The sequence below is a fragment of the Mya arenaria genome, chromosome 9 (genome assembly GCF_026914265.1).
Source record: "Mya arenaria isolate MELC-2E11 chromosome 9, ASM2691426v1".
NCBI classification, from domain to species: Eukaryota; Metazoa; Mollusca; class Bivalvia; order Myida; family Myidae; genus Mya; species Mya arenaria.
Genome location: NC_069130.1, coordinates 39,034,030 through 39,138,366, shown reverse-complemented (window position 1 = coordinate 39,138,366; position 104,337 = coordinate 39,034,030). Strand labels below are relative to the sequence as shown.

The 104,337-nt window shown below is 36.4% G+C and overlaps 2 protein-coding genes and 1 pseudogene across 4 annotated transcripts; 1 reads left to right on the top strand and 2 right to left on the bottom strand.

Moving 5' to 3' along the window:
• Window positions 1-3,977: 3,977 nt before the first annotated feature.
• On the bottom strand, window positions 3,978-39,313 carry LOC128245992 (transmembrane protein 209-like; annotated as a pseudogene).
• Window positions 39,314-39,376: 63 nt separating this feature from the next.
• Window positions 39,377-60,934, top strand: LOC128246614 (uncharacterized). The gene is made up of 10 exons (XM_052964912.1): window positions 39,377-39,503; window positions 42,844-42,986; window positions 43,144-43,222; window positions 43,628-43,705; window positions 47,191-47,251; window positions 48,402-48,653; window positions 50,108-50,234; window positions 51,890-51,947; window positions 54,616-54,723; window positions 55,716-60,934. Exons 7-10 carry the CDS (start codon window positions 50,190-50,192, stop codon window positions 56,156-56,158), a joined length of 654 nt encoding a protein of 217 aa, XP_052820872.1. The 5' UTR covers window positions 39,377-39,503; window positions 42,844-42,986; window positions 43,144-43,222; window positions 43,628-43,705; window positions 47,191-47,251; window positions 48,402-48,653; window positions 50,108-50,189; the 3' UTR covers window positions 56,159-60,934.
• A 9,161-nt stretch (window positions 60,935-70,095) lies between these two features.
• LOC128246604 (uncharacterized) lies at window positions 70,096-102,055 on the bottom strand. 3 transcript variants are annotated; one of them, XM_052964888.1, is made up of 5 exons: window positions 101,947-102,055; window positions 81,883-82,468; window positions 81,185-81,343; window positions 77,036-77,093; window positions 70,096-73,989 (listed from the first exon to the last, which is right to left on the bottom strand). In XM_052964888.1, exons 2-5 carry the CDS (start codon window positions 82,438-82,440, stop codon window positions 71,711-71,713), a joined length of 3,054 nt encoding a protein of 1,017 aa, XP_052820848.1. In that variant the 5' UTR covers window positions 82,441-82,468; window positions 101,947-102,055; the 3' UTR covers window positions 70,096-71,710. The 3 variants fall into 3 exon arrangements, with proteins under 3 accessions (XP_052820848.1, XP_052820850.1, XP_052820849.1); XM_052964890.1 differs by lacking the exon at window positions 101,947-102,055 and adding an exon at window positions 100,564-100,901; XM_052964889.1 differs by lacking the exon at window positions 101,947-102,055 and adding an exon at window positions 87,641-87,692.
• Between the last annotated feature and the right edge of the window lie 2,282 nt (window positions 102,056-104,337).

Here is a 104,337-nt window from a genome sequence, read left to right as displayed (position 1 = left end):
CAAAACAATAACTATTCACATTGAAATATGAGTGGAATGTTTCACTGCATAGCCGTATACCGCCGGCTTTGCCAAAGGTAAAAAATAGTTTTAGGTACAATTGCATTGAAGTGCGTACATACACACTTTCGAGAAAACCGTGTTCAAAAAGAAAGGTTTTCGAGGGAAATAACTTCTATCTCATTCTTCTCGTGATGATTTATTCTTACAAGCAATGGCGATACATGAAAATCTCCTAGTTGAGGGCAAACTGCCCTGGTTTTCTTGTTTACAAGTTTCCAAAAATATGGCATGTACAATAATATCATATTGTATTGACGCATTTAGAGAAGCGTGAAAAATCCCCGGCCTAATGTACAATTTCCCTGGTTTTCTGAAAAAAAATCCCCTGGGGAGGTCTTCAAAATACGTTTTAAAAACTAAAAATAGTACAACGAAAGATCGTTTTAATACAAAAACAAGTGTTCATCACAATTATACCGATACAGTACCGTGAAACGTAACCTCAAAAAGTCATGACAACTCAAAAAACCGTACACATGGGTGATATATATTTTTATAGTATTTTCTGTAGACTTTGAAGTTCCTTGACTTATGTAATATCATGTTAATCAGCAGAAATGTGTGCGTAGTTCAGGTTATTTTAATCGATGTATACAGAACTTTCACTACATAGTACATCTTTTGAGTAAACAATTCTGTCCAAAAATGAAGAAGACATGTACATGTAACATAAATATGCATTGACAAAATCTCAAATATCATATACTACCCATTCAGCCATTTATATGCTACCCATTCAGCCATTTTTCTTAAATAAAATTTCTTTATCATTGAAACAAGCATTTTGTGATTATTTCATAAGATATGCTTATAATCGTTGTTTGACCCTTTAACACCTGAAAGTATGTTATATCTGATCGTAATACAATGTGTGGTTTTCCTTATGGGCTCGTCATTGTATATATATATAGTACCCTTTATGTCTTATCTTATATATCAATAGTATGATTGTTCTGCTTTTGAAGAATTTGAGGAAAATAAAATTTGGTCTAATATTTTCTTTATACTTTACCTGGTTTAAATTTTGATCTATTGTTGAATAATTTGCATGGGCAAATACTTCAGTTTAGTTGATTGCGCTTTTGACAGTTAATGGCCATTTATCAGCCAAAAACATAATTTGAGCTCTCTGAAAACAACGTGTGTGTTGAGTTTTAGATTACTGTTTTTCTACTTGGGTACTTTATTTCGAGATTTCTTATTTTCATCGACAGAAAAGACACATACAATCTTTTCCTGAAAAAATGGTCAAAAACATAGAGTACGATTAGCGAGAGAAAAGTTTGTTGGTAACAATAAATATGGATAGCCTCATATAGAAATTAGCCACTCGTCAATACTGAAAATTATCAAATAATATAAATATTAATAGCCCCATAGAAAGAAGTCCCTCGTCCAGAATGAAAATTATCCAAATTATATAAACATGGATAGCCACATATAGAAATTAGTCCCTAGAACCGAATGAAAATTATCCAAATTATATAAACATGGATAGCCACATATAGAAAATAATCCCTAGAACCGAATGAAAATTGTCGAATTATATAAACATGGATAGCCTCATATAAAAAATAGTCCCTAGAACCGAATGAAATTATTCAATTTTATGAATATGGATAGCCTCATATAAATTAGCCCCTCGTCCAGAATGAATGGTTTAAGCCATAAAACATTAATTTTCGAACGGAAATATGAAAATCTATGATCAACTATTTTGTCAAATCTTATATCATTGGTTTGTAGATATTTACGCAAAAAGTTGCTCTTTCCAAGACCAAAAATAAAAAAGTTGTAAAAATGGTATATCTGTGAGAGTGCAGCTTTAAGAGACAACTTAGTAATGGAAATTGTTCATAATTGTTTGTAATGAATCCCGAAACAATGACCAGTCGAAACGGGAGGGCTGCTAATTTAAAACGCTTGAAACAGTAAGCTCATGATTAAAGAACATTGTTCATTGGGTTACTTGTTTTAATTGTGACCCATGGATATAAATGATTTCAAATTGGGGGTCAAATTTCGGCATAGTGATAAACATTAATTAGAGAAAAAAATACTTCCTAAAGTATCATATTGGCATCAAAAACAATAGGGGTCATCTACTTGTCAATATCAACAAACTACCAAGTTTGAGGACACTATGCTTGACCATTCATCAGTTATTGATTGGACATGTTTTTGTCACAGGCAGAAATGGTTATTTGAAAGTAACAAAGGGCCATAACTCTACTATACATAATTATATAGATTTTGACGCGTTTGACATGCATCATTCCCATTCCTGTATATTACCTTATGGAAAGTGATACCCATCAGTATTAAGATATGGCTCATGGTGGAAATTTTCCTTAAAGAAATAGCCATTATCAAGTTCCAAATGGCCATAAATCTGCTATACATTAGTGGAATGTAAAAGCTCTTAACACATAATTTACCTTATCAAATATACATTCATTCAAAGTTTCAACAATTTTTTACTATCAAGTACTAAGATATGGCTCTGGACAAAAACAAGTGTTATAGGCGAACGAACAGGGGGGAGGAGGGACGGACAGACAACACTGAAAGAATATCCATCTGCTTTTGGTGGGGATAGAAGAACTGATAGAAACTTACATTGTATTGTTAAAATAAATTCCAACTTTCCAATTGTATTTGTACTGTTCACTCTTGTATTAAGTTCTAATACTGTTTCATGTTACATTGTATCATACTATGTTTATAAACATTTAATAAAACTGAGGGTTATGGAAGATACTGGTGTCTCTGTTCATACTTTATGCTATTCTATGCCTGTCCATGTCAGTGGAAAACCTACGATGATTTTAGAAAAGAATAAACACCGGAATTGATCTAGAAATATTTACTGAACATCCAAAACGAACATTCACAAACTTTGACACAATGTTATAATTAAGCACTCATGTTACCAAATCTCTTAAAATAATGGCCTAAGGCTCAAATATTCTAGATCTGGGTGCAACAATATCTCATCAATGCAATAAACCTCCATTTAATGAATTGTTGACTGATTTATGTTTTGTCTCTTTGAAACTCAATCTCAATTTTATGGAAATTCACTATAACTGTAGCAACAATGCAGCATGCAGTTGACAAACTGTGGAAAACTGTACACAAATTTTAAAGCTACATTAGCTTTTGATGAATACAACAAGTATGACATAATGTTGTGGTTACTGAGCAAATATCCAAAATTTCCTGTCAGTTTTATACTTGCACGTGTATTTACCTACAAAGTGAAACACTAATCCTGGAAAGACCTAAGTTGTATTATCATTATATGATTATATAGATTCTGAGACAAAAAAAAGAAGAAATAAGGTCGAAACTGTCAATTTGTGAGAGTGCAGCTTTAAAGGTCACATTAATACCCATGGCTATATATAACAGTGTGTGCACAGTGGTCAGTCAAACAAATAGGTGGCTGTTGTGCTATTTATTTCCCACCTGTTAATCAAGGCATCAGACTAAATTTATATGAATAATAAAATTACTTTTTTTGCATATTGTTGCTTGCTAGGTACAGATCAAACTGAGTCCAGATTTTTCTTAACTAATGTGAATAAGTATGTATAAAAAGTTCTTTCACAGTATGTATCTTTTAAATATTTATTATTCATTATTGTCTTGAAAATGATTACTTGTTTGCATCACGAGATTTTTAAGAATCCTTTCCCCCTCTAACAAATATTGGACTGATCCATATCATAAATATGTCAACTACATCTTCACTTCACGCAAACATATGTTTAAAGTTCAAAGACAGAATCTTGAAAACTTAAGTCTAAGTAGTTTGGTTTGCGCACAAACTTTTTGCACTTTTGCACAGACCACCTGCAAGACCGACCGACTTGATGACTGTTTATGGTATCATATCGTTTTGAAAACTCCAATCACTTCAGTTTATCGTCATTGCTGCTTTTTTCCTCTGTTATTCTAACGAAAGTGTTTTGTGTTCATTAAAAAGTTTTGTTCTTGTTTTTCAATACTGCTCTATTCTGCTGAATCCCTGCAGGGAGTGGGTCTTGTCCATATCCAGGAAATCATCCATGCGTTCTTTACCTTAAAATACAAAAATGATTTAAAACAAGAAAGGCATCACTTATGTCATAATTTCTTGCAATGATTTACCATAACTGTTCTATCCTATTAAAGAGGCTGTACTCCCTATGATGAAATAGCGAAAAAAAAAAGAAAATTGTCAAAAACTGACATAAACTTGGTATCGGTGTGTACAATGCATTGAAACTTACTACCGGTAACTAAAGTACCACATTGTTTACAATTAATTTGTTTTTCCAGTTTTTTTCATATTTTCCCTTCTATGTCTACCTAGTAGATACATTCCCTACGCGTGATTGGCTAGTCGATGTTATACAAGATACAATAATCTTTATTTAAAGTCGGGTATGTGTTAACAAGAAACATTAGCTCAATGAGCTATTTTCCAACATGAATAACAAACATACATAACATATCAAATAACAGTAACAATGAGCTTGTGACCTGGAAATAAAAGTACGTATGTTAAAATGAACACATATTGGAGCATGCATACAAATACAAATAGGAAAATAGGATTAGAGCATCGTGAACAGTGATAACACCAACAAGTTTTCCTGGCTGTGCAGCCAGTCCACACGCGCACGGTTCCACTAGTTGATATACCACTGTAAAATGGTTAGTTGTTTCAACAGTATAGCTTAAGGGGTAATCATATACATTGAAGAAGCAAAATTGTAAGAAGCAAAATATACAAGGGAATAGCAGCTTTGTACATCGACCTGTAGTTTGTAAAACAAAACAAAAAACAACTTATACTTAATCTAACATGATAGGAAAAATACTTTGCAAGTATTGCTTCAAGGAGGTATGATATGTATCATGCATACATGCCATATCCCCCGGAGGGGGGAAAAATCCCCAGGAATTTCTACCCATCCCCCGGTCTCCCGGAGGGAGATGAAAATCCCCCGGAATTAAAAAAAAGTGTGTTTAAAATTACGCAAATTTATCACAGGGTTTAATTATATATGCCTGTTTACAGTTATAATGCCCTCCTGTCCTGAAGCTTAATTGGATTATCAACTGATGGTGTGTTTTAACAACACCTATTGGGTGACACTTAATAAATCAGCAGGGCACATTTCATGCATTGTTTTGATTGAAACTGACAGAATTCATGAATCATGCTATTTTGATATTACACCTATCACTGTAAGAGAATGTTAATTGAAAAAATTGAAAAAGTAAAGTCTTAACACCTAAACAAAATACTTGCCGAAAGAAAAACACAAGTAGTTTTATGTGTTCGACAGATGTTATATAAATTTGAACAACCACAATTAGATATTAGCCCATGTAATTTAATTAAAAAGTTGTTATTTTAGTCAAAGAAGTCCGCTGAAATCTTTTCTGGTATTTGAATCCCATAATCTTGTCCAGTGGGTGTAAGCCAACCCACTGAAAACAAAACTCCTTTTCCGTTAAGACAAAGGATAAAAGATATTCAGTGCAACAATTTATAGTTCTCAATTTCTTCTATTTTTTAAAGCAAAAAGGTATTAATTACACATTGAACATTTACAAGAGGGACCTGTCCAGGTGCGGATCAGCCTTCTTAATTCCAGGTAGTTTTGGGAGACCCTTATTTCCTTTGGGAGGCTGTTCCATACCTGACTGGCCTCAAAGCGGAAAGAGTTTTTTCCATATTTAGTTGTTCTTACTGATGGAACGCCTACACAGTTTTCGTATCTCAGATTAAAATTACATTTCTTAAAAGTAACAAGGTTTTGAACATATTCTGGTGAGATACCATATAGACATTTGTAAGTTTCAATAGCAATGTATCTTACCCTACTCAAATGTAATGTTGGCAATTGAACTCTATGAAGAACATTTTCGTAAGTTGAGGTTTAATCATTAAAATCAATTTTTTAAGCTCTCTGTGTTGAATCTTTTCCTTTTTCTGTTTAGGTTTTGCTACAAAAATGCCAAACGACAGGACAGTAGTTGAAATTCGATCTGATAAAAGATTTAAAGATGATAAGCTTAGTATTTTTTTTGTCAAAAACTTGCTTAGTTTTTGAAGAATTTTCAATTGCTTAGCAGCTTTTTTGCTCATTTTAGAAATCTGGGCATCAAAATTAAATAATCTATCTACCTCAACACCTAAATGTTTCACTTGCTCTTCACAAACAATGGTGTGATAAAGTACATTGAATTGTTTTATTTCTTTAACTGACCTTGAGCCAACTGAAATTGCCTGAAATTTGTCAGGGTTAGCCTGCATTTGATTGGAAGTAAACCAGTCTATCAAAATGTTACTTTCTTCTTTACCATGTGATATTACGAAGTTAGGTATATAGCTTAAATATTCCAACCGTTTAGGGTAAGCCTTCGTAGCACAGTGGATACAACACTGGACTGCAATTTTGGCGACCGGTTCGAACTCAGTCTCCAACTCGATTTTTTTTAACATTTTTTTTTTTTGCAATTATGATATCAAAGAGTAAAACATTTTATTAAATAATTTTCCTGAGATTCGTTACAGAAAAAAATAATTTTGGTGCCAATCTGGTGTACAGTCCCTTTAAGATTATATGTGAAAGGCTCATGATCAAGAATCCTTTTATCTACTTACAGGATGATCATACTTCTTTTTCCAAAATCCCAATGATATTTCATCGATATAAAACAAAATTTAAAAACAATAGTGAAAAAGGCATATCGGGAATAGTGATTGTTACGAATAGTATAGCTGTCATTGCAGAATTTAGAATTGCAAGTCATGTGACATTCATGGGAAAATAAGTGATATAGTGTCCCAAAGAGAATGAAAAAAAAACTTTTGGGGAAAACTGCATGATTTTATGGGGAAAACTGCCTGATTTTTAAGATACACAAAAAGAGGGGGAGGCACTTAATAACAACCCATGCTAAAGAAGCAAAACATCCCTGTTTTCACATCTTTGGGTTGCTAATTGTTGTAAAATCTAACTTTAAAAGTGAACATCCGGAATCTTAAGACAATTAATGGAACCAATGAGCGAATATAGGTCAGTAAATAATTTAGCTTTGCATTCAGAGTTGAAGAATAAAAGATTAAAGAACCATCTTACTGCTATTTTTTTTACCTGTCACAGAACAGTCAGTTAAATTTGAGTCCTCCACCATGTCGAAGCAGCAACACTTGGTTGGCATTCTGTAAAATAGTGATTGTCCCAATACACATAATAATGGTTCCTTAATTTGTAGCTAGTCTCCAAGGTGTCGCAGTTGTGATTTCATTGAAAGACTCAGTTTTGCTCAAATCAAGTATGAACTTAAAGCTAGTTCATAGATATCCTGAAGCCCAGATTTATTGCTTACCTGAAGTTCGTAGGGCTACAATTGAAAGCTTTATGTAGACTGCAGGGATTGTCCGAAGGAGCCTTTTGTCTGTGAGGGGAATGGTGGCTAAGGTGACTGGTGGTACCACTCTGCATTTCTTATCCACACACAACACAGTGTATCTGAAAATGACAGAGAATGGCCATGCACTTATGTAAGCTATGCTGGAAATACGCCTCTCTACACAGACGGTTTTAAGTGTACCAAATGACATTTCAACACAGAAATTGTGAGGCCTCCAATACAGCAGTACTGACAACAATGCCGAAACATGCATATCTGTCATGGAGCTGTGCTGGTTCTGTGGCATCAAAACCACTGCAACTAGGCAATTCACTAGAAATATCTTTTCAGGAAAAAGAAACAACTATTACTGGGCAGCCTTTGTCACCCAATGAACAGCTAGAGCATCTAGTTACTTGATAGTAGCCTCATAAAGATCTAAAATTAACAAAAAGTGTATCAGAAAGTTGTCAAATACTGAATAAAGTGTAAGCCGACGGAGACACAATTTAATGCCCAACAGTCATTGAGTTATTGTCTCACACTAATTCACTTTAACAAACTCACACTTAATCAATCAATCAATCAATCAATCAATCAATCCAATCAATCAATCAATCAATCAATCAATCAATCAATCAATCAATCAATCAATCAATCAGTCAATTAATCAATCAATCAATCAATGCACAACCCCCTGGAAAGCTATGACACCCTTTGGAAGAGATGAATCTAGCGGTCCGGTAGACGGTTGCTGACTGAACTTTAATGTCCCAAACAGCAAATGCAATTAGAAAAACATGTTTTCAATCCAATATAGAGTTTCCCATTAAAACAAAGCCTTAAGTATTGAGTACAACTTAACATTCAGCCTGTTGGCTGGGTAACATATCTAAATCCCCAAATGGATGATCAGTGACCAGGGATGATAACAGAGCCAAGTTGCCAATCCTGAAAATATCTGCGTGGGGTTCAGCTTTCTGTATTTCAGGAATTCTAATACCCTTTTTTGCCTTAGAATAGTGTTCAAGGAGTACACCTTTCGGTTTGGTAGATATAATTATGTTCAACAGGAGACATCCACAATCAGAACAATTATCAGGAATCTTAGCAGTGAAGTTTAACACCTTTGTCTTTGAACAAAGTTAAATTTACTCTTTTTTTACCTGAAGTCACAGGCATTAGACATGTACCTGACATTTTGGTTCAGTTGTCCACTTCCCATAAAACTCAACTGGCTATGATCAAATGCCTGTGTATGAACAGTCTACACAGTGGGATGTTTGATTTATAATAATGAACAACATATCAATTATCATGCTTGCAAATGTTTATTGTAAAAGTGGTATTTATTCCATTTTTATGTATCATTAGACTATTTATTCCATTTTCTGCACATTTGACGAGAATATAATGTTATTAATTATTATATTTTTTATTCCAAGTAATATCCAAACGGGACTTAAATGCTTTGGCAGCGTAGCCGTTGTGGACATGGTGGACATTGACGTATTCTGGTCTCCAAGCCAGATTTTTTCCCCTCATGGTGTTACATGAGTCCAGAAGCACACAAACTAGATTGTCTCATGGCAGTTCAAGTCTCTCAAACAGGCTTTCAAATTCTATGAAAATTGATTTAGAATCAGTTCTTGTGATTTTTAAGGAGGCCAAATGTCTCAACACTACATGTATTTCTTTCTCTATAACAGAAAAATAGCTGCAACAGTTTTCTCATTGTTTGTGTTTGTTGACTTGTCTTAGTTGAAACAAAACTGATATCCATTAACTCCTCCACATGTTCATCATTGAAATGGCAAGCCACTCCGTAAGTCATCTTGTATGATGCTGTACACCTTTTAAGTTTTAATTCGCTGAGAGCTTTTGTATCTTTGGCAAGTGTCTTAAGTAAGACACACAACTGTGGTGCCAGGGAGCATGTTCAGCCATAAATCTGAGTAGCATGGCCCATGGATTGAATTGTCAGTCATTGACAGGAACAACTGGATGCACTGGCTGAGGTGTCTTTCATCCCTGACTTTTGTAACCATCAACATACCTGGATGGGGAAATACAAATTACAACTATAGAATTTAAATCTCACTTAAACTGGGTCCTCAAGAAGTTTTGTTGAACTGTCTCAAATAGAAAATAAAATGACTGCCTCAACGTAATATATATTACTACTAAAAAATTTTTATTCATGTTTTTTTTTTTAAATTTGAACCAAACCAATTTTCATTTGAACCTCCCATTATGGTCAACAGCCACTTCTTATTGAGAACAATGCTTCAAACATTATGAGAATAATAATGAAACGGTTTACAGCGTAAACTTCAATCGGCCAAATAACAAGAGGGCCAAATGGCCCTGAATCGCTCACCTGTCATATATTGCACATTCTTCATTATATACAAATATTGAAAACCTAAGCCTATGAACAGGGGGCGTGGCCAATTTTGACCCCAGGGCTAAAGTTTGAACAATCTTAATAGTGGTCCGATAAACGATGCTTCATACCAAATATCTAAGGCCTTCGCCTTTTGGTTTCGTCGGAGAAGATTTTTTAAGTTTTCATCATATACATATATAAGGAAACCCATGACCGCCCGGGTGGGGCCATTTTTTGACCCCAGGGCCAAAGATTGAACAATATTGGTACAAGTCAACTAGATGATATATCAAGCCAAATATCTAAGCTCTTGTCACTACTTGATTTTACGTGTGTATCTATATATGTATATTTGTTATTAATTTTTGTATGTGGCCCATATTGAAAATTGGTATGTGTACTAAATATGTTATCCAGTTTAAATTAAGACGTTACTTGTCTTTGTGAGTTCGGAGAAGATTTTTAAGTTTTCACTACAACACATATAGAGAAAACCCATCAGCCACGGGGTGTCGCCAATTTTGACCCCAGGGCCATAATTTGAACAAACTTTGTAGAGGTCCACTAGACGATGAATCATGCCAAATATCTAAGCTCTAAGTAACGTAAGTTCAGAGGAGATTTTGATTTTTTTATTATAAACATATAGAGAAAACCCATGACCCCCCAGGGGCGGGGCCAATTTTGACCCCAGGGCCATAATTTGAACAAACTTTGTAGAGGTCCACTAGACGATGAATCATGCCAAATATCTAAGCTCTAAGTAACGTAAGTTCAGAGGAGATTTTTGATTTTTTTATTATAAACATATAGAGAAAACCCATGACCCCCAGGGGCGGGGCCAATTTTGACCCCAGGGCCATAATTTGAACAAACTTTGTAGAGGTCCACTAGACGATGAATCATGCCAAATATCTAAGCTCTAGTCCATGTAAGTTAAGAGGAGAAGATTTTTGAAGTTTTAACTCTAAACATATCAAGTATACCCATGACCCCCAGGGGCTATGCCAATTTTGACCCCAAGGCCATAATTTGTTAATCTTTGTAGAGGTCCACTAGACGATGAATCATGCCAAATATCTAAGCTCTAGTCCAAGTAAGTTCAGAGGAGAAGATTTTTTAAGTTTTCACTATAAACATATAGAGAAAACCCATGACCCCCCGGGGCGGGGCCAATTTTGACCCAAGGGCCATAACTTGAACAAACTTTGTAGAGGTCCACTAGACGATGAATCATGCCAAATATCTAAGCTCTAGGCCAAGTAAGTTCAGAGGAGAAGATTTTTTAAGGTTTTCTCTATAAACATATAGAGAAAACCCATGACCCCCCGGGGCGGGGCCAATTTTGACACCAAGGCCATTATTTGAACAATCTTTGTAAAGGTCCACTAGACGATGAATCATGCCAAATATCTAAGCTCTAGTCCAAGCAAGTTCAGAGGAGAAGATTTTTTAAGTTTTAACTATAAACATATAGAGAATACCCTAACCCCACGGGGGGGGCCAATTTTGACCCAAGGCCATAATTTGAACAATCTTTGTAGAGGTCCACTAGACGATGAATCATGCCAAATATCTAAGCTCTAAGCAACGTAAGTTCAGAGGAGATTTTGATTTTTTTTACTATAAACATATAGAGAAAACCCATGACCCCCCAGGGGCGGGGCCAATTTTGACCCAAGGGCCATAATTTGAACAAATTTGTAGAGGTCCACTAGACGATGAATCATGCCAAATATCTAAGCTCTAGTCCAAGTAAGTTCAGAGGAGAAGATTTTTTAAGTTTTCACTATAAACATATAGAGAAAACTCATGACCCCCCGGGGCGGGGCCAATTTTGACCCAAGGGCCATAATTTGAACAAACTTTGTAGAGGTCCATTAGACGATGAATCATGCCAAATATCTAAGCTCTAGGCCAAGTAAGTTCAGAGGAGAAGATTTTTTAAGGTTTTCTCTATAAACATATAGAGAAAACCCATGACCCCCGGGGCGGAGCCAATTTTGACCCCAGGGCCATAATTTGAACAAACTTTGTAGAGGTCCACTAGACGATGAATCATGCCAAATATCTAAGCTCTAAGTAACGTAAGTTCAGAGGAGATTTTTGATTTTTTTATTATAAACATATAGAGAAAACCCATGACCCCCGGGGCGGGGCCAATTTTGACCCCAAGGCCATTATTTGAACAATTATGTAAAGGTCCACTAGACGATGAATCATGCCAAATATCTAAGCTCTAGTCCAAGTAAGTTCAGAGGAGAGATTTTTTAAGGTTTTCTCTATAAACATATAGAGAAAACCCATGACCCCCCGGGGCGGGGCCAATTTTGACCCCAGGGCCATAATTTGAACAAACTTTGTAGAGGTCCACTAGACGATGAATCATGCCAAATATCTTAGCTCTAGTCCAAGTAAGTTCAGAGGAGAAGATTTTTGAAGTTTTAACTCTAAACATATAGAGAATACCCATGACCCCCCGGGGCGGGGCCAATTTTGACCCCAGGGCCATAATTTGAACAAACTTTGTAGAGGTCCACTAGACGATGAATCATGGCAAATATCTAAGCTCTAGGCCATGTAAGTTCAGAGGAGAAGATTTTTTAAGTTTTCACTATAAACATATAGAGAAAACCCATGACCCCCCGGGGCGGGGCCAATTTTGACCCAAGGGCCATATTTTGAACAAACTTTGTAGAGGTCCACTAGACGATGAATCATGCCAAAAATCTAAGCTCTAGGCCAAGTAAGTTCAGAGACGAAGATTTTTTAAGGTTTTCACTATAAACATATAGAGAAAACCCATGACCCCCGGGGCGGGGCCGATTTTGACCCAAGGGCCATAATTTGAACAAACTTTGTAGAGGTCCACTAGACGATGAATCATGCCAAATATCTAAGCTCTAAGCAATGTAAGTTCAGAGTAGATTTTTGATTTTTTTACTATAAACATGTAGAGAAAACCCATGACCCCCCAGGGGCGGGGCCAATTTTGACCACAGGGCCATAATTTGAACAAACTTTGTAGAGGTCCACTAGACGATGAATCATGCCAAATATCTAAGCTCTAGTCCAAGTATGTTAAGAGGAGAAGATTTTTGAAGTTTTAACTATAAACATATCAAGTATACCCATGACCCCCCGGGGCTGGGCCAATTTTGACCCCAAGGCCATAATTTGTTAATCTTTGTAGAGGTCCACTAGACGATGAATCATGCCAAATATCTAAGCTCTAGTCCAAGTAAGTTCAGAGGAGAAGATTTTTTAAGTATTAACTCTAAACATATAGAGAATACCCATGATCCCCCGGGGCGGGGCCAATTTTGACCCCAGGGCCATAATTTGAACAAACTTTGTAGAGGTCCACTAGACGATGAATCATGCCAAATATCTAAGCTCTAGGCCATGTAAGTTCAGAGGAGAAGATTTTTTAAGTTTTCACTATAAACATATAGAGAAAACCCATGACCCCCCGCCCCGGGGGGCCAATTTTGACCCAAGGGCCATAATTTGATCAAACTTTGTAGAGGTCCACTAGACGATGAATCATGCCAAAAATCTAAGCTCTAGGCCAAGTAAGTTCAAAGGAGAAGATTTTTTAAGTTTTCACTATAAACATATAGAGAAAACCCATGACCCCCGGGGCGGGGCCAATTTTGACCCCAAGGCCATAATTTGAACAATCTTTGTAAAGGTCCACTAGACGATGAATCATGCCAAATATCTAAGCTCTAGTCCAAGTAAGTTCAGAGGAGAAGATTTTTGAAGTTTTAACTCTAAACATATAGAGAATACCCATGACCCCCGGGGCGGGGCCAATTTTGACCCCAGGGCCATAATTTGAACAATCTTTGTAGAGGTCCACTAGACGATGAATCATGCCAAATATCTAAGCTCTAGGCCATGTAAGTTCAGAGGAGAAGATTTTTTAAGTTTTCACTATAAACATATAGAGAAAACCCATGACCCCCGGGGCGGAGCCAATTTTGACCCAGGGCCATAATTTGAACAAACTTTGTAGAGGTCCACTAGACGATGAATCATGCCAAAAATCTAAGCTCTAGGCCAAGTAACAGAGGAGAAGATTTTTTAAGTTTTAACTATAAACATATAGAGAATACCCTAACCCCCCGGGGCGGGGCCAATTTTGACCCCAAGGCCATAATTTGAACAATCTTTGTAGAGGTCCACTAGACGATGAATCATGCCAAATATCTAAGCTCTAAGCAATGTAAGTTCAGAGGAGATTTTTTATTTTTTTTATTATAAACATATAGAGAAAACCCATGACCCCCAGGGGCGGGGCCAATTTTGACCCCAGGGCCATAATTTGAACAAACTTTGTAGAGGTCCACTAGACAATGAATCATGCCAAATATCTAAGCTCTAGTCCAAGTAAGTTAAGAGGAGAAGATTTTTGAAGTTTTAACTATAAACATATCAAGTATACCCATGACCCCCCGGGGCTGGGCCAATTTTGACCCCAAGGCCATAATTTGAACAATCTTTGTAAAGGTCCACTAGACGATGAATTATGCCAAATATCTAAGCTCTAGTCCAAGTAAGTTCAGAGGAGAAGATTTTTGAAATTTTAACTATAAACATATAGAGAATACCCATGACCCCCCGGGGCGGGGCCAATTTTGACCCCAGGGCCATAATTTGAACAGGGCCATAATTTGAACAAACTTTGTAGAGGTCCACTAGACGATGAATCATGCCAAATATCTAAGCTCTAGGCCATGTAAGTTCAGAGGAGAAGATTTTTAAGTTTTCACTATAAACATATAGAGAAAACCCATGACCCCCCGGGGCGGGGCCAATTTTGACTCAAGGGCCATAATTTGAACAAACTTTGTAGAGGTCCACTAGACGATGAATCATGCCAAAATCTAAGCTCTAGGCCAAGTAAGTTCAGAGGAGAAGATTTTTGAAGTTTTCACTAAAACAAATAGAGAAAACCCATGACCTCCCGGGGCGGGGCCAATTTTGACCCCAAGGCCATAATTTGAACAATCTTTGTAAAGGTCCACTAGACGATGAATCATGCCAAATATCTAAGCTTTAGTCCAAGTAAGTTTAGAGGAGAAGATTTTTGAAGTTTTAACTCTAAACATATAGAGAATACCCATGACCCCCCGGGGCGGGGCCAATTTTGACCCCAGGGCCATAATTTGAACAAACTTTGTAGAGGTCCACTAGACGATGAATCATGCCAAATATCTAAGCTCTAGGCCATGTAAGTTAAGAGGAGAAGATTTTTGAAGTTTTCACTATAAACATATAGAGAAAACCCATGACCCCCGGGGCGGGGCCAATTTTGACCCAAGGGCCATAATTTGAACAAACTTTGTAGAGGTCCACTAGACGATGAATCATGCCAAAAATCTAAGCTCTAGGCCAAGTAAGTTCAGAGACGAAGATTTTTTAAGGTTTTCACTATAAACATATAGAGAAAACCCATGACCCCCCGGGGCGGGGCCAATTTTGACCCCAGGGCCATAATTTGAACAAACTTTGTAGAGGTCCACTAGACGATGAATCATGCCAAATATCTAAGCTCTAGGCCAAGTAAGTTCAGAGGAGAAGATTTTTTAAGTTTTCACTAAAAACATATAGAGAAAACCCATAAACCCCGGGGCGGGGCCAATTTTGACCCCAGGGCCATAATTTGAACAATCTTGGTAGAGGACCATTTGGTGATCCTACCTACCATATATCAACGGCCTTAGCCTTGTGGTTTGGGAGAAGAAGATTTTTAAAGTTTTTCCTTTTGTTTGCCATGGCAACCAGAGTTCTGCATGGAATTGAATTCTTTGAACAACTTTGATAGAAGACCACCCAAGGAACATCCCTATGAAGTTTTATTAATATTGGCCAAGCGGTTAAGGAGGAGATGTCTTTTAAGTAAATTGTTGACGGACGACGCACGCCGCCCGACAGACGTCGGACAAAAGGCGATCATAAAAGCTCACCATGTCACAAAGTGACAGGTGAGCTAAAAATCGATTACTATGACACAATCCGAATCGGGATGTCCGAAATAATGCTATAGCGCAAAATTCATTCTCAGTTTGATCACTTTCTATCAACTTAAAAAGAAACGTTTCGGGAATTTCTCTTCAAAATAAATGGCAAATATGCCCTTAAATCGACGAATCGATGTTTTTAGAGGTTGGTGGTGTCGTTTTTTTCCATTTTCCAATACCCGTTTATTCGTCTTCGTCGTCTGTCATATCAGGATACGACCATCCGGATACTGTCTTCTAGTCCCATCTGTAATTTCCGTAATTATCGGATGCTATCTTAACCAATCATATAGCTCGATTGCCAAGACGTAAATAGGTTCGTTAATTTCCGGCTTTACACTTCCAGAAAACTCACTTTTCGTACCCATATTGTTCGAACTGAGCTCGAATCGCTCCCCCTGTACCTCCCCCCCCCCCCCCCCCCAGAAAAAACTCAACGGATTTACATTAATCTCAAAATCGATCCGTGAGGCCTTAAATTAATCCGGAATTTTATCATCCCTGTCAGTGAAACACGAATTGCATTGTGTATCTGAGGGGGGGTCCCAAGGATATCATAACGCAACTTACCATAGCCGCCTAGCGTTTTTGTTCACAAAGCCGTCCCACACAGTTAATTCTTAATTTGCATGTTGTGTACTGAAAAGTTTCAGCTTTCCATGACACTCTTCAATAAATCTATCCATGAATTAAAACAAATTAACAAATAACTACCAGGTATTAAATGGGAATAATGTATTTTTTACCTAAATTATTGATAAATGCAACTTATATTGCAGTCAAACTGGCTAAAATATCAGAAAAATGTGTCCTGTTCCCTAAAGTCAGGTTTTGAAGTTGCAGACAACAGTCCAAAGACCAAGAATTTAAGCATTTAGCCAGGGGCAGGCAAATCTTTGAAAAAAAATGAAATGTCATTTTTTTTAGATTTAAATAAAATTCAAATTACACAAACCTTGATAAAATCCTTTTGGAAACTAGATGCCTATATAGATACCCTCAGGAACTTTTGTGTGAAATTTCATTACTGTACACTGCATATAAACTGAGTTATTTCAAAACCTGGTTGGTTCAAATCCAACTGAAGCAATCTCTAATCAATATTAACCTTAGTTCAACTAACAAATTAAATATTTGAATGTAGGAAGATTTGTTTTTAAAAATCAGCAATGATTTTTTCCTTTAATTGTCTCAGTTTCAATACAACAACAAATGAAAAATTTAATAAACAAGTTCATAAGCACTGTTCTATCTGAGAAGTTCCATGGATGTGAATCGCTTACTGTGGCAATGGTTTCCTAATCACCATTGAAGTTATATCCACTGCTCGATCTAAGGCATTATTAATACTACTTCAATATAAGCAATTTGCTCTGCCTTTTTTTTTTTATAGATTATAAGTATCTATCACGTGTTTCCGGTATGGGTAGAAAAAACCGACCCAAGGGCACATGCGTAAGCCGGTAACGAGGCTTGCCGAGTAACCGGTCACGCAGCGTGGCCGAGGGTCAAATTTTTCGATCCGGACCGGAAAAACATGATTGATATATTTTTTGGCATACCTAAAATTATGAATTTGTGGAAAAATTGACCTAAAAAATGCACTTTTGTACATTTCACCAAAAAGCATGTGCGACGTTGTGTACTGACGTCATAAAGAGCAGTAATTTTAAATCACCATTGACGTCAAATGGATCCTTTAAAAATCGTGCTTTTAGGATTATTATTTTCATTTTTAATTAAAAGTATTGTATACTTATATTTTTGATTGCGCTTTTTATTGAAATTGCATAATATACTTTTCATAAACCATACAATAAAAGAAATAAGAAGTGGGGCGTTGTTGCGCGTGACTCATCTTACATGATGGGGGTTGTAAGACGATTTTTTCCAGAACAGGTCACATGACCGGAAACACATGTCCGGTAATCAAGAAAATTGTCTATTCCAAAGGTAATCTTTTTTTTACATTAAACTCATGACGATATTTGTCTGTCAGATTATCCACTATTATGCCATTGCATCTTCTTTGCTGAACGAACGATAAATGAATACTCACTATTTAGCAGTATTTTTTTGGTCACGAATAGCAACTTTTTTACCTGTCGGCCCTATTTTGGCAAATAGAGAATTTTTAGAAAATTTGTTCTTACATGTAAATACAGTTCGAATTTATCAAAACAAAAGTAACATTTTGGGTTTATTCAGGGAAGACCATAAAATAGCAATTTTGATTTATAAGTATGTAGGTTGGTTTCAAAAGCTCATTACAGTTTACTTTACCTAGTTGCTAAGTTATCAAATTTTTAAAAAAAATATTACTTTAATGGACTATAATATACTGTAGAGGGGCCTTGTCGTAAAGTAAAGAAAAAAAGGTCCTATGAATAGGGGGACTTTGACTTTCAGTCAAGACAATCCAGGTAAAATCCCCGCTCTGCACAGACAAACTGCTGGGAAAAGCCCCGCCAAATGCCCCCGCACCCTAGGGACAACCTAGGTTAGGCCCATTCCCCGCTTTTTTAGGCACAAAAACAATACCTACGCATTCACTCAGTACAGCCAGCCCACTTGGAAGGTAAAAACAGGGCCCATTTCCCCTGCTATACCCCAGGTCTTGACAATTGACTGATGCATAAATGTTGAAGAATGATGGGTGGGAAATATTTCATTGTTTCATTAATTATAAAATATGAGAATTTATCACACATGCAAAAAGCCACCGAATGGGTGATGGTATTCCTTCTGTTCTGCAATTCATTCAGAACGCGGAACAAAACATCAATTTGGTGTGGCCGTAGTCAATAATTTAATTGAGTTGCACCAAATGTCTAACCGTACACAAGGACATTTCATATCACACACTTATACTGGAAATTTCCTTTAATTTAAATGAAGGACTAAGAAATGTATACAAAACAAAGACTCACGGCGCACACAGCAAAAGACGTTCACTATGCTATTTTCTGCTTCTACAAGTGTGAAATATTTTGGATTTGCTTGCATTTTAATGATGGAATCCTTGGCCAAAATTCCAACTCGACGGAATTTTGTAGAACGATGCAACGCTGTGTGCGCCGTGAGTCGTTGTTTTGTAAACATTTCTTAGTAATTAGTAATATCTAAGAACTCATACATGTGTTAAAATGTTAATTTTGTTCATTTCATCCATTAAACGAATTGTTTGTAAAATTTATTTTAGTTCTTAAAATAAATATCGGTATTTCAAGAAAGGCTGTTGTTAACGTGAATTTTAAATATGCTGCTGTAAATTCTTCTTATAACAGGCTTATTTTATTAAATAAGTATTTGAATTACTCTCTCAACTGTGACGATAATGCATTCAACATTGAACTATTATTCCAAATGATATTTCTTTCATGAAATGAATGTATATCCAATCCATTTGATCGATTTTAAGATGTTAAATTTATGTTCTAGGTTGGCCGTCATGGTGATACGTCCAAATTATCCCTTGTCCCTCTATAAGAGACGGAGTCAACCCTCATATGTTTCACCAAATGTTGACAAAAGATGGATAAATTTAATTGATGCAGTGATAAATACATTTAAATTGAAGACAAGATATACTCCAGCCAACTCCGTTCCATGTACATCCCCGGTAAAAGAAAGTCAACAGTCAAGAAATGATTGAACTACGTGTTAATGTACAATTAATCATTAAACTATTGAATAGAAGAAATAAATGATTACATATTTTGCTGGTTGGATCAATTTTATTTGTATGTGACGTCATTATAAACTACTTATTTCTTTTTCATGATAAAAGCCAAACCCTTTGAGTGAAATGATTCAAAACGTCGCGCTCATAATGTAAAAATTCAACACTTTTAAGTTATGAATGTAGTGGATGCAATAACAATTTATTTGATATATGTTTGAATTTTACATAAGTAAAGTCATGTTGTTGTTGACATCAATATAATCTTATATCATTGTTGTTTGGCATGGCCTTCGTACAACTTTGAAAACATTATACATCGGAAATGTGTACACAAATGACAAATCTATCAAAGTTTTTTAAAACACTGTAATAGTTTTTTTTTCAAAAAGGAAACATATTTAGGGCAGTCTATTTTATCAGAATCTGAAAGTGGGTTACAAAATGACCTGTTGTTGTTAAAAGATTACTGATATAGACAGAACGTTTTTCACATAAGTATTAGTGTAAATGCAAATAAAACAAAGGTTATAATTTTTAAAAAAGGCTGAAACATTAGGCAAAATTTAATTTTGTTTGTATCAAGGGCTTGAGTTTGAAATTGTGAATAAATTTACTTATCTAGGAATAGTAATAAGCACTGGTGGGTCATTTAGCACAACGTTTGACAATTGGTCAGGACAGGCTATGAAGACTTTTTACAAGCTTAATTCAGACCTAATAAAATTTCCTGGTATAGCAACATGCTATTATTTATCTTTGTTTGATAGCATTAAGTTAGAAAGAGATTATTTAAAGTTCTGTGAAAAAATACTGGGTGTTAAAACCCAAACTCAGAACAATTTTGTGTATGGAGAACTTGGTAGAATACCATTACTAATTATAGGAATTGTAAATGTGATTAATTATTTTTTAAAGATTTTACAATGTGATGATATTAAATATGTTAAAGCTGTTTAAAGAAAATCGTATACAGATTTAGAAAGATTGCCAAATTGTTAGTCATGGGCAAAAGTTCTTATAGATTTATTACAATCACTATGATTTTATGATGTATGTTTATTTCAAAGTGTTTGTGTTTTTAATATAAATTTATATGTGAACTGTAACAGAGAGCAAAAGATTTTATGTACATAATTGGTTTGCTGAATTTAATAATTTATCTAGAGCCAAAACATTTGTATTATTCGCAGACTGTAAGTTGCAGCCATTTTTGTGTTGTTAATATATAGTTAAATTTAGGAAAGCAGTGACGAGACCTAGACTCCCGTCAAATTGAGGAAATTTTGAGAAATTGAGGCCGGTAGATGACACAAACCTACTCCTATATCTGTATATGAAAGGAAAAGTCAAGTTTGCCATAAAATAGTAGATGAATTTCATTTCTTGTTTAAATGTACTTTATTTAGTTATTTAAGAAGACAATACATACATAATACTATTTAAATAGACTAAATTTGTTGAATTTTTACAAATACAAATAAGACTATTCAAAGGAAATTAGCATTTGTTTATCCACAAGGCTTTTAAATTGAGAGTCCCTGTTATATTTATAATGATGTTAACGACTCATTTAAGTAACATTTGTAACCACTGTCACCTCCCTATGGTTATATGATATTCTATGTGTACTGTCTATGTTCAATTTGTGTTTCGACAGTACCTTGTCAGTATAAATAAGTGTATGTTTATTAATATATATTGTGGCCTACGATCGATTGATGGAAGTGCATTTAATTCTATATATTATGAATACATTGATGTACATATGTATGTTCATGAGCCTATGGTCTGGCTATATGCATTTGAATAAACTATGAAACTGTCTTTTGATTCCACATCTAATGTCTGGTTGGTGATATTATTCTATGGCGTCAAAGCCCCCCCCCCCCCAGATGAAAAGTAGATAAAATATTTAGCCATGCTGGACATCCTTATGGTGCTCATGGCTAAAGATAAAAAATACCCGTAATGAACTACTCTTCTATTGTCATCACAAAAGTGCCTCCCTTGTTGAAGACCGTCGTCTGTAGCACAATAGAAACATTGTCATATGGTATTATTTGAAATGTGAAAACTTTGTAAACCTTGTTTTCGCATAACACACTAGGCTCGGGTTGGGATGAACCTTTCTTACACGAAAGGCCATGCAAGATACAAATTATCATCTTACGAGGGAAAGTCATATTCATGGTAGTCAATTTCTTTGTCAGTGCTTTTTATTATTTCCTGATTTCTTCTTGATAAATATATTTTGACCATTTTCGAAGCAAGGGATTTAACTGGAGTGTGGGCAGTTTTATGATTAACCTTAGGAATGGCGATTTTGTTATTAAATGTAATCATTTCTTGGCTTTTGAATTTCTCTCACTTTGGAATGTACATGGGACGGGTTTGGCTGAAGTGTATTTTGCCTTCCATTTTATTGTATTTATTACTTCATCCATTTATCTTTGTAAACTTTTGGTGAAACTACAGAGGGACAATGGGTATTTGGACGTCTCCCTTCAGGCAACATAAATTAAACATTTTCAAATCGATCAAATTGATGTAAATTCATACCATGAGTAAGAGTTTTGGGTTGTATACATTCTCGTCATAATTAAGAGAGCAATACAAAGTATAAAATGGAATAAAATAAGCATGTAATGATACGTTTGTTAAGCATACCGAATAAACATAGTCGGCTTTATTTAGATGAGAAGAATTTCACGTTAAAGGCAGCACATATAACATTCACGTTTACAACAGCAGTTCTTGAAAATTGGATATTTATTGAAAACAAATATAAAAACATTTAACGAATAGTTCGTTTTATGAAAGTAATTGGCAAAACTAACTTTTTAACGCATGTCTGATTTATTAACTATTACTTATAACTAAGACATATGTACAAAACAAAGAATCACGGCGCACACAGCGTTGCATCGTTCTACAAAATTCTGTCGAGTTGAAATTTTGGCCAAGGATTGCATCGATACAAGCAAATCTAAAGTATTTCACACGTGTAGAAGCAGAAAATATCATAGTATTTTATAGGCTAAGAAATATTTTCCTATCTTTTCTCTAAAAAAGGTTATTTATGAATTACGGTCACTTTCTTGCTTGTTAACATCAGTTTTGAACCGTTGTGACACATGTGAGAACCCCGTTGAAGTCATGTGATTCCTCACCCTGAGTAACAATCATTACACATTGTAAATTATTTTTATTGCTGAACGTACTTTATCACATTATTTATGTTAAGCAATATCACTCAATTTTAAAGATAGGCTGGCCAGACGTCTCTATTGTACCTTGAATACTGAACAGGTTTCAGTAACAATCATTACACATTGTAGATTATTCTTAATTGCTGAACGTACTTTATCACATTATTGATGTTAGGCAATTTTTGCTCAGTCTTAAAGATACATGTATTTGTAGGATGGCCAGACACTACTATTTTATCATAAGCACTGGATAGGCATAAGTTTAATTATTTTGCTAGATTCAAAACTCCAAATTTAACAATTTGTGGAAATTGTGAATAAAATACCTCGGGGAAATTTGAAAAACAATCTCCTGTGATCTGAATAAACAAAGGGAAGTAACTCTCAAAACATTAAGAAACTTGTAAGACAAGAGGAACACCTCTGCCTCACAAATTATATGTCAGGCCCTTGTTATTCCCAAACCCTTGTGTGTGCCTAATTTCAGGACAACCTATTCCCTCCACAAAACAGAAAGAGCTAGTACTGGTTTACATCAAGTGAAAGGGCACATACATTTTTAACAAGTCACAATGGCTAATGGTTAAATATGTAAGGCACTAGTACCTTTCATGGGTAGCATAGGCAGCCATTGTAATAACTCATTTTGATCACATTCCCAACAACCCAAAAACCTTACATTTCAACTAGGCTTGAACAATTGCACCAAGGCCTCCTGAATGAATTCAGATTTTGAACACTGAATGTGTGAAAAGTTTTAAAACATTTCATCTTAAAATGTCAATTATTTTGAGCCACATACATTTTACAACAGACCATCCGAATAACCAACAGCATGATTCCATTATATCTCCTTCAAACTCATAATGACATTACAAGGACAAGCAGTAGCTGAACTGTAACAGTAAATATATATATCATATACACATGGCCATTCACCTCCAAAAAGGTGTATAAATATTGGGAATGATTTAAATATCAAACATGAGTGCAGCGGAGCGGACACCAATGCTGACCTGTTGCTGTTTATTAGTGAAAATGTGGCATAGCTCTACAAATATTAAACAAGAGTGCAGCGGAGCGGACACCAATGATGACCTGTTGCTGTTTATTAGTGAAAATGTGGCATAGCTCTACAAATAACAAAGTCAGAGTTATGTACCTTGCAATACAAGCTATCTTTTGCAGCATGTGTACCAAGTTTCATTTGAATATCAAATATACAAAATTGACTATACAGAAAATTACACCGAATCTATAACAGTACCAAACTTTTTATCTTCGAAAGAAGATGAAAATAATAAAAAATATAATAGGACAAACTAATAAGCTATAGAATACCTTGGGCAGGTTGAACACAGTGTCTCTAATGACCACTTGGAAATGTGGTGGGTTAATGCTGGTCTGGTATAGAAGTAAGTTTTCCTTCTCCAGGTCTGAAATAATGGGCACCATGGCATTTTAACAACATATTTCATTTCAAGATAGAAAAAAAAGTATTTTTATAAAAAATTTCTTAATTACGGTACTAACAAAACTATTTTATTATAGAAAATGAGCAAGTTGAGCAATCAAGCATTTGACTTTATGAGACACACTTAATATATAACTGACATTGGTAAACATTGGTTACCACAAAGGATGGGTATTGATGGGAAAAAAGCACTGTGATATATCGCAATATTTCCATAGTGTACTGTTTGAATAACAAAACGAAGAACTTGTGAGGAATTTATAAAATTGAATGCTAATTTACAGCATTATTACTCTCTTGAAATGATGAAAAGAAAATGTTTGTCCTATATAATAATAATAATAATAATAATAATAATAATATCTTTATTTAGAGAAGGTATATACACATTATGACATAATTACATGTTCGACCATAACAACATCATATTTACAATGTAACTATATTGGCATTTTTGTGCTTTTCTAACTTTGAAAACATAAAATAATAAAAAAAAAATCAGATACTACTACTATATTAATGATTTAACAAGTGGAAAATGATGAGTTGTTCGACATTTCAAAACACATTGATGAACCTGGTTGTCAAGTGTTATAAAAGTATCTAAGGCTACATATCCTTACTAGGTTTATCTTGAGTCTTGAGGAAGTGGCCATTGGGATACCTTAGGCCCGGGGAAGCCTAGAATCCAGGTATGTGCAGAACATGTGCATCACAAACTGGAAAAAAATTGTATAAAAGTTAGGTTTTAACTTAAAAGATATTAGTGTTGCAGCCTGTCCTCATGGAGACCAACTTGGGTACCCTTCTGCCTTCAGAATTGAATGCTATAGATAATAAAGTAATTGCTTTATTCTGTTAAAAAGCTTATTTTATGCTAATAAATATATCCACACTTGGTATCTATGGTAGTTGGAGCTTCTGAAACTGTTTACGTAAACACAATTCTAACTGTTTTTGTCAAATTCATAATATTAAGGTTCAACACAGTCCAATACAATATTCCCTTTCCACCCTAAGCACCCTGTCCCTTCATACAGCACACTGCCCTTTTTAAAACCTGGCAAAAAAACGAGCTTTCATCCGAGTTAAAGTTTACACCCAAGTGAAGGTTCTCATCCGAGCAAAACTTCTCACCAAAGTGAAGGTTCAGACCCAAGTGAATGTTCTCATCTGAGTGAAAGCTCTCACTGAGTGATAGTTTTTATCCGAGCGAAAATTCTCACCAAAGTGAAGGTTCTCATCCGAGTGAATGTTCTCACCCAAGGAAAGGTTCTCATCCGAGTGAAAGTTCTGTCCAAAGTGAAGATTTTTCAACCGAGGGAACCAGACCAAGTAAATGTTCTAACCTGAATGGAGTTGAAGTTCTCACCTGAGTATCTGTGGGCAAATGTTCGCTCCATGGTTTCCCATACTGGCCCCCACCACCACCTCGATTCCACAAGAACTCGCTGACACACCCATCACTTCCCAACTCTGAAAATGTACAATGGTATTTATCCTATATGATGTGTTTTATGAATTTATTTTCGCATTATAGCCCACTGAGCTAAACAGAAGAATAGATGGCTACACTTTATCCTATTGATAGATAAGGTATCATCATATTGAGTTTAGGTATATGTATCACGATGGCCAACAGTACATTAGATGTCTAGCTTTAATCCTCTTGATAGATAGGGGACCATCATATTGAGGTTAGGTATATGTATCACGATGGCCAAGAGTAGAAAAGATGCCTACCCTTAATCCTCTTGACCAGGTACTCCTGATTGGACGTACAATCTAGATAGGGGACCATCATATTAAGGTTAGAGTGGTCTTCTCCAAATCTTGTACTGAATTGTACCCTTGGGCATCTTCATACAACTTAATTTAAAAGCAGCTGTGTGGCACGAAGATATATAGTGCAGGTTAACGCCAAAACTTGTTCCTTTTGCTCTTTTTTCACTTGAACAAGGGGCATAACTTAATAAGTATTGAAACAAGAGTGATGTTCTTTGCTATTTATGTGCATATTGTTTGCCAGTGATCCAGCTATGCCTAAATAGGAGGGATGAGAGCCATGCTGCCCTTTAATGGCCCCTACCTCCTTTTTACTTCACCCAACTGTAGACTTTTGTTTGACAGAGCTGCCTTTGATGAATATTATGATGGCAAATTGCTAATATGTGCATATTGTTTCTGGCAACATGTGTATCAAGTTTCATTTGAGAATCTTGAAAGTTAAAAGTTTTGACACTAAAACACTGACAATAACTAGGCTGACAGCGATACCAAGGTTATTTCAGAGTACCTAATAAAATCCACATCTCCACAATGTTGTTCACAGGGATTAAATGAATACAATCAGTTTCTTTTTCTACTTTTAGTCTGGGATGATTCAGTGATTTTCTAGTCTGCAATTTGGAAAATAGCCAATAAAGAAAGTTTTTTTTATTTCTTAAATAAATGCAAACATGGAGGTCAGGAGAAATTAGTTCTACCTTGTAACAGAATGGTCCAAGCCTGCGATTAAGAAGCAACATATATTTATGCCTCTCATAATATGTATTATGTTTATATTTGTACCTTTGGCTAGTGGCCTTAAACTGAGATCAAGTGAGTGTCAATATAAAGAAGAATCATTGCTCTTGTGATACAGACCTTTCTGAGGCGCTCAATCCAGAGGAACAGGTCATCTGTCACTCCCAGAGTCCTCCAGACCTGAAACATGCAACTAGTACATTTCAAGTAGTTGAAACATATCTATATGCAAGGAAATAGGGAGGACAAAGTTGTATAAGCGGATAAAAGGGACAGTCCCATCATAAAATTGACCACAGAATCAAACCACAACGTAATATTTGGCCTATCATACGAACTTCTGCTTTAAGAACAAAGTTGGTTAACCTTCAAATCTTTACTAAACGGAAAGTTTCATTGACACACTAGTGATCCGCAGTAATCTATACAATTTAAAGATAATTATATCAGCTGGGTTTTTTATATTCGATGCAGAAATGTAACTTCCTCAATTAATTTTTGCTATACGGCCAATTTCAGCCAGTTTTGGTTCATATTTAATAAATTACCCGTTAGTCCAGTTTACCTGTCTGTGGTATATATGTTAAAACTAAATCTGTTTGTGAATACATGGTACTTCTGTTTGTCCAGAATTGTCTTGGAAACAACTCATAAGCTAAAGATAAGTTGGAAGTTTAATCTTAAACAAGAGCTGTCAGAAAGACATCACACTGGACAACTCTGCCGCTTTTAAGTTTAAGGATTGCAAAGTTTTAGTGAAACAGGCGTGGATTACTGTTATATCTACTTAACATGAAAAACCTTAACCAGCATGCCTGAGTCAAATAATAAAAGGGCAGTATATGCATAATATTTCAATGCAATAAATCAAGTAGTTACTGATTCATTGACTTATTTGTGCATACATGCAACCAAAGAGACAATTCAATAATTGAATTTCCTATGTCATGATAATGAGATATTACTGTTTTATACTGTGAATACAATGTTTCTTTTTATTTGATGGACGTTCACATTACGTCTTCAAGTGATTATCTAAAAGCACAGATGTAATGCATTCCAGAGTCATTTGGAATCAAACCATTTATAAATATTACACAAATTTGCCTCTTTTATAGAATATTTAACAGTTAAAGGGAAGTAATCCAATTAAATATTTATGTATCATAAAATTATGATTTTACTCTCAGATGCATTTCCATGACTCAAGTATTAATGCATTTATGATGTATTCTATGTATTTTGGGTTGGTGGCCTTTTATAATAAACTAAACAATTAGCTTGAGATGGACTTGACAGCTCTTTGTTCACAAAAGTTTATAATCCTTCATAAAAGATAGTCCCCACTAAAACCCTGTCTCGAAATTGTATATTACCTCTTCTCCCAAATAATCGCTATCATTCGTCCACGACTTATGGCTCTGTTGGGATTGACTGGCGAGCTGGAACTGGTTATTACGGAACACGTGGCTCAGGTCCAGGCTTGGACGGCCGTAACTCCAGAATGATGAACTGTTCAGCGACATGTCCTGGCAACCTGTGATAAAGCGACCATCTTATCAACCAATGCATCGTTTTTTGATTTTCAGAATCAATTGTTTTTATGGATTTTTAAAGGATTATTTTCTTAAAACAAGGTATATTTAAAGTTGCAAGTTTAAATCTCAATGCAGTGGTTTTAATAATAATTCAGTTATTGACAGCCAAATGGCAATTTTCATTAAAATCAAATAATGCTAACCCTAAATGATATGCAGAATAAATGCATCGCTGCATCGTACATAATACAGGCTTTCAAGTGACCAAAAACTACAAAGCTTTTTTTAAAAGAAAGTAATGACTACTGAACATTTCCATCAGTGTTATGTTGATAAACATTTACATTTTTTTCAAGATTCTAAAGATCTTTGTGTTGAACTTGCACAAATCTTAAAGTAACTGGCTAGCTAGGGGAAGTTGGTGGCATGCCAATATTTTGAAATTGAGTGCTTCATTTCCCGCATTTTAGGCCATTCTAAGAGCATTTTTATAAAACACTTGTATTCTATTATTCAACCAAAAAAGTGGAAAGAGTAGGGCTTTTCCAAGACGAAGAAGGTAAAAGTGAGCCCACTTTAAAGCCTGAATTAATAAGGAAACAGCTAAGCAACAATATAAAGTAAGGCTTCATGACCCGCGGACTTACCGAGAGCTGCCTTGTAGTCTTTCTCATCTTGCTCCTTTAGGTACACTGACAGGGACTGTAAGTCTGTCATCTTGTCAGATGGCGCTGAAAATTTGATGCGGTTGATTAAACAAATAATAATACAAAGAAAATTGACAACGCTAAGAACACCACAAGTCCCCGACAATGCAAAGACCATTGCAAGACCATGACAATGCCAAGAGCATTGCAAGTCCATGACTACGCTTAGAACACCTAGAGTCCATGACAACGCCAAAAACACCACAAGTTCATGACAACGCCAAAAACACAACAAGTCCATGACAACGCCAAGAACATCACAAGTCCATGACAATGCCAAAAACATCACAAGTTCAAGAAAACGCCAAGAGCATCACAAGTCCATGACAACGCCAAGAGCATCACAAGTCCTTGACAACGCCAAGAGCATCACAAGTCCATGACAACGCCAAGAACATCACAAGTCCATGACAACGCCAAGAACACAACAAGTCCATGACAACGCCAAGAACATCACAAGTCCATGACAACGCCAAGAACAGCCAAGTCCATGACAACGCCAAGAACATCACAAGTCCATGACAATGCCAAGAGCACCACAAGTCCATGACAATGCCAAGAGCACCACAAGTCCATGACAATGCCAAGAACACCACAAGTTCAAGACAATGCCAAGAGCATCACAAGTCCATGACAATGCCAAGAGCATCACAAGTTCAAGACAACGCCAAGAGCACCACAAGTCCAAGACAATGCCAAGAGCACCACAAGTCCAAGACAACGCCAAGAGCACCACAAGTCAATGACAATGCCAAGAGCACCAAAAGTCCAAGACAATGCCAAGAGCACCACAAGTCCATGACAATGCCAAGAGCACCACAAGTCCATGACAATGCCAAGAACACCACAAGTCCATGACAATGCCAAGAACACCACAAGTCCATGACAATGCCAAGAGCATCACAAGTTCAAGACAACGCCAAGAGCATCACAAGTCCATGACAATGCTAAGAGCATCACAAGTCCATGACAATGCCAAGAACATCACAAGTCCATGACAATGCCAAGAGCATCACAAGTTCAAGACAACGCCAAGAGCATCACAAGTCCATGACAATGCCAAGAACACCAACAAGTTCAAGACAATGCCCAGAGCACCACAAGTCCATGACAACGCCAAGAGCATCACAAGTCCATGACAATGCCAAGAACATCACAAGTCAATGACAATGCCAAGAGCATCACAAGTTCAAGACAACGCCAAGAGCATCACAAGTCCATGACAATGCCAAGAACACCACAAGTTCAAGACAATGCCAAGAACACCACAAGTTCATGACAAAGCCAAGTGCATAACTATCCCTCTTTTTCATTTTAACTGTCACCATCTCTTTGATTTATCAATTCAATTCTTATTTTTGTCAGATAATTGATGATCACGTCAGAAATAGTCCACAATAACAAAGGTTACCACTCTTAGCATAGGTGACCGCCTCACACCAAAAACGGCACTGTTTAAAAAAAGAAAGAAAGATTTCTAAGACACTACATGTATGAACATTGTAAAAAGCCTGCATGTACCTCAACCCTCACTGTACAACAACCATCATTCATGAGTCAATTACTTGGAAGAAAGGTACGCAGCACATGAGCTAGCTGAGGGGTGTATGTTTATCCTATGATGGCACTGGTCTATCCATCCCCAATAAGGGTTTCAGTCATGGAAGGTTTTGGGGCATAGTACACAAACAGAATGTAACTCTGGTAATTTAACATTTGCTAGTGTATAGAACTGTTACACAGGACCCTTATTTGACAGCTAAGAGGACAACTAGTATTTTAAGTTGCGAGGAGGGTGATTGAACAAGCTTGAGTGCATAAAATTACAAGTGACCATACCTGGACGGACTATAAGCAGTATGAGAGCTAGATGGAGTACTACTGGAGAATACCAGGCTATTCTTGCCATGGAGCAGAGCTGCGAATGGGCGACAGGCTGGAATGGTACATGCTCTTTAGTAATATATAGAAATAATTTCGCACGCACCTCGAAGTTTTATTTTAAATGGTTACGATATCTCAGTAAGTTACTGTAACAAATAGAAGAGACACATTAAGTGTTGTTTATCTACTGTGATATTTCATAAACAGAAATATGGGTGTACGAATAATTGCCCTGTTTAGACATGCTGCAGTAATTAATGCTATACGAAAGCATCCCCAACACCCTAAATGGAACTGGGTGAAAAACATGAGATTAAGAAACTAACCACAACATTTTGAAAACACCATAAAGACTTTACGCAACCTTGAACATTAACCATACCATTGTCCTTGACCCCAAGGAGTCGCTTCTGTATCTGAGTGACTTCCAATTTGTTGTTGAAGACATAGTACGAGAGGCATTTGAACACATCGGAGACAATACTGAATACTAGCATGACAATTAACGACACCTCTGAAATAAACATGGCAGGGCTTAAACCATCAGAAGAATATGGTGGATGTGCCAGTGTTTTATTTGATTCATCTTTAAAACGCTGTTCAGAAATTTATTATAGTTCAGTGCACCTTTTCATTTGAAAAGGATTTTTTTATTGACTGCTACCTTTTTCATCAGAAGGTTTTGTCTGAATGATCTGTATAAATTTTAATCTTTTAGATGCCCGAAAACAGCTTTCTTGCAAAGCAATACTGAATTAAATTACTCATAAAATATGTTATCATCTATCTCTATTATGATTTACACACAAACATCATTTAATACGCACTTGTAAAACATTGAAAACAAAAATACATGCTATTTGTAATAAGCAAATAAAATACCCTCAGCTTCTATACTCAAGTCTAATATGATGACTGTTTTATGGATTTTTAGGTACTAGTGAAAGTTTTTTCGATTTTTTTTTACCATGCCAATGCTAGTCGAAAAGCCACAGAAAATATCCTGTACCCAGTGGTTGGAATAAGCACAATCCCGCAAACCCTTCACTGGTTAACTTTACTGGGTTTGCTCAAACTCTAGATTTTAAACAGCAATACTTATAATCTAAGAATTCAAGCTCGTTCATACAAAAGACTCATTACAATGACTTCTGTACCTATATACCAGAAGACTGTCCTGCCAATCTGCAGTACTGCACTCAGAAAGAAAATGTTCCTGAAGAAGAAAGGTACATACATATGCAAATATGGTTAGAAACTTATATATGATATAAACAAAATGCAGTCAATGTAAAGTTATATAAATTTCAATGATTTCATAAACAAGATCACAGTACGTTATTGCATATTTATCATATATAACATTTTAAAGAAACAAGAGTGCCATGGATCGAAAAACAAAGCTTTGCTGTTGTTGTTTAAGTAGTTTAAGTCAAACAGCATTTCTCAATTATCAATAAAGCTCGAATTATATGCCTTCATGTATATAGTTGTATTCGTATGTCTGTTGCAACATGTGTTCCAAGTTTCATCTGCGTATCTTACATGGTTTTCGGGTTATGGCTAAGTTCAAAGATTTTGCACTTTAACAATGCTCACATTGAAGTGAACAGAGAGGCATTTTAAAAGAAAAAAAATAAAGACTGTACATTGAAGATTAATTTTTCATGAAACATCCATTCATTAATAAGAAACAGTTAACAAAGAAGACCAGTATACAAAGTTTGCAGCCCGCCAGCCAGCTTGTTGAAAATACTGCACCACAAACTAGTGTAAGGATACAGGCTTGTTTATCCCTACTACTCTCAACTAATTGTACGTTGCCAGATTTTTCTACGATTTTTTATATGGCAAATCCTTCACGACAACCTGTTTTGTTAGGGAATATAAGAATCCCATATAATATGTCTATTATTTTAGACTACCTTTTTCTTTTAATAAAATGAATGTTTTACAAAAAAGAAAAGGAAGATAAAAAACCAACATGTCAAAATAAAGCAGAAACACTGCTACTCCACAAGCCATGACGTTCCTCTGAGCATGTTGCACATCTTTCTGTGTGAGTCGCTTCTTCCATGACTTATCCACACTAGGGCTGCTAGTCTGGCCTTGCGCCAAGGGGGAGGGACTGCCAGGTTGTCCTATCTGCAAAGAGCGAAATTAAAGTAACCACTTTTGTAATGTTTATTGTTATTTAAACGTCAAGCTACTGGTTGAGAAGCGGTTTCCGGTTTAGATCTTCATAAAGAAAGTACTGCAATTCAACTATTTATTGTCACTAGGCAATCAAAAGTTGAAGTTCTTATCGAGACACATAAGTAACTTTTATCATTAATTAATGTTTAAAATTATTTTTTTCATTTTGTACACACACTTGCACGTGGGGGATCATCACGCGCAGCGCATTGCGCATGCGTGTGAACCTAAATCATGCAAACAGATGGACCAAACCCTCCCAATCCTGAGAACGTCGCCCCAGCAGTCAACCTCCATCGCCAGAAACTAGTAACGACCAACAGAACCAAAAGATAACTATGTAGCCGTCCGACATGAGATGAGGGATCGGCTGGGTGATCTAATTGTGGAGTGGTTCATGCTATATTTTGAAGCTGCGGCATGGCAAGCAGTCCGGGAAGTATTTCCCAACACCGATGTGAAGGGCTGTACACATAGCTTCCACTGGTCTCAGCGGGTATACCAGAAGGTGACACGTCTGGGCTTGGCACCAGCCTGTACTCAGAAGGGAGGAGTATACCACTTTGTCAGGAAGCTGCTCCCTACCTACACGCCGAGCATGTGAGGAAGGCAAAAAAATTATTTTGCGTAGTGACTACCTAATTTTCGGACACCCAAAGGACATTGATTATGACTTTTACAGTTACTATCATACATGCCATATTTCTGAGAGGCTTCCCAGTGGATTTTGGTCTGAATTCCAGGGGATTTTGATATAACACCAGGGGATTTTTACGCGACGAAAATTTGCGCAATATCTGCATTTATAATATAAGAATAAATACAGAAATACACTCAAATACAATAATTTTTGGACTTTCGTGGAATTTCACACTCATAATATTATTGATGCTTTCCATTGTCAACCTTAAGCAATTTTTTTTTTTTTTTTTTTAATTCCAGGGGATATGAATCCCCCGGCGGGGGACAAGGGGATGGGTAGAAAATCCGGGGGATTTTTCCCCCCGCCGGGGGATATGGCATGTATGTACTAAGTCTCACAGACAAAGATTATTGATCTTTATCCTTAGAATGTATTTGCCTGGCTAGATTACCTAACCGTATACATCACTGTGACAAGTGAATTAGTTACAACCCATCCTAAACCAGTTATTGCCTGTTGAAAAGGAAGTGTGATATATATAACAGAGGATTAAAGAAAAAACAAGGGCAATCAAGGGATTAAGAAAACACAGGCATGACATGTTTGTAAAACGATCCGCCAATAAACTTTAAAACTTGTACCACACTTTTAATATAGACTTTATGAAGCAACAATCGTACAGTAATAATCATTGAAACATCAATAGAACAATAAAAAAACACATGCAATGATACAGGTAACTATTTAATGTGATGAATTAAAGTTCACGTGCAATACTTAAGTTACAATCGAAAACACTACTCAGACACATTAATCCTGCATAACAATATCCATGCTCTCCACGAAATCCTCGTGGGTATAACTGTGAGTTATGTGACATCACACAGTGTGACTGTTTGATCTGAAGCCAATAGAAGGTGTTTATTCATTTCAATGCATGTATAAAATGGTGTTGAATGGGGTTTTAATTAACTTGATGAAGGAGTTGCACTTAAAGGTGTTATAACCATCGATAAGGCCATCATTTTTTTATTATCTGATTTACAAGATTTTTTTCAAAAATGTTGAGTCGAGGGGGCGAAATAAAAATAAAAATAAAAGCTGAAAAAGTGAGCAGTAGTACAAAAAAATAAAAATAAAAGTACCGAGAGGGAGCATAAATTTTATTTTCATTTATATCATTTTAAGCCCAAAATACCTGTTTATAGAGCTATATATCATGTATATGCATGTTTTGTGTCCATAATAACCACAGAAATGTATAATAAAACACTTTTTTACTTCACAACACAAATTTGCTCAATACATGCTTTATTTTCAAGTCTTGTAGATTGAAGCCAGATTAAGATTTGGAATGGATTAACAATTGAATTGTACAAAAATAAATTGAATGAAGAAACATGTTTTGGCTTATTGTAACATGAACTTGTAAAACAAGAATGAAATTTCAGATGAAATACTCGCTAACATCAAGTTAAACAGCAGTCGAACAAATATTGCAAACTATTTGATTTTACTTAGGTTGTAATGCACTTTTACCAATGGTGAATGGTAAACTTTCTCTTATTCATAACAACTCAAAATTAATGTTCTATGTAGCAGTTCAAGGTGACATCGAACATCAGCTATTTCAGATACAGTAAAACCTCCCTTAAAGACCACTTCAATAATAAGACCACCTCAAAATTAAGAACACAATGTTCAAGTCCATTTTCCAAATTTTTCTCTTTCATTTAAGGTCGTTATTTAGGCCACCTCAATAATAAGACCAGTTGTAAATGGTCCCCAGGGTGGTCGCAAAGTGAGGTTATACTGTATATTGTAAGTATTGTAGCAGTATAACTACAGACTTTGTGAAATAACTGAACATAATGACATCAAGTTCTCACAAAGTGGTCTACAATATCAACCAACAGATTGGTCATAAATGTTGACTACACATTCAATACATACACATTAAAGTATTTTACTTCACTTCAGATATGTTAGTGTACAAAGAATGAAACAGAAAACTGTACACTGAGAAAGTTTGACAGCATTTAGGTAAAAAGCTACTGAATAAGAGACAAAAAGTTCTGCATTATCTGAAGTGCATTGTTAAGTACTTGTCATACTAACTGAGTCATAAAAACATTTTAATAGACTGTCTAGATGGTAAACGGTTTTTTAAACCTATTGAAACAAATATTGACGTCCAGATTTCACTACTGTTGGCACAATTCATATACAAGTCCACCTTCCACAGTCTAATCTCTTATTACATGTTATAAAACTCAGACAAGCTAAAATGATGTTAGAAAATTATGTAGTCATAACAAGAGATGTACCAAAGCCTTACTATTGGTATTTTGACTAGAATAAATATTGTAACATATACATTTTGTCAACATATAAACAAGATTCCCCTGGTATACTGAGGATATAACATTAAATGCTATCAGCAAAAATAATATATTCTCATTTTATATATACATGCATGCATATATATATATGCGCTAAAAATATATATATATATATATATATATATATATATATATATATATATATATATATATATATATATATATACATGCATGCATATATATATATATATATATATATATATATATATATATATATATATATATATATATATATATATATATATATTGTGCTAATGGCCACCGGCCTATACACAAACATATACAAAGAATCATGGTCAGTGTTTATTCTAATATACATACATTGTACAACAAAAGCTTTTCACAAAAGAATTTTGTAAAAACAATATTCATATGACACATGACTCATCACAGTTAGTGTGTAAATTCAAATCACAAGTCAAAATCTGTCATGAAGTTTGATAAACATGTAAATAGAAACATGTTTTACATCAAATGGCTCCATCATCTTATTTTATATGGGTTTTTTTAAATTAAAAATGAATCCATTCAAATGTCCGTAAACTCGTCACTTTAAATAATGTTATTCATAGCCCATCGGTATTCAGCATCAGTACCGTATATTCATCTCACTCTCAGCCTAACTCGCATTAATTTGGGGAAATATTAACTCGTAGTCGTTGCATCATTGTTAATCCCGACAATAAATTGCGTTTTGTAAAAAGTTTTACTGGAATATTTCTCTAAATGAAAAGACGTGTATTTTTTAAAATCCACTTACCCGAAATCATTCCGAACCCAGAACGGCGTGTTTAAATCCGTGTCCGCATCATCCCCGGCCGTACGCTCGATATGGACGTCTTTGTCCGCTAAATAAGCATATGCGAACTCCGACAACGATTGGTTAAGGTTGATGGCCTGGATTGTCGATGTTTCTGTTTTGTTGAGGATTGTTTTCACTTTAAAATAACAAGCAGCTGACGATGCCGCCATTGCAGACGATATTCAGAGTCACCTCCCTTGATGGTTATACTAAAACAGGGCATCGATGCTCGAAATGCGGATATGTTTTGCGAATTCGTTAAGACTAGTCGAAGAATGCATTTCTTCTTTCTTTTGAAGCATAGTTGACGAAAACTTAACATGTAATTGGCAGACAATCAAGTTAGAATTTTTGCAACAGTATGCACAGGGCCTATGTTTAGCACAGAGCGTCGTGGAATAGATGAGTTCAGGCTCCGGGCTTTAGCACATCCTCACCGCAATCGAATCTCCTCGGCCAACAAGCTGCAATGTTATTTGTGTAACGGAGTCGTACGGAAATTTCCGTGGGTTGTCGACAATGACGTCGCCGTAGCAGCTCGGCGATCACAAAGCTGTAGAGAATGCCGATGGATAGCCGAATGTCAGCTTCCAATCACAAGGGAAACCCGTGATATAGGTTTAATACTCGGAAATGAAGTCTGCGAGTTGTTTTTTAATGATCATGTAAAGCTAATTTAATTTTTCCAAGAAGTTATTTTATTTTATTTGCTCCCAATTTTTCGGGTCGGCGGGCCAAGTAAAAATAAAACAGTTGGTGATCTCTTTTATTTTTATTTCATTTTAGCAAAAACTTGGGTCGGCGGGTTTGTAAATCAGATTATTAAAAAATGATGGCCTAACTACGGATAAATAAATAAGTGGTAAAATGCAGACACGAAGAAAAAAGGCAGGTTTAACATACATGGAGATAAAATGTGAAATTGGTTATTTTCAATGAACTCGGACAGCGAAAAAAAAATAAAAAATTAAGGTGTCCGAACTCTTAGGTGAATACGGTAAATACAATCAGAAATCCAACTCTTATATTGTCAACTTTTCGTATACATTTCGTAACAAAAGCTTTTCGTACCCAAATCACTTTTTTTCAGGGAAAAATAGGTTAGGGTCGGCGGGAAAAAATAGGGCCGGAAGTGTTACCTGAAACGGACCTATTTTTTGTTTGGCGTAAGGTTAATATAAATTACAACGACCTGAGACATCTTCAATAAGCCAGGTCTTCTACTGATAACTGTCCATATCGCTAATTGGATATAGCCCGGACCGTTGAGGTTGGGACCTTATACTTATAGCTAGAACCTGCCAGGAGCAATTTTTGAGAAAAGCCGCCACTTCTGAGGTCGGGACTCTATAGCTTGTTACTGCCTGGACTGATGATTGTGGAAAGCCGCCACTTCTGAGGTCGGGACTCTATAGCTTGTTACTGCCGGGACCGATGATTGAGAAAAGCCGCCACTTTTGAGGTCGGGACTCTATAGCTTGTTACTGCCGGGACTGATGATTGAGAAAAGCCGGACCACTATGGCCGGGACCTTAGCTGATAACTGCCGGATCATTTATTGACTTCATTGTAGAGATTGAGACAAGACACAACTCGCATATACAGCTTCTTAATTGTATTTGCATATTATAATATAAACAATGTCTCACTCTTGCGCTAGTCTAAAATATTAGACGTGTTATACGGGATTCTTCCAATCCCTAACGTCTAAACGGGAATGGCCGAAATGTTCCGAGCGATTTAAAACTGTGCCCTAAAGCCTTGCAGGTGCCCTTCATGGAACTAATATAAAATAACATTATCTGGTAATATTTCTTGTTTTTTTGATATTTTATAGACGCTATATGCTTTAACCCGGAATCCTGATCGGAACAACTACCCACTTTTGATACTAAACAATTTGTACGTGAAGGATTTGCCATATCAAAAATCTAAAAAAAATCCGTCAACGTACAATTATTTGGAGTAACTCTTGCGCACACAGGGGTTTCTCTCGAAAAAAAATTTCTTATATATATTATTAGACAAGGGGTTGAACTCAAATTTTGCAATCCTCCAAAAAATGAAGTTAACAATGACTTACAGTTAAATTAATGTTTTTGTTATAAATAAAATGACTTTAAAACACCGAAATCAATACACACGTTCGCAAAAATCCAATATCTGAAATTACCTCAGTAAATATCACGATGCGTGTAATGTTGTACAATTACATGTATCCAGTTCGATGAAGTATCATAAAGTTGAACACCAACCACTTTGTTCGTTGTAACTGAATGATTTACACCACTATAATTGGCGAAAAACAAATATCGAGTTTATTTTTGTCTTTCCTCGGCCATTTTGATTTCCAACACTCCAGTTGTATCCAGCGATTTCATTGGCTGATGACTGGCTGTTTACGGCGGTGGTTTTTACAATAGCCAATAAATTAATTCGTAACAAAGTTTAACGCACGCGCAGAAAATGTCGAGTTTGACAGATTAACTATGCTGAGGGAATTTTCGGTGTTTTGTGCTCTTCTTCGGAATGCATCGGTAAAAATTGCGCATTTAATATGATTATTTTTTGTTGTTTTAATGAATTATAGCGTTTAATATTCGTCATTTTGTAGAAAAAGGTAGCCTGTGTGTTTCATCTGTCGGTGTACTAAGACTTCCTTTGCTTATTGTAAAATCGAAGTTGATATATCCTCGACTAACCATGATTCGCGGATGTAAGGAATAAATAAAAAATAATAAAGTTAAGCAAAACACTGAAATAATTTAATTACTTTTGTCAGACATGCCATTTATTTACCCATATTTCCACAAGTATTTAAGAACAAACGGTCAAAAGTTCACGTAAATAATGTCAACAAAGTAAATGTATAATTTTTAATACGTATATGTTGAGGATTTAATTACCTTTAAAATTTTGTGGCCATAAAAAGTATTTCTATAGTATATGTCCGACACCTGACCTATTTGTTGACATAGGGGTCGGCCATTTTATTTTGTGACGTATGTACAATCAACCGGTGTATTCGGCATGTTTCGGATTACATCGATAGACGGTATACACCGATAGATGAAACATTGAGTATACATTTACCTACGTTGTTTCCGTTTGCAAACCTGTGTCAGGATTGCAAAATTTGAGTTCAACCCCTTGTCTAATAATATATATAATTTGTTTTTCGAGAGAAACCCCTGTGCTTGCGCACAGTGGTCAGAAATTGGCTCATGGTGAGCATTATTTGATAAGCATACAAAGAGCTGAATTTTCGATCTTCTGTACCCTGTGCGTAGGAGTGCAAAGGGGTCACTCCTACCAACTTTCTAGCATAAAATAACTTAGTCTAAAATAAAAGACGTGTTATACGGGATTCTTCCAATCCCTAACGTCTAAACAGGAATGTGCAAAAAAAACCGGGGGTGTTTTAAAAATATTGAAATTGTTTTAAGTGAAGTATTTTATGGTTGAAATTGATCATAAAGAGTTATATTAATATTTTACCATGTAAGTGAAATGTTATTTTGCACTAAACAAGCATTTAATGCATTAAAAGAAGTTGTTTACCTTTCCAATAAAATGGAAGTTGACTGACACTGACAACAATTATGCGAAGGGGAACAACTCAATAAAATCGTAATTACTCGGCCTCCTCCGACAAAGCTTCGAGATAGACCTCGTTATACAATCGTAACAACTCGGCCATGGCCGATATGTTCCGAGCTATTTAAAACTGTGCCCTGAAGCCTTGCAGGTGCCCTTCATGTATATATCGTTATGTTTTGACAGAATGAAATGAAGAAAAGCCGTCAAACTCATAATTATAAGTTGGATATTTATTTTTTGTGTACGGAACTAATATGAAATAACAAATATCTTGTAATATTTCTTGTTTTTATGATATTTTATAGACGCTATATGCTTTAACCTGGACTTGAAGGATTTGCCATATCAAAAATCTAAAACAAATCCGTCAACGTACAATTATTTGGACTAAAAATAACTATGAATACAATGTAAATGCAATTAAAACAATGTCAGAAAATCTCGAAATGCCTAAATAAATTTTATCCATTGACTAATATCAGATCTATAGCACTAATAACTGTTTAAATGAAGAATAGTATCAAAACTGTGATCAATTACAGGTTAATTTAAAGTTAAAACATTAGCCTTAAAATTTTGTTTACAATAATCTTTATACTATTATAGTAAATGAGTAATCACCGTGGGAAACATTTTAACGGTCACGTGACTTCCATTGATCAAGTTTGTGTACACGTGTAAGTAGTATATATATCGTAATCTCATAATAGTGCACACTTCCAGTCATAATAATACTACTAGTGGTGCGTGAATAATCAAAGTGAATTTAACGGCAGACTTACCTTTCAATAGGTCGTCTGTTTATCCCTATTCCATTGACTGAATTCGTCACGTGACACTTTCTCCACGGAACCTGGTCAAATAGCCCCCAAGTCAAATAGCCCCCACACTTTTGGTCAAATAGCCCCCACTTGGAAAAAAATGGTCAAAACGCCCCCAATTTGGTCAAAACGCCCCCCATTTTGGTCAAATAGCCCCCACTTCTTTTTTATTTGAAATTATATTGGAAGGTAAGTTGTAATATTTTTAAGATATTTGAATGTAAGTTGTAATATTTTTAAGATATTTCAATGTATATTTGAAGGTAAGTTGTAATATTTTTAAGATATGTGTATATATATCCGTCTGGTCTCAGGACAACGCTTGCAGCGTAACCAGAAGGCAGCGTACGTACAGGTCCATGCAGGGACGTGTGTTCGCTGCGTGGGACCTGTACAGATCTGGCGATCTGACCGACACCGGCCTGCTAAAAAACATTTCCTCTATATACGTCCGGCTGAATGGGCATACATGAAACTCACACAAATATTTCATATGTAGCTTGTTTTGCTAGAAAAAGTTTTCGCATTGACTGAGCACCGTTTAATTTTCGGAAAATTTACTTTCAGTTTCTAAATAAATGTTCAGAGTTATTTTTAACTATTATATCATGATTATTCAGCGTGTTAATCCGTGTACATTGTATCTCTATTTGTAAACCCCGTTTGACATGTTTCCGTGAAATTACAAAATTCCGTATGTATGAAATATAATTTATTTTCGGCGTAGTGGTTCCCGGCAATCGTGTTTATTTAAATATGATGATTAATATACCGAGCTGACTTTCTTTCCGCTCTGTTTAACATTGCCAATAACAAGAACTCTACTTTCGTTTTTGCATAAATGTTGTGCCTGAGTTTGACTTGTAGTACAATTCGTTACATTTTATAACCGTACTGTATCTTTAATTTAAAGATGAATTAAAAGAGTAAGATCTAGCTGTTCCATGGGTAGACAAACCAGATATGAGGTTTTTTTTTGGGAGGCAAGAGAAGAAAAAAATTATGACATTTATAAGATCCGAATATTGATTTGTTTTACATGATGTTTGGCTTTTTTTGTAATTTATTATAGTGCTGTAGGACAAATCTAACCAAAAAGATCTAAACCTGTTATAATGGGGAATTACAAAACTTATTTAAAAAAGAGGCTTAAAATCAAGGTTTAGGCTGATGTAACTGAATACTGTTTGTAACATTGCGACAGGTAAAAATTAGTGTGACAGGTAAACTTTCAGTGTTGACCTGTCGCAATATCCTGTGAAGAAGAAAAAGTTGTCTGCCATAATAAATGCATTGTGATGAAACATTCACAAAGGAAACACTAGAAGATGAATAATATGTAATAATAAATGAATAATATATATTGGTTATTTGGCATCATCTGTATTGCCCTATTAAGTAAAACTTGGAGCTGCTTTTATTATTGCCTGCCATTGACCTATGTACAATGTTGCAGGAGCTGATGTTGAGAATCCGTCAGCTTGAGACTCATGTGAAGGTGCTTCAGAGAGCCAGCAAAGAAGAGAACCCTGTAGCTCCACCTATGCCCCGCATGGCTATGAAGAGGAAAAAGAAGTTTCGTCCCAGTGACTTCCACAAGTACGTATATCATCTTTAATCATAATGACGTTATATACATAAACACTTCCAGTTTGTTTATAGAAAAGTTTGGGTTATTTAGCCATATAACCATGTCATGTATGATTTTTATTTGTAAGAAAAGTTAAGTTATTTATTGTTACGATTTCTTTCACAGGTACACCATGTAGCCCTGACGATCATGTACCTCGGCCATGACTACACAGGATATGATGACACAGAGGAAGTGGAACACAGTAAGTGAACTGTTCCAGGCCCTTATAAAGTGCAAGCTTATTGAGTCCAAGTATGCACATCTTTCAGTTACCCAGACAAAAGTTTGACTTTCTGAAGTTTGATAATGTATCAATATTTTAGTGCTTGTTTTTGAGAGTACTCAATAACAATTGCCTTCAGCTTATACTCAAATGAAATTACCTAATAGTCTAACTAAGAATGTCAAAACAAAAAATTAACAGATTTAGGATATAAACTTTCTGTTCAATCCAAGGGAGAAAACCACATATAAATAAAAACAACTGATACAAAATTTGTTTTTCTTCAGAAAGAATTTGACCAAACGCAACAATATATTAAGTTATTGACAGAGGTTAACAGAGTTTCAAAAGTGGCAATCAAAATACATTTCTTGTACATTCCAGGTTGTCTCTCTTGATGTACGCGGCAACTTGGGGTCGGGGTGAAGGTGAGAGAAGGGATGTCAGCGCATGAAAGACCTGGTAAGGAACTATATATACTGTACAGTACAGTCTGTTTTCCATACATACATACATCAACACAATGCCTCTAGAATTTTAGCCAGGTTATATAAAGGGCAGGGAATTGCAGAAAATAAATAGGGTGCTTAGGGTGTTAAGAACACATTGTATCGGGCTATAAAGAACTTAATTATTATTTGATGTTTACTACTTCTGGTAAAAACATGAATGCAAAATCTTCTGCTGTGTTTTGTTTGTAACGAAGTATATATTCAAAACCATTAATGTTTTAGCTGAATACCAAATTATTGATACAGTTGTTGCACACTATTTTGCCTTTTTAGCCGGATTTTTCATCGAAGAATTACGGGTTATAGAATGGCGAAAACCGGGCGGGCGGGTGTTAACAATTTTGCGTTTAAGTTTTCATTTTATGTAATAAAATCAAGAGTTTTTATCCAATGGTAATCAAACTTCATACAATGGTAGATCATAATGAGAGGAAGTGCAGTGTACAATAACCATAATCTATTTTTGCTTATTTTTTAGTTATTGCCCCTTATTCCTTTTTTGTCCGGAGTATAACTTGAAAAGTACTGGATGGAATTCATTGGAACTTCATACAATGGTAAAACACAGTGAGAGGAAGTGCAGTGTACAATAACCATAACTCTACTCTTGCTTATTACTGAGTTATTGGCCCTTGTTACTTTTTATCCCCCGCCTATGAAATAGGGAGGGGGATATTGAAATGGCATTGTCCGTCCGTCTTTCCTTCCGTCCGTCCTTCCGTCCGTTCGTCCGTCCGTCCGTCTGTCACCTGCGTTTTCTCAGTAACTAGACGGTAGAATTTCATGAAACTTAAAATAAATATGAACCACTATACTGGAATGATGCCCGTCCAAAAAAAAAATTTGATTGGTCAATTGTCCTTGGAGTTATTGCCCTTGATTTTTTTGAAAAATGCACATTCACAGCCATTTCTCAGTCACTAGCTGGCAGAATTTCATGAAACTTAAAATAAATATGAATTACTATACTGGGATGATGCCTGTTCATTTTTTATGGATTGGTCAATTGTACTTGGAGTTATTGCCCTTGATTTTTTGAAAAACTCTCATTTACAGCCATTTCTCAGTAACTAGTAGGTAGAAATTCTTGAAACTTGAAATAAATATGAACCAACATACTGCGATGATGCCTGTTTATTTATATTTTGGATTGAGTAATTTCTATATGAGTTATTTGCCCTTGATTTATTAAAATATCCATGTTTGCAACTGGGCAAAACATGTGCCGTTGTGAAGTCAACTGAATGAATATGGTATCAAATCATTTACATTTATTATAACATAAGGTGGCGTCTTATCTTATACTGTACTATTTTGCAATGATTGATGTTTCCGAGTAAGCAGTTTCGGAAAAGACAGTTTTATTTAATCATCCCTCTGATTTATTTCGTTAAATTTTTTTATCATAAAGTAGTCCCGGTCGATATTTTATAATTTGGCTCGGAAAGGGATAAACTAATGTGCTTATCTTATTCTTTCTGAGATTTTTTTTTAACCTTCAAGCACAAACAAGCCATCAAGCACAAACAAGCCATCGTTGGCGGGGGATATCTTTTCACTGAAAATGCTTGTTTTATCCGGAGTATAACTTGAAAGGTATACAAGAACCATAACTCTATTTCAGCTGATAACAGAGTTACTGCCCTTTGTTACTTTTTTCTTGTCCGCAGCATAACTTTAAAACTATGGGATGGGATTTAATAAAACATCATACAGTGATAGATCATAATGAGAGGGAGTGCAGTGTACAGGAACCGCAATTCTATTTCAGCTTATTACATAGTTAGTGCCCTTTGTTACTTTTTCTTGTCCGGAGCATAACTTGAAAACTATTATATGGAATTTAATAAAACTTCATACAGTGATAGATCATAATAAGAGGGAGTGCAGTGTACAGGAACCGCAATTCTATTTCAGCTAATTACAGAGTTACTGCCCTTTGTTTTTGTTTTTTTGTCCTGAGCATAACTTGAAAACTATTGGATGGAATTTAATAAAACTTCATACAGTGATAGCTCATAATGAGAGGAAGTGTAATGTACAGGAACCGCAATTCTTTTTCAGCCAATTACAGAGTTATTGCCCTTTGTTACCTTTTTCTTGTCCGGAGCATAATTTGAAAACTATTGGATGGAATTTAATAAAACTTCATACAGTGATAGATCATAATGAGAGGGAGTCCAGTGTACAGGAATTGCAATTCTATTTCAGCTAATTACAGAGTTACTGCCTTAGGAGAAAGAATTCCACGGCCATAAAAATTCATTAATTTTGTCAAATCTTTATGAAACTTGCTCAGAATATTTGTCTGCTTGTTGTCTTAAACATTTGTGAATATGGGTCACCTCAGATCAAAAACTAGGTCACTAGGTCAAATCTTAGGAAATATTATCCTGATGTCATAATATTTTTTTTTAAAAATCATGAACCTTTTCATGAAACTTTTACATTTTTTTCTCCAGGATATCTTTGTCACATTTAAGTATAATAGATTTTCAAGAAACTTTTACATTTTTTTCTCCAGGATATCATAGTCACATTAAAGTATAATAGAATTTAAGCATAAATTACAGTTTTTTGCTGCAGGATATTGATTTTTTTTTTCAGTTTTCATGACATTTGGTTACTTTACATACATACTCAGTATAAATATGGATCTTTTTGGTTAAAAATACTAGGTCACTAGCTCAAATCCTCGGTTTGCAAAATTGCATCGTCAAATAAAAATCCGGCTTTAATGCGGCGTTGCCGCATTGGCGTCTTGTTTAAGAGAATACGTCACATTTTATAATAGATTTTACAATCGATTATCGACAATACTTGATCATCATTTTATCCTGATCAATAACACTTATGGCTTTAAGTTATGAGTTGGATGAAATCCATGCTCCGTTGGTGGAAACTGTATTGTATTTCTTTATAAACTGTTTGCCAAAACCGTAGAAGTGTGGACTTGTTGCAGACTCTTGAATGTAAGACCTTTGACCTCCAATCTCTGGCTCATCACTGAAAATACTACCTGTATTCTGGTAGGTAAATATGAGGTCATATCATCTGCTTTACTCTGGCGCACTTTAAAAGCAGGGTTGCCCTTACGTGGGTTTCATTCTGCCTGTGCGCTAAGCCCCACTACCTTACAAGACTGATACCCTTACTTGGGTCAAAGACGATGGGGGCGTAAATAAACATCATACATTCCAATCTATAGAAGTTTTGCTATGTATACCAAGTTACACGAAAGTATTGTCACATAGCATTGGTGTCTTTGATGATGTGAAAAACTCTAACATTTTCCCTAAATCTGAAATTGTAACATATATTTAGATAACACATTCAAAACTGGCAAGGTCTGAGCAGTTGACATGTTTGAAGTACATTGATGAATGGGGAAAGAGGATTCCTACGGTATACCGTCAACCAATGGTATCATTTCAGGTTCAGCTGCAGGAGAAGAACGTACAAGTATTTCTTCCCTAAAGTAGACCTAAATATACTGGTAAGAAATAAACCTGGGGCAGTATTCATAAAACATCTCAAGTCATTTCTTAATTTGAGTCAATTTTCTAAAACGTTCATAGTCAAATTAAAAGAATTCAGTGTTCTTTTACATAAAAGTATGTAACTTGAATTAAAGCAATGAAAATAAAATATGTCAGATTGTATTAAGTTAATATATCATGATAAGTTTGATACTTCATTGAAGAAAATGAGGAGTAAGGAATTGACTTCAGATGCTTTATTAAGATCAGCCCTGGACATTATATATAGAATATATGCATATACCGTATAGTTTGTTGTGTCCTGACTGTATTTTTGTCATATTTTAAAATGACTTTGCACATGTGTTCGGAAGGTAAAGACGATGTGTTGAGTGTAAGACCCACATCCCTACCTCAAAGATAAAGCATGTCCGGTTAGCCATTGGTTAGTACACTCCCTTCTGACCTAGGCAATCTGGGTTGGTAAAACAGCATGTGAGTTTGATTTGTGGTTACCATGGTTACCAACCAAGTGGGTTTTTTCCAAGTACTCTGTTTTACTCCTAAACAAGACCACATACTCGCACAACCTTGTGCCAACAAAAGTGATAAATTTTATGTCGTAATAACTTGTAAGCTCTTGTTTAAGGCAAAAATGCTTAAAAGATGTTTTGGGTAGCAAACTCCAAAGGAAACTAAGAAGATGCACTTCTACTCCCAAATAAGATGTACCATACTTAATTCAATTGTTTTAATTTACCAAAAAGTAAGAATATACATGTATACAACACCATGTTTCTTATGAAGGATAGCATGTTTAATTTTAAAGAAAGGTGCAGAAAACACTGTATTTCTACCTTATGAAATGATATTTGATCATTGTAAATCTATAGGACTCACCAGTCATTTAATATTTGTGCATTTTCATCTTTTAAATACACAATTACAATCTTGTTACCAGTAATATATTTTCCACAAATGCATTATATAGTAAGCAGTTCAAGGTTTATTACTCAAAATTTGTTTGTTATATTTGTTTATGTATTGAATTTAAATACGAGTGTGACTTTAAAAACTGTTTGATTTTCATGAAATAGTGATTTGGAGAAAAACATCATATGAAGACTTAAAATTTCCTGATTATATGATTTTTTTAATTCAACACAGCTCATGGAAGAAGCCTGCAAAAAATTGATTGGCGAATATGACTTCCGCAACTTCTGCAAGTTCAATGTTAAAGATGGCATTACAAACTATGTTCGAAAAATCATGGAGGTTGAAGTCAAGACTCTAGATGAGACCGATGACGGATTCACAATGTGCGAACTCACGATCGTCGGGAGGGCGTTCCTGTGGCATCAGATTCGCAGCATCTTTTCTGTGCTGTTCCTTGTTGGCAAAGGGAAAGAATTGGTTGAAGTATGTATTTGGTTTTTGTCTAGTTATCTCCCTTGCATTGTGTTTAGTTAATAGAAAACATCTTAAAATTTGCTAATTGATGCAAGCACACAAAGTAAGGTCAATACAAGTAATTATGTCACCCCCTTTCATGGGAAGACATATTGTTTTTGCCCTGTCCGTCGATCAGTCCGTCAGTCAGTCTGAGCGTCACACTCCGTTTCTGCTTAATAACAATAGAACGCTTAGACCCAAGAATTTGGTATGCTAGTATTTGGTCATGACTAGTATTGATTTTTGTTTCACTAGGTCAAAGGTCAAGGTCATTTTGACCTTGAGTTGAAGAATTGGTTTCCGCTCAAATACTAAAGATCCTTTGGGTCCAGGAACTTCATACTTGGAATGCTAGTTGTTCATGACTAGAAGATGACCCCTATTGATTTTGAGATCAAAAGGTCAAAGGTCAAGGTTACCTTCAGGTAAAAAAACAATATGTTGGCAATGACCTTAAGTTAAAAATGGTTTCTGCTCAATAACTATAGAACGCTTTTTCCCAGAAACTAAATAATTGGTATACTAGTTAGTCATGACTAATACATGACTCCTATTGATTTTGAGATCAGTAGGTCAAAGGCCAAGGTTGCCGTGACCTTGAGGTGAAGAAACATTTACCGCTTAGTAACAAAAGAACACTTGCACCCAAGAACTTAATACTTGGTATGCAAGTTGGTCATGTAGATGATCCCTAATGATTTTGTAATCAGTAGGTCAAAGGTCAAGGGCATGATAACCTTGAACTGAAAAATGGTTTCCGATCAATAATTGAATTACGCTTGCACCCAGAAACTTAATACAATGCAAACTTCGTTTACATTTTCCAAGATTAATCAACAACACTTTTTTCTCTTCACTATTCAATACAGGTGAATAAACCAAACTTCACTGTTAGTTCGTCTCGAGTCCAAAATTACTAATTTCACGTCCATCATTTATTTTTTCCCAACTACGACCACACAATAGGGGAGACAAGGACTTTATCAAAAGAGCAATCTCTAGTTTTAATAATTGCAATTCGATACTAGTAATTCTCCTCTAATGTTCATAGTTTATACTTTTCTAAATGAAGGTAACAAGGTAGAAATAATTTAAATTACAAATCAATGGATGCAACAAGTTTGCCATATAGCATTTACCATCGCAAAGTTAAGGTGTATTAAACAGTTTTTGCTTTAAATAATGAAATTCTCACAAAATGTTTTATACTTGTTGCAATTGGGACACTAAAATTTGACTTCAAAATAATTTCGAAAGAGTGATTTCGGATTTTTGATGTAAATTTTGATCAAATAAAGAAAAAACAAAAATCGAAACCAAAAAGGAAATCTTGGTATTTTTTTTTATAAATGATGTTCAGATTAATGGTGATTAAATGTTATTAGATTTATACAATAGCAATCCATGTACTAATTTTCCAGGTGGTTGATGAACTTCTGAACATTGAGAAAAATCCGCGTAAGCCGCAATATAACATGTCATCTGACGCGCCTTTGTGCTTGTATGACGCTGACTTTGGAGGAGAATATGAGTGGATTTACGAAGCTGGTAAGCTAATATAACACAGATCTTATTTCACCTTATTAGTAACTTATACGGTTTATAGAATGTTTTGCAGGATACAGGATTCTCATTTTGACATTTTTTGCATGCCCACATTTAAATGAATTTTTTTTTAAGGTATTGTCATTGTCTGGGTGTCGTTGTTGGCATTCTCAGAGTATAATAACTGTTGACTTGGCAATAACCAAAAATACTGTTCAAGATATCATTCAAAGGAAACTTGGTACACATGTTGCCATAGTCAAAAGGCATGTGAGTTACACTTTAACAAGGCCCATAACTCTGGCTTGAGGAGTACAATCGTTTTTTGACATACTTTAATTGCAGTTTTGTTCTTGTAAAATAACCTCGTAATTCTTAACTGTGATTATGTTATGTGTATGTTTGGTTATTTAGTGTTATTGCTTTTGGCGATATTTATTACCGATAACAACTAAACACTTTTGGATGTATAAATGAACTCAAAGGAGAAAATTTGCGGTAATTAACAAAACGCAAATAACTAGGGGAAGAAACAGCGGGCTGGTTGAATCAATGATTGATTATGACCAAATATAATTAATTGTCACCTATTTCAGACCAAACCAATCAATGTTTGATTTTAATCGATCATCAGACCATCACTATTTATGAGTCAAGCATTCTTAGTACTATATGAAAATTAAAAAGTCTGTGAGTCCCAAAGCAAAGGTGAAAGTACAATAAAGGATTTTAGTCAAAATGCATAAAATCTTATATCTGTATATAAAAGTCGAGCATTTTTTTTTTGTCAGATGACCTTTACTTGGCACATATTAAAATAATTCATGCAACTAATCTGCTTACAATACTTTCTAGGCTCAGATGTTGAATGTGCAACGTTTTCAGGTAACCCAAACACAAAACGTGAACTATGTCTGTTGCCTATTACCCATACATACATGCTCTGAATTAAAAATGACCACAAAAGCCATGCCAGTAGAGAGCATAGGCCCTTATGGGCCTCTTGTTTTTATTTCCTCAACTTTACATTCATTTTAAATATTGGCTTACTAATATTTTCAATGTATTTACAATATTTACTTGTATTTTCAATGTTCTCAAGTATGTATCAAAATAACAAAATATGACTAAGATATTTTCAATTTACGACTTAAATTGACTTAGATTTCATTGGACGGGTTCCAGGACTGCGAAAACCAAATTAATGGGAACACCTAGTGGCATATTTGTTTCATATTTCAAATCGTTTAAGTTAAGTTGCAGTTGATAAAAGGATGCAAACAAATCAAGCAAGCATTTGCAATGGTCAATTTAAAGAAATGAGATAGCACAATAGCCCTGTTGTTGGTTCTTGAAAACATTTGGGCGATTGTTCAGATTGTTGTGAAAGTAAACAACGTGACTAACGATATTGTTGTTAACTTGTAGACATAAAAAGTTGATGATATCCTCATATGTATTTGAATAAGACAGGTACTGTTAAAGCAGCATTTGTTACAAATACTACAGATCGCAAGTGAATTCATTAATCTTCTAGAGAAGTTAAGACTTAAAAGTTAACACTTCTGTAATTAATACTTGCTTACTTTAACAAATTTCTAAACAATCGGCCCAGTATTTTCAAAACAGTTTTAAGACTTTCCCAATTCATGTTTCAGAATGCCATGAAGACAACCTCACCTCCCTCCAGCAGCTTTGGGCTGAGCATTCCATCAAGTAAGCAAGGAGTTTGACTTGCCTTATTAGAATTTGTTTTTCACTGGCGTTTGTGCTGGTTCTAAAGCAGGTAAAGTGGTGTTTAAATGATTGACAGCGGTCAATTGATTTATTTTTAACTTTATTTATTTTAATCTTTATTTTTTACAACAGTGAAGAAAGTAATATTAAATTAAGCTAAGTCACACAGTCACACTCATGTCATGTTGCGCGAGAGTGTGGTCTTATGTTGAGGGGGAAACCACTAGACCACTCACACCCTTAAAAAGGGCCCCTAGGTTTGGAGAGATGTTTTATGCAATCTTTAGCTTGTTTGTTGTTCAATAGAAATTGTACTGCCATTCACTAATGTTGTCCTGACTGTAGGTCTACAATACCCTATAATCCATAAACCATTCAGAATATTTACATTAAACTTGGTTAGTATTTGACAAAGCCTGTTCTAGGTATGCGCAACATTATTGATACCTAGTTCTGCAATTTATGGATTATGGAAACAGAAAGTGAAATAATAATGATATGAACAGAGAAACCTAATTAATTACCATACATTACCTATTTTTATTTCAACGATATATTGAGATATGCTTATGAAATATTGTTCTAGATCTCGATGCTTTGGCAATAATACCCGTCCCCAGCAAGTGCCAATACACATATAAATAGCCCTGGATTAAAAATGGACAAGTCTTGGCATATTTATGTGTTCCTCCTGTTTATGAACCCTATTATAAATATTCAGATATTTGACACTTATCTATGTAGTTAAAGTTGTAGTTTTACTTCTAACAAAAAACAAAATTCAAATAATGAGTTTTAACTTATGAAAGCCTTTTTGATGAGTAAGTTTTCAAACATTCTCAGGTTTATTATAAACAAAAGGTCTCATCAAGATGGCATGATTCACTTTACATGTACAGTACACTCCACGCGGAACTACCACTTTCCGTTTTCCTCGGCGGATTTCGGTCATCGCGGACACGACATCCAATTGATCATAATCCTCTTTCCTCGGCGTTTTTACTCGTTCACCCACCGAGGCTGATCAGTGGACCGTATAATTACAATCGCCGCGTTACTCGGAGGTAAAAACACCGCGAAACTCGGAGGAAAACCGATAAGAATCTCCCACTATATCTAATTTTGTTTAATTTATTTGATAATTTTTGCTACACCCGTAATTGTTTATAAAAATAATTTATTTCGCGTACCTAATTTTCGGACACACAAAGAACATCAATCGTAACTTTCACACTTACCAAGTTTCACAGACGAAGATTATTGATTTTCATCTTTTATCTAGCTGGCTTGATTACCTAACCGTATAGTACACCACTGTGACAAGTTAATTAGTAAATACCCATCTTAAACGATGTATTGCATGTAGAAAGAGAAAGTGTGAAATATTTATTGGAGGATTAAATAAACAACAAGAGCAATCAAGGGATTAAGAAAACAAAGACATGACATTTTTGTAAAACAAACTTTAAAACTTATACCACACTCATAGACTGTAAGAAGCAATTATGTACAGTTATACTTATTGAATCATCAATAAAAGTCAACACATTCAATGATATAGGTAACTAATTAATGTGCACTTATAGACTGTAAGAAGCAATTATGTACAGTTATACTTATTGAATCATCAATAAAAGTCAACACATTCAATGATATAGGTAACTAATTAATGTGATGAATTAAAGTTGGAAATGCAATACTCCAGTTACATTCGAAAACACCACTCAGACGCATTAATCCTGCATAACAATATACATGCTCTCCATGAGATCCTCGTGGGTAAAACTGTGAGTTATGTGACGTCACACAGAGTGACTGTTTGATCTGAAGCCGATAGAATGTGTTATTCATTTCAATGCATGTATAAAATGGTGTTTAATGGGATTTTAATTAACTTGATAAAGGATTTACACTTATATGCGTAATAAATAAGTTTAGAACCATTGATAACTACGGATAAATTAATAAGTCAGGTAAAATGCAAATTAGGAAAAAAAGACCGAAAAATATTCACACTTACAAAGTTCTCAACACCTTCATTACTCCAATCTAATTTAAGTTCTCAACACCTTAATATAGTAAGAGAAAGATAACAATAACAAACACAAACGCACGCTATGGTATATCTTTTAATTACATAATGTGAAAAACAACAGTTGTTAGACGATGCTGATGAAAATTGATATGGAAGTTTTCGATAATTGTTTTTAAAAAGAAACTTACTGTACTTTGAAAAATTAATGATCTAATTATTTAATACTGTTTTAACAGAAGCAATGTACCGTAGTAGCTATGCACAATACGCGGAGTTCCGCGATTAGGTCAATAAATCGATACGATCACCGGCGCTACCGGCAATAAAACCCTCCATAGAAAATGATTAACTCGGTGCAACTCGGCGAAATTTAGCGAGGAAAAAGGTTGCGTACTCGGCGGAAATCCGCGATAAATTAAAAACGCCTCCGAGTCACCGAGGAAAGTGGTAGTTCCGCGTGGAGTGTACTGTATTGTAAGTTACAGTTGATGTATCGGACTCTCAAATATTTGTGAGACAATATTCGGGTGATAAATGAACTAGTAAAGGTGCTTCTTATTCTTTTATCTACTGTAAATTGGATTTGAACTAATCTTTCTGTCATTTTTTCAGACTGTGACATTGCGCCCTGGTGTGATCTGAGTCCCCCTTTACTGATGCAGTCTGAATGGCTCGTAGAAGACAGGAATCCTAAGGTGCTGATGGAGAGACAGGGAGGCTGTAAGTAGTCCGTACAACAGGGTTGATCAAGTTCAGGAGTAATCTGAATATATGATCAGTTATGACCTAATACAATTTTCAGGCTCAACCAATCAATTTTTTATTATAATTTTTGATTATAATTGATCACCGGAACATCGCTGAAAATAATCAGTAGTTTGAGACTACAATAAGTATATAGAGGTCACTTTGGCAGTCTGTCAACCTTCTCTGTCTGTAGGTAAATATCATTTTAAGACTTAAACTTCTTCCTAATCTACAGTTTTTCATGGAACGACTTCACAATTGGTAGAAACCACACCCATGATGAAAAGTAGTTCCTGACAAAGTGTTATTGACTTTGATTAAGTCAGCTTTATAGTGTAATTGCACTTGCAATCATCATATATCACATACTACCAATTGTAAAACGATTGATGTCTATTAATCACAAACTTGAAGAATATTCATTTGCCCAGACTTGTATTTGTATTCAGATGACCTACCATGGCAGGAGTCCAAATGACTTAAAGGCGCACAATATAGGTTGATGCCAAAAGTATTTATTTTTAGTTTTGACTTGTCTAACTCATTTGACTCAAATGATAAAAAAGCATATAACAGATAAAAAATACTAACCTTAAAAATTGGGTTTGTGGAAATAATAGCGATGTGGCCACAATTTCCAGAGTTAAAAGATTGCAAAAATATTGCTACATTGTATTTCTTTATCTCTACGTAAATGATATGCTGTTGTTTTTGGTTTTGATCATTAAATCAAATGAGATAAACATGATAATATTTTTATTTTTTATTTTTGAATCAGCCTGTATTGTGCGCCTTTAAGCCTTTCAAGAGCCCATATTATTAAAACAAACACATTTGATAAAATGTATACATGGTAACTTACAGAAGCTTCTCTATTTATTTGTTTGTGAATGATGTAGAGATGTGTTTTGTGTTGACATGTGTATACTTAAGTGCATGAAATGATGCCAATTTTTTTATTACAGTGACCCTTGACGAGATGATAGCATCACACGAGTCGAGAAAACAGCGATGGAGAGAAAATGCTGAAATTGAAGCGCAGGACGATAGCAGTGAAGAGGAGATGACGTCACGGAAACGTCAACGTCTTGAAATTGATAAGCCTAGCCACATAGATGATAAGCCATTTGGAACATTAGATAAACCCAAGTCCGGAGAGAATAAGGATCCTCACATAATTTATGGAGAAAACAATAAAGGAGATGATGACACTGTAAGGGACATTGATGGAGAAACTACTAATATGACGGCTGATAAAGATATTTGCGATTCTAAAACCTCTCTTAAGGATAATGGGGAGGAAAACTTGGAGACATCAGAGAATGGTATGAAAGGAGAAGAGAAAGTGGGAAGAAGTACACAAGAAGAGATTGGGGAAAGCTCAGTTATAAGTCAAACTGGGGAATGAGTCATTTCCTTTGATAATTGTCATGAGAAATTCTCCGTCCAATGATTCATTTGAAAAATAAGACGTTAATCAGGATTTTGTTGTAGAATACATTGAAATTTATTTGCAAGGATTATTACTATTGAGAATTTTGAAACATGGATATAATGGAATCATGTTTAAATACAAACTGATTGAGAAAAGTTATTTCATTTTTCAATTTACTGTACATCAGGTAACGATACTGACCAATTTGACAGAGAATATCTCACAACAAACAGAGGTTAATAATGACACATATTACTCGATGACTTATACTGCAATAAGACATGGACTCAAGTTGCTCAAGGTAAAGGAAAGGCAAAGTGTTAGAGAAGAACCTGGATGAAGACTTTTACCAGTTGTATGGAAGAATGGTGATATTTGGTGATCATTACTCCAATGTCAAGGCAAGTTGTTGGAATTAGAGAGGAGAGCGTAGTGGAGAAGGTCAAGGTTAATGGTGTTTATGACACTGAGGTCAATGTATTGAGAAAGGGACATTGAAATGGTCATGGCCTTGGATGAAAAAACAAGGTCAATGGTGTTCATCACTCTAAGGTCAAGGTCTGTTATTCAAGTCAGAGTGGAGGTCATGGCTTCAGAGAAAAAAACAACAAGATCAAGGGTTTTCATTACGCTTAAGGTCAAGGCCAGAATTTCATGTTAGAGAGGAGAGAATAGTTGAAAAGGTCAAGGCTTTGGAAAAAAGAAACCAAACAAGGTTTTTGTCAGTGGAGTTGTATATAATGGGTGCTATATGTTTGAGGTTCATTACCCTATGTGTGTACGGTCAAGGCCAGAAGTTTGCATTTAACCATGTGAGCCACTGTAGTTGGACCAAAATCAAATGAATTGAACTGATATTCATCATTAATCTGTCACATAGAATTGAGTTAAGCATGTTTACCTTGTTTTCTTGTACTCTAGATATATGGAGTTATTGGGCATATGTCAGGCTTTTTTGTGCTTGTGGTAATTTTGACCACTAGTTTGGTTAAGTGCTTTCTGTGTGTATTGGTTGCTGTTGATTGCCTTATTTTAGAGAAGCACTTTTTTCAGATTTGTTAGTTCTGGTCAATTTTACAAGGCCATTATTTAATTTATTCGAAAATCACTGATAAATTGTTTTATATTCGTGGTCTGCTGTTGCATGAAAACTAAATCCTCCCAAAATGCAACATCATTGAGGGTTGCTTGCAGAAAAAGAAATAAATCCGTTTGGTCTGCTGGAACTTACAAAAGCCGTGCTGGAGGTCTTCAATATGTTTTTTTTTATAATGATCATGAACTTTGTAATTTATTTTTTTTGAAATATGTAAAATGTATGTTTTACACATCGTCTTCTGTTTATTGGTTTGTTAACTAAATTTATATTTTATGTTATGTTGCCATGGTAATGGGACCATTGTTTACATTGTATACTTCCATTGTTGTTGAAAAATCATTAGAATATATGAATATTTATATTTATACTCCTGCAAACAAAGTTTGAAGTCTGCATAGGTTTGGTCTGTTGGGCAGTTAGTCAGTTGGCAAAATGCTGTAGAGCGATATTCTCCAACAGTTTAAGAGATAATACTCTGATACTATGTACTCATTCCCACCTTGATGGGTAATATTGCCTGAAGTATTTTTATTGACCTGGGGCCACCACGTCTTACACGTACAGTAACATGCCCTAGAGTAGGATTTTTACACTTTTGGCTACTTGAATATTGAGGTTTGTGGAGCGAACAACTCCCACAGTTTTAGAGGTATTTCTCTGGCCCAAATTTCTGGAAACTTCATAAGTCCCTTTAAACAGAATTAAGCTAAGCTGACTATTTGTTGTTTTTCAATAATTTGCGAAATATTTTCTTGTTAAGAGTTTTTTATACTTTAGACAGGAATTATCTTTATGATAGCACGGACTCGTAATAGGTACGTGATGATAATATTAATGTTCAAAACATAAACTTATGTGCCACCCCTGTCAAAGATATAGACCTATACCATGTTTGAGAGTTACATTAACTCCCATATTGGAATGGTAACAGTAGGCGGGGCTAAACAGTTCAGTATCTAATATATGGATCAATAACAATGATATTCACTTATGTAGTATCTTAGTTATTGAATGTTGCCTTGACAACATGGTACCCACTTACCTCGTATTTTGAGTACTATTGAAATTATTTCAATAGTAATACACAGTTGTGGATGCCAGAACTATAACTTAGTGTAGTTTTACATAACATAGGAACCTTTTACACATGTATACAGGCTGAACATTACTTTCTCATTAAACAAAAGTGCGAAGTTCATTTATCTCTGTTTAATTACAGAGTGATGTTGTTATTTAGGTAATCGTTATTTAGTGTGTTGTGAGAGTCATGTATGATGTCTGATCTGAGACCTTACTCCGATCCTTTCTATGAAATGGTGTTCTATCTTGGTATATAGAGAATTTTACTATCAAGATATTTTTGAAATAGTCATTTTTTTAAGAGCTATTCTGTATATCTTGTTGAGAGAATTTATCTCTCAAGATATTACTTTCAAAATAGTAAGAGCTACCTGCACTTCAATTTAAGCTTTATTAAGGAGTCTAATACCGTTGATGCACGTTCTTTTGTCATAAAGTAATTGATAAAGTATGTCAATGGAAGAAAACAAGTAAAATAAATTACATTCTTAAGCTTTCACTGTGTAGAAAAATTGACGATTGCAAATCAAAAAGTTCTGTTTGAATTACTTACCAACGGTTTAGTTTTTAATTTTTAAATGTTTTTTTTAGTTCGTAATATGACAGATGACATAGATTGTATTAATATACATGGAATAAATTGTTTCAGTTTCAGTTTTTCACTACATACTTGACAAAGTATTTAGATTTTACCCACTTTTTATCACTGTTTTTCGCTTGTGTATTTGTCTATCTTAGTATATTATGTACAGTAAAAACGGTAGAGGAGTGAAGCTGTACATTATACCACATTTTAATGTATGAGTGTATTATCGTCTTGCTTGGTCAAAGGGTACATCTGAATGAAAATATTTTGTGTTGTGGACGTGTTGCTAATGTTGAATGTTGCCATGGAGGTCTTCGTCATTCCAAATATACATTTTCAGATCACGTCGTATTAACATGTTATGTATACATTAATAAAGGTACTCAGCATGACACGGTCTCTCAGTATTCAAGTTCAGGTAAGCCATCCATCTGATAAAAAGAAATGATATAAATTAGGCTCGGTATGTAGGAATTACTATTATTAGGTACTCTTTTTTTTCTCTTTTTCATTTTTGAGAACCAGGTTTTTGTACCTAACTGACCTTTATCAGGGTATTCACTATTGTAGAAAATTTTAGAAAAACATTATCCAAATTTTAAGATGTTGACTCAGAAAATGCACATTCTAAGGAATTTACGGGGAAAAAAACATCATCGTCAAATAAATGTAGACTTGGGAGGAAGATATAGGGATGGTTGCGTTTGTGGAAACAAACATCATTAGAATAAATTAAGCCTCAAAAGGAAGACTTAAAATTGACATCGAGATAACTTCTTTTTAATTTTATATTGATGAACCATTATATTATTTTTGACGGATTGCATTTTTGAATATCACCATCATAATGCTAAATGATATAGTATAATAAAAGGAGATATTATTAGAAAACATTAAAATGAGACAACAAAGCAATTTTATTAATTAGTTTCTGAAATAACATAATGTCTACACAAATGTTTATACAAAAAGTTTTCGATAAAAACATAAAATTTCTTAAACTTAACTTGTTGTAAGTTTAAACTACATGTAGCCTTTTGTTGCATTTATGTTGGATGGATTACCTTAATGAACTTTGTATGTAACTACTTGCGGTTTACTAAATCTATATTATACGTTTTGAAACAGATTATAAGGTAACATGTGCCAAACATCACAAATATACTTGTATGCATCATACTATTGCTTCTAGAAATCATTCAATTCAAACATTGCGGAATGTTGTTACAATTTATAAAATTCAGCAACCTACACTTTTCCAAAAAAGTTCAACCTTATGTCATGGACAAAGGTTGACCGGCGTAGTGTTTGAGATTATATTTTGTCTATTTGCCCAGCCACTGTTTAACCTGCTGATTCACATGATTTAAATCAACAATAATCAAAATAAATGTATGGCAGATTTGAGGAATAATATCATCCCATTGGACAAAATATAATTTCAAACACTAATTGTTTGTTGTTAATTAAACATCAGTTATAAATAGATATTATATGCTGTGCGATGTGAAACTTACGATATTTACTCAATGTGCTTTTTCAGAGAGGTGCTTTTATATGATGTTTAAGATATTTGTAGAAGTATTTTATGGATTAAAATTAACTCACAGAATTGTTGTTTGAGATTTTTCAGAAATTACCATATTCAATTATTGGTATTTATAGTCTAGTCATATAGTTTACTGTCTGTATTGTTTGATTGTTGGATATGGTGTTATGTACATATTTACATGTTTTAATATTTTAAAAAGATTGTCAAACAGAAAAGCAAAGTTATTTAGTAGAAATGTTACAGTTTCAATAACATGTTTAAAATATATAAGTCTGGTGAAGTGTGTTTTTTACAGAGTTTTAAAATTTATCCTAGCACTGTTAACTGTATTGATTCATATTTTTAGCATTTAAAACATTCTGGTCCGTTTCCTTGGATACGTCTTGTGTTTGTCAGTAACTAATTTGATATTGAATAAAACATCAAAATATTTGTAGAGTTGTGTTTAAAATTGCATGTATTTGTGGATAAGTGAAGTTCACATGTTACTTATCCAACATACATCACATCAATCCTTATTATGAAGAAGAAGGATCTATATTTTGGGAACATGTACATTGTATATCACTGGTTGGTGATTAAGAAATAGAATCTATAATTCTGTAACATGTACATTGTATATCACTGGTTGATGATTAAGAAGCAGATTCTATAACTCTAGAACATGTACAGTGTACAGGCATTTTTTTTGCATCAAAATCTGAGGGAAAAAAGTGCGTCTAATACCCAGTCATTTACGGTAGTTGGTGATTAAGAAACAGATTCTATAACTCTAGACATGTACAGTGTATATCACTGGTTGATGATTAAGAAGCAGATTCTATAACTCTAGAACATGTACAGTGTATATCACTGGTTGATGATTAATAAGCAGATTCTATAACTCTAGAACATGTACAGTGTATATCACTGGTTGGTGATTAATAAGCAGATTCTATAACTCTAGAACATGTACATTGTATATCACTGGTTGGTGATTAAGAAGCAGATTCTATAACTCTAGAACATGTACAGTGTATATCACTGGTTGGTGATTAAGAAGCAGATTCTATAACTCTAGAACATTTACATTGTATATCACTGGTTGGTGATTAAGAAGCAGATTCTATAACTCTAGAACATGTACATTGTATATCACTGGTTGGTGATTAAGAAGCAGATTCTATAACTCTAGAACATGTACATTGTATATCACTGGTTGGTGATTAAGAAGCAGATTCTATAACTCTAGAACATGTACAGTGTGTATCACTGGTTGGTGATTAAGAAGCAGATTCTATAACTCTAGAACATGTACAGTGTATATCATTGGTTGGTGATTAAGAAACAGATTCTATAACTCTAGAACATGTACAGTGTATATCACTAGTTGATGATTAAGAAGCAGATTCTATAACTCTAGAACATGTACAGTGTGTATCACTGGTTGATGATTAAGAAGCAGATTCTATAACTCTAGAACATGTACATTGTATATCACTGGTTGATGATTAAGAAACAGATTCTATAACTCTAGAACATGTAAAGTGTATATCACTAGTTGATGATTAAGAAGCAGATTCTATAACTCTAGAACATGTACAGTGTATATCACTGGTTGGTGATTAAGAAACAGATTCTATAACTCTAGAACATGTACAGTGTATATCACTGGTTGATGATTAAGAAACAGATTCTATAACTCTAGAACATGTACAGTGTATATCACTAGTTGATGATTAAGAAACAGATTCTAGAACTCTAGAACATGTACAGTGTATATCACTAGTTGATGATTAAGAAACAGATTATATAACTCTAGAACATGTACAGTGTATATCACTGGTTGATGATTAAGAAACAGATTATATAACTCTAGAACATGTACAGTGTGTATCACTAGTTGATCACTGAAAACAGAATGTATAATTCTGGAACATGCACATTGAAAGGGGTACATTGGAGTCACCCAGTGGTCGGTCGATCGGTCGGTGGGTCGGTCCGATGCAAACTTATGGATGGAATTCAATTAAACTTCATATAATGATAGAACATACTGAAAGGAAGTGCAGTGTGCAAGAACCATAGCTCTATTTTAGAGCTCTATTATATTACAGAGTTATTACCCTTAGTTACTTTTTCTTGCGTTTTAACTGTTGCAATTGAGTAATTTTACTAAGATTTATGAACGAACACCAAAAGGCAATTTGCAGGTGCTCATTTGAACAGATATCTGTCAATTCAAGCCCAAAATAGCTCAATTTCCAATAGCGTTACTAAAACTTTTCGGCTAGTTAGTTTAAATTTCACCATTTGCAGTCCGGGCATGCCAAAATATAAATAATTAACATTGACAATCGAAACATTAAAGGGACTAGACACCGAATGGTCCCAAAATCGGCAAATACAGTATTTCCTCAAAACATGTCTAGAATTATCATTACAAACTATTATGAAGCTTATGATACATCATTTAACGTGATAGAAAGCGTGGGTATATGTACATGTTTTGCCAGATGGGTTTATGACCTTCTTGGAAATAAATGTTCTGTTCTGTTCTATGTATCTGTTCGTTGCTGTCTCTACTAAGTTTACCCGTTTAAAAATTGCGCATAATGGTTTCCCAGTTTATAGTGCGTTAATTTAGCATGTGAAAGTCAGCTGATTATTACAGAAACATATATCGACGATAATAGATTTACTCCGTAATGTTATTAATCTGTAGGTACAAATACTTGGTTAACTGTTATGATCTTATGTCATCTTAATAATTTAATATGGACAAAGATTATGGATTAGCTGAATTTTAATATGAATAGATCACCAGACCAATCTGGGCTTAATGCGTTTGTACATACATGCAAATTAGCGGAAAAACCTTTCTCACTGAATTCCAGATAACACCTATTTAAAAATTACTGGGATTTGCGTGGTAGACAAACTCAGTAAATTTCGATTTGGAAAAATACGCAATAATGTATAATGTTAAATAATGCGTCGTTATCGATGTGATACACCAGTTAGTAATATTGCGTTGTACACAACGATATCAATTTTAGTTGATAATTTTCTTTTTATCTTGCAATGGTATCGTCTGGTGTCTAGTCCCTTTAACACACGACGTTTCTGTGTCGATGTGTTACACAGAAGCCACACGTATGTAGGTCATGGACAAAGGTCAAGACCGCGGACAACATACCTATTGCACAATCTATGCAAACCTGTACACATCTCTACCTCGAATCCGTGACACGTTCAAAGCAAATCGTACATGAATCTCTCGTATGCATATATCAATGGTTTCCCCACCTCGCACGTCCAGCAGATTTAGGAAAAATGCAAAATTTGTTGCAAGGTGCTTAAAAAAACCTGACGCAAGTTAATTTCTTGGGTTGCGATCTCACTGGGTTTTTCAAAATTTTGCATGTCGGAGTTCTACTGTTTAATATTCCCTATATGCACCCCTCTCTCTCTCAAACCTACACCTCGGTACGTGCATTTTATCTAACCAGATTAGTTGATAATGAATTAGTTTGTAGTACCGCCTGTGTGTTGTTAAAAACAGTGGTTATTTTTAAACACTTCTTCCCTAGTAGAACGGGCCTACAAATCGTATTTGGTCTAGCTACGCCCCTGGCCACATCTGATCTAAAACCTGCCTACGTATCAATGATCCACATTGCATTATGCAGCTTTAAAAATTATTCCAATGAAAGATGTCTCAATGCATTTAACAAAAATATAATTGTAGGGTGTTTCAAATACATTACATAAACGTCAACTACGCCCCGTTAGGACAGCTCTAACTCTTAATTCAAGTATCAAAACAATACAAAGACGTGTTAAAATCCCATTGACACGTCACCTTATAGGATTGAGCGATATTTTCTACTTCTTCTTCTTCTTCCTTCTTCTTCTTCTTCTTCTTCTTCTTCTTCTTCTTCTTCTTCTTCTTCTTCTTCTTCTTCTTCTTCTTCTTCTTCCAATAAAGTGCATCACCAAGTATTAGACAACAGCTACCTCCAGCCGGCCAATCAGAGGCCTGCAAAAGTGTTTGATAAATCTCACACACAACTGTTTTTCTGTCGGATATTTCAACTGGTAAATCTCGTGCAAATCGTGCATCTAGTTATGTTACAAGGACGTTCTTAATACTACAGAAATGTTTGTTTCCTGTGCTTTCCTGACATTTTTCTCATACAAATGTATGGTATCGGCCTGAGAAACAAGCAATACACTTTCTGTTGTCTAAATCGGATAGATCACGAGTAGCCGTTTGGTATGGAATTATCAACTCGCTACCCTCGCTGATAAATTCCATATCAAACGGCTACTCGTGACCTATGCTAAACATAGGTATCATTGCACTGTACGACCAGCCATGTACGTTAATTGGTATCATTGCACTATACGATCAGCCATGTACGTTAATTGGTATCATTGCACTGTACGACCAGCCATGTACGTTAATAGGTATCATTGCACTGCACAACCAGCCATGTACGTTAATTGGTAGCATTGCACTGTACGACCAGCCATGTACGTTTATTGGTATCATTGCACTGTACGACCAGCCATGTGCGTTAATTGGTATCATTGCACTGTACGACCAGCCATGTACGTTAATAGGTATCATTGCACTGTACGACCAGCCATGTACGTTAATAGGTATCATTACACTGTACGACCAGCCATGTACGTTAATTGGTATCATTGCACTGTACGACCAGCCATGTACGTTAATAGGTATCATTGCACTGTACGACCAGCCATGTACGTTAGTTGGTACCATTGCACTGTACGACCAACCATGTACGTTAATAGGTATCATTGCACTGTACGACCAGCCATGTACGTTAATAGGTATCATTGCACTGTACGACCAGCCATGTACGTTAATTGGTATCATTGCACTGTCCGACCAGCCATGTACGTTAATTGGTCAGCCCTGCATGTATATTGTTCAGGCGGGAAGCGTGACATGATTCTTTCAAAGTGGCGGCCATTGAACCAACTTACCTGTTGCATGTATGTTTTGTGTGTTTTACATTCATTAGCCCGGATGATATTAAAATGAAATGTTTTGTGGGATTTCGCCGAAACGTTTCTATTGATTTTGCGTTTTACTTGCAATGGCTGTGAGTAAATAAACCGTTCACATCGTCAGATCATTCTAAAAGGAAATGCGGAGTAGTTGAGTACCGAGTCATTTACAATTATATATAAGATCTCTAACAGTTGATTTTACTGATTATTTGCAAAGCTTATTTCTTAAGTTCACTAATGTTGGGGGGGGGGGGGGGTGCCCTTGTCACCTGAAGTGACGCTCCACCCGTGAGCTGCCATGGTACGAAATAAACAACAACAATAGAATAAACGGAAGGAAAATATTATTTATTGAAATAGCACTCTTGCTTTAATGTAATTGAAAAAAACAACACAAGAAATTAAAAAAAAAATATGATTAAAACTTAATGATTAAAATTATAATGATGATTAGAAATAGATGCCGAATATGGTTCTTGTGGTGATGATGCAGTTGTTGTTATTTTAAAGGATATTCCCAGGATCACAGCTATCGTATGAGGCCATGGTATAGTCGCTGATATCTCTTTCCCGACTACCTGACGTACTCCCACGCACCTGTATTTCTTCGCATCAACTGCCGTCGACAAAACAACAACCAAACATAAGTTCCATTTCGCTTACTTCTGTGCAAAAGAACGTATTTTAAGCAAAAATATATATTTTGTATTTTTAGTTTTAACGAATGTTGATGGGTTTTGCACTATGAGGATGCACTTTTGTTCGAAAGCCTGTCTGGTTAAAACGATTTTTTTTCTTTATAAATAAGTACTTTAAATTAAAAAAAACAAAAACAAAAAACACACAACAATAACACATTTTAATCTCGTAAAACAGAAGTTTTAATTATCTAAACAATCCGAATTTAAGAAAAACACGAATATCGGCATTTTCTGTTGGTTTAAGAAATTTTACAGTGAGAGTGTAAAAGGTGCCAGCAATTCCCAAAGATTTCTTTAACCAAACCCGGGTAGCAGAAAATGTTTATCTCATTTTCGTGTGTACTAATATAATTATAATTATATAATATTGCACATTTGTGCAGACATTTTATGATAACGGTAGGTTGCTTCGTTTGTATTGGGATTTATGATAATATCTAGAATGGAAATAGTAAATGTCTTGACAAGTGGATATTCTGATGAAATATGTAAGTACATGCATAGTTTACATGTTTCAGCGTCTATGGTACCGGAAGTGTCCCTCCATGCAATCGGAAGTGACTGAAGTGATGCTCCGCCAGTGAGCAGCTATGGTATACATTTAACAACACATAGCTGGATTCAATAGCTTGAATATCATTGATGCAACAAAGATGTAAGATACAATTATATTCGAAGTTCATGATTAATATTATAATTACGATTGAATACGTGATAAAGATGACGATAACGGTGGTACCTTTGCTGCTGCTGCTGCTGCTGCTGCTGTTACTACTAATATTGTTGTTATTACATAGGATAATGATGGTGGTGTATTAGGTTATCCAGATGTTAGCAGGAACATACTGTTAAACATTAATAAAAGCCTTTTATTTGGCAGAAAACATCCCCAAAGACCCGTCTTCCCAACAGTGCGATTATGGAGTTTGCCAGAAAGGGAGTGATATCTCTTTTATGGCACGATGGGCGTATCGTGGCGACGCCTCACCGATGACGACACCTCACCGATGACGACACCTCACCGATAACGCAATGGGAGATACCTCACCGATGACGCAATGGGCGACTTCTCACCGATGACGACACCTCACCGATGACGCTATTGGCGACACCTCACCGATGACGCTATGGGTGATACCTCACCGATGACGCAATGGGTTATGCCTAACCGATGAAGCTTTGGAAATCGGTGAATTGCTATAAGTATACATTTATAGTGTTGATGTTTCTTATTTATAAAACGGTCAAATTGAAAGAATAAAATGATATGACTAAACTGTTTTATACTAAATGATAATAATTGACATGGAACAGTGTATAAGGTTCTTGAAGAACGTTGGCTGTCAGGGGCGTAGCTTGGCCCATTAAAAAGTATAGGCCCACTTTGTAGGAAGGTTCGGGGCGCCTCCCCCGGGATTTTCATTTACTCTAGATCCAATATGGTGCGTTTTGGCGTATATCTGGAGCCTTTTAAGTCATCAAAATAAGCTTTATATAGCACTTCACTAAACTTTATTGTTGGCTTACTCATCACGTACAATAACATAACTGAAATACAAAACTTTGATACGAACTTGTTAAAATAAACTCCAAAATAGAAAATACGTATGTAATGGTTAAATAAGCGTGTCTAGTTGGTTTTGTTTATGACGATATATAGAGGTCTTCAAATGAAATCCAATTTCCTGCATTTGACTGAGGCAAATGTGTTTATGATTTTATGTATGTCTATCTCAACATCTCGATGACTATGGAGGACGCCAAGTGAGGATAGCCTCCGCCGATTATTGTAGAGTTGATGTATGTCTTGATACGGCTCATGGAACTGAAGGAGCGCTCACATGAGGCGGATGTGGCAGGCATGGTCAGCAGTATCTGCACATAATGTACATTATCCTGTCCACATTGGCCGGCTGGAGACCTTCAAATTTGGTCGGAATAACCACAGAGCCTAAAAGCGCTCTTCATTCTCCAGGATAGGAGCTGATCGCTGGCTTTGACGTAACCATTTTGTGGAGCTTTTCGAGCGCATGGACGACAACGGAAGGGCAAACAAACAGTATAACATAGTATATATTTATACACTTTGCTTGACGGATGAAAAGGTGAATTGGCAATTGTGATAAAAGAAAAGGAGGGATTGATTATTAATGAACTGAAGAATAGTGTAGCGTTATCGATTACATAAATGCTGTACAAAGTCTGAGTTTTTAAAGGTATCATTCCACGATACATCGGAATCTCCAGGTCGGGGTAAGGGGAAAACATGTTGAATGACATTCAAAATAAACTTCCGCTTCGCAACTTTATATCTGTAAACGAAACCGAGTTAAACAGACAATCATTGAAATAGTGCGCTTGGCGGTTGCTGTCAAAGTATTATCAAATCGATATGTTAAAGCTGCGCTCTCACAGATTGAACGTTTTGACAACTGTTTTATTGTTTGTCTTGGAACGAGCCAATTTATGCGAAAATGCATGGAAACGTGTGATATAAGACAAAATTTCAGATCGCAGATTTTCATATTTTAGTTAAAAAATTGATGTTTTATGCATTTTTCTTAAACTGTTAGTAACGCCTTTAGCCATTAAACCTTAATTTTCGAACGGAAATATGAAGATCTGCGATCTGATCTTTTGTCAGTGGTCTTTTATCGCATGTTTGCAGATATTTACCCAAAAATTGACTCATTCCAAGACAAAAAAAAATAAAAAAAGTTGCCAAAACGGTAACTCTGTGAGAGTGCAGCTTTAAACGTTCGACCTTCTTAAAAAATGGCCACTTTACTTATTTGAAAAATATGCTTAGTTAACCTGTAGTGTTTAGTTGAATGTTAATTAAGCTGTCACCCCCTTACCTTGCAGTTTTTATAGCAGATTCGGACGTTTTGTATTTTTCATTTTTTGGAAACGAAGTGTAGGCCCGGGCCTACCGTGCCTATTGGAGCTACGCCGATGGCTGTGTCTGCAATTTGTGTGGTTTGACGCCAGGTCAATCGTAACAACTCGGCCATCTCCGGCAAGCTACGAGATAGACCTCGTAAATAGTAGTAAGGTGATAGATGTGCCCGCCTTCTGGTAGTGAAATGGTCTGGTTATAGATGTGTCCGACAGTCACCAAAATATATATTCATATTAATGCTATCAGATGCATTTCGGAGCCTGCTAAAATCTACTACTGTAAAGTGTGTATTTGTAGACAAAAACACTTTTACTGACTTTTGCTTAAATAAGAAATACTTTGCCTTGCATGATTATTTTGATATAACGTACTTCTTATGCCAACATCATGAGTGTGTTGTATAATTTTTACGTATCTTACTTCAAGATAAAGTCAACATTTATTATCCAGCCTTAAATTTGACTTCTTAGTCATATACTATTAGCTTATCATCATCTTCATCATCATCATCATCATCCCACCACCATCACCACCAACAACAATACCATCATTATCATCATCGTCGTCGTTGTAGTCGCCGTCGTCACCATCACCAGTATCATCATCATAATCATTATCATTATAATCATTATCATCATCATCAACACAACCACCACCAGCACCACCATCGCCGCCGCCGTCGTCATCATCATCATCACTATCACATCATCATCATTATCATCAGCGTCACAACCACCACCACCATAATCACTGACGTCTACATCGTTGTCGTCGTCATTTTCATCATCATCATCATCGACATCGTCGCAGTGGTTGTAGTCGTCATTGTCACCACCACCACCACCACCACCACCACCACCACCACCACCATCATCATCATCATCATCATCATCATCATCATCATCATCATCCAACTCATCATTTAAACACATTTTCATCCTCATCATATTAAATACAAATCAAACAATATTTTCAACATTTATTCATATCTTCTTCAATAATACTCCAATTGTGTGACATGTTTAATAATAGGGCATTGTATATTCTATTATTTAGGTAACTCAATGTGTTTATTGTTTGGGTATTTCCTTTGAAGCATTTGTCGATAATGCACCAGTCAATTATAACTACGCCCCTCCCCCAGGTCCGGGGAATAGCGGGGACTTTGACTTTCGTTCCTGCCAAGCCCGGGTAAAATCCCCGTCTTGCGGGGACGAATTGCTGGTAAGGTCCCCGTTTAATGCCCTCGCACCCCAGGCACCCTAGGTAAGGCCAATTCCTCGCTATATTTGGCGCGAAGACAAAACCACCGCACTCACACGGCACTGCAGGGCCACCTGGAAGGTAAAAACGCGGCCAATTTCCCCGCCTTTCCCCGGTATACCCCCGGACCTGATGGCCGTGGTTACAATTGACTGGTGCATAAATGATATCATAGTTTTGTAGATAGCATTATAATAATGTAAAATTTATGTAATAGATAATAAAAATTAAAAAAGTCAACGTGTTATTGATACATTTCTATAATACAGAATATAAAAAACAGCTGAGCTAGAATGCCATTGTGAATAAAGAAATAAGTTAAATATTCCATATCAATTAATAATCTCTTAGCGAAGTAAGTACTTAACATTTATCAAATGATATCACATTAAACTAGGACATTAGTTGATTTATTGAGGGATTCTTTTAAAAAAATGTCCATCAAGTTGAACCGACTATTGCACGTGTTGATTACGGACTGTTGTGTTATAATTAAACAAGAGCACCGCGAAACGGAGCATTATACGCCCGAAGAAGATTCGGCTTGAGGTCCTTTAAATGTAGTGATGATTTGTATAAAGTTATTTGAAAATCGCTTTATTAGTTACCAAGTTATGGCCTGGACACGGAATTGCTAACGGACGAGTAACAAAGATGTGGCCCGGACACAGAATTGCTAACGCCCCCCCCCCATGGTGATTCTAGTGTTTGAGGTATGGACCTGGAAATTGCGCGCGACACATCCTTTTAATGTAATGATGCTTTGTATAAAGTTATTTGAAAATGACTTATTAGTGACCAAGTTGTGGCCCGGACACGGATTTGCTAACGCACCCCCATGGTGATTCTAGTCTTTGAGGTATGGACCTGGAAATTGCGCGCGACACATCCTTTTAATGTAGTGATGATTTGCATAAAGTTATTTGAAAATCGCTTTATTAGTTACCAAGTTATGGCCCGGACACGGAATTGCTAACGGACGGACAGACAGACAGACGGACGGACAGACGATGGAGGCCATAACATAATACGACCCTTCGGGCGTATAAAAAGAAAGTTTTCATCCAAGTTCGATATATTTAATAACACCAGCCCCAACGACATTGCTGTGTACAGTTAAATCTATTTTTGGATGCAAATAAATACACAACATAAATCAAATTAACTGAATACACATAGAAAGTGGTTGATAATAATTAGTTCCTGGAAAAAGTGACATACATATCTATAAATAGAATGACACTTCCCCATTGATCGTTTCACTGTTTTTCATCAAATATGAATTCCCATAATCGATGCTAACATTTAACTTATTGTTCACATTTTGGTGAATCTGAAATGAAGCCCTTCACTCCTATCGTGAAACATGAGAACCTCGAATGACGGCGAACTCTCCATATGTTCTCGGATGTCTTTCATCTCACTGGCAGGTTCCACCGTGCAGGACCCCATGTAGCATGTAATGGCGTGTGGTATGTTCTTCATCGTCTCTATCAGACTCCGCACCGCCTCCGCTGTCATTGTCACATCAAATAGTGTAATATCGGTGATGGAGGCTGGAGGAAGGAGGTGGAGCTCACCTAGATCTGTATTCTCTATGTGAAGGCGTTGTAACTGAGGGAAACTTAGTAGTGTATCCACAAGTAACTGGACATTCTTAACTCTATCTAACTTAACACGTTGTAGTTTACTCCACCTTTGATCGTGTTTAAATAATCTAAATATGTACATTTCAACATTCGATGATACACCATATAAGTCACATGTTGTAATATTTGTTGGATCAACCTGCACACGTGTTGTATTGTCTCCATCTATCCACAGATATTCCAGCCTGTGACACTGGGACAGGTCATACTGCCCTTCACGGTACAACAGTTTCACTGCTATGAGGGAGTCGGAGGAGGATGTGATCACCTCCTGCAGCTCTTCCCCATTAATTTGATCATTGCATTCACTGATGTCTAGTGACTGAATACGTTCCTTGTTTATCATCATCAGCTTTTTTAACACTACGACATCCTCGTCACTCTCATCAATCTCGAAGTGTGCGAGATAGAGCGGTATGTCACCATAGTTGTTCGCCCTGGCTTCACGGAGTCCGGAGAGAATCAGGTGCTGAAGTAGTCTAGCCTCTTCATAGTCGATTGATGGTCGGTATGGTGGTCTAGAACTTTTTATCCATGAAGACATTTGTACACCGAGCTCGGGCTTCATTCCACATATGAAAATAAATGTCTGAAAAACATCTCCCAAGATATTTTCCTTATTATCGTGTTCGTACTTGTTTGATAGCTGACTGAAGTCGTTTTCATTCAAACATAAATGAAGAGCCGCTAAAAACTCTTGAAGTGTTTTATGAAAGAATGAAAAGTGAGATGATCTCTTGATCAATGAGTTGGATTTCTTCTCCGTGAGTAAGCCAGACTTCAATGCAAATTCAACCTGCTCCCTGCTTAACAAAGCGTTGACTGTTTTGTCGCTGAAAACAACAGACGAATCTCTGCACTCTGAATACAAAGTTGTGTATGCTAACTTTGCCAGCGCAAGATAAACCATGGGATTTGTCACGAAGCATTCATGTTCGTTTAATACAGATGGCAGTTCAATTTTCGGAATTTTATGCTTCCGTTGCATATAACTACATCTACATGATAGCATGTTTATCACGCCAGCATAAATGTCACATTTTGAATCGGTTAACGATTTGCCCTCGAACCACAGGCACACGAGCTGGGTGATACTGATAGGTGCTGACAATAATCCTTCAAGATCCTTCTCCCACGCCATTTCCATGAAAGCCTCTGGTGTCCGTTCATCCTCATTTCCCCCATTAAGAATGTTGATGATATTTTCCACGAGTTGCTCTGTGTCTGCAGCTCCTTCTATTTCAAGATATTTGTCGATCTTTGAATCCTGCACTCTAAACTGTGACAGTCGCCAGGGACGCGTTGTCGTGAGGAGTGTGGCCTTATTGGCCGAATTTCGGAAAGGAATGACTTTTTCCTCAGTGTTGCAGGTACAGTTTACGTTTTCCGGATGGGTCCATTCGTCGAGGCCGTCAGCTATGATTAAACATGTTTCACTTTCCAGCACCGTCTGTAAAAGCCGGTAACCATCATCGGCATCCTTCTCGTGGTAGATTTTACGTATAAGTTGATCCTTGATCATTTCTGCTAGATCACACGTTTTACCTGAATCTCGTAGGGTGACACGAAACAAAAATGCAAACTCTTTGAAGAATTCTGGGTCGACATAGCTTGTTTTTATACCAACGTTTTCCTCCGCTGGTAAATACTGGTGAGTCCAATCCAGGGCACACATTACGGAGAATGTAGATTTGCCATTGCCCGGTTCACCAACAAGGAAAACATTTCTGAGCAACTGATCTTCTTTTAAGAAAACATCTGAAAACTTTGCAACATCTTTACCGCTTTCTTTGTTGTCAATTTTGCCGATTTTTCGATGATCTTTCTCCACAATTTTCGGTGCCACGTAGAATTTCCTGAGTTTGGCGTTCTTTTCTCCGAGAATGGGAGATATCGGCATGTCGGCCAACGTGGTTCGGTAATGGTTTGCCAAACGTAGTCGTAATCCTGAAGTAAATGTAAAGATATATCATTAAAAACATAAAAATAAGAACATATACGTTTGCATTATCACATAATACTTGGTGAGAAAACAGGAATCAGTTTTGTGACAAGAAGCTCGGTACAAAAGATAAAAATAAGCAATATCACAAGACCCTTGATGCAGACGATAAGTAATATCAACAGACGCTTGTTAAGAAGATTAGAAGCAGAATTATCAAAAGTCGTCTGTTGCAAAAAATAAGTAGCAGCCTTTAACAAGAGGCCCGGGACCAAAGATAAGAAGCAGCATTATCACAAGATGCTTTTTACAGAAGATAAGTAGCAGCCTTTACCAAGACATTTGGTCCAGAAGATAAGTAACAGCGTTATTACAAGAAGCTTGGTACATAAAGATAAGAGGCAGAATTATTACAAGACGCTTGGTACAGACAATAAAAAGCAGCATTGTCACAAGACGCTCAGTTCAGCAGATAAGAAGTAGCATTATCACAAGACGCTTAGTACAGAAGATAAGTAGCAGCAATATCACAAGACGCTTGTTGCAGAATATACGTAGCAGCATTATCATAAGACGATTAGAAGCAACATTATAAGTATATATCACAAGTTTCCGGTACGGATAGAAAAATCCGACCCGGGGGCACGCGCGTAAACTGGTAACGAGGCTTGCCGAGTCACCGGCCACGCAACGTGCCCGAGGGTCGGATTTTCCTATTCGGACCGTAAAAATATGATTGATATATTTTCATCTAAAATTATCAAATTGTGGTAAAGTTGATATAAAAAAACGCACTTATGTACATTTTACGAACCAGCGCGTGCGACATCGTTTACTGACGTCATAAACCGCAATTAGTTTAGTTTAGTTTAAACATATTTATTTTACAACGATTGTGAAACAAGTTATTACAACATTATATTAATCACTAGCGTTGGCACGATATTACGCGAGAGTGTGGTCTTGTGTTTTGGGGGAAACCGGAGAAACCGGAGAAAACCCACTTGTCCGGCTTGGTGACCACAAACCAAACTCACATGCGCCCAAGCCGGGAATCGAACCCGGGTCGCTTAGGTGAGAAGCGAGTGCGCTAACCACTGCGCTAACCGGACAACCAATTATTTTAAATAACTATTGATGTCAAATAGTTACTCTGAAAATCGCGTTTTTTATGATTATTTATTTCCAATTTTAATCAAAAGTCTTGCATACTTATATATTTGATTGCGCTTTACTGAAATGGTTAAATATACTTTTCATAAACCAAACAATAAAAGAAATAAAAAATGACACGTGGATGCGCGTGACTCATCTAACATAGGGGGTGTAAGATGGGGTTTTCCAGCACTGGTGACATAACCGGAAACACACGTCCGGTATGCAAAAATATCATAAGACGCTTGGTACAGGTGATAAGAAGCAGAAATATCACAAGACGCTTGGTAAGAAGAAAGGCAGCAATAGTGTAATGGTTGTATAAGTTAAAAGTTGTATGAGTTCTTACAAGTATCTATCATGTGTTTCCGGTACGGATAGAAAAATCCGACCCGAGGGCACGCGCGTAAGCCGGTAACGAGGCTTTCCGAGTTACCGGTCACGCAGCGTGCACGAGGGTCGGATTTTTCGATCCGGACCGGAAAAACATGATTGATGTTTTTTCTTGCATACTTGAATTAGTGGAAAAATTGACGTAGAAAACGTACTTTAGTACATTTCAGCAAAAAGCGCGTGCGACGTTGTGTACTGACTTCATAAAGCGCAGTCATTTTAAATCACTATCGACGTCAAATAGTTCCTTTAAAAATCGCGCTTTTACGATTATTTCTTTTCAATTTTAATTAAAAGTATTGTATACTTATATTTATGATTCCGCTTTATTGAAATTGCATACTATACTTTTCATAAACCATACAATAAAAGAAATAAAAACACACGTCCGGATAGAGAAACCCCCCGACTCGATGGCGCCTGCGTTGCCAGGTAACGAGGCTTGCCGAATTACCGGCTGCGCAGCGTGCCCGAGGGTCGGATTTTTCGATCTGGAACCGAGGAACCGACACATGATAGACATTTTTCTAGCATACCTTGAATTACAATATTTTGTGAAAAAATACATGGAAAAGCGCATGTTTGTACATTTTACCAAAAAAGGCGTGCGATGATGTTTACTCACGTCATGACGCGCAGTAAGTTTTATTCACGGCATACGTCAATAAGTTTCTAAGTATCACGTCTTTTAAGGGTTACTTTTTGTTTTGAAGGTATATTAAAGTTAATATTTATCGCACTCATCTATTGAAATCTCATAATTATAGTTACATAAAGTGTATAATAAAAGAAATAGAAAGTATTACGTCACAGCGCGTGACTCATCTGGCATGGCAGGGGAGCCAGATGGAATTTACTTGCATACCGGACGTGTGTTTCCGGTCATGTGACCAGTGGTGGAAAAAAACCTGTCTTACACACCCCATGTAAGAGGAGTCACGCGCAACAACGCGCCACTTCTTATTTCTTTTCTTGTATGGAATATGAAAAGTAAATTATGCCATTTCAATAAAGCGCAATTAAATATACAAGTATTCAAGCGCTTTGGTGAAATGCACAAAAGTGCGTTTTCTACGTCAATTTTTCCACAAATTGATAATTTAAGATATGCAAAAAACAAAATTAATCATGTGTTTCCGGTCCGGATCGAAAATTCCGACCCTCGGGCACGCTGCGTGTCCGATAACTCGGAAAGCCTCGTTACCGGCTTACGCGCGTGCCCTCGTGTCGGATTTTTCTATCCGTACCGGAAACACATGATACTTAAATTCCAGCACGGCTGACGTCACCGGAAATGCCTATCCGGTGTGCTAGAAATGCAGAGTTTCAACACTATCTTATCTTTCTTAACGAAAGTTAGTGGGCGGAAACCATTTTTCTTTCTTAGAAACAGTGACTTAAACCCTACTTCTCATAAGCAACCCCAAGCTAGCTCTTTACATAAACCACCCTACACACAGTTCCGTATCCATATACGTCAATTTGATCAAAAGCATCGCTTACCTTCCTTCAATATCTCCCCTTCGTTCTCAGCACTGATCTTGAAATCGTCTGTTTGCAGCTGTCAACAAAACAGATCAAGACATCCAATAATTCAAAGGCTATTTTACAAAATAATATAAACTATAAACTTATATTATAAAGACAAAATGTTAACGGAAAACAGTTTTACTACATCAGAAAGTGTATGTACGTTGTCATAAAGGTGACATGTGTAAATAAAACTATTTTTTTATCTCGTGATCACGACTAAATTACTCGTTCCCACGACTTGCAGGTCGTGACCCATCGGTACGCAACCTTGGTTTGGCCTCGCTTCTAATAAGGTCAAATAGGGACTCCCACCTACACTTAAGTCTGTTGGTCTGATTAGATGCAAGGTCAAATAGGGTCCCCGACCATCACTTAATTCCGGTGATCTCCTAGTAATTAGGTACATGGTCAATTAGGGATTCCCACCTATACTAAAGTCATGTGATCTAATTAGATACATGGTCAAATAGGGACCCCACCTAAACTTAAGTCCGGTGATCTAATTACCATTTACGTGCAAGGTCAAATACGGACCCCACCTACATTAAAGTCCGGTGATCTAATCAGGTGCAAGGTCAAATAAGGACCCCCACCTACACTAAAGTCCGGTGATCTAATCAGGTGCAAAGTCAATTACGGACCCCCACCTACACTAAAGTCCGGTGATCTAATCAGGTGCAAAGTCAATTACGGATCCCCACTACACTAAAGTCCGGTGATCTAATCAGGTGCAAAGTCAATTACGGACCCCCACCTACACTAAAGTCCGGTGATCTAATCAGGTGCAAAGTCAATTACGGACCCCCACCTACACTAAAGTCCCGTGATCTAATTAGGTGCAAGGTCAAATACGGACCCCCACCTACACTAAAGTCAGTTGATCCAATTAGGTGCACAGTCAAATAGGGACCCCCATCTTCACTGAAGTCAAGTCCGGTGATCTAATTAGGTGCAAGGTCAAGTAGGGGCCCTCACGTACACGAACGTCCGGTGATCTAATAAGGTGCAAGGCCATATAGGGACGCCCACTTACACTAAAGTCCGGTGATCTAATTAAGTGCAAGGTAAAATAAGGACACGCACCTACACTAAAGTCCGGTGATCTAATTAGGTGCAATGTCAAATAGGTACGCCCACTTACACTAAAGTCCGTTGATCTAATTAAGTGCAAGGTAAAATAGGGACCCGCACCTACTTTCAGTGTTTACCTGTCGCAATGCCCTGTGAAGGAAAAAATGTTTTCGCTTTGACTGTAGGTGGATCAAATAGGGCCCTGACCTACACTAAAGTTTGTTGATCTAATTAAGTGGAAGGTCAAATAGGGACCCGCACCTTCACTAAAGTCCGGTGATATCTAATTAGGTGGATCAAATAGGGCTCCGACCTAAACTAAAGTCTGTTGATCTAATTAAGTGGAAGGTCAAATAGGGACCCCACCTTCACTAAAGTCTAGTGATCTAATTAAGTGGAAGGTCAAATAGGGACCCCCCCCCGCCTACAGAAAAGTCCGTTGATATAATTAAGTGCAAGGTCGAATAGAGGCCCCCACTTACACTAAAGTCCGTTGATCTGATTAGGTGCAAGGTCAAGTAGGGTCTAAAGTCCGGTGACGAGGTCAAACCATACTATTCTAAATTGTTTTCAATAAACGCATACCTGATCCGCACAAAAGGTAGTCCACTCGATATAATTCCCAATCGCTCCTCTTACACAGGAGTACAGAAATATCTTTGCACGAGTTTATCGAATCTGATATAAAACAAGAGCTGTCACAGAGACAGCGCGCTCGACTATTCCGCCGCTTTTCAGTGTAAGGATTGAAAAGTTTTGGCGAAACATGCATGGATCACTGTTAAATTAGATTCCAATGCAATACATGATGTGCGGAGATATTAACATAAATGTGGTTACATGCAAAATTTTAACCAGAATTTTAAGCGTAATAATAAAGGGCCATTATTTGCAAAACACAGTTATCTAACTTGATTATTCAATTAGGTTAGGTGGTTGACTACCATTGTATAAAGTCTCAATGAAATACATTAAGTAGTTGCTGAGATATTATCCTATGTGTGCTAACAAGACCTTAACCAGAATTTCTAAGAAGCATAATAAAGGGGCAAAAATTATATAATGTGAAAGATAGAGTTATCTTACTTGATTAAATAAGAAGGTTAAATGGTTGGGAGCCTGTGTGTAAAGTTTCAATGCAATGCATGATGTATTTGCTGAAGCATTGACTTAAAAGTGGTTACATGCAAAACCTTAACCAGAATTTCTATGTTGAATAAAAAGGGGCCATTATTTGAATTTAATGCAAACTAGAGTTATCTCACTTGGTTATTTAAGTAGATTGGATGGTTGAGTACCATTTTATTAAGTCTCAATGCAATTCATCCAGTAGTTGCTGAGATATTAACCTATGTGTGCTTACATGCAAAACCTTAACCAGTATTTCTGAGTCCAATAATTAAGGGCAATTATTTGCATTAAATGCAAACTAGAGTTATCTTATTTCGTAAATTAAGTAGGTTCGATGGTTGAGTACCATTGTATCAAGTCTCAATGCAATACCTCAAGCAGTTGCTAAATATTAACCTATGTGTGCTTGCACGCAAAACCTTAACCAGAATTTCTAAGTCAAATAATAAAGGCCTATTATTTGCATTAAATGCAAACTAGAGTTATCTTACTTCATAAATTAAGTAGGTTGGATGGTTGAGTACCATTGTATCAAGTCTCAATGCAATACCTCAAGTAGTTGCTGAGATATTAACCTATGTGTGCTTGCACGCAAAACCGTAACCAGAATTTCTAAGTCAAATAATAAAGGCCTATTATTTGCATTAAATGCAAACTGGAGTTATCTAACTTGGTTAATTGAGTAGGTTGGATGATTGTACCATTGTATCAAGTCTCAATGCAATACCTCAAATAGTTGCTGAGATATTAACCTATGTGTGCTTGCACGCAAAACCTTAACCAGAATTTCTAAGTCAAATAATAAAGGCCTGTTATTGGCATTAAATGCAAAGTAGAGTTATCAAACTTGGTTAATTAAGTAGGTTGGATGGTTGAGTACCATTGTATAAAGTCTCAATGCAATACCTGAAGTAGTTGCTGAGATATTAACCTATGTGTGCTTGCACGCAAAACCTTAACCAAGGGGTGACGCCGACGCTTGGGTGAGTAGTATAGCTCTCCTTATTCTTCGAATAGTGGAGCTAAAAAGGACACTTGCAAGCATACCTTTTATCAGCTGTTTCACGGCCTCGCACCCTCGAGTCGGTATGATAGTTTCGTTATGTCCTCTAGGATATAAGTTCATACCTGGTGAAGCACTTCTACGGTTTTTTGAGCTTAGGGTATGCTAGTTTAATTGTGTCCCATAACATAATAAGTCAATTCCGGGTGCACACATGTGCAGAAGTTGGCAGTCAAGTCGTCTGCGAAGTTTCACCGTGCATAATAAAATTATTTTTAATACTCATGCCTGAACTACACAAAAAATAGTACACACATTATAATTTAAAAGTACTCTTCCAGCAAGTTACTATGTATTTTTACATGCGTCGACCGAATTTAATACAAAAAAGTAAATGTTAACTCATGCCCTTTCCCATATCTGTTCTGTGGCGTGTTGTGCCTTACATCGGTATGCTGGTTCAGCTGTGTCATCTATCGCATACAGTCAAACCTGTTTAATCTGTTCCATGGCATGTCGTGCCTAGGGCCGGTACATGCTAGTTAAGTTGTGTCATCTATCTTGTTAAGTCACCTGTTTAAACTATTCCACAGAGTGTGGTGCTATGGGCCGGTATGCTAGTTCAGTTGTGGTTTTTATCATGTAAAAGCATACCTATTTAATCTGTTTCATGGGATATTGTGCCTTGAGTAGGAATACTAGTTCAGTTGTGTCATCTATCATGGAAAGCCATACCTTTTTGTTCTGTTCCACGGCGTTTCGTACCTAGGGCCTCTATCATGGATAGCCATAACTGCTTAATCTGTTTCGCGGCTTGTTGTGCCTTTGGCCAGTATGCTAGTTCAATTTTGCCATCTCTCTTGTAAAGTCATACCTGTATAATCTGTTAATTCCGCTATCATGTAAATTTGTACCTTCTTAAGCTGATCCACAGCGTGTTGTGCCTCGGATCGGTTTATTAGTTCAGTCTTATCCTCCAGCAGGGTGCGTAGCTTGAACAGGAAGTCCACTAGTTCTGTGTCCTTGACCCTCTGGTCATGGGAATGGCGTACGCGTCGACCAATGTCCCGAACCTTAAATGTAATGTTTGAAATAAGTTTAATAAGATGGCACAAATTGAAATGCATACTATCATGCAATATGTAGTAACTAAACTATATATATGCACTTTAAGACTTCTTGGTTGTTTGGATTAGAGTATCAAATGTACAAAATAATCAGAGCAAAGTTGAAGTTCTTCAAGTGAATACTGAAACATTCTACATTTATTATGAACATTCTTAAAAGCTGAACTCTCACAGATTGACCGTTTAGGCCACGTTTTTATGTTTTGTCTGGGAATGAGCCAATGTTTGCGTTAATGTCTGGAAACCAGTGATATAATGATAATACAGTGAGATGTTGTATGAAAAAAAGCGTTAGTAAAAAATTAGTTTCTCGGCAGTTCTTAATAAGTTGTCTTAAATGGCTAAATTAAATGTATTGATGTGCGAAATCAGCTGAATTTGAGATAAAAATATAATAAACGTCAAAACTGTCAATCTGTGAGAGTGCAGCTTTAAAAAGTCAACGGAATCGTATAATATGATCATAGTGTGATTAATATGTTTACCTCTGTTAATAAATTTTGCTGTGTCGCAACGTTAAACGACAGTTTGGTTTTGAAATCCTCGCAATTTATCATGACGCTGATCACTCCGTTAAAGTCACTGTCTTTGATGGAGGACACGGTATTGTAGCCATCAGGAGGCAGGAAACACTTGCCTATCTCCCAGGGAATGGTGCTCCATTTGTCGGCATTCGTATTCTTCCATGATGGTCCCGAAAACCTGTGATGTTTGACTATTTCATCACGGACGCCTTCACAAATCCCATTTGGACAAGGAGCATACAGTTTTTGAGGACAGTTATGAAATCTACAGTTTCTAGTACTGGTGCATATCCCACGAGTTGGGCACTTCAACACGTTTTCTGTGAAACAATGTGCACATGCTGCCCCGGATGAAAGACCCTTGGATGTTCTAACGGTGCTATAGATGTCCTGGTGAACGCATGTCAGCACGTCATCTACAAGACCCTTTAGACCCTCCTTGGTTATATTGAGGGCGAGGGCTGCCTTAACCCAGTTCTGGGCTTCTTCATTCCCTAATAATTCCCGATAAGAGGCCATTGTTTTGCCATGAGATTGTATTCAATACCTGGTAAAAGAAACAAGTCACTGAGTATTACTTACATTACAAAAGTCCCCTTCGGATTCTTAAACAAATTGAAATTACTAGCATTAAAATAAGAGCTGCACTCTCACAAATAAGTTACTGTTTGCCAACTTATTTATTATTGTCTTGGAATGAGCCATGTTTTTGCATAAATATCTGCAAACTAGTGGTATTAGACTGCTGACAAAAGATCAGATCGCAGATTTTCATATTTCCATCGAAAATTTATCTTTTATGGCTAAAAGAGTTACTAACGGTTTAAGAAAAACACATTTTTTTTAACTAAACTATGAAAATCTGCGATCTGATTTTTGTCAGCAGTCGTATATCACTGGTTTCCATTCATTTTGATATAAATTGGGTCGTTCCAAGACAAATTTTTTTAAAGTTGTCAAAACATTCAATCTGTGAGAGTGCATCTTTAAGAAAATGTTGAAATAGCCACATTTTTCACGCATAAATTAATTTTTTTTATTGGCCTGCATAATATCCCTATTGCCCTCTATCCGCATATTATATTACATGGACCAAGTTTTAATACTTCATTATACAGGGCAAAGATCCAGTTAAGGGATTGGTGTATTCACTGCTATACCAGCCAAATGTATCATAGGTGCTATACACAGCAGCTTTTATGATTTTGGGATAACATTTTTGCTGTTATTATAGGACCCTTTTAAAGTGTAGTAAACTGATTCTTTATGTTGCTATGGCAACCAATAAAATAAAATGATGTGCATGATATCGGACAGACATCCCCTACGGTGGAATCGGTAGGGGGTTAAAATTATTACATATTATACAGCATAAAAGTATTTAAGTATTAACCATTGTAACGGTTCACGGTTATTATATTTTTTACCAAAATAATCAATTTAATGCGATGCAGTCGCATAACTCTTTATTTTGGTAATACATACTGACATAACCCTTAAAGCTGCACTCTCACAGATTTACCAATTTTACATTTTTTTTGTCTTGGAAATAGCGTTTTTTGCTTGATTATCTGCAAACCAATGATACAAGATTGCTGACAAAAAATCGGATCGTAGATTTTTATATTTCCGCTAAAAAAACTTGTGTTTTATGGTTTAAACCATTACTTATGTTTTAAGAAAAATGCATAAAAAATCATTTTTTGAACTTAAATATAAAAATCTAAGATCTAATTTTTTGTCAGCAATCTGTGAGAGTGCAGCTTTAAATCAGCTTAGTATTCGAGATAATATTTTGTCTACTGGTTCAGCCCCTAAAACAGCTGACTGCTAATTTACTTAAGTGAATGTACTGCAGATTTTAAAAATACTGTCATCCCGTTGGGCAAAAATATAATTTCGACCTCCAATCGCAGGTTTGATTAGTATATACAAATTTATTTTAGCTTGATTGTGACGAAAGTTAAGCTTATAGAATCGCTCCCGCGGTCCGTTTCCTGGGCAGAAACCAGTACTGTGTCCAATTTGAGAGGCCATGAGAAAGTACCCCTGGTGGGGATTGAACCCCTTGGGTGAGAGGCGGGGCACCTAAACCACTAGACCATTCTCACCATGATGGGGATCAAACCCACAACCTCTTGGGTGAGAGGCGGACACCTATTTCACTAGACCACTCTCACCCCTCTCGTTATAAATCCAATCTATGGAACCCATAGCATCATCACTCTGGTGAACGAGAATGATTGAATTGATGCTGATCCGTGGTCTAGTGGTAGCGCACTTGACTATCAATCTATGGGTAGGAGGTTCGACTCCCATGCAGGCCTACAGCCTATAATATATAGTAGTATCAGGTATCAGCAGATAAGGTAAATGAAATTATAAAACTATGATTCATTCACTTTTTTTTCAGTACATGTGTAGATGCATTGTTATAGTACAGTATTATTCATTGTATTTATAGTTATCCTTCTTAACCCTGATTTATATGTTTGTTGTATAACATTTACGCAAAGTTTTATTCTATAAGACTTTATGTTTCTTTGTATATGTTCTGATTATCAAGTGTCATGTTTCTTCATATCGGAGGAAATAAAGAATCCCACTTTACTTATCTACATGACATGTTAGAATAATTAATGCGATTGTGGTAAAAATAAGGTACAGTACAGCCTTTTAGCTCACAGAGTCACTGTTAATATCTGAATAATCCAGGGCTTTCTCTGGTCATTTTGGGAAAAAGACCCTAAACATTTTGGGAAATTTTGCGTCGTGAAAATGCCGAAATTGGGAAATTTTACAGTTAATAGAAAAAGCTGTGTAGTCTCTAGAATTAGAAAAAGATTTAATATTAGTTTATTTTCCTTTTAAAGGACCCAAAATGGCTGAAATATCAATCCTTGGGTTGTAAATATCTATTGCAATAAATCATGACAGATAATATTTCATACTGATCTCTGAATGTGATGAAAATCAATGATTCCCCAGATATATTATCAGAAAAGCTTTACATGACATGAATTATTAGGATGTTGCAAATGAACCAATACAGATAAAAAGACTTTTAAAATATATATATTTTTTTTATTGGTATATATTTCTGAAGATTGGAAAAAATACCTTATATTTTGCCTTGGGAATAGGTCTGATAGTCGGACCTGTGGGTACTATACAAAAAGCCCTGTAATCATACACCAAATTGATGATTATGTGTTACTTAGTAATACTATGATTCACAGCCTATAAATAAGTATGCGCTGGGATACCAAGATGATTTTTCACAAAGCTTAAGTTATGCACCAGTCAATTGTAACCACGGCCCCCCCAGGTCCGGGGAATAGCGAGGACTTTGACTTTCGGTCCAGCCAACCCCGGCTAATTTCCCCGCTCTGCGAGGACGAACAGATGGTAGATTCTCCGCCAAATGCCCCCGCACATCAGGGACCCTAGGAAAGGCCAATTCCCCGCTATATTTAAAGCGATGACAAAACCACCGCATTCACCTGGCACTGCGGGGCCACCTGAAAGGACAAAAACACGGCCCATTTCCCTGGTATACCCCCGGACCTGGGGGGCCGTGGTTACAATTGACTGGTCAGTGTTTGACACTAATAGAGAAGGAGTCCACTGGACTCCTTAATTCCAAAATCAAGGAGTCCGGCATAAAATTAAGGAGTCCAGGATAATTACAACATTTATTCAAATTTATTGACTCAATGCTCCAGCTAGCCCTAAATAACAGATTGGGACACCCGCTGCCCTTTTCAAGTACCCAGCTGCCATTTTACTACACCCTGCTGTGCCCTTTTGTTTGCCAGTCAATGTCCAGGAATGAGTTATAAATGTACATACTTTTGACACTAACTTAAAGTTAACAGCTGAGGTAACAAACTGTAAGTATTGAAAGAAGTAACATCACATAAAAAGTTGAGTACTGGCCCTTGCAAGTGTCCCATAAAGGCTAATTTAATTCACATCAAAAGTGTCATTTCTGACCTACCCCCTGGCTGGAGCAATGATGACTATTTATTCAATGATTTCACAGAGCCTTTGGTATTTCATTTCTGAAGGGCAAACTAGAGATTTGTATTCTGAGAGCACAACAAAGTTATATTTTAATTGTTTTATTCAACTAACATGAACATGACTGAAACTATTTATCTAATAGATTCTAATATGACTTGAAAATATTGCCATGAACTGAGGATCTAGCATATAGAACCTTAGCCTCTTGTGAAGTGGCTGTGGAGCCATCAGATATAAGGGAATTGAACGGGGCATTATCAAATACTGAATTTTGTTTAATTGGAACATTCATCTGCAATCAGTGCAATGAGACTCAGACATGCCTTATATGTTGTGCCAATACTAACAGACTTTGCAATATAAGCTTGGTACATGGTGACATAGTCTGTGTAGGACTGTCCTTATTTCTGAATAATGTTCAGCATCCATAAACAGAATGCACTACCTGTCAAAGATAGCTTTGTTCAGCTGAATTAACAAGCAGCCAGCTGGTGACTAACTTAATTATTTTTCCCTTTTTTGCATTTTCTTAGCTTATAATATTATCATGGCCCTTTAAAGTTTTTTGATGGCTTTCAATCGCACGTTAGAGCGCACAGTGACAAAGCTCCCTACAGTCAGGTACTCATATACAGATGTCAGTTCAAATATCAGCCAAGACATTTGTTTTAACCTTGCTTGCTGAATTTCCTTTCTCTATAAATTACAAACTCTTTATCTTTTTTTCTTTTTCAGTTCTTTTAATTTTTGCTGCCGGTGGCGAAATCCATTTTACCGTTGACATAAACATTGTTTACATCTAAAATCAACGAGGAATATTTTTTGTAAACACCGTTTGACAGGTTTTATCGATTCAGTTACCATATTACAAACATTAAAAGATACATGAATACCGGTCTATGACGTCACTTACTACTTTAAAGAGCGTCAAAATGATAACGATTTGACGTGTCGCAAAATAATTATATACGAGCTTTCGGATACTTGTAACCTTCGGATACGATTTGTGTACAATTGGATTTTGAAATGAAGGAGTCCGATGGACTGCCTAGACGGAAACCCCGGTAGTCCGAGCCGAATTTTAGGAGTCTCGGACTACCGGACTCCCGTGTCGAACGCTGCTGGTGCATTAATAATAGAAAGGCTGGTTTCCTACTATAAAAACAATAAAATATAAATAGAACCAAAATGCAATACTTTTGTCATAGAGAATGACAATTCATATATGTATAACTACATGTATGATAAACAAGTCTAATTTCATCTATTCATGACATTTGTGCAACCGTTATGGATGAATGAGTACAGTAGAATCTATGCGATATAATCAGAACGTATTTTGTTAATTCTAAGCCTTTTTCCATTTAATAACTTATCTATTATTTTCACCCTCTTTAACCAGTATGTATGTTCATATGTAATTGTTTATTTGGAGGTTTTAATGGGATAATGACTTTCAAGGTTTGAGCAGTATACATACAGATGATACACGTAAAACGAAAGCAGTTACTGAGTTAGAAGCGTAATAAACAGGTCTAACAGGATCATGAAATTATACGTGAAATGAAACAAGATTTTCAAATATTAAACTCAATTAATATGGTTTTGCATTTCCTAAATGTCTCTGATTACACACATAATGTGATGCTGATCTGAAAAGTTGTTGAATTGTGTTAAAAAAATCAAAACTCACATTTACGGCCGCCATTAAAGCAAATACGTGACATTCAACAAGCGCATGCGCGATAACATTTGGGCGTCAACCGTAACAACTCGGCCTTCTCCGGCAAGATAGCGGACAACTTCAATTGCAACAACTGGACCATCTCCGGCAAGCTTCGAGATAGACCTCGTAAATTGCAGTAAGGATATACGAAAGTGCGATGCGGCCGCCGGCGATTAAAACCTTTTCCATCCGCGTAAAGAAGGCCCATTGTAACAACAAAGAAATGGATTGTGTTAAATTAAATGTGCTGGTTAAAGAGAAGATATTAATTGTAACATCAAAGAATGTTCGCATTTAAATATTTCTAGATGTTTTTCTTATACCTAAAGCACACTGTTTCCACTAAACAAATCGTTAGCACACAGAAAATGTACTTGACAGTAATAAATGAACAGAGTTCATGACATGCATGAAACAATTCTTTACATAACAGATACATTTTATCATGCACCTAATGTCGGCATTATCTCAATCAGCTTAGGATTTCCCTAATGAGTTTTAATTAAGACATAGTTTGCTTATTTTTCAACTTTCTTTGGCTTTAAAAAACTTTACTATTTTGTAAAAAGTATTGCTTGCATTTTGCTGAACTTTGTGGGGTGTGGTGGTTGGTGGAATTACCGAGGATCCGGAAACACCATAAATTGTCAGGCCTTGTGTAATCCTTCTATAAGTGACCCCCCCCCCAAAAAAAAAAAAAAAAAAAAAAAAAACAAACAACAACAACAACTGTGTATAGGAAACAACCTCTGTGTATTGATCTTAATCTAATTGCCTAAGAAATGGACCCTAAATGGCCCTGAGCGAATAAACGAATACACAGGACCATTTAGTGTCCATTTTTAGCTTGACTATTCGAAAAATAGGTGGGCTATACTACACGCCCCAGCGTCGGCGTCAGCGTCCAGTTAAAGTTTTAGGGCAAGTTGGGATTTTCACTTATAAGTCCAATACCTTTCATTAAATTGAGTTAATACTTCACACAATAGTTTAGCACCATCACATGATGAGGTTCGATAACTCCATATTATTCTTTACACAGATTATGGCCCCTGATTGACTATGAAACTTAGGTTAAAGTTTTAGGGCAGGTTGGGATATTTATAAATAACTTCTATCTCCTTTGTTCAATTGACTTAATACTTCACACAGTTGTTCAGGACCATCACACAATGAGGTTAAATAACTCCATATTATCCTAAATACAAGTTATGGCCCCTGATTGACTTAGGTTAAAGTTTTAGGGCAGGTTAAAGTTTTAGGGCAAGTTGGGATTTTCACTTAAAACTTCAATGCCATTCATTCAATTGACTTAATACTTCACACAGTTTTTCAGAGCCATCACATAATTAGGTTAGATAACTCCATATGATATTTTGTACAAATTATGGCCCCTGATTGACCATGGAACTTAGTTTTAGGGCAGGATAGGATATTTATTAATAACTTCTATACCCTTCATTCAATTGACCTAATACTTCACACAATTGTTCAGGACCATCACCCAATGAGTTTACATAACTCCATATCCTTTTTACAAGTTATGGCCCCTGATTGACTTAGGTTAAAGTTTTAGGCAAGTACAAGTTAAGGACAAGTTGGGATTTTAATAAAAAAAAACTTACTATGCTTTTCATTCAATGCACTTAATAAAATTCAAAATTATATATGACCATCTTACAATAAGAAACATAACTCCATTTTAACCCTAAATACAAATTATGTCCCTTAAATACTATTTTTTTTTTAATTTCTATCAAGTTTTTTTACCAAGGGAAAACAAGGAGGGCTATATTATATGGCCCTTGAGTTTTTATTATTATTATTTTTTTTTCAATTTTATTTTAATTCATTTTGAAAGGCATATTTGTATATTCTTTACCACATTTTCATAATGGAAAATCAAGTTATTTGAATGACTTGCGTCATTTTTCGGGTGGTGGGAGGGCAGCATCAAAGTCACCTTATGTATTGAATAATTTTAGTTAGGTTTGACTTATATAGACCAAACGTGGTAATATTATGTATTGTTATTGTATTCACTTCTAAGTCAAAGCGGCGAAGTCTAGCGCGCTGTCTTACGACAGCTCTTGTTATTATAAAACTTCCAAAACGGCACAGCATGATACATCGATCAGATATCAGATAAGAGGGATCAATGCAAGTAGATTTAAAGATCAATAAACAGAGGTTGTGTACTGTATACAGTTTGGGAGGGTGGGTGGGGGGTGGAGGTCTTTTAAGAAGGCTTAAATTAGGACTTTTAGTATATACAATAGAGTATGCGAGATGATTTGTACGCCGGGGTTAAAAATTTCAATGTGTTCGTGGATTGTGTGTCGTGGTTGTTGGGCGAGAGCTAGAGAGCTATATTAGTAAACAGGCATCCAATCGGGTTGGGTATAAACACGGATGCGAAACAGTGGCTCCAGCTCTTTAAGGAGCTGTATATAAAAAAGAGCTAATTACACTTCCTACCTAGAGCAAAAGAACGGACAACATCATAAAACATAATTATGACTCGTTATTTGATCAAATATCACACTTATGGGGGCTTTTTTGAGAAATCGGGGAATGCAGTGTCATATAAATATGTTTAATCTTCACACGTTTTTCGGATATTTTGTCAACGTATTGTTTATAGAGTTATAAGTCCGATTCTCCCATCAAACACATGCATGTTACTCTTTTTCTGGGTTGAGCTGGAGCCAAAGCCAGGGAGCTTGAGCCAAAGCGTGGAGGCTGAGCCAATACGCTGTATAATGATGCACTCAACTCGGAATATTTTAAATAGTTCAAGTTCTGTATTTATAACTAATATTAAGATATTGTTGTATTTTCTAAATACCCTGCTAGCGTTGGGATCGTAAAATCACACTACCAACCCATCACATATAGCACAAGCACCGGGATTGTAGGCTTTAGAACGTTCAGAAATCCATGTGTCAATGCACCTTATTCTAAAGCGTCAAAAAGCGATTTAAAAGAGATATGGGCCATTTTTTCTAGATTCAAGATCTACTGTATTGGTATAAGTTCTAATTCCATTCTAGAAAAAAAACGAAACTTAAAAAAAAAAGATCGAGGTAATGCCTTATTTGGTTATTTAGAGGTGGTTATAAAATTCTAAGAGTCAAAACCAGGACAATTTATGTTCATCCACTGGTGAAGATGCATGTATTATTGTTTATAAAGAATGTTCGAGACAGAAAGGAATTCCGCATCCAAACCAATGCGTTATTATCAAAATCGAATGTTTTCACTTTAACTTTCAGTTTCATTAACATTTATATTTTTGCAAGAAGTAAATAAAAACATTCAACGTACCTATAACATGTAGTTCTACATTATATTCCTTGGAATACATAGTAAAGAAATCATAATGATATAGAACTAATGACATGTCTCCCAGCAGGCCTCATTAGAAATAAGGTTGCAATTTAGCGAACAAGGGGTGTCACCGATGTTATCTATATAACATACGGTTACAAGGCGAAAATGCCAAGTGCCCAACAGTCAGAGTCAAAAGTACAAAAGAACAATATGTTGATTAACTACAGTGGTCCATAATGTTAACCTCAGTCATAGTCACCAGAATGAAGGTGTATGGTCAGTTGGCTAACAACAGTGACCCATAATGTTAACATCAGTCATAGTCACCAGAATGAAGGTGTATGGTCAGTTGACTAACAACAGTGATCCATAATGTTAACCTCAGTCATAGTCACCAGAATAAAGGTGTATGGTCAGTTGACTAACAACAGTGGTCCATAATGTTAACCTCAGTCATAGTCACCAGAATGAAGGTGTATGGTCAGTTGACTAACAACAGTGATCCATAATGTTAACCTCAGTCATAGTCACCAGAATAAAGGTGTATGGTCAGTTGACTAACAACAGTGATCCATAATGTTAACCTCAGTCATAGTCACCAGAATAAAGGTGTAGGGTCAGTTGACTAACACCAGTGATCCATAATGTTAACCTCAGTCATAGTCACCAGAATAAAGGTGTATGGTCAGTTGACTCACAACAGTGACCCATAATGTTAACCTCAGTCATAGTCACCAGAATGAAGGTGTATGGTCAGTTGACTAACACCAGTGACCCATAATGTTAACATCAGTCATAGTCACCAGAATGAAGGTGTATGGTCAGTTGGCTAACAATAGTGATCCATAATGTTAACCTCAGTCATAGCCACCAGAATGAAGGTGTATGGTCAGTTGACTAACAACAGTGGTTAATAATGTTAACCTCAGTCATAATCACCAGAATGAAGGTGTATGGTCAGTTGACTAACACCAGTGATCCATAATGTTAACATCAGTCATAATCACCAGAATAAAGGTGTATGGTCAATTGACTAACAACAGTGACCCATAATGTTAACCTCAGTCATAGTCACCAGAATGAAGGTGTATGGTCAGTTGACTAACAACAGTGACCCATAATGTTAACCTCAGTTATAGTCACCAGAATGAAGGTGTATGGTCAGTTGACTAACAACAGTGACCCATAATGTTAACATCAGTCATAGTCACCAGAATGAAGATGTATGGTCAGTTGGCTAACAATAGTGATCCATAATGTTAACATCAGTCATAGTCACCAGAATGAAGGTGTATGGTCAGTTGACTAACAACAGTAGTCCATAATGTTAACCTCAGTCATAGTCACCAGAATGAAGGTGTATGGTCAGTTTGCTAACACCAGTGATCCATAATGTTAACATCAGTCATAGTCACCAGAATAAAGGTGTATGGTCAGTTGGCTAACTACAGTGGTCCATAATGTTAACCTCAGTCATAGTCACCAGAATGAAGGTGTATGGTCAGTTGACTAACAACAGTGGTTAATAATGTTAACCTCAGTCATAGTCACCAGAATGAAGGTGTATGGTCAGTTTGCTAACACCAGTGATCCATAATGTTAACATCAGTCATAGTCACCAGAATAAAGGTATATGGTCAGTTGGCTAATTGCAGTGACCCATAATGTTAACCTCAGTCATAGTCACCAGAATAAAGGTGTATGGTCAGTTGGCTAACACCAGTGACCCATAATGTTAACCTCAGTCATAGTCACCAGAATAAAGGTATATGGTCAGTTGGCTAACACCAGTGGTCCATAATGTCAACCTCAGTCATAGTCACCAGAATAAAGGTGTATGGTCAGTTGGCTAACACCAGTGACCCATAATGTTAACCTCAGTCATAGTCACCAGAATGAAGGTGTATGGTCAGTTGGCTAACACCAGTGACCCATAATGTTAACCTCAGTCATAGTCACCAGAATAAAGGTATATGGTCAGTTGGCTAACAACAGTGGTCCATAATGTTAACCTCAGTCATAGTCACCAGAATAAAGGTGTATGGTCAGTTGACTAACACCAGTGACCCATAATGTTAACCTCAGTCATAGTCACCAGAATGAATGTTTATGGTCAGTTGGCTAACTACAGTGACCCATAATGTTAACCTCAGTAATAGTCACCAGAATGAAGGTGTATGGTCAGTTGACTAACAACAGTGCTCCAGAACATACACCGTAGTGATAGTCACCAGAATGAAGGTGTATGGTCAGTTGACTAACAACAGTGCTCCAGAACATACACCGTAGTGATAGTCACCAGAATGAAGGTGTATGGTCAGTCGACTAACAACAGTGCTCCAGAACATACACCGTAGTGATAGTCACCAGAATGAAGGTGTATGGTCAGTCGACTAACAACAGTGCTCCAGAACATACACCGTTGTGATAGTCACCAGAATGAAGGTGTATGGTCAGTCGACTAACAACAGTGGTCCATATTGTTAACCTCAGTCATAGTCACCAGAATGAAGGTGTATGGTCAGTTGACTAATAACAGTGGTCATACCATTTTGGGCCATATTTTTATTTGAAATTGATGTTACGCACATGCGTAAGTGCGTAACGCTGGCTACGCCCCTGATCTTGTATTAAGTTATAATGCTGTTTCATACTACATGTGATATGTTTACTCCGAAATATATTTAGAGAATTTTACGCAATGTACTCGTGTGAAATGTGTATATATGGCCCAAGGCTCCATGCAATATCGGTATGTGCTAGAATCTCATCATGCACAATGCCATCATTTAGTGTATTGTTGAAATGTTTTATGCATTGTCTCTTTGAAACTCAATCTCAGTTTTTATGATAAAATCATTATAACTGTAGCAACAATGCGAGCATGCAGTTGACAAAATGGTGGGGAAAATGACCAGATCCCATAAGACGTAGTGTGACCTTGACCAGTAACTATCAGTCAGCCAGATCAATTCCGAATTTGCTTTTATATTTAAAGCCTTCTTCTCGTTGTGTTTAGCCTGTATTATATATTATTTTACACAAATATTCCAACTAATATATGCCAGAAATGACTGAAAAAAATGTATTCGTTTGCTTACAAGATCGATTTTGAGCATCGTATATCACTTTGAAATGATGCCAGATTATTTTTCCAGAACTTTTTGGACCGTAAAGTGTTATTTTATGGAGGAATTCATATAAATATAAGAACGACACTTAATGTGCTCTAACTATTTATTGCGACATGTATTGTACGATATCTTAACTAGAACTGATAAGCATGTGGCTGTGCCTAGGTATTTAACTCACTAGGGCAGATAGCCCTTAGATGATAAAGTTATCATGTAACATAAAGGAAGTCATTTCAGGCGGCAATGACCATTGAAATACGAGACAGAAATATATTATGAATTCCGAAGCACCTTTAATCTGGGGAACTCTAAGAAGCAATGACAAATATATATTGTTTGATGTCGACAATTTCTTAGATCAATCACAATTTTGATATGTACAATTGCATGTGCATTTGAATACAATAATATACGTATTCAACTATTATATCAGCACTATACATATTCAGGCCGCTTTCCCATAAGTCCGCAAACATGCATCGGCAAAAGCAAGTTTAATTTTACAGAAATTTTCAAAATTAATTTCTCGAACTAGTGCGGAAACAACCTGTTGTCAGAAATAATATAGATTGGCCAATGTAGCGAGAAACACAAGGCAATCCATTGCAAATCCTATCACCCCTCACCTGGCATACCAAACACTTCGTGTAACCCACCCCTCACCATCACCTTGCATACCAAACACTTCGTGTAACCCACCCCTCACCTCGTATACCAAACACCTCGTGTAACCCTCCCCTCACCTCGTATACCAAACACTTCGTGTAACCCTCCCCTCACCTCGTATACCAAACACTTCGTGTAACCTCCCCTCACCTCGTATACCGAACATTTCGTGTAACCCACCCCTCACCTTGCATACCAAACACCTCGTGTAACCCACCCCTCACCTCGCATACCAAACATTTCGTGTAACCCACCCCTCACCTTGCATACCAAACACTTCGTGTAACCCACCCCTCACCTTGCATACCAAACACTTCGTGTAACCCACCCCTCACCTCGTATACCAAACACTTCGTGTAACCCACCCCTCACCTCGCATACCAAACACTTCGTGTAACCCTCCCCTCACCTCGTATACCGAACACTTCGTGTAACCCACCCCTCACCTCGTATACCGAACATTTCGTGTAACCCACCCCTCACCTCGTATACCAAACACTTCGTGTAACCCTCCCCTCACCTCGTATACCGAACATTTCGTGTAACCCACCCCTCACCTCGTATACCAAACACTTCGTATAACCCACCCCTCACCTCGTATACCAAACACTTCGTGTAACCCACCCCTCACCTCGTATACCAAACACTTCGTATAACCCACCCCTCACCTCGTATACCAAACACTTCGTGTAACCCACCCCTCACCTCGTATACCGAACATTTCGTGTAACCCACCCCTCACCTCGTATACCAAACACTTCGTGTAACCCTCCCCTCACCTCGTATACCGAACATTTCGTGTAACCCACCCCTCACCTTGCATACCGAACACTTCGTGTAACCCACCCCTCACCTTGCATACCAAACACTTCGTGTAACCCAGCCCTCACCTTGCATACCAAACACCTCGTGTAACCCCCTCCCCGCATTCCATACCAAATCAACGTGGAACCCCCTCCCTGCCGTGCATACCAACATCTATGTGTAACCCCCTCCCTGCCGTGCATACCAAACTCTATGTGTAACCCCCTCCCTGTCGTGCATACCAAACTCTATGTGTACCCCCTCCCTGCCGTGCATACCAAACACTTCGTGTACCCCCTCCCTGTTGTGCATACCAAACACTTCGTGTACCCCCTCCCTGTCTTGCATACCAAACTTTATGTGTAACGCCCTCCCTGCCGTGCATACCAAACACTTCGTGTACCCCCTCCCTGCCATGCATACCAAACTATATGTGTACCAACTTCCGTGCCTTGCATTCCAAACACTTCGTTTACCCCCCTCCCTGCCGTGCATACCAAACACTTTGTGTAACCCCCTCCCTGTCGTGCATACCAAACTATATGAGTACCCCATCCCTGCCGTGCATACCAAACACTTTGTGTACCCCATCCCTGCCGTGCATACCAAACACTTTGTGTAACCCCCTCCCTGCCGTGCATACCAAACACTTTGTGTACCCCATCCTTGCCGTGCATACCAAACACTTTGTGTAACCCCCTCCCTGCCGTGCATACCAAACACTTTGTGTACCCCATTCTTGCCGTGCATACCAAACACTTTGTGTAACCCCCTCCCTGCCGTGCATACCAAACTCTATGTGTACCCCATCCCTGCCGTGCATACCAAACACTTTGTGTAACCCCCTCCCTGCCGTGCATACCAAACACTTTGTGTAACCCCCTTCCTGCCGTGCATACTAAACACTTTGGGTAACCCCCTCCCTGCCGTGCATACCAAACACTTTGTGTACCCCATCCCTGCCGTGCATACCAAACACTTTGTGTAACCCCCTCCCTGCCGTGCATACCAAACACTTTGTGTAACCCCCTCCCGGCCGTTCATACCAAACTATATGTTAACCCACTCTCTGCCATGCAAACCAAACACTATGTATAAACCCCTTCATGCCGTGCATACCAAACACTACGTGTAACCCCTTCCTTGCCGTGCATACCAAACACTACGTGTAAACTCTCCCTGCCGTGCATACCAAACACTTTGTGTAACCCGCTCCCTGCCGTGCATAACAAACTATATGTGTACCCCCTCCCTGCCGTGCATACCAAACACTTTGTGTAACCCCTCCCTGCCGTGCGTACCAAACTCTATTTGTAACCCATCCATGCCGTGCATACCAAACTCTATGTGTACCCCCCTCCCTGCCGTGCATAACAAACTCTATGTGTAAACCCCTCCCTGTCGTGCATACCAAACTCTATGTGTAACCCCCTCCTTGCCGTGCATACCAAACTCTATGTGTACCCCACTCCCTGCCATGCATACCAAACACTTCGTGTAACCCTCTCTCTTCCTTGCTTACCAGACATTTTGGGTTACCCCCTCCCTTCCTTGCATACTAGACATTTTATGTAACACCCTCCCTACTTGCATACCAGACATTTCGTGTAATTCCGTCCCTTCCTTGCATACCAGACAGTTCGTGTAACCCCCTCCCTTCCTTGCATACCAGACCCGACATGTAACCCACGCCCTCCATCACATACCAGACATTTCGTGTAACCCCCTCCCTTCCTTGCATACCAGACATTTTGTGTACCCCCTTCCCTTCCTTGCATTCCAGACATTTTGTGTACCCCCCTCCCTTCCTTGCATACCAGACATTTTGTGTAACCCCCTCCCTTCTTTGCATATCAGACATTTTGTGTTACCCCCTCCCATCCTTGCATACTAGACATTTTATGTAACACCCTCCCTACTTGCATACCAGACATTTTGTGTAACCCCGTCCCTTCCTTGCATACCAGACATTTCGTGTAACCCCCTCCCTTCCTTGCATACCAGACACGACGTGTAACCCACGCCCTCCATCGCATACCAGACATTTCGTGTAACCCCCCTCCCTTCCTTGCATACCAGACATTTTGTGTACCCTCCTCCCTTCCTTGCATTCCAGACATTTTGTGTACCCCCCTCCCTTCCTTGCATACCAGACATTTTGTGTAACCCCTTCCCTTCCTTGCATACCATACATTTCGTGTAACCCCTCCCTTCTTTGCATACCAGACATTTTGTGTAACCCCCTCCCTTCTTTGCATACCAGACATTTTGTGTATCCCCCTCCCGCATTCCAGACATTTCGTGTAACCCCCGCCCCCCATTGCATACCAGACATTTCGTATAACCCACTCCCTGCCTTGCATACCAAACAGTACGTGTATCCAACTCCCTGCCTTGCATACCAAACACTACGTGTAACCCCCTATCTTCCATGCATTCCAGACATTTTGTGTAACCCCCTCTCTTCCTTGCATACAAGACATTAAAAAGCTTTTCTGGTGACCGGCATCACGTCTCTTTCCGTGTGTAAACATGTATCCGTCAAACCGCAGGTACGTTTTTACACTCCGAACTCGACGCGAAACAGGTCACCAGAAAAACGTCCTATCATAATAACCACTATGTAGTGTGTCCCATGACGTGATAAGCAGCCCATGAAATGTTGTTGTTTTTTATTATTATTTTCAGGGTCAAGACTGATTTTACTCAATACGTAATCGCGCGCGCGTGTGTGTGTAAAAACGTAATCGCGCGTGTGTGTGCGGGCGCGTGTGTGTTTGGGTGTTGTAACAAAAATGTAGAGTAGGATATATAGATGAAAACAAAGGGGAAACCAGTAGTTTTACAAACAAATGGCCAACTTAAAAATGCTGCAACGACCGGCCCATGACATTCCTGGCAAAATGCCGAATTAATGTATACATGCCAACTGAGATAAACTGCTGAATAAGACTGTTGTTTGTGTATTTAACTTATCATCCTTAAACAAGCCGGATAAAGCCACTTTCAGAATGAATGAGTGCGGAAGAGATATAAATTCCCGGTTTGCCATTGTATAATGTATATATTGTGCAAACCATCTTGATGTCCTAACTTTAAAACAACTGCAGTTATGTCAGTTAATTTGTGTGTGTTTTTTCAAACTGTATTAAGAAAAAACACCCTTTTTATGTCTATTTGCGAGACTGCATCTAAATCTGCATGGTAGGGTGTATCTTTATTTAATTTCGCTCGACTGTGACGTAAGTTGACACCTTGTTGAATCACACTCGAGCCTAGATCTGTTTCTGAGTAGAAATCAGTACCGAAGCCCGTGTTGTGAGGTCATGATATAGTTCCCATAGTCACGTGAACTAGACAATAGAATGTAGTCATATGATTGATCTTGAAACTTCATGCAGCTTATACTTCCTTCTTCCTTCTCGTATTTGCCCTCTTCATAATGATTGAACTACATGTTTTAGTGCCCTCTTCAAAATGACTGAACTACATGTTTTAGTGCTTTTTAACCTTGAATTATGTGGCCACGTAGATATTAATTATTTTTTATAAAGGATATTTCTTTCTGTACATATAGCATATGTTGTTTTTTTACCAGTAAAGTCAAATGAGTTAAGTATAATAATGCATTAAGATTAATAAATAAACATCATTCTTTATTGTGCGCCATAAGTTCATGTAGTTCTCGGAGCCTACATGAAACCTTATCATATCACCATATATCGCTTGTCGGAATTTCTCGAATTCGAGTCGTCTGCAGAATTTTCGACTGGCTTAAATTTTCAGAAACCGTAAGTTCGAAATATTGATGTTAGTTCAAACCGTACATATATAAATACAACACAATAATCAATATATAACAACAGTAACAAGTCAGAGTCATATATTTGCGATAGCAACTAGGTGTACGTATTCGTTTTATCTCAGGCCACAAACTATCTCGTTCCAAAGGCTTAGTTTTCTCCCACCTCAGATAAGTAGATATAAATATTTGGCCATGCTGGGAATTATTTTTTCCCACCTCAGATTATAAAGTAAATAAAAAAATGGCAATGCTGGAAATTCGTAGCTTGCCCAAGGGCAAAAATAAAAAAGAACCCATATGGAACTCCTTTTTTAAATCACACAATAACCTCCCTGGTTGAGGTACGTCGTCTGTAGCCTAATGGAAACCTTGTCTTGTGGCAATATTTAAAATCCAAATTAATTATTTATCGCTTCAAATGGCACCATTAATAATTTTTAACGCTCCATTCAAGACATAATGCTGCACACTCTTCTCATATCTATTTAAAGAACGGTTTAGCTATTTACATAATCTGAATCACTGCACGCATGTCCATGACAACCACGAATTTTGACATATCTATACGCACATTATTCTCACTACGCACAAACAAGTTCTAGCAGAAAACATTCATTTTTACGTTATTTCGTTTAACTGAGGCGGGAGAAAAAGCATCTTTAATAACGGCTCCTGTAAGATTGTTTCATCCCAACTCTAGCGCAGGGTGTTCTGCGGAAACTCAGTAAAACTCGTTTCCGCAAAACACCCTACGCTCAGGTTGGTCTTACACTCTCGGTCATGGAAGATCCTTAAAATCTTCAGGCAAATGCTTATTTATGTCGTAACCACGAGTAAGATATAATTTAGTCGTGGGAATGAGATAAGTACACGTGGTCACGAGATAAAGGAACCCACACCTCTATGCCACCGTACATACCGGCCACATGCGAATATTTTTCATACTATAAAACACAACATTCACAATACAAATGTAGACATCTAGTCCTGGAAGAACTTTAAGTAGATTAGTGGTTTACATTATGTTTTTTTCACTTCTTATTAAGATCCACTAGCAAACGGATAAGAGACAGACAATGACTCTCTAGACCTTTTGGTATCGATACTTGCAAATACAACACACTCGCTATGTAATGACAAATACTTACAAAGCAACACTTTTCGGTATTGTAATGTCACTGGGGTCAAAAGTGGTCCCACCCCACGGGTCTGAAGTTTTTCTAAATGCCTATATAGTAAAATCTTTGAAAACATTCTTTTCTTAAACCGCAAAACACAGGAGCTTATTTCGATAATTGATTGTAGTCGTCACTTCGAAAATCTTCAATTCATAGCCACGTCATAGATGGCATTAAATAATATATTCCTTTCTGCTGTGTTTTCATCTTAAATCACGATTGAAATTCATTGCGCACTTAAATTTTGCAAAATAATAAAAAATGACACAATAATTCCACTTCACGACTAAGATCTTGAATAAAACAGACCCGTGCACCATTTTATACAACATAATTATATTTACACTGATAGAAAACATACCATAAGTATCGATGCATACATTAATCTATTCTCTATCATATATAAACTAGAGTTTGTAAGACGCTGACTGAATGAGTCATGTTTGCAATTTTCAATGAGGAAGTGTCTATGGAAAACATTTTGGCAATATAAGAACAATGATTTCCCAATGAAAATAACAATTCTCACTCACCGTCAACTAAAACGACATATAAATATATGAATAATATAACGTTTAAAAAGAGAATTTAAAAAGTTATTGACTGTGTTTTTATTTTGGCTTGTCGCCGGAGTTCGCATAGTTAGAAATATTCACTGCCTATGACAACGATTAATAAACTCGTTGTGCTGTAAATAAGTATAGTGGAATATACGGGCATATTGTGGCTAATAGATTTTGTATTTGCTAAAAAATAAAGTTATTAATTACGAAATTAATTGACTGATTTCATTTATGGTAAAATAAAAAAGTTCAAAGCTTTAAGCCACATGATTTAAAATATACAACAAGAAATATAAGTGCCAAACACGAAATAAGTTGACTAAATTTAAATTATACTGATATCAAAAGAAAAGTCAATGCTTAATTCACTAAAAGAAGTATACATGATGAAAATCTATCCCGAAATAATAACTAGGCGGAGTTGACCTGACAACACTGATTGTTTTTAGTGATAACGCAAGGTATTAGTCGTGATAAAAATAATCGTTTCCGTGGGATGGAGTTACTACGACTGACAAATATGTGAAAAATATTCTACGAACTAATCAATAATAGGATGATTCCGTCATAGTTCGGATATTTCCGTAAATGAAAAATAACAATGCGAATTCAATAAATTCAATAAAACCAATTTAGCCGCGTCTTTGATGCTTAGCTTCTACATTGTACATTTGTCTTGTCATTGTCGTAGAATAGTTATCAGAAAATATCACTAAGAATAACACGAAATAAAACACGAAATGAAAAACACATTTTTTGTTTAAATAGTAATAGACTCATAAATACTTACAGCTTTCTAATGACCTCCTGTTCGTCCTTATCGAGAGTTTCATGTAATGATTCAGATATCCGTTACTACACTTAACGCATGAATACAGGATACTAATAATTCTCCGTGTAACAAATAACAGTGATATTTAAAAGTATATAAAGGAAATAAATACAAATAGAAAAACAAAATACTTTGCTGATTTACACTGGCACCAAATATCTTTATTGACTTTATATTTAACATGTTCATGAAATCTAGTATTGAGAACAAATTGTTTACATGGGACTACTTTTCTGATTAATTGGGATGATTCAGCAGTCTCATCAACCGGCATTGTCGCTAGGCCAAATGAAGAAAATTATGCTTGTTCGTGATGTTTGGTCAATTTAATGGACATTGGTTAACACTTAAAGCTACGAGGTTTGTAGAGCTCAAACCCGGATATGGTGGCCGGCGCCCCGTCAATTCCATATCACCAATTAACCCCGTAACGTATTAATCACATCGACAACCTCTTTATATTGATCAAAACGCCAACGTCTCGGTTTGCGATATAAACGTTATAAATTGTTCGGTATAATGATTAAAGGAATTAATCACCAATGCTATATACATTAAAAATTCCTGATGCTAGTCAGTTTTTACAGTCGACCAACATACAAAACTCAACCATTTGTTTCCATCATCATGAATACCCTTTATTGGCATTCAGAACAAAACGTATCCCGCATACTTCGTGCAATTATAGAAAACCTCCGGCCATAAAGAATAACTCAAGGCGACAATAATACCATTATTGAATGGACAGACATTCTGATAAGGCCACAACATGAAATCATGTGTGCAATTAACTCGTGATGAAAGGCTTATGAAACAGTTCCAGAAGTAGTTGACCACAAGTACGAGAGTTTTATGATAGATTAGCATGTATGGACCCACCCGTACGAAATAAAGGGGCGGATTGAGAGGGCTGAATTGAGGCGGAGTTGGCACGGAATCAGTAAATTCTGCCTGATGTATGGACGGAATTATTATTCTGCCCAAAAACTATACATCTTTGTGGAAGATTCAGGGCTTAACATTATTTAAAATTTCCAGGTGTGAACAAATAACGGGCGCATTTTAATACTTAAGCATATATGTGACTCGGAATTTCGTACTTCTGTTTTTATTATGCAACCTTTTGGGCGGATTATTCTACTTAAACATTTCAGTGAAGCGAAAATTTGTACTTAGCCTTAAATTTTGAACCAAACAATTCAAAATAATTAAAAGTCATGCGAAATTATTGAATGTAAATATCTTCTATGTTATTATCTGAACACCAAATACTCCGTATGCTATAAAAGATGCATCAGAAAAATATAAAAATATTAAGGGAAGTTAAAAGCATAAAACATGATCCCATGAGATATATTTACACTCAGTTTCTATGAACTTTGAAATCCACTTGAAATGTCACTTGACAGTTATTGTTATATTATTACATCAATTACTTATAAGTGATGGAACTTAACTTTGCCCAGATGACTATTAATGATTAACTTCCACTCGATTTGAGACCATCATGTACAATTTAGCCACCAATACCATTACTTAAGTGAATACTACAGAAACAAGCTCAGTAGCAAAAAGTTTAAACTTAATTTTCTGTCAAAAAACGCAAATGGATCTATGGCAAAGCGGGCAGTACACATACAGACAGACTGTTCACGACTTTAAATTCTGCTAAGCGAAGACCTCACATTTTCGCCTGAAGATCCAATTAAATACATAATTGACAAAATGAAATTTCGAAAACGAACCTTATAAGACGAACCTACGGCGGCATTTTAAGCTGTACAACACTAACAGGTTAACTAGTTATTGTTTGCGAATTCCACTTAATAAGTAACATACTAGCTGGTTAACGTAATAAGATTCGTGTCACCACTTAGCTATAAATACATTCCAGATTCAGGCGCTAACAGGTTAACTAGTTATGGTTTGCGAATTCCACTTAATAAGTAACATACTAGCTGGTTAACGTAATAAGATTCGTGTCACCACTTAGCTATAAATACATTCCAGATTCAGGCGCTAACAGGTTAACTAGTTATGGTTTGCGAATTCCACTTAATAAGTAACATACTAGCTGGTTAACGTAATAAGATTCGTGTCACCACTTAGCTATAAATACATTCCAGATTCAGGCGCTAACAGGTTAACTAGTTATGGTTTGCGAATTCCACTTAATAAGTAACATACTAGCTGGCTAACGTAATAAGATTCGTGTCACCACACATATAAATACATTCCAGATTCAGGCGCTAACAGGTTAACTAGTTATGGTTTGCGAATTCCACTTAATAAGTAACATACTAGCTGGCTAACGTAATAAGATTCGTGTCACCACACATATAAATACAT

Bases quoted from the DNA above. Each gene is read 5' to 3' on its own strand.
- LOC128246614 (XM_052964912.1), top strand. From the start codon at position 50,190: ATGACGCTGACTTTGGAGGAGAATATGAGTGGATTTACGAAGCTG. The intron at 50,235-51,889 runs GTAAGCTAATAT...TTCATGTTTCAG, and splicing joins TGAGTGGATTTACGAAGCTG to AATGCCATGAAGACAACCTC. The intron at 54,724-55,715 runs GTAAGTAGTCCG...TTTTTATTACAG, and splicing joins GATGGAGAGACAGGGAGGCT to TGACCCTTGACGAGATGATA.
- LOC128246604 (XM_052964888.1), bottom strand. From the start codon at position 82,440: ATGGCCTCTTATCGGGAATTATTAGGGAATGAAGAAGCCCAGAACTGG. The intron at 77,094-81,184 runs GTACAAATTTAC...TTTTGTTGACAG, and splicing joins CTGTGGATCAGCTTAAGAAG to CTGCAAACAGACGATTTCAA. The intron at 73,990-77,035 runs GTAAGCGATGCT...CATTTACTTCAG, and splicing joins AGGGGAGATATTGAAGGAAG to GATTACGACTACGTTTGGCA.